The sequence below is a fragment of the Salmo trutta genome, chromosome 8 (assembly GCF_901001165.1).
Source record: "Salmo trutta chromosome 8, fSalTru1.1, whole genome shotgun sequence".
Classification (NCBI taxonomy): Eukaryota; Metazoa; Chordata; class Actinopteri; order Salmoniformes; family Salmonidae; genus Salmo; species Salmo trutta.
In genome coordinates, this window is record NC_042964.1 from 23839461 (window position 1) to 23968512 (window position 129052).

The following is a 129052-nucleotide window of genomic DNA, read 5'->3' on the forward strand; positions in this document are numbered from 1 at the left end:
CTTCTCGATTAACTTCTCATTATGACGGGCTGCTGTACTGTACATAGACTTTATGATGATTAAATGTTTGTTTGTGTGCATATATATTTTTTCCCCTCTTTGACAAAAACTGAGCTTGACATCACAAGCTTCCATTCAAAAATGCCCAGGCCCCTATGTATGTCACAAAGCACGTGACTAGTATGTTCACAATTGTTCCATTGTGTTCTGTCTCCTGTTATTGTCCTACTGGCACAGTAGTGTCGGCCCCTCGGGTTGATCGGTAATCATAATGAACTAAACCAACTGGGAGGGAGACACAGGTTGTGTCCCAAATGGCACCCTATTTCCCCATATAGGGGTCTACTTTTGACCTGGGCCCTGCATGGTCAAAAGTAGTGCACTATAAATGGAATAGGGTGCCATTTGGGATGCAGCAACAGAGGGGCCCCACCACGGGAACGCAACACTAGGAACTGGGTCAGTCAATCACTATCCTCCTAAGGCCAGTGACATACAAATCACATGACCCACAACAAGGATTCTGAGGATTGCGATTCCTGAACTGGTTTTGTTTGTGTGGCCCAATGGGGCCTCTCTCAGAACGGAACATCACAAATCAACTAACCGCTTGCTAGTGCAGTGAAATGGGGGAGACCAAGGGAGAAATGCACAGAGTAACTTGAATGAAGTGACTTATTTTTTTAATATACAATTATGGCCACTTGGTGCCTTCTACTGCTTTGTGAGTAAGCGTGCTTGTTTTTAAAGCCAATCCAATTTCATAGGATGACATGGTATAGTCTGGACAATCTTATGAGTTCATTGGATCCAATGGAAACAAGTATGTGAGATGAACGGGTGTGTTTAGTAGTACTGTATACCCAAACCCCATACCAATACATTTTGGTTTGTCTTCAACTTTCTTTTCTAAGTTGAAGGAAAATCCACTCCAATTCTTTTGCTATTTTTTTTTTCATAAGTCCAATGTTGATACAGTCCCCAAATGTTTTGCATGTCAGCAGTCAAGTTTTCAAGTTATATGATTTTCAAGAAGAAGAGTGTCACTTGCCACATTATGTGTTTTGTATCATGTAGCAAGTGACAATTTGCTTCTAGAAAATCATAAACTTGACTGCTGACATGCAAAACATTTGGGGACTGTATCAACATTGGACTAATAAACAACATGCCAATAGTTTGGGATGTCCTGTAACATAAACCCTTTGCTGCTGCAATGAGTTTTACATTTGACAATGTAATTGTTTGCATTAGTCATCCATTTTTTTTTTTTTTTTTTACTTGTTTTGTAAATGTTAGGAGTTGTCCCAAGTTCTTAATGTTTATTGTTCAGATACCCCTGTTGTATTCTGCAGGTTTTAACTGTTCATAGAATACTCTTAACTGAATGACATTTTATACAAATGCTGCATTCTATTGAATTTAATTTTTTACAAAATGCATTTGAATGATTTTTCTCTAGCTCGGCAAATGTTTGTATGGATTTCTACTTATCCAACCAAGCACCGTTACTACATTCTGCCTGGGCAACTAATGGTAGAGAATAAAATCTATTAATTTTACAATAAATGTCTCGAGCTTCTCAGTTTCATATTTGAGTTGCCTGCTGCTTAATAAGGTCTTCAGATAACACATTCCACTTTCCTTTTATACTTCTACAAAATGACTGACAAAAGGAGTTGGCATAAAGTTTTGTCTCAAGTTTCCTGTTGTAACAAGACTTGAGGGTTAAATTTCATTTGTCTCAGTTCCATCTGACAACACCCTTTAACTAATTTATGAATAGTAAACCAGTGCTGCTAAAAGTTAGAATCAATTTTTGAATTATTTGCAGTCTGAAACTGCAAGTGGGTACATTTGTAGGCTGTGGAAGTGGTAGAACCACATAAAATTACAACCATTCTGGAACTGTCATGTTCCAACAGTCTCTTTTTAGTATTGTACAATCCACTAAACAACTTGCATAAAGGGAATGCATCAAATTATTTTTGGTTGGGTTTAAATACTATAATTTATATGAAAGGAATAATGAAACATGAATGTTTATTGCAATCCAAGTGTGACACTTAACTTTTTTTTAGAATGTATTTAGTTGTCTAATCCTTGTTTGAGAGTCTTGCAACTTTTGATGTGCATTGTGTATAAATAAGCAATTTTTAAGGCCCCTGTACTAAGGGTATTTTTGTTAACTCATTTTCATATGTGGCATGGATGACAAGTATTAAAACGTTTTTAAATCCTCTGGTCTCCAAATATATTCCTTGCATGTTTTCAGCCGTTTTTTGCGACATTTTAAGCAATTTAATTTTGTTCTTTAAACGTTTACATTTTAGAAATGCACTCTTTTGTAAAAAAATTTTGAATCAGTATAGCATTTTCAGAAAGATGACGCACCATTTATAGGCTATTCTTTGTGACAGTATGCATAATGCGTAGATTACATGTCAGATTGGAGGTCGATTCATCGAAGGTTTTTGATATGGGACTTATTTGGAGCATATTTTGTCGGGCAAAGTTGTTGAGAAATAAGAGCATAATACAGGCTCTAAAAAATGCAATTATTTAATCCAATATTTTAAAACCAGCCAAAGTGACTGCTAATGTTTTACAACGCGTTATCAATTGTTCCTATTCTTCAATTTTGGCCGCTCAGCTGTTTGAGTGACCTCATCTGTCCGCGATCATTACAGAAAATAACCATAGGCCTGACATCAGGCGCTCAATCAAAACGAGCCGGGTTTACGTTTAAACAGTGGCACCACAGGTGGACACTATTATACTTGGGGATGCTTAAAATAAAACTTCGGAAGGAGGCGGACAAAACGTTTGGGGAGATGGGACAGAGGCGTCCGGGGTGTAGGAGAGGCGCGGGGGGGTAGAATGATTTAGGGTCGATCATTTACTTTTCTCCCCGTCTTTTAAATTTCACTTCTCCCCCCTCTTGCCCACCTCCTCCTCTTCCTTCTTCGGAGAGAAAGCGGGTGGCTGGCCCACTCATAATTGCCCGTTTCGGAGGCACATTGTCCCTAGCTTTTGAGCTCGCAGGTGCACATAGTAAAGCCGCGGAGTCTTCGGCGACTCCCCCGGAGAGCTTTGTTCCCTTTCTCTCGCTCCCCCGCGGAGCAGAAAATTAGCGTTGCATTCGGGGGCTTTATCGCCCCTTCTCTCCAGATCAGGCTTAACCCTTTCACCGCCCGTCGCCATTCTCATGGAAATCGGAGAGCCTGCGCAGGCTAATCGCAGGGTAGAGGGGAGGGAAGGATGGGAGAGCTATGGCGAAGATATGAGTGGAGTGGGGCAAGGGAGGGGGGGTAAACCCACCATCTCTCCCTCTCTCTGACAATATGACATTCAAGACCCAACTAACTCTACCAACACGGCCTGTCGTTTCCCTGGCAACTCTGAACTCAAGGCTGCGAAACTAGCCAAGAAAGTGCGTAAATTGGCCCACACTACACTAGCCCCGGCCCATGACCACATGCACCCCTCGGAATATTAATTTGGACCAAGCAGTTGGAGATTTGAACAGTTTGGTCTATTCCTAAATAAGGGTGCAATAATTGAAACACACTAATTAGGAAGTTGTGTATGGAGGGGGAGATAAGATGACATTTTGTTTGCGCCGAATGGTTAGCCAGATGGCATGAGTGGTGGAACTGTGTAGCAAGGACCCTTTTAAACTTAAAAGTTCATACTTTTGACAGCATTCATGTATATTGATCTGTATAAATTGACAAAGGTCCACTCGGGCTCCCTGCATCTCAGCGCAAGAGGAGTCACTACAGTCCCTAGTTCGAATCCAGGCTGTATCACATCCGGCCGTGATTGGGAGTCCCATAGTGCATCGCCCATTGGCCCAGCGTCGTCCGGGTTTGGCCGGGATAGACCATCATTGCAAATAAGAATTTGTTCTTAACTGACTTGCCTATTTAAATAAAGGTTAAAAAAAGTTTGTTGTCCCACTGCATGACGGAAGTCAGATGGCCAGCCTGTGCGCCCTATGCGTTCGGAGAATTTAGTTTGGTGAGGGGACATGGGGGTAGGAGGATTTTCTGGTAGAATACATTCAATATCTTAGCAACGGGCAGTGAGGCTTCAACAAGTGGTTACCATGGATTTGGTGAGCCAGGGCTAAACAAGTGCGTGCGAGATGCTGGCGGTGTTGACTTTTAAAGAATTATGAGAAGCTGTGGTCATCAGAAAGTCTTCTCTATGACTCAGGTGGCTGGTTTCAATACGCTCAGTTCTTTTATTTTATGTCGAAGTTGACATTTGCTTTTTCTGATGCTGAGACATTTCTTACTCATAACCCTAAACTCATTTGCTGTGATATATCCTGCTTTAAAATAATGCACGCGCAACGACTGTTAGGCCTAATTGTGTCTCTCTTATTTGATCAATGAGCAAGTTGACATTTGCCTTGTCTCATACTGTCTGAAACGTCTCTTACTCATAAACACATTTTGCTGCATAGGCCTATCCCACTGGACGTGGATAATTGGGTAATATTTGGTTGAGATGTTGATCAATGAGATTAAAACCTATATTCATCCACTCAAAATACAGCCAAATGTTAATTGCATTTCCAATGTGTTATCACCATGCTGTCAACCACCTAAAAGCACAATCAAATTCCAATGGAAAAACAATGTCTGAATTTTGGTTTAGTTGTCAACCAAATGTCTATTTACTGTATTATAAAATAAATATTGAATTGAGTTTGGTTGACAAGCCAACCAAATATCAACTTTTAAAATGAATGTATCTACTGCTTGGATAGATTCCATCTGAGCCACTGGCTTAATCCCAGTCTTTAACTTTAATTTTTGGTTGAGTTGAAGATGTGAATCCAACATATAATTTGTTAACTTGTTAATAGGCTTTTTATTGTATTTTAAAATTGAAATTGAATTGTATGGTTGCCAACGCAACCAAATATTAAAATATTAAGGAGATGTATCTTCTGCTTGGATAGTTCCATCTGTGCCACTGATTTAGCCTGGCTTTAATTCCAGTTTGTCTTCAAATTAATAATTAATATGTTAGATTCACATCTCCATCTCAACCAAAAATCGAAATAAAAGGACTAAATATAATAAAATCACACTTTAAATACCACTGGGCACACACTGGTTGAATCAACTTCGTTTTTACATAATTCCAACAGATTTCCATTGAGCCAAAGTGAAATAGAAGTTGAATTGACATCTCTGCCTAGTGGGATCCACTTGAAAAAAAGTTAGATTTTATTTAGTCCTATTATTTAACTTGGATTTTTGGTTGAGATGGAGATCATGAATCCAATATATCAATTAAGACAAACTGGAATTAAAGTGACGCTCCAGAACTTTTTTATATTTTCAGCCAGTAATTTGAAAGTGGTGCTCGAGGTAAAATGTCATCCAATTGTGTATTACATCATCCAATTATGTGCTACATTTTATGTCCTGCAAAAAAATGTAATAATATATACAGTACCAGTCAAAAGTTCGGACACACCTAATCATTCATACCTACTCACATTTCTTTATCTTAACTATTTTCTACATTGTAGAATAATAGTGAACATCAACACTTTGAAATAACACATATGGAATCATGTAGTAACCAAAAAAGGGTTACACAAATCAAAACAACTTGATGACAGCTTTGCACACACTTGGCATTCTCTCAACCAGCTTCATGAGGTCTTCACCTGGAATGCATTTCAATTAACTGGTGTGCCTTGTTAAAAGTAAATTTGTGGAATTTCTTTCCTTCGTAATGCGTTTCAGCCAATCAATTGTGTTGTGACAAGGTAGTGGTGGTATACAGAAGATAGCCCTATTTGGTAAAAGACCAAGTCCTTATTATGGCAAGAATAGCTCAAATAAGCAAAGAGAAGCGACAGTCCATCATTACTTTAAGACATGAAGGTCAGTCCATCCGGAAAATGTCAATTACTTTTAAAGTTTCTTTAAGTGCAGTTGCAAAAACCATCAAGCGCTATGATGAAACTGGCTTTCATGATGGACCGCCACAGGAAAGGAAGACCCAGAGTTACCTCTGCTGCAGAGGATATGTTCATTAGAGTTAACTGCACCTCAGATTGCAGCCCAAATAAATGCTTCACAGAGTTCAAGTAACAGACACATCTCAACATCAACTGTTCAGAGGAGACTGCGTGAATCAGGCCTTCATGGTCGAATTGCTGCAAAGAAACCACTACTAAATAACACAAATAAGAATAAGAGACTTGCTTGGGCCAAGAAACATGGGCAATGGACATTAGACCATTGGAAATCTGTCCTTTGGTCTGATGAGTCCAAATTTGAGATTTATGGTTCCAACCGCCGTGTCTTTGCGAGACACAGAGTAGGTGAAAGGATGATCTCAACATGTGTGGTTCCCACCGTGAAGCATGGAAGAGGAGGTGTGATGGTGCTTTGCTGGTGACACTGTGTCTGTGATTTATTTACAATTCAAGGCACAAATAACCAGCATGGCTACCACAGCATTCTGCAGCGATACGCCATCCCATCTGGTTTGCGCTTAGTGGGACTATCATTTGTTTTTCAACAGGCTATGTAAGAGCTATTTGACCAAGAAGGAGAGTGATGAGTGCTGCATCTGATGACCTGGCATCCACAATCACCCGACCTCAACCCAGTTGAGATGGTTTGGGATGAGTTGGACCGCAGATTGGAGGAAAAGCAGCCAACAAGTGCTCAGCATATTTAGGAACTCTGTTGGGAAAGCATTCCAGGTGAAGGTGGTTGAGAGAATACCAAGAGTGTTCAAAGCTGTCATCAAGCCAAAGGGTGGCTACTTTGAAGAACTTCAAATATAAAATATATTTTGATTTGTATAACACTTTTTTGGTTATTACATGATTCCATGTGTTATTTCACAGTTTTGATGTCTTCACTATTATTATACAATGTAGAAAATAGTAAAAATAAAGAAAACCCTTGAATGAGTAGGTGTGTCCAAATGTTGGACTTGTACTGTATATCTATATTGCAATTCATATGATAGCGTACGAATCCAATTCGTACAATATGCTACAAATTTGTTGTGCTTAAGATCCCAGACTGCATCTTTAAAGCCAAACTAAGTTAGTGGCACAGATGTAACTATCCAAGCAGAAGATACAGCTCCTTAAAATGTTGATATTTTGTTGCATTGACACAATTCGCTATCACTAAATATCCTACCATTTTAAATCAACCGAAGCTTGAAACCTTAGGCCTATTTTATTGTCTATTTTTAGAAGAATCTTTGGTTCAATTGAAACAATAGCTGTTGATGACTTTCAAATGCTATGTAGGCCTAAATAGCATTATTGATGATGTGTGATAAAGTATGGTCACATTGCGTTTGCTCTGTTAAACCTACACTCTTAGAAAAAAGGTGCTATCTAGATCCTAAAAAGGTTATTCGGCTGTCCCCATAGGAGAACCCTTTGAAGAACCCTTTTTGGTTCCATTCTACATTGAACCCGAAAGGGTTCTACCTGGAACTAAAAGGGTTCTTACCTGGAACCAAAAAGCGTTCTCCTATGGGGACAGCCAAAGAACCCTTTTGGAAGCATTTTTTCTAAGAGTGTACAATTTGGAATGACTACTATAGCAACAGTGAATATATTTAGTTTCTCAAGATAGCACATTGGTAATAGTCAGTGACAAATATCATAGCTAAGCAGGGCTGGGCCTAGTTAAAACCCTGGTCAGTGTTATCCGGTGTCCTTGGGACGACCCTATCCTAAACCCTAACCCTAGACTTAACCCCTACCCTAACCTTAACCATTTTACATTTCAACTTCAATGGAGAAGGGACATCCCAAAGATTCAGGAGAGCACCGACCTTAAAACCCTGGATAGGAGACCAGAGGGTAGCTGTAAATAGATACAGTGCATTTGGACCACTTTACTTTTTCCACATTTTGTTACGCTACTTACTGCCTTATTCTAAAATTGATTTGACATTTTTTTAAATCATCAGTCTACACACAATACCCCATAATGACAAAGCGAAAACACATTTTTAGACATTTTTGCTAATTTATTACAAAATAAAAACAGAAATACTTTATTTACATAATTATTCAGACCCTTTGCTATGATACTCCATTGATCATCCTTGAGATGTTTCTACAACTTGATTGGACTCCACCTGTGGTAAATTCAATTGATTGGACATGATTTGGAAAGGCACACACCTGTCTATATAAGGTCCCACAGTTGACAGTGCATGTCCAAGCAACAACCAAACCAGGTCGAAGGAATTGTCCATAGAGCTCCCAGATAGGATTGTGTCGAGGCACCAAAAATGTCAGCAGCCTTGAAGGTCCCCAAGAACACAGTGTCCTCCATCATTCTTAAATGGAAGATGTTTGGAACCACCAAGACTCTTCCTAGACCTGGCCGCCCGGCCAAACTGAGCAATTGGGGGAGAAGGGCCTTGGTGACCAAGAACCCGATGGTCACTAACATTTCTGAAGAGACCTGAAAATAGCTGTGCAATGATACTCCTCATCCAACCTGACAGAGCTTGAGAGGATCTGCAGAGAAGAATGGGAGAAACTCCCCAAATACAGGTGTGCCAAGCTTGTAGCGTCATACCCAAGAAGACTTGAGGCTGTAATCACTGCCAAAGATGCTTCAACAAAGTACTGAGTAAAGGGTCTGAACATTTAAGTAAATGTGCTATTTAAGTTTTTTTATATACAGTTGAAGTCGGAAGTTTACATACACTTAGGTTGGAGTCATTAAAACTCGTTTTTCAACCACTCCACAAATTTCTTGTTAACAAACTATAGTTTTGGCAAGTCGGTTAGGACATCTACTTCGTACATGACACAAGTAATTTTTCCAGCAATTGTTTACAGACAGATTATTTCACTTAAAATTCACTGTATCACAATTCCAGTGTGTCAGAAGTTTACATACACTAAGTTGACTGTGCCTTTAAACAGCTTAGAAAATTCCAGAAAATGATGTCATGGCTTTAGAAGCTTCTGATAGGCTAATTGACATCATTTGAGTCAACTGGAGGTGTACCTGTGGATGTATTTCAAGGCCTACCTTCAAACTCAGTGCCTCTTTGCTTGACATCATGGGAAAATCAAAAGAAATTAGCCAAGACCTCAGAAAATAAATTGTAGACCTCCACAAGTCTGGTTCATCCTTGGGAGCAATTCCCAAACACCTGAAGGTACCACGCTCATCTGTACAAACAATAGTACGCAAGTATAAACACCATGGGACCACGTAGCAGTCATACCGCTCAGAAAGGAGATGTGTTCTGTCTCCTAGAGATGAACGTACTTTGGTGCGAAAAGTGCAAATCTATCCCAGAACAACAGCAAAGGACCTTGTGAAGATGCTGGAGGAAACAGGTACAAAAGTATCTATATCCACAGTAAAACGAGTCCTATATCGACATAACCTGAAAGGCCGCTCAGCAAGGAAGAAGCCACTGCTCCAAAACTGCCATTAAAAACCCAGACTATGGTTTGCAACTGCACATGGGGACAAAGATCGTACTTTTGGAGAAATGTCCTCTGGTCTGTTGAAACAAAAATGGAACTGTTTGGCCATAATGACCATCGTTATGTTTGGAGGAAAAAGGGAGAGGCTTGCAAGCCGAATAACACCATCCCAACCTTGAAGCATGGGGGTGGCAGCATCATGATGTGGGGGTGCTTTGCTGCAGGAGGGACTGGTGCACTTCATAAAATAGATGGCATCATGAAGGAGGAAAATTACGTGGATATATTGAAGCAACATCTCAAGACATCAGTCAGGAAGTTAAAGCTTGGTCGCAAATGGGTCTTCCAAATGGACAATAACCCCAAGCATACTTCCAAAGTTGTGGCAAAATGGCTTAAGGACAACAAAGTCAAGGTATTTGGGTGGCCATCACAAAGCCCTGACCTCAATCCTATAGATAATTTGTGGGCAGAACTGAAAAAGCGTGTGCGAGCAAGGAGGCCTACAAACCTGACTCAGTTACACCAGCTCTCTCAGGAGGAATGGGCAAAATTCACCCAACTTATTGTGGGAAGCTTGTGGAAGGCTACCCGAAACGTTTCACCCAAGTTAAACAATTTAAAGCAATGCTACCAAATACACTGCTCAAAAAAATAAAGGGAACACTAAAATTACACATCCTAGATCTGAATGAATGAAATAATCTTATTAAATACTTTTTTCTTTACATAGTTGAATGTGCTGACAACAAAATCACACAAAAATAATCAATGGAAATCTAATTTATCAACCCATGGAGGTCTGGATTTGGAGTCACACTCAAAATTAAAGTGGAAAACCACACTACAGGCTGATCCAACTTTGATGTAATGTCCTTAAAACAAGTCAAAATGAGGCTCAGTAGTGTGTGTGGCCTCCACGTGCCTGTATGACCTCCCTACAACGCCTGGGCATGCTCCTGATGAGGTGGCAGATGGTCTCCTGAGGGATATCCTCCCAGACCTGGACTAAAGCATCCGCCAACTCCTGGACAGTCTGTGGTGCAACGTGGCGTTGGTGGATGGAGCGAGACATGATGTCCCAGATGTGCTCAATTGGATTCAGGTCTGGGGAACGGGCGGGCAGTCCATAGCATCAATGCCTTCCTCTTGCAGGAACTGCTGACACACTCCAGCCACATGAGGTCTAGCATTGTCTTGCATTAGGAGGAACCCAGGGCCAACCGCACCAGCATATGGTCTCACAAGGGGTCTGAGGATCTCATCTCGGTACCTAATGGCAGTCAGGCTACCTCTGGCGAGCACATGGAGGGCTATGCAGCCCCCCAAAGAAATGCCACCCCACACCATGACTGACCCACCGCCAAACCGGTCATGCTGGAGGATGTTGCAGGCAGCAGAACGTTCTCCACGGCGTCTCCAGACTCTGTCACGTCTGTCACATGTGCTCAGTGTGAACCTGCTTTCATCTGTGAAGAGCACAGGGCGCCAGTGGCGAATTTGCCAATCTTGGCATTCTCTGGCAAATGCCAAACGTCATGCACGGTGTTGGGCTGTAAGCACAACCCCCACCTGTGGACGTCGGGCCCTCATACCACCCTCATGGAGTCTGTTTCTGACTGTTTGAGCAGACACATGCACATTGGTGGCCTGCTGGAGATCATTTTGCAGGGCTCTGGCAGTGCTCCTCCTGCTCCTCCTTGCACGAAGGCGGAGGTAGCGGTCCTGCTGCTGGGTTGTTGCCCTCCTACGGCCTCCTCCACGTCTCCTGATGTACTGGCCTGTCTCCTGGTAGCGCCTCCATGCTCTGGACACTACGCTGACAGACACAGCAAACCTTCTTGCCACAGCTCGCATTGATGTGCCATCCTGGATGAGCTGCACTACCTGAGCCACTTGTGTGGGTTGTAGACTCCGTCTCATGCTACCACTAGAGTGAAAGCACCGCCAGCATTCAAAAGTGACCAAAACATCAGCCAGGAAGCATAGGAACTGAGAAGTGGTCTGTGGTCCCCACCTGCAGAACCACTCCTTTATTGGGGGTGTCTTGCTAATTGCCTATAATTTCCACCTGTTGTCTATTCCATTTGCACAACAGCATGTGAAATGTATTGTCAATCAGTGTTGCTTCCTAAGTGGACAGTTTGATTTCACAGAAGTGTGATTGACTTGGAGTTACATTGTGTTGTTTAAGTGTTCCCTTTATTTTTTTGAGCAGTGTACTAATTGAGTGCATGTAAACTTCTGACCCACTGGAAATGTGATGAAAGAAATTAAAGCTGAAATAAATCATTCTCTCTACTATTATTCTGACATTTCACATTCGTAAAATAAAGTGGTGATCCTAACTGACCAAAGACAGGGAATTTTTACTAGGATTAAATGTCAGGAATTGTGAAAAACTGAGTTTCAATGTATTTGGCTAAGGTGTATGTAAACTTCCGACTTCAACTGTATATAACTTCATACTTTCTTGTGTTCTTCTTATTTCTATTTCTCTTGTGTTTTTGTTCTACCTTATGTTATTTTTAATGCTACATTAATATTGATTACTGCATTGTTGGGTTTGGAGCTTGCAAGAAAGGCATTTCACTGTACTGTGCATGTGACATTAAAAACATGACATTTTAAACTTGAACAATAACGAGTAAAAGTAACATGGCTATATACAGGGAGTACCAGTACCGAGTCGATGTGCAGGGGTACGAGGTAATTTAGGTAGCTATGTACATATAGGCTAAGGTGTATGTAAACTTCCAACTTCAACTGTATATATTTGCAAATATGTAAAAAAAAAACTGGTGTATTGGTGTCGATTGATGAGGGGAAAAATGCAATTTAACACATTTTGGAATGGCTGTAACGTCATTTTTTTTTAGGAAAACGTCAAGGAGTCTGGATACTTTCCAAACGCACTGTACATTCTCCAGTAGGAGGTGCTGCCCAGCCTATTCTTTTCTTTCTGAAAGTGGATATAAGTTGAGATCTGACATTGTTTTAAGGTACAAATCCAACATATTTTATACACGGTTTGTCTATGTTGAAATTTGGTTACCATGATGACATAATCCTGTGGTTGAATTGTCACCCTCAAAACAACAGCCTCTGCCTGATTGCTTTTTCAAATCCAATGTATTTTCCATGTCACACTATGTTGACAAATGACTTTGAAACAAAGTTGATTCAACCAATTTCTGCCCAGTGGGATGTAACCGTTCCTGCTTTTAATTAATTCATGTGCACCAACTGGCCTAATTGAGTCTGTTATTTTTCAAAGAGAGAGCACTCAAAGGTGGAGATTGAGAATCATCTAAACACAAAAAGAGAAACCCTTTTTCTATTTAGTCAACATTGCTGCAGGAAACCTCACCACATCAGAAGTCGTCATGGAAACTCCTCGTGCATATTATTTACCTGCATTCCTTGAAGCCTACGAACCACTCCTCTCTTGCACGCAAAGCAGGGCAGAGCAAACACCTTCCTCACGCTCCCTTTCTGCAACCCCGCCCGCACAGTGCGCACACATAGCTTACGTAGAGCTATAGGCAAGGATTTGAGCGTCACAGAAAACCCATGCTGTAATACAATTGAACACAGTCAAATGCAATTGCACAGCTTCTCATGTCTTATGTGCATATTCTTTTACATGTCCAATAATTTATCCAAACCGCTATTTGAGGTTTACACACAAGCTTACTTGGACAATACATAAATATAAATTGGGCAACAGTATCCCAACAAAACACAACCCGACACACATATTAAAGCTGCAATCAACAGCAAATAACATCGTGTTTTCTCCTTGTTTCAGTAAAAAGCTAAGGATGGGGCAGGAGAAATGTTACCACTCTCAAATTAATAGACAGAGCTATGGATGCAAGGACTGACCATCCATTATATACAAGTGATAGTTTTAATCATGTTTTGAGGTTCTGTTTACATGGGGTATGGCAGTTGGACCAAGCTCATGAGTCTTTTATAAGTTATATTCTTCAAGAATCAATGGGTCCATATCACAAAAATGGATGTAGCAACTGCTGATTGCCCCTTTAAGAACATAAAATGTGCACATTTTAAATAAGCTTTTAATAGATAGGGGGACTAACAACTGCAGTAGGTAAGGGGCCTAGGGGCTTATTACTGGTCATGGGGAGGTTAACTTCAGAAACGCAGGCCTCAAAACCTATAAGCTCATACCCCATCACTGACTCTCTGTGACTGGCTACAAACCAACCACTCCTTTCTGCACAGGTCATTGAAAGACCTGCTCGTTGCGTTGTTTGCTCACAGGTGAGCGAGTGGGTGTCCGTTTCTGGCGCAGAACCAACACACACACTATGCCATAACACACACACACGCACTCACACACGGTTGGCTGCAATGTCACTGAATGCCGGATCTGCCGCATTTTCGCATGTTCGCACCTGAGTACCCCAAGTCACGCAATAAATCAAATGTTCTTTGTCACATGCTTCATAGACACCAGGTGTAGACTAACAGTGAAATGCTTACTTACGGGTCCTTTTCCAACAATGCAGCATTAAAGATTTCATAAAAAATCACATCAAATAAAACTGGGTAATAACAGGGTAGCTCAGGGGGAGGGGAGGCTACCGTGGAAGCCTGATCATGGATGGCTATAAGATTCAGTTTTATGACTGACAACAGCATACGTTCTATGGGTAGGGGGGAGTGGGGTACGTTGAGCCATGTTTTAAATTCAGCTACATCAAGGGAAATACAGTATTCTTTCTACCAAAGGTATCTACATCTACTGTATTTCAGGATGTTGTCTATCCCTGGAAATAATCCGAATTCATGTAAACATAACAGTTTTGAAAACTTAGCTTGTCAAAAAAAGTGGTCTCTTGGCACAATTTACCCCGGGTATGGGGTAAATTGAGCATGGGGACAGAGTAAAATTGTGCCTCATGGGGTAAGTGGGAGATGGTGTCCTGTGATGGTGCTGGTAGGTCAAAGTTTAATGTTGTGGTATATCTTAAATGTATGCCTACATTCAGATATAGATATCGGTTCAATATCACTAACCCTTCAATTTCTTGACCAGTTGTCTGAGACAGGGATGTTGTTTTTATGTGCCAATTCAAAAGCAAGTTCTCAACATTTGAGGCTACTAAGCCCATGAAACTGGTCCTCGAGATTCTTCATATGTTTAGCATGCTCAGACTCCATGTCAACAGATAAGTCCTTCCCACTGGGCACACACTGGTTGAATCAAAGTTGTTTCCACGTCATTTCATGAAATTACATTGACCCAACGTGGAACAGACATTGAATTGACGTCTGTGCCCAGTGGGTTGTTTCTCTCTGCTATCATAGCCTTTTTAAAAAACTTCTTCGGGATTGGTGTCCCTTCCACGGGACGGTTGAGCTAATGTAGGCTAATGCGATTAGCATGAGGTTGTAAGTAACAAGAACATTTCCCAGGACATTGACATATCTGATATTGGCAGAAAGCTTATATTCTTGTTAATCTAACTGCACTGTCCAATTTACAGTAGCTATAGAATAGAATAAGAATACCATGCTATTGTTTGAGGAGAGTGCACAATTTTGAACATGAAAAGTTATTAATAAACAAATTAGGCACATCTGGGCAGTCTTGATACATCATTTTGAACAGAAATGCAATGGTTCATTGGATCAGTCTAAAACTTTAGACATACACGGATGCCATCTAGTGGCCGAAATCTAAATTGCACCTGGGCTGGAATAATACATTATGGCCTTTCTCTTGCATTTCAAAGATGGTACAAAAAAATATACAAAAGAACGGTTGTTTTTTTCTTTGTAATTATCTTTTAGCAGATCTATTGTGTTATATTATACTACATTACTTTCACATTTCCATAAACTTCAAAGTGTTTCCTTTCAAATGGTACCAAGAATATGCATATCCCTGCTTCAGGGCCTGAGCTACAGAAAGTTCGATTTGGGTATGTCATTTTAGGCGAAAATTGAAAAAAAGGGGCTAATCCATAAGAGATTTTAAGCACAGGTACATGTTATTTTCTAATCAATGTACCTCTTTCAGTGTCATTGTCTATTTTTTCATCCCTTGCTGCTGCTCAAATAGACCAGGGATGTTCTCTTGATAAGTGTGTGAATTAGGCCATTTTCCTGTCCTGCTAAAGTACTTTTTACATTTTCTTTAGGAATGTAGTGAAGTAAAAGTAAAAGTAGTCAAATATATAAATCGGAAAGTACAGATAACCCAAAAAACAACTTAAGTAGTACTTTCAACTCTTTTTACTACTCACATTGTAGCGTATAGAGACCTCAACTCATGTACAAGACAATCATAGAACTATTTACTTTGGTTTAGATACAAGCATCATGAAACCAATAACACAATAAATTAATTTGACTTTGTGAAAATCTGTTTTTTGGTTCTAACTTGCTTAACCACTTTTTCCATGTGGTTTCTTAATTCACAGACTCTATGAAATCATGACCTCTTCCTAAATATTTGTTCACAAGATTCATTTTGTTTATGGTTTTCTAGAAACAAAGGGTGGCTTAACTAACCCTTTGGCTCAATTTACCCCACTCTCGTCTACTTGTCTGCCCTGTTAGGTCTATAATTAGCAGTGGAGCTTTTGGAGTTATGAGGGCTGACTGAGTGATGTGCTATCCAATACCTTGGCCATAGACATGAGCAACATATTCCTCCAACAGTTTTTTTTTTCAGGGCAAGGCGTTCGTATGGCCTGCCGTTTGGGTAGGTCTATTGGGAGTCATCAAGAAGGTTAAATAAACACCTAACATTACATAATATAATAGGTCCAAAGGCCATGTAAGTCATCAGTCATACTCCATACATTTTCACTGACATCCCAAAGTGTTCGTAAGGTTTTGAATGCTTAGCAGGCGGGGAAATTGTCAAATTCACACACTTATCAAGAGAACATTCCTGGTCATCCCTACTGCCTCTGATCTGGCGGACTCACGAAACATGAATGCTTCATTTGTAAATTATATCTTGAATTTTGGAGAGTGCACCTGGCTATCCGTAAATTTCAAATACAAGAAAATTGTGCCGCCTGGTTTGCTTAATATAAGGAATTTGAAATTATTTATACTTTTACTTTTAAACTTAAGCATATTTTAGCAATTACATTTACTTTTGTACTTAAGTATATTTAAAAAGTATATTTACTCAAGTAGTATTTTACTGTAGTATTTTACTCGGTGACTTTCACTTTTACTTGAGTCATTTTCTTTTAAGGTATCTTTTACTCAAGCATTACAATTGGTTACTTTTTCCACCACTGCAGGTCTGAGTGAACCAGGTAGGCCTAACAGGTTATGGAAAAACAGTGATGGTTTTCTTCCTCTTTCTGCGGTAGGGAGGTGTGTGTGTGTGTGTGTTTGCTCCCTCCCACATCTCTCAACAGTTGCAGTCAAAGAAGCCAGATCTCTGCTGATAGTGTGTGTGTATGTGCATGAGGCTTACCTGGCTGCCTAGCATAGTACTATTTAGTGCCGCTTTGTTTGCAGCACCCTAGCTAATTCAAGGAACTCACAAACGATAAGGAAAGACTGTCTGGCAGTCTGGCTCCCGTCTGCAGTGAAACATCACAGAATCATCTCCGAATCTCCGAAGCTTCAAAAGACTTCACAGTTCACACTCACAGCCCAACAGGAATGACGATGGTGATTTCACCCACAATTTTTGTTTGTTTCACAGAACAGTATCATTAAGATGTAGATACTGTATGAAAATGTCAAAATATATAATCGTGGATATAAATGGGACGAAATCTATTAGCCGCCATGTAAAAATAAAAAATAAAATCACCTGTTGAATGCGTGGTTTGAAATATGAGAAAAGCATTTGAAATAACAAATTACCGATATTTGAGAAGTGTCACGGATGTTATTTTTCAGATAATAGCCAAAACAACCAAAAACAAGCTCAACGTTTTACAAAGTCTGTCAAGACCGTGGGTGGTATGTACACTCACCGACTGATCATAGAAAGTGTTGCTGTCTTTGTCAGGACTGGAGGTGTCCCAGGTTGGGTAGATCTGTCTCACATAGCTGTGGCGTGTAGCTATGGCAGATAGGAGACATTCGACAGGGGTATAATGCTGCTAATAGAGGAAATGTTTGCCAACCTCTGAGTGAGAGAGTGACAGGTAACCCTAATGAGCTAGTAGAGACACACCCTGAGGTAGACAGGTCTGAGAGGGAGGGAGAGCGAGGGGGAGAGAGAGGGGGTTCAACAGGTCTGAAAGAGAGAGGGAGAGTGAGAGGGGTGGGAGAGTTCAACAGGTCTGAGAGCAAGAGAGAGAGTGGTGGGATGGTTGTTGGGAGACAAGCCTTTTTAGTTCTAGCGTATTTTTTAAAACTTTTATTTAACTAGACAAGGCAGTTAAGAACAATTTCTTATTTACAATGACTGCCTACTTGTAAAGCCCCCCCCCCCGGCCAAAACCTCCCCTAACCCGAACGACGCTAGGCCAATTGTGCGCCGCTCCTATGGTACCCCCGATCACAGCCGGTTGAGATACAGCCTGGGATCGAACCCGGGTCTGCAGTGCCTTAGACCGCTGCACCACTCGGGAACCCCGCATGTATGCGTATGCGTATGTGTTTTTGTTTGCGTGTGTGTGTGTGTGTGTGTTCTTACTGAAACACATCTGGTGCAAACATCCATTTTTGTGATTAGAGGATGAACAAGGGAGAGGAAAAGTTTGCTACACTTGATCTTAATCCTGTGACTAAACAGACTAAACCATTGGGGAGATGAAAGGGCTTTACCCTTATCAGCCAGCTGAGGCATTCACCAAAACACCACCGCTGAGGTGGGGCAATGGCGTGTTCCGCCAGGTTCTGCCAGAGGTGGGGTGTTTCACAGATGGCCAGATAGGGGGAGATGGGAAATGCAGGCCTAACAATCAGCAGGTAGATAAAGATTGGCCTACACATTAAAGAGATTAAAGGAGGCGATGAGTGTGTGCATGTGAGTGAACTGAGCGCAGTGGAACAAAACTGGCCTCTTCTAAAGCTCAGTCAGACCTCCCAAGATGCATCAATCTCACAGGTGATACGGCCTAACAAAGTTGGAGCTTGCCATCTCCGCTGCACAATCACCATCAGAAATGCCTGCCGGGGCCCTCTCTCTCTCTCTGCCCCCCCTCGCTCTTTCTCACCCTCTCTCTCAATGAAAAAAATTATTTTTATTTTCTCCAAACTCTTTTTCTTAACTGCCTGCCTCTGTCGATCTCCCTCCTGCTTCTCCTACTCCTTGGCCTGCTACAACCGGCGTTTCTCTCTCTTTCTTTCCAAGACAATAATTTCTCTACTTACCCCTTTTACTCGCTCTCTTCCCTCTCATGTGGTTTGGCTCCTCTCTTTCGTTCCCGTCATAGAAACAAAGGACAAAAGTTGGTGAGTGAGTGATAAACAAAGCATGAGGGAAACTGATGAGAGAAAAGGGATGAAAAGAGAAAGACGTACTTTGCAGAGAGAGAGAGAGAGAGAGAGAGAGAGAGAGAGAGAGAGAGAGAGAGAGAGATGGAGAGAGAGATGGAGAGCGAGATGGTCACTGTTGTGGCTTAAGGTGGAAATAAACAAGTGTATCTTACAGATATCTTCAGCTCAACCCTTCTATCAAGTTTAATTAACTTTTGGAGTCTGTTGTTCACAAAAAAAAATGGCGTTTTGAGTAGTTTCTTGAGAAACTTCCGTTGTCCAATTGTGGGACTTTTCGGTTGCGGGGGTGTTGATGATGTCAGTGTGATTGAGGACAGAGAGGCAGGGGGCCGATGGAACGACACACACGGGACTTGAGAAAGGAAAGGAGAGAAGGGTCTATTCAATGGGGGGGGGGGGGGGGGGGGGCAAACATAGTGACAAATAATGGTATGGTAAAGAGGGCATGCAGAAAAATAGAAAACATTTTATTACATCACAAAAGAGGTGGAAAATAATTATCAAGTTTGTGGGAAAAATAAGAGTATAAGCAGAGACAAATTATCCCATACCGAACAAAAATATAAAAGCAACATGTAAAGTTGTTGGTCCCATGTTTCATGAGCTGAAATAAAAGATCCCAGAAATGTTCCATACACTCAATAAGCTTATTTCTCTAAAATGTTGTGTACAAATTTGTTTACATCCCTGTTAGTGAGCTTTTCTCCTTTGTCAAGATAATCCATTCACCTAACAGGTGTGGCATATAATGAAGCTGATTGAACAGCATGATCATTGCACAAGTGCACCTTGTGTTGGGGACAATAAAAGGCCACAGTTTGGTCACACAACACAATTCCACAGATGTCTCAAGTTTTTCGGGATGTGGTAATTGGCATGCTGACTGCAGAAATGTCCACCAGAGCTGTTGCCAGAGAATTTAATGTTTATTTCTCTACCATAAGCCGTCTCTGTCATTTTAGAGAATTTGGCAGTACGTCCAACCGGCCTCACAACTGCAGACCAATTGTAACCACGACAGCTCAGGACCTCCACATCCAGCTTCTTCACCTGTGGGATTGTCTGAGACGAGCCACCCACACAGCTGTTGAAATTGTGGGTTTGCACAACCAAAGAATTTCAGCACAAACTGTCAATTTGAATGTAGAGATACCGTGACGAGATCCTGAGGCCCATAGTCATGACATTCATCCGCCGCCATCACGTCATGTTTCAGCATGATAATAGATGGCCCCATGTCGCAAGGACTTGTACACAATTCCTGGAAGCTGAAAATATCCCAGTTCATCCACTGCCTGCATACTCACCAGAAATGTCACCCATTGAGCATGTTTGGGATGCTCTGGATCAACGTGTACAACAGCATGTTCCCGCCAATATCCAGCAACTTTGCACAGCCATTGAAGAGTGGGACACCATTCCACATGCCACAATCAACAGCCGGATCAACTCTATGCGAAGAATGTGTGTCGCGCTGAAGGAGGCAAATGGTCACATCAGATACTGACTGGTTATCTGATCCACGCCCCTACCTTTTTTTTAAGGTATGTCACCAATAGATGCATATCGGTATTCCCAGTCATATAAAATCCATAAATTAGGGCATAATTAATCTATTTCAATTTACTGATTTCCTTATATGAACTGTAACTCAGTAAAATCTCTGAAATTGTTGCAAGATGCATTTATATTTTGGTTTAGTGTAAATGCCTGTACTTTGGAGAACTAGTAGAGTGAACAAAATAGAGGGTGAACAATTGTCTCTATCTAGTGGCATGAAAATGAATGACACCCAATCATTTTGGAACAATGGGTATGCAGACTTTTGTTCCAGCCCTTCCTTAAACAACAAACCTAATGAAAATAACTGAGTTGAGTTTTATTTCATTATATCATATAACTTGCTAAATCAGGGATGTTACTGCAGGGTTGGAATGAAAGCCTGCACAACCCACAGGCTCTCTTGGCCTGGAGTTCTGAAAACATAAGAGAAAACTACAGACACCTGAGAAGTCCCAACAAAAACAAAACATATTTTATTACATTTTCCCATTAAAATAAACTCTTACCATCTTCAGAACTGTAGCACTCGCAGAAGACGCATACAAGTGCGAGCAGCACCTTAACATGAGAAGTTGAATCTCAACAAGTAAACTAAAACTAAACAGAGAAATTGGACTTCAACATAACACTATAATGACCCCAAATTTCTGCTCCCAGGTTAATCTGAATCAAATTGGAATGAATTATTTAGTATTGTGGACTCATTCATTGAATTCAATAAAATGTGTGATTTATCATTAAACAAATACAGCATCGATATGCACAAAGAAACACAGAAAAACATCATTTGGACTGATAACCATTTGATTCAGTACAGTTATTTTGATCTAGCCTGTGTGCCAGTCTGTTTGTGCAATAATGCCAAATCCTTGTAACTCGGTAAACCATGTTTGGCGTGACAAAGTACAGCAATGAAGTTGGCACAAGCATTAAAGGATCTGAGACCAGGCTGCTTTAGATCACACTCAGGAAACAAAGCTTCAACAACTTCAAGGTCAAACATTTAACTCAAACATACTGACAGAGAATTTCACAGTAAACCTCTATTGCTTCACCCTTTGATTATAGCTAGAATAGTTAACTTCCTGGTTGTGTTCTGGAATGCGTTTTCATTCTAGATTATGATCCGAGGACAACCCGTGTAATATAACTGGAACAATGGAGTGCATTGTTAGGGAGGCATAAAGATTTAGGAGTACGATGAAAACTGACCATAGTGGGTGTTTTGACAGCTCCGGGGTAAAGTTTCCCCTAGGTACAGATATAGGATCAGCTTCCCCTCCCAGAATCCTAACCTTAACCATAAGTTGGAAAAATGCAAAACGACTCAGGATCAGCGTCAACTTCACCCTACTCCGTATCGGCACTTCTGTGGCGTTTAGTAAAATCAGCGTTCAGGATGGAGAAATAAGAGTGTCAAGCCTTCCCTTCCCTGAGCTAAAACACTGAGGCAAAACTAAAGATTTCTCTGTGAGCTAGTCTAACTGGGCTGTAGTCACAGTATCATTGAAGTCAGGTAAAGTAGAGAGTTCCTTGGTTTGGGTGGTGGGAATAGAATATTTGGTCCAGAGCTAAGCTTACAGTAGGGGAGTGCAGAGTGTATGAATTGCTAGATGTGAATTTGTGCAAATCTCAAATGACACCCAATTCCCCATTTGAGTCCATGGCCCTGGTCAGTAGTGCACTACATATGGAATAGGGTGCCATTTGAGCTGCACCCTGTCTATATATTCTCTCAACCATTGTCTGCTTCCAAAAATGGCACGCTATTCCCAATATAGTGCACTACTTTTGACCAGAGCCCTATGGGTCCTGGTCAAAAGTAACGCACTATATTGGGAAATAGGGTGCCAATTTAGAGGCAACTAATTTCATGTGCACCAGTCTATCTACACCTTCTTCTTCTTCTTCAGTGCCGGGCTGCTGTTCCAGTAGTACAGGAGCTGGGCAGCGATAAGACCGTTACAGGAAGAGGATATGACATAGGTCAGGGCCATCAGGGAGTCACCTGTTTCCTGTTGGTAGAGAGAAACCAGGAAGTGAAAAGTAGAAATTATTGGCATGTTGGATTAGGACAGGATCACACACACAGACTGCCTCAAATGGCACCCTTTTCCCTTTAGGTGTCATTTAGCAGACGCTCTTATTACCTACTATATAGGGAATAGTGTGCCGTTTAAGACGCATCCACACTCACACATACAGTACACACACTTTATACACAGTAGCACATTTTACCCACACACAGCTGCACATACCGACTAAGTCACTCAGGATAAGAGCGTCTGCTAAATGACAAAAAATGTACATGTAACAAAACATTAAGTATACAAAACATTAAGAACACCTGCTTTTTCCATGACAGACTGACGAGGTGAAAGCTATGATCCCTTATTGATGTCACTTGTTAAATCAACTTCAAAATCAGTGTAGATGAAGGGAAGGAGACAGGTTAAAGAAGGATTTTTAAGACTAGAGACAATTCAGACATGGATTGTGTATGCTTGCAATTCAGAGAGTGAATAGGAAAGACAAAATATTTTAAGTGCCTTTGAATGGGGTACGGTAGTAGGTGCCAGGCACACCGGTTTGTGTCAAGAAATGCTGCTGGGTTTTTCACGGTCAACAGTTTCCCGTGTGTATTAAGAATGTTCCACCACCCAAAGGACATCCAGCCAACTCGACACAACTGTGGGAAGCATTGGAGTCAACATGGGCCAGCATACACTTTCGACACCTTATAGAGTCCATACCCTGACCAATTGAGGGGTGCAACTCAATATTAGGAAGATTTTCCTAATCTTTGGTATACTCAGTGTACATTCACTGAACACATGTATATACCTGTATTGAGGTGAATATGCGAGCCAAGGAGCCAGCGAACAGCATAAACACAGTGATGGCAGACAGCTGACCTGTGTGTCCATTACGATAGTTAGTCACTACCTGAATAAGCTGCAATCACAGGGAGAAATAAACATGATCGCAGATTAATACAACGATAACATTATTTGTTAACTAATGATAACTCCTATAAACACATTTATAACACAAATTGACTTTATTATTGATTTATTTTGGGGTACATTTTTACAGTTGAACTATTTAAAAGTACAAATAAATCCTAGAGGATTACATGAAAATATGAAACACATTTATTGTCCAATGTGGTGCTCGAACAACGCTATAACGCTGTTATTACAATACAACACGTTGACTATGTTATACATGTTAGAAAATCTATGAATGCTTCACGTACCCTGCCAATGATGATAGCAGGCATGTTGGATGCCTGCATGGCCATGACCACAGGCATTGGCGTTACAGGGGAGAGCAGCAGAGCTACCAGACCAAAGTACACCACCAGGAACAGCACACCTAGAGGGAGCAGACACGCAGAAATAGAACATCAACCACTGCTTGTGAGGGCAGCTAGTTGTATGCTAACTTAAAGTCGTACATTGTAAGCTCAAAAGGAAGTGTTAGTAGTGAGTGTCAAGTCTTATCGTCAGGTAGGTGTGTGTCTTACCTTTGACTGTGTTGCCTCCATAATGCATTATGAGGAACCCGATGACTACTGTCTGTAACATGAGGAAGAGGGCCTCACCCCAGGCACTGAAAGAGAAAACGCAAAATATGTTAACTTGTGCGTGTCTGTGTGTGTGACTGTCTGTGCATGTCTCCGTGTGTGTGTGTACAACTCAGTACCTGAAGGGGAAGCTGTTAGCAATGCTATAGGCCATGGTGCCGGTGATAGCCAGCAGCTCCAGCAAAACAGAGTTGAAGCTTAGACCATCTGCGCTCTTAGCCCCCATCAGCTTCAGGATCTGGGGCAGCTTTACTGTGGGGGGAGAGAGAGTGGGAGAGAGCGAGATATGGGTTATGTTATGTATTATCTAAATGTGTGCTTGATGGATCGAACTCTATTGTAAATATCTTTCCATCTACAGGTAACTGCCAAAAAAAAAAGCAAACACCAACAGTGTCTTAATAGCGTGTTGGGCCCCCACTAGCACCGAGAACAGCTTCAATGCACCTTGGCATAGATTCTACAAGTGTCTGGAACTCTATTTGAGGGATGCGCCACCATTCTTCCACAAGAAATTCCAGAATTTTAGGTTTTGTTGATGGTGGTAGAAAACGCTGTCTTTGGCACTGCTCCAGAATCAATTCGGTTGACATCTGGTGACTGAGACACACACACACCCCCACACTTTAAACCCCCTATGCTCCTTTGAGACCCCTCTTTAAAAGTCATTGACATATCTTCTTCTTGCCATGGTAGCCAAAATAATGGGCAACTGGGCATTTTTATTCATGACCCTAAGCATGATGGGATGTAAATTGCTTAATCAAATCAAATGTTATTGGTCACATACACATGTTTAGCAGATGTTATTGTGGGTGTAGCGAAATGCTTGTTTCTAGCTCCACCAGTGCAGTAATATCTAACAATTTCACAACAATACACACACATCTAAGTACAGGAATGGAATTAAGAATATATAAGCTGCATACACTAAAATACAGTTGAATATAATATAATACAGTATATACAAATGAGATGAGTAATGCAAAATATGTAAACATTATTAAAGTGACTAGTGTTCCATTTATTAAAGTGGCTATTGATTTCAAGTCTATGTATATAGGCAGTAGCCTCTAATGTGCTAGTGATGGATATCTAACAGTCGGATGGCCTTTAACTCAGGAACCACACCTGTACAGTACTTTGTATCATTTACTCAAGTGTTTCCTTTATTTTGGCAGTTACCTGTATATAAGAGAGGGGCAGGGAGTTATGCTTTGCACACATAGGGAGAGAGAGACAGAGATAAAGATTGAGAGTGAGTGTAATGTTTACTGTTCATTTCACTTTTGTTAATTATCTATTTCATTTGCTTTGGCAATGTAAACATGTTTCCCATGCCAATAAAGCCCTTTGAATTGAAATAGAGAGAACGAGATAGAGAGGAGAAAGAGAATCTTAGTCTTACCCATCACAGACCCCAGGATGATTCCAATGCCCAGACCTTTGCTCAGCACAATCTTTAGACATGGCACTGCAGACAGAAACAATCAATGATTTAACGGGTATTATCAGAGAGAACAGATAGATATGTCATTCTTCTCCTATCTAGAATTATTGAGGAACTACAAGAGATTGAGGAACACTGGCATGAGATAGCCCCGCCTCTGAACGCTGTCAAAACAAAACTTTCAACTAGCTACTGACGTTAGCTCCTCTTCTGTCTTTTTAGCCTGTTTAGAGGGTACGATCCCTACGTACATCCCGTCCAATATATTTCTTTATATCCAGTAACTGTAAACGCAAAAGATAACATAGAAGTTACATTGTGAAATATCGATTAAAAACTCAAATCTTGCAAGCTAACGTTACCTAGCTAGCTCATCCATTAAACGTTGAAGCCCTGGCTAGCTAACGTTAACTAGCTAAGTTAGCTCTTGCAATCAAACGTCAGTCAATTATGTAACAACTTGATTTACCATCCAGAAAGTTAAAATTGAGAAAAAACTCGTCGTAACATGATTCTGGCATGAAATAAGTGAGCAGGAGCCCCTTCAGTGGGTCCAACACAGAAGTCTTTGGAAGTTCTTCCATAACATGGCTCGCCATTGTGGAACTGTGACGTGACGTCGCAGTGTGCAAATAATAACTGTTCCCTCATGCTACACGGACACATATGCACTGCCAATGGTTCCAGAGCTCACTGTGATTTTTGTTGTTGTTGTTGATTTCATTAGCTTCCCCATTAGCCGACGCCAATGGCGAGAGCTAGTCTTACTGGTGTCCGACACATAACGAACAAGCCATTACAGATAAAATACTTTACAATTTGCATACATTTAAAAACACGAACATGTAGTAAGTATTCTTTTGCATTTATCAGTTACACATACAGTGAACAAAAATATAAACACAACATGCAACAATTTCAAAGATTTTAGGGAGTTACAGTTCATATATGGAAATCAGTCAATTGAAATACATTAATTAGGCCCTAATCTATAGATTTCACATCACTGGGAATAACAATATGCATCTGTTGGTCACAGATACCTTAAAAAAAAAAGTAGGGGTGTGGAAAAGAAAACCAGTTAGTATCTGGTGTGACCACCATTTGGTGGGACCACTTTTTACCTCATGCAGCACGACACATCTCCTTCACATAGTTGATCAGGCTGTTGATTGTGACCTGTGCAATGTTGTCCCACTCTTCAATGGCTGTGTGAAGTTGCTGGATATTGGCGGAAACTGGAACACTCTGTCGTACGCGTACGCGATCCAGAGCATCCCAAACATGCTCAATTGGTGACATGTCTGAGTATGCAGGCCATGGAAGAACTGGGACATTTTCAGCTTTATTTCAGAACATTAAATTCTCTGGCAACAGCTCTGGTGGACATTCCTGCAGTCAGCATGCCAATTGCACACTCCCTCAACTTGTGACATCTGTGGCATTGTGTTGTGTGACAACTGCACATTTTAAAGTGGCCTTTTATTGTCCCCAGCACAAGATGCACCTGTGTAATGATAATGCTGTTAAATCAGCTTCTTGATATGCTTGACCTGTCAGGTGGATGGATTATCTTGGCAAAGGAGAAATGTTCACTAACAGAGATGTACACACATTTGTGCACAACATTTGAAAGAAATATGCTTTTTGTCCCTATGGAAAATGTATGGGATCTTTTATTTTAGCTTGTGAAACATGGGACCACCACTTTACAAGTTTTGACCAAGTTTTACACGTTTGTCGACTTTTGAGACTATAGTATCTTTAACACATAACATCTATATCTGTAAATACCCAGAATTCAGCTCTTGAAACACAAAATACTGTACTACCGCAGTATGAGTCATAATATCCATAAAACCTAGCAGTCAAACAGGGAACTGGTTCCAATCGTTTTTCCACCATACATTTTTCCCATAGGGGATTTTAGAAACACTTTTAAAAAAGGGCTGTGTTTTGTGTAGGCTTACCCTGAATTGACATTTTGATAACCGTGTAAATCTCTCTAGGACAAGGTGACTTTTATCAATGTATTTACACCCCCAAAAATTAAATGCTAATTAGCGGCCAATGTGGCTATCATAAAGTACTACAAATACCACGATGATCTGGACGAGACTGCCGAATCGAGGCATGATCCAGAGGAATCTCTGGATCAACAATCTAATGTTAGGTAAATGTAGTAATTAATAAATAGGCTTTATTTCTTTAAATGGACAATTCTGTAAACTGTCTTTTGCAAGTTTTAAATTGATACAATACCTGTACGTGCAGGAGCTTGCAGGGATTTGTAGTTTTGCATGATGTCTAATTTTATTCTAATTAGCATTTTTGAATATGACTGTAAATAGAGCAGAATATATTGATAAAAGTCACCTTGTCCAAGAGAGATTTACATGGTTATCAAAACTTCACACCAGGGTAAGCCTACATGAAACACAGCCCTTATTTTAAGCTTTTCTAAAATACCCTATGGGGGAAAATGAATGGTGGAAAAACGATTGGAACCGCTTCCCTGTTTGACCGCTAGGTTTTTATGGGTATTATGATACCTCCACTGTGGGGCTCTATAACTACAACTAGTTAGCAAGATGGAAATTTCAGAGTTTCCGAGTTCTAACTAGCACTTGAACGCGGCATTAGCTAGCCAACATTGCCATGACATCGCCTACAAGTGTGATGTGGGATTTCTATTGGAGAAATGTGAGCTATAGATCTGTTATTCTCATTGAACGCAAGTCTAAACAGCAGTAGATCTGTTCCATGTGCGCTAAATCTATGCTACCCGTTTTTAAGTCTAGTTTTTGCATTTTTTACTTTCGGTATTGTACACCAGCTTCAAACAGCTGAAAATAAATTATTTTGGGGTATGGAAAATATATTTCACAGCGGTTTAGATGGTACAATGATTATCTACCCTATACTTGCTTGTTTTGTCACATAAACTTAAATTAGGCAAATTATTTTTGCAACCTGGAAATGGTGGTGAGATTTCTGCGTAGTGCATCTTTAAGGTGCTACCAGACACCACTGGTATCCATATACAGTAGTGAGTGTGCTTCAGTAATCATATTGAATAGTGGTTTGAGTTTGTGAGTGTGTGTGTGTGTGTAAAAACTATATTCAATGGTTTTCCATGCATATTCACCAGCACTTTGATCAATAACCTAGTTTACAGTGCATCATTTGCATTTCACTGATCTGGTTACATCTGTTGTATCCTGTGAATGCGACAAATACACTTTGATTGTATACATACCTACTGTACAGTACTCTACACCTCATTGAAATACCTTAATCTCTCCACTAGATGTCGATAGCACCCACGCCGAGCCACACAGGGCGAGATGTGAGCCTTCTGGTGAAGGGAACCACAATGGGCACGGGGCTTGTTGCCGGGAACCTATTTCAGCGTTACGCCAATGACGACAGCTGGTGGGAGCTGAGTGAGGACCCAGTTGTTCAGGAAGCCAGCTGACAGGGGGCGCTACGCACCTCTGATGTCATCATTGCGGGACATTGGTTACCATTGAGGGTCCACCAGGAGGAGCCACATGGATGCTCCTGGTATAAAGGCTGTGTCCCAAATGGTACCCTATTTCCTACATAGTGCACTACTTTTGATCAGAACAATAGGGTGCCATTTGGAACGAGACGTTTTCCTTCAGGCACAGATCAAGGATCAGCAGTCAGCACCAGCTTACCTTCCTTTAACCTTGTGGGGGAAGGAATGCAAAACTGACCTTAGATCAGGGGACTGAATCTGTGTCAGACTATCCACATACACCTGCCCAGCCAACCTTCAGCCTATCTTTCTAAACGTTGCAATGGGGGGGAAGAAGTACTTTAGGTAAACCTTATCCTACTCGCACGGAGATGAGTCTGTGTCAGACAATCCACTCACACTGTGGAACAGTCATTTTGGGGACACTGTCTGCATATCTGAGGTGGTACGGGGGCAATCGTCTATGATGTTGATTGCCTGTAGTTCTTTATCAAAGTCCCTTGAAATGAAACACGTTCATGGTAAAAGCTTGACTACCTTGGCTGATTGTTAATTTAATGTAATAACGTCTAGAATAACAACACACAGGTCAGCATGTGAACCCTTTGGAATTACCTGGATTTCTGCATAAACTGGTCCCGTGTGGCTCAGTTAGTAGAGCATGGTGTTTGCAACGCCAGGGTTGTGGGTTTGATTCCCACGGGGGACCAGTACAAAAAAAAAGGGAAAAAAAATCTATGAAATGTATGCATTCACTACTGTAAGTCGCTCTGGATAAGAGTGTCTGCTAAATGACTCAAATGTAATGTAATGCAAATTTGATCTGATCTTCCTCTAAGTCACAACAGACAAACAGTGTGCTTAAACTAATAACACACAAATTATTGTTTTTTTCCTGTCTATATTGAATACATCATTTAAAAATTCATAGTATAGGTTGGACAAAGTATGTGAACCCCTAGGCTAATGACTTCTGCAAAAGCTAATTGGAGTCAGGAGTCAGCTAACCTGGAGTCCAATCAATGAGATGAGATTGGAGATGTTGGTTAGAGCTGCCTTGCCCTATAAAAAAACACTCACAAAATGTGAGTTTGCTATTCACATTGTATGGTGTTTATTTTATTTATCTATTTATTTCACCTTTATTTAACCAGGTAGGCAAGTTGAGAACAAGTTCTCATTTACAATTGCGACCTGGCCAAGATAAAGCAAGCAGTTTGACACATACAACAACACAGAGTTACACATGGAGTAAAACAAACATACAGTCAATAATATAGTAGAAACATAAGTCTATATACAAAGTGAGCAAATGAGGGGAGATAAGGGAGGTAAAGGCAAAAAAGGCCATGGTGGCGAAAGTAAATACAATATAGCAAGTAAAACACTGGAATGGTAGATTTGTAGTGGAAGAAAGTGCAAAGTAGAAATAGAAATAACGGGGTGCAAAGGAGCAAAATAAGTAAATAAAATAAATATAGTAGGGGAAGAGGTAGTTGTTTAGGCTAAATTATAGATGGTCTATGTACGGTGCAGTGATCTGTGAGCTGCTCTGACAGCTGGTGCTTAAAGCTAGTGAGGGAGATAAGTGTTTACAGTTTTAGAGATTATTGTAGTTCGTTCCAGTCATTGGCAGCAGAGAACTGGAAGGAGAGGCGGCCGAAGGAGGAATTGGCTTTGGGGGTGACCAGAGAGATATACCTGCTGGAGTGCGTACTACAGGTGGGTGCTGCTATGGTGACCAGTGAGCTGAGATAAGGGGGAACCTTACCTAGCAGGGTCTTGTAGATGACCTGGAGGTGTGAACCATGCCTCTAACAAAAGAGATCTCAGAAGACATAAGATTAAGAATTGTTGACTTGCATAAAGCTGGAAAGGGTTACAAAAGTATATCTAAACGCCTTGATGTTCATCAGCCCACGGTAAGACAAATAGTTTTAAATGGAGAAAGTTCAGCACTGTTGCTACTCCCTAGGAGTGGCCGTCCTGCAACGATAACTGCAAGAGCACAGAGCAGAATGCTCAATGAGGTTAAGAAGAATCCTACAGTGTCAGCTGAAGACTTACAGAAATCTCTGGAACATGCTAACATCTCTGTTGACGAGTCTACGATACGTAAAACACTAAACAAGAATGGTGTTCATGGGAGGACACCACGGAAGATGCCACTGCTGTCCAAAAAAACAGTGCTGCACTTCTGAAGTTTGCAAAAGTGCACCTGGATGTTCCACAGCTACTGGCAAAATATTCTGTGGACAGATGAAACTACAGTTGCGTTGTTTAGAAGGAACACACAACACTATGTGTGGAGAAAAAAAGGCACAGCACACCAACATCAAAACCTCATCCCAACTGTAAAGTATGGGGAAGGGAGCGTCATGGTTTGGGGCTGCTTTGCTGCCTCAGGGCCTGCACAGCTTGCTATCAGAAAAATGAATTCCCAAGTTTATAAAGACATTTTGCAGGAGAATGTAAGGCTATCTGTCCGCCAATTGAAGCTTTACAGAAGTTGGGTGATGCAACAGGACAACGACCCAAAACACAGAAATAAATCAACAACAGAATGGCTTCAATAGAAGAAAATACCCCTTCTGGAGTGGCCCAGTCAAGAGTCCTGACCTCAACCTGATTGAGATGCTGTGGCATGACCTCAAGAGAGCAGTTCACACCAGAGATCCCAAGAATATTGCTGAACTGAAATAGTTTTGTAAAGAGGAATGGTCCAAAATTCCTCCTGACCGTTGTGCAGGTCTGACCAGCAACTACAGAAAATGTTTGATTGAGGTTATTGCTGCCAAAGGAGGGTCAACCAGTTATTAAATCCTGGGGTTCCCATACTTTTCCCACCCTGCACTGTGAATGTTTACACTGTGTGTTCAATAAAGACATGAAAATGTATAATTGTTTGTGTGTTATTAGTTTAAGCAGACTGTGTTTGTCTATTGTTGTGACCTAGATGAAGTTCAGATGCAATTTTATGACCAATTTATGCAGAAATCCAGGTATTTCCAAAGGGTTCACATACGTTTTCTTGCCACTGTGCTTGTATTTATTAAGGATCCCCATTAGCTGCCATGAGAGATTTATATACATATCATTAATGTTAGCTCTCGTGTACATTTAAGGGCCAGCCGTGCTGCCTTCTTCTGAGCCAATTGTCATTTTCCCCTTTTTGTGGCACCTGACCACACGATTGAACAGTAGCCTAGGTGCGACAAAACTAGAGCCTGTAGGACCTGCCTTGTTGATAGAGATGTTAAAAAGGCAGAGTAACGCTTTATTATGGACAGACTTGTCCCCCATCTTAGCTGCTCTTGTATCAACATGTTTTGACCATGACAGTTAACAATCCAGGGCTACTCCAAGCAGTTTAGTCACTGTTAACTTGCTCAGTTTTCACAGGATTTATTACAAGATTTAGTTGAGGTGTAGGGTTTAGTGAATGATTTGTCCCAAATACAATGCTTTTAGTTTTTGAAATATTTAGGACTAACTTATTCCTTTCCATCCATTCTGAAACTAACTGCAGCTCTTTGTTAAGTGTTGCAGTGATTTCACTCGCTGTAGTAGCTGACTTGTATAGTGTTGAGTCATCCGCACGCATAGGACACGCTGGCTTTACTCAAGGGCAGCTGCATGTCATTAGTAAAGACTGATGAAATATTGGACCACCTATAACCTAATCATCCCATCAGAGGAACACCTCTGTTTCCATCCACGTCAATGGCTCAGATTATTGTGTGTGTGAGTATGAGAATCCTATGGCAGAGGTAGTATCAAGAAGATCAGAGGAACACCTTTTTCCAACCACGTCATGGTTATATTATTATATTACCAGGTTGTTATTATTATTACCTGAGTATCACACCTATGACAAACGTATTACTTAGTGTGTGTGTGTGTGGGTGTGTGTGTGTATGTGTGTGCATGTGTATGTGTATGTGTGTGTGTGTGTGTGTGTGTGTGTGTGTGTGTGTGTGTGTGTGTGTGTGTGTGTGTGTGTGTGTGTGTGTGTGTGTGTGTGTGTGTGTGTGTGTGTGTGTGTGTGTGTGTGTGTGTGTGTGAGAGAGAGCGAGAGAGAAGTAGCAGAATGGTGTGTGTTTGGTAGGACGTACCAGTTACGGGCTGGTAGATAGGGTGAGATGTTTATGCCACATGGGCCATAAAGCTCATTGTTATCCGGGTTGGACTGTTACCTATGTCATAACTCTCCTGTGACGATCTGAAGGATGAGGATACAAGGGGGGTCCGCTCTACAGCATGCTCTCTCTCATAGAGTGGGAGAGCGGGAAGTTGACTGTTTTATGGTCGGTCATAAAATACGCTGCCCCTATGCTCTGTAGTGTTTGAGATTGGAATGTAAACTGTGGGACACAGAGAGACCATTGGACATCAAAAGTTTGAATAATTAAACAATGTTTCTACTTTGATAATTTGGGAAGGGTCCGTGGACGCTTAACGGACAGTTATGACGAGTGTGTTTCATTTGGTGATCTCACGAAGGACAGAAAATACGCATAACTGTATCACTTAAAGTGTACATTTCTCAGCTGTCAGGTTTACATCTAAATATTGTGAAACATATGTGATTAAACATGAAACTATTTGTGAAAAGATGTAATGTGATGTTAACCGTCTAAATGAGAGTGTGGATTTTCATATAAAGATTAACTAGTCAGTGGCCACACCCCCGTGAGCCCAGACATCACATAAGCGTCATAGAACCTCCCCTTCTTCCACATAGTATAAAACCCACTTCCTACAAAATATACATTAAGTCAGAGAACACCGGGACAGAGTCCCCATGTTGGAATGGCTACAAGTCAGAGAACACCGGGACAGAGTCCCCATGTTGGAATGGCTACAAGTCAGAGAATGCCGGGACAGAGTCCCCATGTTGGAATGTCTACAAGTCAGAGAACGCCGGGACAGAGTCCCCATGTTGGAATGGCTACAAGTCAGAGAATGCCGGGACAGAGTCCCCATGTTGGAATGGCTACAAGTCAGAGAACGCCGGGACATTGTCCCCACGTCGGAATGGCTACAATTCTATAGGCCACAGAGATACACATCAGCCTCCTGAGACGGCCCACAGTCCGGAGCCTCCTGAGACGGCCCACAGTCCGGAGCCTCCTGAGACGGCCCACAGTCCGGAGCCTCCTGAGACGGCCCACAGTCCGGAGCCTCCTGAGACGGCCCACAGTCCGGAGCCTCCTGAGATGGCCCACAGTCCGGAGCCTCCTGAGACGTCCCCCAGTCTGGAGCCTCCAGCGACGTCCCCCAGTCCGGGGTCTCCAGCAACGGTCTGCAGTCCAGAGTCTCCAGCGACGGTCTGCAGTCCAGAGTCTTCAGCGACGGTCTGCAGTCCAGAGTATCCAGCGGCGGTCTGCAGTCCAGAACCTCCATCGGCGGTCTGCAGTCCAGAACCTCCAGCGGCGGTATGCAGTCCAGAACCTCCAGCGGCGGTATGCAGTCCAGAATCTCTGGTGATGATCCACGGTCCGGGTCCTTCGGCGACGATCCAGGGTCCGGTGACACAAAAGCGGAGGGATCAGCGGGCGGAGCGGGCGGAGCGGGCGGAGCGGGAGTTACGCCCCGAACCGGAGCCGCCTCCTCTGCTGGAGGATCCGCGGGATGAGAAGGTTCTTCGTCCTGCACCAGAGCAGCCACCGACATTAGTCACCCACCATAACCCTCCCTTTTTTTTGTTTTTTTTGTTGTTGTTTTAGGTGGCGTTCGGAGTCCACACTTTTGGGGGGGGGGGGGGGGGGGTACTGTCACGTCCTGACCATAGAAAGCTGTTATTTTCTATGGTAGAGTAGGTCAGGGCGAGACAGGTTTTTTTTCTAGTTTAGATTTTCTATGTTGTTATGTTCTAGTTTTGTATTTCTATGTTGGGCTTTTTTTGGGATGATCTCCAATTAGAGACAGCTGGTCATCATTGTCTCTAATTGGAGATCATACTTAAGTAGTTGTTTTTCCCACCTGGGTTTGTGGGAGATTGTTTTTTGTGTAAGTGTATGTTGTAACTCTTCGTCACGGTTTGTTGTTTTGTTCATTCAGGTTATTTGTATGTCTTGCATAGTTTCACAGTTAAAATAAAATGTGGAACGATACACACGCTGCGCTTTGGTCCGCTCCTTCATACGACAACCGTGACAGATCCTGTCTTTTTCCATGTCTAAACCAACTAGCCTCGTAATACATTTTTTTAAATTCATATTTATGAATGGAATACAAGTCTGATATTAAGGCACATGAAAGTTTACATGTTCCAGAAAGCATTTCTGCCAAAAACGCATTGATAAAAATGTAATGTTTACGTTCAAATGCTGCTCCTATGAAGTAGTGACGTGCGACATATGCCTAGTTCCCTGAAACTAGTCACAAATGTTCCTGTTTTGACTAATTTAATAGAGTGGGTTAGGTCTGCTCTATACCAAATTAGCAAACTCCCTGAGTCTCTTCCCTGTTTCACACCTGGTAGTTTGGTGGATGGGACTACCAACTCTCTGTAACCTAAAGGGCAACCAGTGGGTCTGTCTCCTCTATACCATCTTTCTTGTAGGCTGACAATGTCTGTATTTCCAATTTCTTTAAAGTCTGGTTTCCTACTCTGTAGGCCAAAGGCAGATGACCTCAGACCTTCTATATTCCAGCATGAGATAGTAAAAGCTTTGCGTTCCTTAGTGTCTAGTGTTGTTTCTGTGTGGTCTAGGCTCAGACCATTATAGTAGGTGTGAGCAGAGCATGTACAAACCTCTTAGGTCGCAGGATGAGACTTGGGTGGGTGTATTTGTGGGGGTTGGGCCTGTTGCTCTGCTCACGTCCTGGGCATATGTGCGGCTGTCATGTTGAGGTCCTTGCTGCAAACACACACACACACGCACACACACACGCACACACACACGCACACACACACGCACACACACACGCACACACGCACAGACACAGAGCAAGAGACTGAAGAGAGCATGTTTGTGAACTATACTGAACAAAAATATAAATGCAACACGGAACAATTTCTACGATTTTACTGAGTTACAGTTCATATGAGGAAATCAGTCAATTTAAATAAATAAATTTGACCCTAATCTATGGATTTCACATGACTGGGAATACAGATATGTGTCTGTTGGTCACAGATATCCGCTAAAAAATGGGCCTCACAATCAGGATTTCGTCACAGTATTTCTGTGCATTCAAATTGCCATCAATAGAATGCAATTGTGTTTGTTGTCCGTAGCTTATGCCTGCACATACCATAACCCCACCGCCACCATTGGGCACACTGTTCACAACGTGGACATCAGCAAACCGCTCGCCCACACAATGCCATACTCGTGGTCTGCGGTAGTAAAGCCAGTTGGACATGCTGCCAAATTCTCTAAAGCAACAGCTCTGGTGGACATTCCTGCAGTCAGCATGCCAATTGCATGCTCCCTCAAAACTTGAGACATCTGTGGCAGTGTGTTGTGTGACAAAACTGCACATTTTACAGTGGTCTTTTATTGTCCCCAGCACAAGGTGCACCTGTGTAATGATCATGCTGTTTAATCAGCTTCTTGATATGCCGCACCTGTCAGGTGGATGGATTATCTTGGCAAAAGAGAAATGCTCACTATCAGGGATGTAAATCAATTTGTGCACAACATTTGAGAGAAATAAGCTTTTTGTGTGTATGGAACATTGATGGGATCTTTTCTTTCAGCTCACGAAAGATGGGACCAACACTTTACATGTTGCGTTAAGATTTTTGTTCAGTGTACTAATGTAGAGTCATTTTAAGTTCCACCTTGTATAAGTTACATGAAGACTTGGTTAAATCCAAATATAGGCGTATACAGTGGCGACCTATCATTCATTGAGCCCCACCTGTTTAACAAAACATTTTTATAATAATAATAATAGTGTAAAAAAAGTTCCCTGTTTTGCATGTTATTTTGGCATTAACACGTGTCACATAACAGTTTGCAAACAATGTAAAATAAATAAATAATTGAGTTAATATAGCCGCATACAAACATTGTCTCTTTTTTTCTTTCTTGAGTAAGGCAGCTCCAAAATGCAGGTGTTTCAGCCTAGCTCAGTGCTTTCTGTGGTGCTGGGCCAGCCAGCGGAAAATACAGAGTGTAGGGGTTGGTAATCTTCTCTAGTTGCGCCGTGATTGTCACTCGTGAGGACACTACGTACTGCAAAATCTACGGGGAGAACTCATAAATTCAAGCCCTTTGGGTGCTGCCATAGTGTTACATTAGAAGTGCCCATCCAAGAAGGCTCAAGGTCATTGGCCACAGATAAAATGATGTCAAATCATGTTATATCTACCGTAGCTTTGATAGGACTGATCATGTCAACGTCATACTTTCAAAATCTGAGCTAGCAAGCTAGACAAACAATCATAATCATGAATCAAGTCGACAATCTACTGGCAAATCCTTTTCAGTCTTGTCATATGAAGAGAAATTATAGATAAAACGGTATCGGTGCTCATCGGTCATTGGACATAAACATTACACAACAAGTTGGAAATGGAAAATTCAACAATGAGTGGTTTGGAAGGCATTAGTGGCTAACTGCAAGCCTTGCTAAGATATCACTAGCCTGCTATTCAGTGGAGTGGGTGTGTGGTCCAATTCTGGGTTTAAGGGTCTCTTTTCCAAGCTTAAAAGGATAAACATTCAACACCATGGGCCAGAAAAGGTTGAAAACATTTGCCATGCTGTCAATCCAGCATGACTTCTGCCGCATTCAAAACAACTGGAAACTTGGAACTGGGAAATCTCAGATTTCAGTGAGTTCAAGACAACTGGGAACTCTGAAACTCTGAAAAAAAGATCTCTGACCGTTTTGAACGGTCGTCCATCTTGGAATTCCAAGTTGGGAACTCTGGCCTCTTTCTAGAGCTTCTAGACCTGAAGATCACTGACGTCATGATTCAACCTTGTTTTTTTCAGAGTTCCCGGTTGTATTGAAAGCACCATAAATCCAGAGAATGCCAGACTTTGATGACAAAGTTTCATGACTAAATTTGCCCACAAAAAGGACTGCTGCGCCACCTTCCTGTTCAAGTGAGCACAGCACAACAACAGTGTGTCCAAAAATGTCCAGTATGATGTTGCATAAATGATGTAATATGCCAGGGAGATATGTATATTGTAGCTAAGAAAGTAATACTAAGTGTATGTTGTGTAGTAAGCTGTTAGTAGCCCATGTGCCTCACCCTCATAATTTGTGCCCCTCATAACTTAGCCTAATGTTCTGACTTGGTGGTGCAAATGTAGCCTATAGCCTGTTTTAGAGAAATGTAATCGTCAAATATTGTAAGAGCTTTCATTGTCTGCTTATATGCCCCCTTTATTAATCCTACAGTTCTGACTTGGTGTACAGGGAGAATACTGTAAGAATGGCCCATGTTCTGAATTCTGTCGCTGTACATTTCAAAAGTGCTAAACAAATAGTTATATTGAATACGTCCGTGCTAGCTCGCTCATTAATGTCTTAATCGAAATTACGGATTGCCTCTTGTCCGCTCGTCGTTCCCTTATGCCATAGGTTGAACATCTCAATTGTCAGTAGAAACCACATTTGTTTAAAACCTCTAGGGGCTAGGGGGCAGTATTTTCACGGCCGGATGAAAAACGTACCCAATTTAAACAGGTTACTACTCTGGCTCAGAAAGTAGAATATGCATATTATTAGTAGATTTGGATAGAAAACACTCTGAAGTTTCTAATGGTGTCTCTAAGTATAACAGAACTCATATGGCAGGCAAAAATCAGAGAAAAAATACCAGCACGAAATTAAAATCTTGTGGCTGTACTATTTTCGAGCCATTGCCAATGGAACACACAGTGACAAAGGATTCATTTTGTACTTCCTATGGCTTCCACTAGATGTCAACAGTCTTTATAAAGTTGTTTGAAGCGTCTATGATGAACAGAGACCGGATGAGAAGGAAGGGAAGTTGATGTCCCTGGGATGTCGTCACTTCATTATTGCGCGTTCATGCGCGTTCATGTGAGATGAGACCTTTTTCAAAACGTTTTTCAAGACACAGGAAAGGTCCGGTTGAAATATTACTGATGTTTCACGTTAAAAATGGCCCTAAAGATTGATGCTAAACAACGTTTGACATGTTTGAACGAACGTAAATAGATTTTTTTTTTTTACTTTTCGTCGTGACTTTTCCCTCCCGCGCCCTACATTTTGAGTAGCCTACTGAACGTGCTAACAACACGGAACAACATGGAGTTATTTGGACATCAATTATGAACTTCATCGAAAAAAACAAGATTTGTTGTGGACCTGGGATTCCTCGAAGTGCCTTCTGATGAAGATTATTAAAGGTAAGGGAATATTTCTAATGTTATTTATGATTTTAGATGATTCCAACATGATGGCTATCTGTATTGCGTAGTGTATTTTTCTGAGCAGATTATTGCAAAGTGTGCTTTCTCAGTAAAGTTATTTTGAAATCTGTCAATGCGGTTGCATTCAGGAGATGTTAATCTATAATTCTTTGAATAACAGTTTAATACTTTAACCACGTTTTATAATGAGTATTTTTTGTAAATTCACTGGCAGTTTTGGGGGAGACATTTTCTCAACGACACGCGCCGATGTAAAATGCTGTTTTTGGATATAAATATGAACTTGATAGAACAAAAAATGCATGTATTGTCTAACATAATGTCCTAAGAGTGTCTTCTGATGAAGATTGTCAAAGGTTAGTGCATAATTTTAGCTGGTTTTCTGCTTTTGGTGACGCCTGTCCTTGAATTGAAAATGGCTGTGTGTACTTTTTTGGCTATGTACTCTCCTAACATAATCTAACTTTATGCTTTCGCCGTAAAGCCTCTTTGAAATCGGACAATGTGGTTCGATTAAGGAGATGTTTATCTTTCAAATGGTGTAAAATAGTTGATTGTTTGAGAAATTGAAATTATTAGATTTTTGCTGTTCTGAATCTCGCGCCATGTTAGCAATCCCGTCAGTGGGATTCTATCCCCAAGAGGTTTTAAGCAAGTCAGTCATATCAGCTATTTTTTTTAAAAGGCAGTAAATGAGGCTGAATGAACTGTTTCGGTGCCAGACAAGGCTCCGCTGATAGCCAGGTGTAGCGGTGGTAAGGATTCACTCCATGGTGCTGAAAATAAAGCTCTGCTGTTGGGACAGCTTTATGTAATCAAATCAAATCAAATTTTATTGGTCACATACACATGGTTAGCAGATGTTAATGCGAGTGTAGCAAAATGCTTGTGCTTCTAGTTCCGACAGTGTAGTAATATCTGACAAGTAATCTAACAATTTCACAACAACTATGTTATAAACACAAGTATAAAGGGATGAACAAGAATATGTACATATAAATATATGGACGAGTGATGGCCGTGCGGCATAGGCAAGATGCAGTAGATGGTATAGAGTACAGTATATACATATGAGCTGAGTAATGTAGGGTATGTAACCATTATATAAAGTGGCATTGTTTAAAGTGACTAGTGATACATTTAATAGATCCAATTATTAATTATTAAAGTGGCTAGAGATTTGAGTCAGTATGTTGGTAGCAGCCACTTAATGTTAGTGATGGCTGTTTAACAGTCTGATGGCCTTGAGATAGAAGCTGTTTTCCAGTCTCTCGGTCCCAGCTTTGATGCACCTGTACTGACCTCGCCTTCTGGATGATAGCGGGGTGAACAGGCAGTGGCTCGGGTGGTTGTTGTCCTTGATGATCTTTTTGGCCTTCCTGTGACATAAGGTGATGTATATGTGTCCTGGAGGGCAGGTAGTTTGCCCCTGGTGATGCGTTGTGCAGACCGCACTACCCTCTGGAGAGCCTTACGGTTGTGGGTGGAGCAGTTGCCGTACCAGGCGGTGATACAGCCCAACAGGATGCTCTCGATTGTGCATCTGTAAAGGTTTGTGGGTGATTTTGGAGACAAGCCAAATTTCTTCAGCCTCCTGAGGTTGTAGAGGCACTATTGCACCTTCTTCACCACGCTGTCTGTGTGGGTGGACCATTTAAATGTGTCAGTGATGTGTACACCGAGGAACTTAAAACTTTCCACCTTCTCCACTACTGTCCCGTCGATGTGGATGGGGGGTGCTCCCTCTGCTGTTTCCTGCAGTCCACGATCATCTCCTTTGTTTTGTTGACGTTGAGTGTGAGGTTATTTCCTGACACCACACTCCAAGGGCCCTCACCTCTTCCCTGTAGGCCGTCTCGTCGTTGTTGGTAATCCAGCCTACCACTGTAGCGTCGTCTGCAAACTTGATGATTGAGTTGGAGGCATGCATGGCCACACAGTCATCGGTGAACAGGGAGTACAGGAGAGGGCTGAGAACACACCCTTGTGTGGCCCCAGTGTTGAGGATCAGCGGGGTGGAAATGTTGTTTCCTACCTTCACCACCTGGGGGCGGCCCGTCAGAAAGTCCAGGACCCAGTTGCACAGGGCGGGGTCGAGACCCAGGGTCTCGAGCTTAATGACGAGTTTGTAGGTTACTATGGTGTTAAATGCTGAGCTGTAGTCAGTGAACAGCATTCTTACATAGGTATTCTTCTTGTCCAGATGGGTTAGGGCATTGTGCAGTGTGATTGCGATTGCGTCGTCTGTGGACCTATTGGGGCGGTAGGCAAATTGGAGTGGGTCTAGGGTATAAGGTAGGGTGGAGGTGATGTGATCCTTGACTAGTCTCTCAATGCACTTCATGATGACAGAAGTGAGTGCTACGGGGCGATAGTCGTTTAGCTCAGTTATCTTATCTTTCTTGGGGACAGGTGACTCTCTTGAAGAAGGTGGGCACATCAGACTGAGATAGGGATTGATTGAATATGTCCGTAAACACACCACACCAGCCACACCAGCGCATGCTCTGAGGACACGGCTAGGGATGCCGTCTGGGTCAGCAGCCTTGCGATGGTTAACACGTTTAAATGTTTTACTCACGTTGGCCACGGTGAAGGAGAGCGACAGGGCTGGTTTTCTTTCTGTAATCCGTGAGTGACTGTAGACCCCGCCACATACGTCTCGTTTTTGAGCCGTTGAATTGTGACTCTTCTTTGTCTCTATACTGACGCTTAGCTTGTTTAATTGCCTTGGTTGATGTAGGTTTTTGGGCACCGTTTGTCACTGTTATTTTGCAATTAATGTATTGTTTAGTGTTGTGTTGTCTTGTGTAGTGGCTTTGCTGAAATGCATCCCCCCAAAATGTGGGGTTTGCCACACCAAGGTTAACATGCAAAAATCGCCAATGGGTCACGACTTCCGCCGAAGTTGGTTCCTCTCCTTGTTCGGGCGGCGTTCGGCGTCGCCGGTCTTCTAGCCATCATCGATCCACTTTGCATTTTTCCATTTGTTTTGTCTTGTCTTCCCACACACCTGGTTTCAAACCCATCATTACATGTTGTATATTTAACCCTCTATTCCCCCCATGTCCTTGTCCGGAATTGTTTATTGTAAGTGCATGTGCACGTTTATTCTGGTGTGCAACGGTTTTTTACCCATTTATTGTTTGTTCTGATTCCGGTGGGTTTTATTATTAAACTGCTCTGTTGTAAACCCAGAGTTTGCTCTCCTGCGCCTGACTTCTCTGCCGCCATTACGCACCCCTTACACACTGGGCCTATATTTCTTGTGGTGCCAGAAGAATAAGTGAAACTAACTGTATTGAATGATATTTTACCTTGTCATGGTTTAAAAAATATATACACTACATGACCAAAATATGTGGACACTGCTCGTCGAACATCTCATTCCAAAATCATGGGCATTCACATGGAGTTGGTCCCCTGCTGCTATAACAGCCTCCACTCTTCTGGGAACGCTTTCCACATGTTGCGGGGACTTGCTTCCATTCAGCCACAAGAGCATTAGTGAGGTCGGACACTGATGTTGGGCGATTAGGCCTGGCTCACAGACTGTGTTCCAATGTGAATTGGGCCAAGTTGGAGGAAATAATGCATTTAGGTTATAGTTTTTCACATGTCCAATTGCCCATCCTGACATACCAAGTTAGAACGTACCAATTTATCCCAAAGCTGTTCGATAGGGTTGAGATGAGGGCTCTGTGCGTTCCTGGCGCTGTCCGTTGCACCTTTCTGCTTAAAACGTCCTTTCAGTCCTTTCGCTTGAAATTACATCTCATCAAGATCTGTTGCCTACGCCTATAATAGTAGTCATACTCATCACTTATTATTATTATTGTTACAATTATTACAAATAGAAGATTATCACTTCTCACAATGGTGCTTGTTTAGTAAAGTTAGATCAAAGAATCAAGGTCTAGCAAGATCACACAACGATTCATTTGCATGTTACGTAACAGAACTGAACATAATAGCATAGCATAGTAGGGGTATAACACTACCGTTACACCAAAAACACCTCCTCATTTCTAGAGATTTTAGGATGCTTAGCTGAAGCTGAATAGTTTTAACTCATTCGCCAAAAATCAGGAGAGCGGGAAATAGGCAGGATATAAACTCAGCAAAAAAAGAAACGTCCCTTTTTCAGGAACCTGTCTTTCAAAGACAATTAATAAAAATCCAAATAACTTCACAGATCTTCATTGATAAGGGTTTAAACACTGTTTCCCATGCGTGTTGAACCATAAACAATTAATGAACATGCACCTGTGGAACGGTCATTAAGACTCTATCAGCTTACAGATGGTAGGCAATTAAGGTCACAGTTATGAAAACGTAGGACACTAAAGAGGCCTTTCTACTGACTGAAAAACACCGAAAGAAACATGCCCAGGGTCCCTGCTCATCTGCGTGAACGTGCCTTAGGCATGCTGCAAGGAGGCATGAGGACTGCAGATGTGGCGAGGGCAATAAATTGCAATGTCTGTACTGTGAGACGCCTAAGATAGCGCTACAGGGAGACAGGACGGACAGCTGATCGCCCTCACAGTGGCAGACCACGTGTAACAACACCTGCACAGGATTGGTACATCCGAACATCACACCTGTGGGACAGGTACAGGATGGAAACAACAACTGCCAGAGTTAGACCAGGAACACACAATCCCGCCATCAGTGCTCAGACTGTCCGCAATAGGTGGACAGAGGCTGGACTGAGGGCTTGTAGGCCTGTTGTAAGGCAAGTCCTCATCAGACATCACCGGTAACAACGTTGCCTATGGGCACAAACCCACCGTCGCTGGACCAGACAGGACTGGCAAAAAGGGCTCTTCACTGACCAGTTGCGGTTTTGTCTCACCAGGGATGATGGTTGGATTCGCGTTTATCGTCAAAGGAATGAGCGTTACACCGAGGCCTGTACTCTGGAGTGGGATTGATTTGGAGGTGGAGGGTCCGTCATGGTCTGGGGCGGTGTGTCACAGCATCATCGGACTGAGCTTGTTGTCATTGCAGGCAATCTCAACGCTGTGTGTTACAAGGAAGACATCCTCCTCCCTCATGTGGTACCCTTCCTGCAGGCTGATCCTGAAATGACCCTCCAGCATGACAATGCCACCAGCCATACTGCTCGTTCTGTGCGTGGCTTCCTGCAAGACAGGAATGTCAGTGTTCTGCCATGGCCAATGAAGAGCCTGGATCTTAATTCCATTGAGCACGTCTGGGACCTGTTGGATCGGAGGGTGAGGGCTAGGGCCATTCCCCCCAGAAATGTCCGGGAACTTGCATTGGTGGAAGAGTGGGGTAACATCTCACAGCAAGAACTGGCAAATCTGGTGCAGTCCATGAGGAGGAGATGCACTGCAGTACTTAATGTAGCTGGTGGCCACACCAGATACTGACTGTTACTTTTGATTTTGACCCCCCCCCCCTTTGTTCAGGGACACATTATTCAATTTCTGTTAGTCACATGTGTGTGGAACATGTTCAGTTTATGTCTCAGCTGTTGAATCTTGTTATGTTTATACAAATATGTACAGCTGTTAAGTTTGCTGAAAATAAACACAGTTGACAGTGAGCGGGCGTTTATTTTTTTGCTGAGTTTATTTTTTTTTAAATATGTTTTTTTTGGTAGGGGGTAGATCAGCTTTAATATTGCAGATAGATTGTAGCTTCCATGAATGTAATTGTCTGCATCATTTCCAATCCCCCATATATATTTTTTATAAAAATATACAGTACCAGTGTCACGGTTGTCGTCGGTAATGGAGGACCAAAACGCAGCAGGTATGTGTATGCTCATCTTGATGTTTATTTACTTTCAAAATGAATATAAAAATAACAAAACCACGAGAACGAACGAACGAACGAACGAACGAACGAAATGAACGAATAACAATAACAAACAGTCTGGCAAAGCATAAGGCTCAACACAGAACAATCTCCCACAAAATACAAGACAAACACACCCAACTAATATAGGACTTCCAATCAAAGGCAACATCAAACAGCTGCCTTCAATTGGAAGTCCAACCCCAATTAACTCAACATAGAAACACACACACTAGACTAACCATAGAATACATGAAAACCAAACAGTGCCCAAAAACCCCGGAATACTTAAATCAAATGCCCCTTCAACAAACACACCACCCCGAACCACATAAAACGAATACCCTCTGCCACGTCCTGACCAAACTACAATACCAATTAACCTTATACTGGCCAGGACGTGACAGTACCCCCCCCCCCCTTAAAGGTGCTAACCCCAGAAGCACCTTACAAAAACAAAAAACAAACCACAACCCCAAACAACAAAACAAAATTTCCCCTCTACTAAAAGGGAGGGAAGGGAGGGTGGCTGCCGTCAACGACGGCACTGTGCTACACCCCCCCTCCCCAACCCACCTATATCAGGAGGTGGCTCCGGTTCTGGCCGTTCCAGGCAGTCGGGCCACTCTGGCAGCTCGGGGCAGTCTGGCCAGTCTGGCCGCTCGGGGCAGTCTGGGCAGTCTGGCCGCTCGGGGCAGTCTGGCCAGTCTGGCGGCTCGGGACAGTCTGGGCAGTCTGGCGGCTCGGGACAGTCTGGGCAGTCTGGCGGCTCGGGACAGTCTGGGCAGTCTGGCGGCTCGGGACAGTCTAGGCAGTCTGGCGGCTCGGGACAGTCTGGGCAGTCCGGCAGTTCGGGGCAGTCTGGCCACTCCGGCAGTTCAGGGCAGTCTGGCCACTCCGGCAGTCTGGCCACTCCGGCAGTTCAGCGCAGTCTGGCCACTCCGGCAGTTCAGCGCAGTCTGGCCACTCCGGCAGTTCAGCGCAGTCTGGCCACTCCGGCAGTTCAGCGCAGTCTGGCCACTCCGGCGACTGTTGACTGGCGGGCAGCTCTGGTGACTGTTGACTGGCGGGTAGCTCCGACGACTGTTGACTGGCGGGCAGCTCCGACGACTGTTGACTGGCGGGCAGCTCTGACGACTGTTGACGGGCGGGCAGCTCTGACGACTGTTGACTGGCGGGCAGCTCTGACGACTGTTGACTGGCGGGCAGCTCTGACGACTGTTGACTGGCGGGCAGCTCTGACGACTGTTGACTGGCGGGCAGCTCCTGCCCCGTCACACAGCCCTTGTGCCCCCCCCTAAAAAAATCTTGGGGGTGCCTCTCGGTCTCCCAGTCCTCGCCAGCCTTCTTCCGCTGCTTGGTCCTGTGTAGGTGGGTGGTTCTGTCACAGTTGTTGTCGGTGAAGGAGGACCAAGGCGCAGCGGAAGTGTGGATACTCATATTTTAATTAACAAAAAAAAGAGTAAAGCATCCACAGGAAACAAAAACCACGACAGCAGCAGCAACAGTTTGCAGGCTTGAAAACACAGTGCAAAACAACCACCCACAACCCCAAAGAAAAACACACACACCTATATAGGACTTCCAATCAAAGGCAACTATACACACCTGCCTTCAATTGGAAGTCCCAATCATCCACACAAACATTCCCAACACAAACGTGCCACGTCCTGACCCCAAAACTAAAACACTAGCTCCATCTGCTGGTCAGGACGTGACAACCAGTCAAAAGTTTGGACACACCTACTCATTCAAGGGTTTTTCTTTATTTTGACTATTATCTACATTGTAAAATAATAGTTAAGACATCACAACTTTGAAATAACACATATGGAATCATGTAGTAACCAAACAATTGTTAAACAAATCAAAATATATTTTATATTCTTCAAAGTAGCCATCCTTTACCTTGATGACAGTTTTGCACATTCTTGGCATTCTCTCAACCAGCTTCACCTGGAATGCTTTTCCAACAGTCTTGAAGGAGTTCCCACATATGCTGAGTACTTGTTGGCTGCTTTTCCTTCGCTATGCAGTCAAATCATATCAAATCAATCAAATCAAATGTATTTATACAGCCCTTCTTACATCAGCTGATATCTCAAAGTGCTGTACAGAAACCCAGCCTAAAACCCCAAACAGCAAGCAATGCAGGTGTAGAAGCACGGTGGCTGGGAAAAACTCCCTAGAAGGCCAAAACCTATGAAGAAACCTAGAGAGGAACCAGGCTATGAGGGGTGGCCAGTCCTCTTCTGGCTGTGCCGGGTGGAGATTATAACAGAACATGGCCAAGATGTTCAAATGTTCATAGATGACCAGCATGGTCAAATAATAATAATCACAGTAGTTGTCGAGGGTGCAACAGGTCAGCACCTCAGGAGTAAATGTCAGTTGGCTTTTCATAGCCGATCATTGAGAGTATCTCTACCGCTCCTGCTGTCTCTAGAGAGTTGAAAACAACAGGTCTGGGACAGGTAGCACGTCCGGTGAACAGGTCAGGGTTCCATAGCCGCAGGCAGAACAGTTGAAACTGGAGCAGCAGCACGGCCAGGTGGACTGGGGACAGCAAGGAGTCATCATGCCAGGTAGTCCTGAGGCATGGTCCTAGGGAAAGAAAGAGAGAAAGAGAGAATTAGAGAAAGCATACTTAAATTCACACAGGACACTGGAGAAATACTCCATATATAACAGACTGACCCTAGCCCCCCGACACATAAACTACTGCAGCATAAATACTGGAGGCTGAGAAAAGGAGGGGTCAGGAGACACTGTGGCCCCAGTCCAACTCACCCCAGTCCAACTCACCCTAGTCCAACTCATCCCAGTCCAACTCATCCCAGTCCAACTCACCCCAGTCCAACTCATCCCAAACCATCTCAATTGGGTTGAGGTCGGGGGATTGTGGAGGCCAGGTCATCTGATGCACCACTCCATCACTTTCCTTCTTGGTCAAATAGCCTTTACACAGCCTGAAGGTGTGTTTTGGATCATTGTCCTGTTGAAAAGCCAATGATAGTCCCACTAAGTGCAAACCAGATGGGATGTCGAATTGATGCAGAATGCAGTGGTAGACATGCTGGTTAAGTGTGCCTTGAATTCTAATTAAATCACAGACAGTGTGACCAGCAAAGCACCTTCACACCATCACACCTCCTCCTCAATGCTTCACGGTGGGAACCACACATGCGGACATCATCCATTCACATACTCAAATTTGGACTCATCAGACCCAATTACAGATTTCCACTGGTCTAATGTCCATTGCTCATGTTTCTTGGCCTAAGCAAGTCTCTTTTTCTTATTGGTGTCCTTGTAATGCTCGGGCGTAGTGGGAGAGGGATCAAACGCAGGAAGCAGCGATACAGGGTAGTGGCTTTTAATGAGCCAAATGGCGAAAACACAAGCCACCCCAAACAGCGATGAGAGTGCACACAAAACAAAGTGCCCCAAACACAGGGGAAAACACAGTCGGCGCAAAAACCACGCACTAGCGCAAAAACACAATCAGCGTGTACACAAGCAAACAACAGAGAAACAATCCCGCACAAAGAGCAGGCGGGTCAGCTAGCTCATATAGCCCCACTAATCAACCCAACTAAGTACAGGTGCAAACAATAACAGAAAGAGGGAAAACAAAAAAAGGAATCAGTGGCAGCTAGTAGGCCGGTGACGATGACCGCCGAGCGCCACCCGAGCAGGAGGGGGCGCCACCTTCGGTGGGAGTCGTGACAGTACCCCCCCCGACGCGCGGCTCCTGCAGCGCGCCGACACCGGCCTCTAGGACGACCCGGAGGGCGATGCGCCAGGCGATCCGGACGGAGGCGATGGAAATCCTTCAACATGGATGGGTCCAAGACGTCCTCCGCCGGCACCCAGCACCTCTCCTCCGGACCGTACCCCTCCCAGTCCACGAGGTACTGCAGGCCCCTCACCCAGCGTCTCAAGTCCAGAATGGCCCGTATGCTGTACGCCGGGGACCCCGATGTCCAGAAGTGGCGGAGGGACCTCCGGCACATCATCTTCCTGTAGGGGACCAGCTACCTCCGGCCTGAGGAGAGACACATGAAACGAGGGGTGAATACGGTAATAGGAAGGGAGTTGTAACCGATAACACACCTCGTTTATCCTCCTCAGGACTTTGAAGGGCCCCACACACTGCGGCCCCAGCTTCCGGCAGGGCACGCGGAGGGGCAGGTTCCGGGTCGAGAGCCAGACCCTGTCCCCCGGTACGAACACGGGTGCCTCACTGCGGTGGCGGTCAGCACTCCTCTTCTGCCGTCCACTGGCCTCCTTCAGGGATTCCTGGACGGCTCTCCAGGTCTCCTTGGAGCGCTGTACCCATTCCTCCACCGCAGGAGCCTCGGTCTGGCTCTGGTGCCATGGTGCCAGGACCGGCTGGTAACCCAAAACACACTGAAAGGGTGACAGGTTAGTAGAGGAGTGACGAAGTGAGTTCTGGGCTAACTCCGACCAAGGAATGTACCTCGCCCACTCCCCTGGCCGGTCCTGGCAATACGACCTCAGAAACCTGCCCACCTCCTGGTTTACCCTCTCCGCCTGCCCATTACTTGCCCGGATATACTCCAGATTCCGATGGTCGGTCCAGATGAGAAAGGGGTGCTTAGCCCCTTCAAGCCAGTGTCGCCACACCCTCAAGGCTTTTACCACCGCTAGCAACTCCTTGTCCCCCACATCGTAGTTACGCTCCGCCGAACTGAGCTTCTTCGAAAAGAAAGCGGAGGGGCGGAGTTTCAGTGGCGTACCCGAGCGCTGTGATAGCACGGCACCCACCCCAGCCTCGGATGCGTCCACCTCCACTATGAATGCTGGAGACGGGTCCGGGTGCGCCAACACGGGTGCTTCGGTGAACAGCACCTTCAACCTCTTGAAGGTTCCGTCCGCCTCAGTCGACCACCGCAAACACACCGGACCCCCCTTCAGCAGTGAGGTAATGGGAGCCGCTACCTGGCCAAAACCCCGGATAAACCTCCGGTAGTAATTGGCAAACCCTAAGAACCGCTGCACCTCCTTCACCGTGGTTGGAGTCGGCCAATTACGCACGGCCTTAACGAGGTCACACTCCATCACCACCCCCGTGGTGGAAATGCGATAACCCAGGAAGGAAACGTCTCATTTGGAAAACACACATTTCTCAGCCTTAACATATATGTCATGCTCCAGCAGTCTCCCAAGCACCTTGCGTACCAGGGACACATGCGTGGCGCAGGTGGTGGAATATATCAGAATATCATCGATATAGACAATCACGCCCTGCCCGTGCAGGTCCATGAGAATCTTGTCTACAAAGGATTGAAAGATGGCTGGAGCATTCTTCAACCCATACGGCATGACGAGGTACTCATAATGGCCCGATGTGGTACTAAATGCGATTTTCCACTCGTCTCCATCCTTAATACGCACCAGGTTATATGCGCTCCTGAGATCCAGTTTTGTGAAGAATTTTGCTCCGTGAAATGATTCCACCGCCGTAGCGATGAGAGGTAGCGGGTAACTAAACCCCACCGTGATAGCATTTAGACCTCTGTAATCAATGCACGGACGCAGACCTCCCTCCTTTTTCTTCACAAAAAAGAAACTCGAGGAGGCGGGTGAGATGGAGGGCCGAATGTACCCCTGTCCCAGAGATTCCGTGACATATATCTCCATAGCCACCGTCTCCTCCTGTGACAAGGGGTACACGTGACTCTTGGGAAGTGCAGAGTTAACCTGGAGATCTATCGCACAATCCCCCTGTCGATGAGGTGGTAATTTGGTCACCCTCTTTTTACAAAAAGCGATCGCCAAATCGGCGTATTCAGGGGGAATGCGCACGGTGGACACCTGGTCTGGACTCTCCACCGACGTGGCGCCTATGGAAACTCCTAGACACCTCCTTGAACACTCCTCGGACCACCCCTGGAGAACCCCCTGTTTCCACGAAATCCGGGGATTGTGATCAGCCAGCCAGGGGACCCCCAGCACCACCGGAAACGCAGGCGAATCGATAAGAAAGAAACTAATCCATTCCTTATGATTCCCCTGCGTTACCATGTCCAGTGGAACCGTAGACTCCCTGACTAGCCCTGACCCTAATGGCCAGCTAGGGAGTGCACGGGGAAGGGGGAATCTATTGGCACTCGCGGAATGCCCAGCTTAATGGCGAGTCCGCGATCCATAAAGTTCCCAGCTGTGCCTGAATCGACTAGCGCCCTATGCTGGGAAGTGGGAAGAAAAATCAGAAAACAAAATTAATAAGAACACGTGACCAACAGGGGGTTCCGGGTGAGTTTGGTGCTGACTCACCTGGGGTGACCGAGAAGTGTTCTGCCTGCCCTCTCGACTCCCAGACCGACTCCTCCAGCACCGGTCGGCCGTGTGTCCTCTCCGACCACAGCTGGTGCAGGAGGAGCCACCTCCTTCGGTGCCCCTTGGCACAGCCCCCCCTAACTCCATAGGAGTAGGGGCGGGGGTGCATGGAGGTGGAACGGACAGGACCATTTTCCGAACGCCCGCGGGCAGCCAGCAGATTGTCCAGTCGGATAGACATATCGATGAGCTCATCGAGAGAAAGAGCGGTGTCCCGACAGGCTAGCTCCCTGCGGACGTCCGCCCGGAGACTACACCGGTAATGGTCTATGAGGGCCCTGTCGTTCCACCCCGCCCCAGCAGCCAAGGTCCTGAACTCCAGCGCGAAGTCCTGCGCGCTCCTCGTCTCCTGCCTGAGGTGGAACAGCCGCTCACCCGCCGCTCTTCCTTCCGGAGGGTGGTCGAACACGGCCCGAAAGCGGCGGGTGAACTCGGATAGTGGTCCCTCGCCGAGTCCGGACCATTCCAGACAGCATTGGCCCACTCCAGAGCTCGGCCCGTCAGGCAGGAAACGAGGGCACTCACGCTCTCCTCTCCCGAGGGAGCAGGTCTGACGGTGGCCAGGTACAGCTCGAGCTGGAGCAGAAATCCCTGGCACCCAGCCGTCGCTCCATCATACTCCCTCGGGAGCACCAGACGAAGCGCGCCAGAGCCAGACGCAGTGGGAGGCGGAGGTGGCTGCGTCGGAGGAGCCGGAGGTGGAGAGAGGAGACCACTCCTCTCCCATCGGTCCATCCTCTCCATCAGTTGATCCATCGCGGATCCGATTCGGTGGAGGACGGATGTATGATGGAGCACGCATTCCTCCATCGAGGGAAGGGGGTTGGCTGCTGCTCCTGCTGACTCCATAGGTGGTGCGGGATTCTGTAATGCTCGGGCGTAGTGGGAGAGGAATCAAACGCAGGAAGCAGCAATACAGGGTAGTGGCTTTTAATGAGCCAAATGGCGAAAACACAAGCCACCCCAAACAGCGATGAGAGCGCACACAAAACAAAGTGCCCCAAACACAGGGGAAAACACAGTCGGCGCAAAAACCACGCACTAGCGCAAAAACACAATCAGCGTGTATACAAGCAAACAACAGAGAAACAATCCCGCACAAAGAGCAGACGGGCCAGCTAGCTCATATAGCCCCGCTAATCAACCCAACTAAGGACAGGACCAAACAAGAACAGAAAGGGGGAAAACAAAAAAAGGAATCAGTGGCAGCTAGTAGGCCGGTGACGACGACCGCCGAGCGCCACCCGAGCAGGAGGGGGAGCCACCTTCGGTGGGAGTCGTGACAGTCCTTTAGTAGTGGTTTCTTTGCAGCAATTTGATCATGAAAGCCTGATTCACGCATTCTCCTATGTTGATGAACAGTTGATGTTGAGATGTGTCTTTTACTTGAACTCTGTGAAGCATTTATTTGGGCTGCAATTTCTGAGGCTGGTAACTCTGATGAACTTATCCTCTGCAGCAGAGGTAACTCTGCGTCTTCCTTTCCTGTAGCGGTCCTCATGAGAGCCAGTTTCATCATAGCGCTTGATAGTTTTTGCGACTGCACTTGAACAAACTTTCAAAGTTCTTGAAATGTTCTGCATTGACTAACCTTCATTTCTTAAAGTGATTATGGACTGTCGTTTCTCTTTACTTATTTGAGCTGTTCTTGCCATAATATGGACTTGGTCTTTTACCAAATAGGGCTATGTTCTGTATACCACCCCTACCTTGTCACAAGAGAACTGATTGGCTCAAACGCATTAAGGAAAGAAATTCCACAAATGAACTTTTAACAAGGTACAACCGTTAATTGAAATGCATTCCAGGTGACTACCTCATGAAGCTGGTTGAGAGAATGCCAAGTGTGTGCAAAGCTGTCATCAAGGCAAATGGTGGCTACTTTGAAGAATCTCCAATATAAAATATATTTTGATTTGTTTAACACTTTTTAGGTTACTACATCATTTCATTTGTCCGGCTGTTAATAGTTTTGATGTCTTCACTATTATTCTACAATCTAGAAAATAGTAAATATATAGAAAAACCCTTGAATGAGTAGGTGTGTCCAAACTTTTGACTGGCACTGTACACACACACACACACACACACACACACACACACACACACACACACACACACACACACACAGACACACACATATATATATATATATATATATATATATGTTTGTAAGTATTTATATAAATATACATACATTTACACATACATACATACATACATACATACATACATACATACATACATACATACATACATACATACATACATACATACATACATACATACATACATACATACATACATACATACATACATACATACATACATACATACATACATACATACATACATACAGTGAATTCGGAAAGTATTCAGACCCCTTGACTTTTTCCACATTTTGGTATGTTACAGCCTTTTTCTAAAATGGATTACATCGTTTTTTCCCTTCATCAGTCTACACACAATAACCCATAATGACAAAGCAAAAACAGGTTTTTAGATTGATTTGCGAATATAGAAAAAATTCAAACTGAAATATTACATTTACCTAAGTATTCAGACCCTTTAATTTGTACTTTATTATAGCACTTTTGGCAGCGATTACAGCCTCGAGTCTTCTTGGGTATGACGCTACAAGCTTGGCAAACCTGTATATGGGGAGTTTCTCCCATTCTTCTCTGCAGATCCTCTCAAGCTCTGTCAGGTTGGATGGAGCTATTTTCAGGTCTCTCCAGAGATGTTCGATCGGGTTCAAGTCCGGGCTCTGGCTAGGCCACTCAAGGACATTCAGAGACTTGTCCCGAAGCCACTCCTGCGTTGTCTTGACTGTGTGCTTAGGGTTGTTGTCCTGTTGGAAGGTGAACCTTTGCACCTGGTCTGAGGTCCTGAGCGCTCTGGAGCAGGTTTTCATCAAGGATCTCACTGTACTCTGCTCCTGCTCCGTTCATCTTTCCCTCGATTCTGACTAGTCTCCCAGTCCCTGCCGCTGAAAAACATCCCCATAGCATGATTCTGCCACCACCATGCTTCACCGTAGGGATGGTGCCTGGTTTCCTCCAGACGTGACACTTGGCATTCAGGCCAAAGAGTTCAATCTTGGTTTCATCAGACCAGAGAATCTTGTTTCTCATGGTCTGAGAGTCCTTTAGGTGCCTTTTGGGAAACTCCAAATACTTTCTGAATGCAGTATACATTTTATGGATACAATATATTTTACAATAGTTACAGTACATTTTACAGGCACAGTATATTTTGCATTTGTTATCTTGTTATTATTAGTCCCACCCTTCTGCTCCATTCAACCTCTCCCATCTATCTCTTAACACCATTCATATTGGATTTCTGTTTGCCATATATTTTTCAAATGTGCTGCGATGCTTCACAAAAGTTCTGAACCTTTCTATTCTCATAGTTTCTACAGATTTTTTATTAAAGATGAACATTTTTGCCAAAAGTATTATTATACCATTGATCGATTGACTATGACTTTTCAAATCACCCAGTATTGCTATCTGTAGAGTTAGCTCCAGTTAAATGTTGCAATTCTTCAGCCATTCCTGGACCTGTGACCAAAAACAAGTTACATATGGACAGTAACCAAAACAAATGACCTAATGACTCTGTCTCTTCGCAGCAAAATCTGCAGAGCTGGGGAGGATATATGTTTGAATTGAAACAAAATACAAGAAAGGCTAATACTATAGTTTGTTGACACCATCTTCTCTAATTTGCTCCGGAAGCAGTAATTCGAGATGATCTAAACGTGTATTCCCGTGAAACTGATGGAGATGCAATTTGGACGTTTCGCCTGTGAAATATGATGACTTCTAATTCACGATTGACAGTGACGGCCTATTTTTTTAAATTAGGTAGCCTATGCCTAACTTGGTGTTTGAGGGTATTAAAAGTATACCTTTTTCTTTAGACAATAGACTATGTGTGGGTATAGACTGACGTTGCAATTGGCGGATGCATTTTTTATGCATGTTCTATAACGATGGGCTATTAACTTAGCTACATCTGTCTGTACAAACTTTGATTGAGGAAATTATCACTTCATAAAAAATACAAAAATGCGCTCCCTCACCTAAAGAAATAGCACTACACCACTGAATACAACTATCCTACATAGACTAGCCTACAACACCATAACGAAATGAATAGTTGCATTGTTGTTTTCAAGTGAGTATATCATTCTACCCTAGGCTGCAGTGAAAATGTCATTTGAATAACTGCGCAAAAGCCCTGTGATTTCAATATTTAATTCCATTTGGATCAGTTGTAGGTCTACGCAACAGTTTATAAGGTCTAGAAAGGCACAGTAGCATGCCAGTCTGTTATTTTTAAACTTATGATACTGAGAATCGCTGTCTGTTGCAGATCATCGTTCTCCCAACTCATCCAAATGGCCACATATGCTCCCGGCAGGCCCAGTTACGCGTGCTTTGCCTCCTTTCCAATGAATTCTGTTGTGTGCATATTTTGTCAATCATCTGTATAATTACTATTTTTTTTTATTCACAGACTTCCCCCTCCCTACACCTCTGATGAATATAACAGGAAACCTGTTCGATCACCATGCACTGCAAAAACATTCCGGCTATGGATACGGGAACATAAATACATTAACGTCAACACACCAGAGGATAAAACCATTGGACTTAGGGCTCTGCTGGGAGTTTACCTCATATCTAGATTTTTTTATTCTGCTTTTCCACTAAAATCATAATATATACTGAGAACTAAAATATTGGGTTATTATTATGCGTATTATTATTTAATAATAATAATAATAGGGGAAAGGGTAGTTAAAAATGAACTCCAAAATGTTTTTCAAAAGGTTCTTCGAGGATCCATTAAAAGGAGTGCTTTGAATAAATTATAGGGGATCCACCACAGTTTCAATTTGAAGAACCCCTAAAGCATACTCCAGGAACCTTTTCTTTTAGAGTTTAGGCTACTTCAAAAGTCTTCTCTAGGCATGTGCACAATCATCCAAAACATAATTCCAGCATCCTCAAAATGACTTGACATTAATTAGGTTTCCATCCAACCTTTTTATGCGAGTAATTTCCATGTCTCGAATGAAACATTTCAAGACATCATGGGAAAGCATGCAGTTTATTAGGCTACAGATTAAATAATTTACAGTATTAACTTCACAGGGTTGTGAAAGTACATGCTGATGACTGATGAGCTTGATGCTCCTTTCAATAAATACCGAGGGTCTTATTCTGGTGACATGATGATCGATGCTTGGCTGTCATTTGCCAAATACAAATAATCCCGCACTTTTGTCCATAATAATTTTGCAACACAATCTCAGTCAATTCGTGCAAATATGTACAAAAATGATTTCAGCAGATTTAGGTTTTTTTTGTGTGTGACTCAATTCGTAAGAAAATACACATTTTTGTGAGACTATTCTTTGGAACAATCTTTTGAAAGTTATTAGAGCAATGCTTGATAGGCAATGGTGTAATACACTGACTTGTGTAGCACATTTATTTAAATAAATAGAAAAAAACATCTTAACAACCCATTATTGTTAATCAACCAGGTTGTCACCGAAACAATGATAATTTAATCGTAGCCTTAAAGTTGTTCTATTTTTTTTATTCATTCATATACTGTTTTCTATGCTTGTTTTGGTATACTTCTGCACTTGTAGTTAGAAATGCCTTTTTTTGTGTAGGCAACAGTAGACATATACAATTTTATTCATAAAGCATTTCATATTTCGTGGAGCCTACATTACACAATTTTCTTCATAATACAAGGCTCCATTTTTCATGTTCATTACACCATTTCTTTCATAACGCATTTTATACAAGTGTATGTCGAATTTTATGAGGGTTGCCAGACTTAAGAAAAACAGATTGATTTTTGTGGTATCAATGAAGGTATTTGATTGGGGAATAGGTGATACATTTTTATCAATCAAGTGTATTTATAAAGCCCTTTTTACATCAGCAGATGTCACAAAGTGCTATACAGAAAACCAGCCTAAAACCCCAAACAGCAAGCAATGCAGATGTAGAAGCACAGTGGCTAGGAAAAACTCCCTAGAAAGGCAGGGAACCTAGGAAGAAACCTAAAGAGGAACCAGGCTCTGAGGGGTGGCCAGTCCTCTTCTGGCGGTGCCGGGTGGATATTATAAGAGTACATGGCAATTTAAGGCCAGATTGTTCAAATGTTCATAGAGGACCAGCAGGGTCAAATAATAATCACAGTGGTTGTAGAGGGTACAACAGGTCAGTACCTCAGGCGTAAATGTCAGTTAGCTTGTCATAGCCGAGCATTCAGAGGTCGAGACAGCAGGTGCGGTAGAAAGAGAGATTAAAAAACAGCAGGTCTGGGACAAGGTAGCATGTCTGGTGAACAGGTCAGGGTTCCCTAGCCACAGGCAAAACAGTTGAAACTGGAGCAGCAGCACGACCAGGTGGACTGGGGACAGCCAGGAGTCATCAGGCCAGATAATCCTAAGGCATGATCCTAGGGCTCAGGTCTTCCGGGAGGGGAGGGAGAATTAGAGGGAGCATATTTAAATTCACACAGGACACCAAATAAGACAGGAGAATTACACCAGATATAACAGACTGACCTTAGACCCCCCGGCACATAGACTATTGCAGCATAGATACTGGAGACTGAGACAGGCGTGGGTCGGGGGACACTGTGGCCCCGTCCGACGACAGGGTATCGTACAATACATGGGAGGACTAATCCAGAAATAATCAACACTCCGACTAGAATGTGTATCAAACCAAACAATACCTCACAATGATGGGGTGCAAAGAACTGAACTAAATAGTGTGTGTAAATGACATACAGGTGTGTGAACAGGTGGTCAAAATTTAGGTGATTGGTATCTGGAGAGTGAGCTGCGTTCAGGGGATCTAGTTGTTTGAGAGTGTGAGCTGGAAAGGGGGCTGGAAAGTGAGCTGCGTTTAGGGGATCTATGTGTTTGAGAGTTGGAAGCATACATTACAAGGGTCAGAGGGAAATGGGGTCAGAGGGAAATGATGGGAAATTATAATATACACCATAATACACACATATGCACACAAACACTTCAAATTAAATTAAATCAAACCTTATTTGTCACATGCGCCGAATACAAGTGTAGATCTTACCGTGAAATGCTTACTTACAAGCCCTTAACCAATAGTGCAGTTCAAGAAAGAGTTAAGAAAATATTTACCAAATAAACTAAAGTAAAAAATTATAAAAAAGTAACACAATAAAATAACAATAACGAGGCTATTTACAGGGGGTATGCATAGACAATATACAGCGAGTAGTAGCAGTGTACAAAACAAATTGGGGGGGTGTCAATGTAAATAGTCTGGTGGCCATTTGATTAATTGTTCAGCAGTCTTATGGCTTGGGGGTAGAAGCTGTTAAGGAGCTTATTGGTTCTAGACTTGGTGCTCCGGTACCACTTGCCGTGTGGTAGCAGAGAAAACGGTCTATGACTTGGGTGACTGGAGTCTGACAATTTTTTGGGCTTTCCTCTGACACCACATAGTATATAGGTCCTGGATGGCAGGAAGCTTGGCCCCAGTGATGTACTGGGCCGTACGCACTACCCTCTGTAGCGCCTTGCGGTCAGATGCCGAGTAGTTGTCATACCAGGCGGTGATGCATCCGGTCAGGATGCTCTCGATGGTGCAGCTGTAGAACGTTTTGAGGATCTGAGGACCCATGCCAAATCTTTTTAGTCTCCTGAGGGGGAAAAGGTGTTGTCGTGCCCTCTCGACCACTCCACCCATCGATGTTAATGAGGGCCTGTTCAGGTCGCCTTTTCCTGTAGTCCACGATCAGCTCCTTTGTCTTGCTCACATTGAGATAGAGGTTGTTGTCCTGGCACCATACTGCCAGGTCTCTGACCTCCTCCCCATAGGCTGTCTCATCATTGTCAGTGATCAGGCCTACCACTGTTGTGTCTTCAGCAAACTTAATGATGGTGTTGGAGTCATGTTTGGCCACGCAGTCGTGGGTGAACAGGGAGTACAGGAGGGGACTCAGTATGCACCCCTGAGGGGCCCCTGTGTTGAGGATCAGCATGGCAGACGTGTTGTTGCCTACCTTTACCACCTGGGGAGCGGCCTGTCAGGAAGTCCAGGATCCAGTTGCAGAGAGAAGTGTTTAGTCCCAGGGTCCTTAGCTTAGTGGCACTATGGTATTGAACGCTGAGCTGTAGTCAATGAACAGCATTCTCACATAGGTGTTCCTTTTGTCCAGGTGGGAAAGGGCAGTGTGGAGTACGATTGAGATTGCGTCATCTGTGGATCTGTTGGGGCGGTATGCAAATTGGAGTGGGTCTAGGGTATCCAGGAGGATGCTGTTGATGTGAGCCACGACCAGCCTTTCAAAGCACTTCATGGCTACCGATGTGAGTGCTACGGGGCGGTAATTATTTAGGCAGGTTACATTCGCTTCCTCGGGAACAGGGACTATGGTGGTCTGCTTGAAACCAGGGGCGGAAATCCCGGGGGGGACGGGGGGGACACGACCCCCCCATCCTGGGAAAAATATGATTTGTCCCCCCCAATATATCACTGAAACATAACTATGTAATTTAAATAATATTAATAATACGCAATGAAAGCAATTGTGCTGATTATAGACACTTAATAGCGCATTTTTAAGTTTCAAAAGATTGCGACCCCCCCACCGTTTGCCTCACAATGGTTTGATCCACTGCCAGTTCCTTAGCTTGCTCCGTAACAGAGAGGCCGTATCTACTGTCTGAAAGGCACTCAATGCACGTAACTGACGTGAGGTTAATCCAGTCAATCGCGCACACACACTAGCTGAATATGCAGAGCTAGCGCGCAAATATTAACTATTAAGCTAGCTAGTACCTATTCCATTTATGTGGCCTCGTCAAAGATGGAATCTTTGCTATCGTCAATTTATTCCGAGATCAGCATGCAGATGATGTAAGTTAGTGCTTCAAAGTCCCTGTGATAAGGTTAGCGATAAACTGAAATCCAAACTGAACAGAACTACACTCTCTTCTACCATTGTCTTAAATATATTTAATGGTCTCGTTGCAAAAGCTAAATTGTCGCAAGGGAACTTTTATTTATTTATTTTATTTCAACTTTATTTAACCCGGGTAGCAAAGATTATAGCAAACACCACTGAAACTGAATTGGTGCTCGCTAGCTTTGCAAATTCAGCTATTGTTGGAAGCCAGCCAATATGAAACAAACGATTAAAATTACAAAAGGTTGCAGCATATGTTGTGTAAATGGTGAACTCATACAGCTGTCAACTCTTGTCATTTTAATCCGTTTCACATTTGCTAGCTCCCTTTTAGATCGAAGTCCATATAGAATGATAGAAGATAAGATGATAGAAGCCCATCTCCTACTGTAAATAACCTACACACTGTGTGTGTGTGTAGCCAGCCAGCCAGGTAGAAAAATGGCAGAAAAAAGAAAAAAGACGGACATCAGAGTATTTTTCAGTACACCAAAACGCAAAGTAAGAACCCTAGTAGCCTAACATCTCAAAGACTAGTTGATAAAATGTTCATAAGAAAGAAGTGAAATGCTAATGTTTCACATTGATGTCATTAGGCAGAGCAGGCAACAGATGGCACACAGACAGCAGAGTTGGGGACAGATATGCAGGGACAGACTGGCAGAGACAGGGAGTCTCAGGTAAGTTTGAGTCTTTGTTTGGCAACATTATGAAAGGTTCAAATTTTTTTTAACTTGTAAAATAGGGACATAATTGGAAAATGCCATAGATACCCCCACTCTCAACTTAAACTGGTGACTGAACTAAGATTTGTTTAAGGCAATGGTATTACTGTTTTGATTAATTGTGTAGTTTTGGGTACCGGTAGTTAGGAGTACAGAATGAAATTCTGAACATCATGGCCAATACAGTCATTCAAGGCATTGCAGCTGAGATTAGGTCTCTTCCGATTGTACAATTTTCAGTAATTGTTGATGGTACTCAAGATGTCTCTGGTGCTGAACAGGAGAGTGTCTGCCTGCGTTATGTTGACCATGACCTTGTCCCTCACAAGGAGTTTATTGGGCTATACAGGGTGTCGGAGACAACAGGCGAGGGCATTGCGAAAGTGGCAACTGATGTGTTGTTGAGGCTCAATTTGCCCATGTCTGGCTTACGTGGGCAGAGCTACGATGGTGACTCTAAACATGGCAGGAAAATACACAGGTGCACAGGCAATTGTGAGGAGGCAGCAGCCATTAGCCCTCTATGTGCATTGTGGAGCACACTGTGTAATCTGATTACACAGGCTGGCTGCACAGCCTCCCCACTGATCCGGGATTCCCTTTCTTGGGTCCATCAGTTAGGTGTCCTCTATGGCCAGTCAGGAAAGTTTAAGAGCATGTTTGAATCAATTGCCACGTCCAAAGATACAAATCTGACCACCCTGAAACCCCTATGTCCAACGAGGTGGACTGTGCGGAATACTGCTATTAGAGCTGTACTAGGGCAGAATGAGCGGGTACTAAGCAGCCTAGAGGAGATGGCAAAAACTGCATCCAAGACAGCTTCAACTGCCAGTGGCTTATTCGAGCACTTCAGCAAAGGCAAGACTGTGTTGGGCCTCACACTTGCCTCTGCTGTTCTTGGAGAGCTTGAATGTCTAAACATTTCACTGCAGAAGAAAACTCAGACTGTCTCTGGTATGCAGTCTGCAGTCGAGTGTGTGCGGTCATCTCTTAGGGGCAAGAGAAATGACGAAAGCTACCTTGCACTGTATGAGAAAGCAACAACATTGATTGACTATTGAATCCATTGAATCCATTGAGACACACTCAAGACGATTTGCTGGCAACGCAGTGGATCACTATAGGGCAGAATTTTTTAAAGTGTTGGATGGTGTGGACGTTCAGTTTGGCGACCGTTTTGACCAGGACAGTCTAAACGTCCTGCAAAAGTTGGAAAGAGCGCTTCTCACGGGGGAGTTGGATGAGTCTCTAGATCAGTACCCAGAGCTGAACATAGATTCTCTTTCAGTGCAGATCCCTCTCTTTCACAACAAATACCCCTGTAGCAGCAGTGGAGAGGCAGCAGAGGTCCTCAGGAGGCTTCCAGTGGAGTTGCGGGGGTTGTTTGACCAAGTTGAGGTGCTGATCAGAATTTTGTTTGTGGTGCCAGTGTCTTCATGTGAGGCTGAGAGGAGTTTCAGTGCACTCCGCAGGTTAAAGACTTGGCTACGGGCTAGCATGGGCCAAGAGAGACTGAACGGCGTAGTTGTCTGTAATGTACATAGATTCTCTTTCAGTGCAGATCCCTCTCTTTCACAACAAATACCCCTGTAGCAGCAGTGGAGAGGCAGCAGAGGTCATCAGGAGGCTTTAGTACATGACAGTACACTTACTAATGATTTATTTCATGTTATTTTATTTAAAATGGCATACTTTGTGTGACATACTTGTCCATAGCTGCTGTTTGAAGAGTTGAGACACAGACTGAAGGATATTTTGGTTGATTTATTTGGGTTATTCATTGAAGTAGTTATTTTGCTTTTAGAACTGTACTTATTTTTTAGCTTTTTGTTCTTGTAAAGCTATTGTAGTAGACTCAGGCCAGTGGCACATATTTAATGACTTTATAAATGTATCAGAAAAAGTAAAATTAAAAGGTCAATTCAATACGGAGAACAACTTTGTGATGTTACTCAATGGAGATTATTTTAGACGAGATCACACCATGTTCATTGTATTTACAAAAACTGCACCCATACAGTGTTTTATTTACTTATTTATTTTACCAGGTAAGTTGACTGAGAACACATTCTCATTTACAGCAACGACCTGGGGAATAGTTTCAGGGGAGAGGAGGGGTGATGAATGAGCCAATTGTAAGCTGGGGATGATTAGACAGCCGTGATGGTATGAGTGCCAGATTGGGAATATATCCAGGACACCAGGGTTAACACCCCTGCTCTTACGATAAGTGCAATGGGATCTTTAATGACCTCAGAGAGTCAGGACACCCGTTTAACATCCCATCCGAAAGACAGCACCCTACACAGGGCAGTGTCCCCAATCACTGCCCTGGCGCATTGGGATATTTTTTAGACCAGAGGAAAGAGTGCCTCCTACTGGCCCTCCAATACCACTTCCAGCAGCATCTGGTCCCCCATCCAGGGACTGACCAGGACCAACCCTGCTTAGCATCAGAAGCAAGCCAGCAGTTGGATGCAGGGTGGTATGCTGCTGGCTACAGTACCATTGCCAGTGTACAGTACCATTGCCACCTACTGGCCTTTCTTGGTATTGCTGGTTGTAAATACAAATACCTGCAGACATACTGGACTGATAAGGAACACTGCTATAACTATTATTAGTAGTAGTATTATGATGATTTAAACATTTGAACAAGTTGGGACAACCCTTCTGTTAACTACTGTACCTATCAATTATCCAGTAGTAGTAATTATGGTTCCTCAATATACATTTAACATATTACAACGTAGGCTATGTGTTACAGCACTACTTTTGGTGTCCCCCTCAGGAATTGCTCTTGAGAAAATTTAATGTAATTGTCCCCTTCAAAGTTGATGTCAGATTTTCACCCCTGCTTGAAACATGTAGGTATTAAACACTCGGTCAGGGAGAGGTTGAAAATGTCAGTAAAGACACTTGCCAGTTGGTCCGCGCATGCTTTGAGTACACATCCTGGTAATCCATCTGGCCCAGCTGCTTTGTGAATGTTGACCTGTTTAAAGGTCTTGCTCATATCGGCTACCGAGAGCGTTATCACACAGTTGTCCAAAACAGCTGGTGCTCTCGTGCATGCTTCAGTGTTGCTTGCCTCGAAGTGAGCATAAAAGGCATTTAGCTCGTCTGGTAGGCTCGTGTCACTGGGCAGCATATACTTACACACATATACACACTTTGTTTGTACTGATAATATAGCCAAATCTTGACTTTTGTATGAATTCTTTTTTATTAAATATTTGTATCATGTTTTCATTATCTTTAACTGGTTAAATGTTTGTAGTTTGCATGTTTCAGTAATGATTAACATGGTTAAATAGCTGTACATCTCTGTAAAATGGCGCCGGAGTGGAAGGCTGCAATCTTATTGGCTCTAAACCAACCATGCTATTTTCTTTGTTTTTTCGCATTGTTTGTAACTTGTTTTGTACATAATGTTGCGGCTACCATCTCTTATGAACGAAAATAACTTCTGGACATCAGAGCTGCGATTGCTCTCCTCAAACTGGACGAAGAGTTCTTCTTCAATGAGTCAGACGGACGGGATATAATACAGACACCCAACCAGGCCCAGATCCCCATTATTCGCTGGAGAAGGAAACACAGATTTCACGGAAAGTGATCAATAAAAGTGACTCCAAAATGACACACATTGTTTGAGCAGTGAGAATGCTGTTCATTGTTTACAACTCAGCGTTCAACACCATAGTGCCCACAAAGCTCATCACTAAGCTAAGGACTCTGGGACTAAACACCTCCCTCTGCAACTGCATCCTGGACTTCCTGACGGCCGCCCCCAGGTGGTAAGGGTAGGCAACATCACATCTTCCACTCTGATCCTCAACACTGGGGCCACTCAGGGGTGCATGTTTAGTCCCCTCCTGTACTCCCTGTTCACCCACGACTGCGTGGCCAAGCACGACTCCAACACCATCGGGACCCTGAGTGGCGCAGCGGTTTAAGGCACTGCATTGCAGTGCTAGAGGCATCACTACAGACCGGGTTCGATCACGGGCTGTATCACAATCTTCCTGACATCCAGGACCTATATACTAGGCAGTGTCAGAGGAAGGCCCAAAAAATTGTCCAAGACTTCAGTCACCCAAGTCATAGACTGTTCTCTCTGTTCACCCGATATGGATGAAAATACCCTCAAATTATAGTTGACAGTCTGCACTTTAGCATAGTCGGTCATTGTATCATTTCAAATACAAAGTGCTGGAGTACGGATCCAAAAAAACAATACATGTGTCACTGTCCAAATACTTTTGGACCTCACTGTATCTCTCATTCAAGATCTATAGCCAAAAAAGTAGTGTGTAGTTCCAGTAGTTACCTACATGGCAGAAAAGTAATTAACTACTAAAAACACTACCAAGATTAGAATTTTGTTAAAGTACCATCAAACTACTGAAAAATGTATTTAAATTACTAGTTGAACTACATGTAGGTCACGACTCCAACACAGCCTGTACTTCTACTTTTACTCCACTATATTCCTAAAGAAAATATGTACTTTTTACTCCGTACATTTTCCCTGCCACCCAAAAGTACTTGTTACACTCGAATGCTCAGGCAGGACAGCAATATGGTCTCACTAAACACAAATACTGTGTTTGTAAAGGATGTCTGAGTGTTGGAGTGTGCCCCTGGCCTGGCTGTCTGTAATTTTTTTTCAAAAAGGAAATCGTGCCATCTGGTTTGATTAATATAAGCAATTTGATGAACAGCAATTACTTTTACTTTTACTCAACTATGACATTTGCATACTTTTCCACCACTGTACTTAAGTACATTTAAAACCAGATCCTTTTAGACTTTGTTGGAGCAAAACTCATGACTATGATTACATTTCCATTATTAGCAGCATCTAAGCTGTCCACGTTGGAGAGCTAAGACAGAATGGCCATATAAGGAATGGAACATATAGGACCAGTGTAGGACCAGGGCCCTGCTACCATTACAACCTATACAGCTGTCAGATATTTTATTTATTTATTTTATTTCACCTTTATTTAACCAGGTAGGCAAGTTGAGAACAAGTTCTCATTTACAACTGCGACCTGGCCAAGAGAAAGCAAAGCAGTTCGACACATACAACAACACAGAGTTACACATGGAGTAAAACAAACATAGTCAATAATACAGTAGAAAAATAAGTCTATATACAATGTGAGCAAATAAGATGAGATAAGGGAGGTAAAGGCAATAAATAGGCCATGGTGGCGAAGTAAATACAATATAGCAAGTAAAACACTGGAATAGTAGATTTGCAGTGGACGAATGTGCAAAGTAGAAATACTGGGGTGCAAAGGAGCAAAATAAATAAATAAATACAGTAGGGGAAGGGGTAGTTGTTTGGGCTAAATTATAGATGGGCTATGTACAGGTGCAGTAATCTGTGAGCTGATCTGACAGATGGTGCTTAAAGCTAGAGAGGGAGATAAGTGTTTCCAGTTTCAGAGATTTTTGTAGTTCGTTCCAGACATTGGCAGCAGAGAACTGGAAGGAGAGGCGGCCAAAGGGGGAATTGGCTTTGGGGGTGACCAGTGAGATATACGTGCTGGAGCACGTGCTATGGGTGGGTGCTGCTATGGTGACCAGCGAGCTGAGACAAGGGGGGACTTTACCTAGCAGGGTCTTGTAGATGACCTGGAGCCAGTGGTTTTTTAAATGTATTTTTTATTTCACCTTTATTTAACCAGGAAGGCTAGTTGAGAACAAGTTCTCATTTGCAACTGTGACCTGGCCAAGATAAAGCGTAGCAATTCGACACATACAACAACACAGAGTTACACATGGAATAAACAAAACATACAGTCAATAATACAGTAGAACAAAAGAAAACAAAACGTCTATATACAGTGAGTGCAAATGAGGTAAGTTAAGGCAATAAATAGGCCATGGTGGCGAAGTAATTACAATATAGCAATTAAACACTGGAATGGTAGATGTGCAGAAGATGAATGTGCAAGTAGAGATACTGGGGTGCAAAGGAGCAAGATAAATAAATACAGTATGGGGATGAGGTAGGTAGATAGATAGGCTGTTTACAGATGGGCTATGTACAGGTGCAGTGATCTGTGAGCTGCTCTGACAGCTGGTGCTTAAAGCTAGTGAGGGAGATATGAGTCTCCAGCTTCAGAGATTTTTGCAGTTCGTTCCAGTCATTGGCAGCAGAGAACTGAAAGGAAAGGCGGCCAAAGGAGGAATTGGCTTTGGGGGTGACCAGTGAGATATACCTGCTGGAGTGCATGCTACGAGTGGGTGCTGCTATGGTGACCAGTGAGCTGAGATAAGGCGGAGCTTTACCTAACAGAGAGATAACCTGTAGCCAGTGGGTTTGGCAATCATTTGAGAAACCAAGGCTGTCGAGTCTGCCAATAAGAATGTGGTGATTGACAGAGTCGAAAGCCTTGGCCAGGTCAATGAATACGGCTGCACAGTATTGTTTCTTATTGATGGCGGTTAAGATATCGTTTAGGACCTTGAGCGTGGCTGAGGTGCACCCATGACCAGCTTTGAAACCAGATTGCATAGCGGAGAAGGTACGGTGGGATTCGAAATGATCGGTAATCTGTTTGTTAACTTGGCTTTCGAAGACCTTAGAAAGGCAGGGTAGGATAGATATAGGTCTGTAGTAGTTTGGGTCAAGAGTGTCCCCCCCTTTAAAGAGGGGGATGACCGCAGCTGCTTTCCAATCTTTGGGAATCTCAGACGACACGAAAGAGAGGTTGAACAGGCTAGTAATAGGGGTTGCAAAAATTTTGGCAGATAATTTTAGAAAGAAAGGGTCCAGATTGTCTAGCCCGGCTGATTTGTAGGGGTCCAGATTTTGCAGCTCTTTCAGAACATCAGCTGTGGGCGTTAACAAGCAAGAACTGAGATGATAAAGAAATGATAAAGAAAGGTCAAGGGAAGCTATTTTCATATAGAGGGAGGGAACTCTATACGTTAGAATACTATAAAGGCAGGACTCTGTAATATGAGCATTTTGTCTTTTCCATGGAGGGGCTCGGCTCTGTTACGTTTGTAAAAGAGTCTTTACATGGAAGGGCTCGGCTTTGCTACCTTGTATTAAAGTCTAATTTGAATTCACAAGTTCTAGTAAATGTGTTATATTTCTGAGTCAATATTCCACCACAACTTTTACTCAAGTAGTATTTTACTGTGACTTTCACTTTTAAGTCATTTTCTATTAAGGTATGTTTACTTTTACTCAAGCATGACAATTGAGTACTTTTTCCACTACTGCCTGACTCCATGTGGATGGACAAACCCAACCCAGTTTTATGACTCAATAATAAGGCCAACTAAAGGTGATGTAGTGATGCAGTCACTGGCAGGCACGTTCACAGATAGGGCTCTAGCAGTTCCTGAGCACCTAACCTTTCGCCCTCCTATGAGAAAAGTGCCCTAAAAAAAGTGCCCTTTCAGAATAGTAGTATTTTTTGAATAATACCTTTGTATTATACTAGTAGTATATTTTATTTCCTTTTCTATAAATAATTGCCCATCAAACTAGGTAATCTCTCATTTTCTAATCTTGGAAAATTCCCCTCCCCGCTCCACCCCTTTTTTCTTTCCCACGCTAGAGTGCACTGCACTTGTCCTCCAGCTGATGCAGAAGCTACCGGCACCTAGTGGTATTATGAGTAGTGGCACACAGGCTACTTTTTAAGTTGTATGTCGTCTCTCATGGTCAGTGACAGGGACGGGTTCAACTGAACTGTTTTTAAGTAGGCCTACAACGCAAATGTTAGCACTTGCCACTCCAAAGGTCGGTGCACGGCCCTGGTCACTGGAGTCAATGAGGGGGTGGTCTATAGTTTAGCTTTATCACCTAACTAGCCCCTCCTCTACCAAGCTAACCTCCACCCTAGATACCACCACCAGGATTTAAGCAGATTCGCATATACCTCTAGAGCCATTCTGTAGCTAGCTGAGATGAGAGCACAGGAGGAGTTGTCTCTGACATTTTGTTGAAATCTTCTGAATTGTTCTCAGTGGGGGAGTACTGTGGAGAGACAACAGAAGTCTACCATATCTCCTTTTTCGTGGAAACCAACAAGGCATTTTTTTCTCCCTCAACGTTGAAGAAACTGTACAACTAGCAACATGTGTACAGGGAAGTGCTCTAAGGTCATTGCGATCTCGCTCTACGTCCTGTCGGGGGTCTCAATCATCTGTAACATCATTGCGTTCTTCCCCGACTGGTCGACGATGTACGCCAAGTTGGACAGAGAAGAAAATGGAGCCCGGATCACCGACGAGGTCAAATACATGGGAGGTGTCATCGGCGGAGGAATCATGGTGAGTTTAAAGTTTAGTTAGACTATTATGTGACTTAATTGGTTTAAAAGACTAGGCTTTTGTTCAGTTCCATTTCAATCCAGTCAGTTTGAAAATGTTCAATTGAAATTGATCAAATTTGAATAGAAATGTCAGTTTATTGACTGAACTGAAATGGAATTGACCCCAACCCTGGTTTAGACATGCTGATTCTATAGAGTATCGGTCACACCATCACAGGTTTGTGTGGTCATTTCCAAGATAAAAACAATTGAAATGGAATAATGTAACATTACTTTGACCAACAGTTCCCAAATGTTAATTCCCCTAATGTTGCTGACTATACGTACATTTTAAATATGCTGTCTCTAAATATGCCTCTCCACACCAACACAGTTGTGATGAAAGTATTCTCAAATGTTTTATTTTCCTATTCTCTCTCTCTCTCTCTCTCTCTCTCTCTCTTCCCAATCTCTCTCACTCTCTCTTCAGTGCCTTATTCCAGCAATCCATATCCACCTGACTAGTAGCATTGGTTGCTGTGCCAACCGCTGTGGGGTAAGTCTAACTACACTCTAACTACTGCCCCCCCCCCAATCCCAACCTTAACCATTCATATCTGATCCTATATCAGTTGTTAAAGACAACTTCTACCTACTTTAAGCCCATAACACCTTAGACAATAAGAGGGTGAGGGGCCTGGGACTATGGGTGGGGCAATGACAGTTACAGCCATAACGGTTAAAGAAAAAATTGCTTGACTTTACCACCCCCTGCTGGTGAAACAGGTGTAATACCAGGAAATAATTCACGGCTTCTATGGCCAATGACTGTCCTCAAAGTAACACTCACTCACATTATGGTTAGTGTAATTCCAAAATAAAGCAATTTGTGACAAGCAACATACCTCTTTTGGCAAAAGCATAACATTACACGATGAATCAAATATATAACTACTGGCTGAAAAACGCACTGTATTTATTCAACCTTTAGTTAAGCCAAGTTTATAGAAGCCCAAATAAATCTTATTTTCTAAGTAGTAAATACACAACAAAGATGAAATGTACAACATACTCAACCTTCTCTTACCCTGACCACTGATCTCTGGATTATCTTTGCTACACTTTAGATGTTCCTGTCCATTGGGTTTGCTGCTGCTGGGGTTGTTGGAGCACTGTACAGTCTGGCTACATCTGCCCTGGGCCTGTCCAATGGACCTGTCTGCCTCTTTATGGAAACACCAACATCTGTTCCAGGGTGGGGGAGACCTTTCTTGAACAAGTACGTTTATTTATGTATTTTATTACTTGTTTAGAATTGTATTTTTATGGTTTATTTTATGTAGGCCGTCATTGTAAATAAGAATTTCTTCTTAACTGACTTGACTAGTTAAATAAAGGTTACATTTATTTTTATTTTTTATTATTCGACGATAAAGGCCTGATTCACACAGTCTGCTCTGAACAGTTGATGTTGAGATGTGTCTGTTACTTAAACTCTGTGAAGCATTTAGTTGGGCTGCAATTTCTGAGGCTGGTAACTAATGAACTTATCCTCTGCAGCAGAGGTAACTCTGGGTCTTCTGTTCCTGTGGCGGTCCTTTCAAAGTTCTTGAAATTATCTTGATTGACTGACCTTCAATTCTTAAAGTAGTGATGGACCGTAATTTCTCTTTGCTGATTTGAGCTGTTCTTGCCATAATATGGACTTGGTCTTTAACCAAATAGAGCTATATTCTGTAAACCACCCCTACCTTGTCACAACACAACTGATTGGCTCAAACACATTAAGAAATATTTTTTTTTCACAAATTAAGTTTTAACAAGGCACACCTGTTAATTGAAATGCATTCCAGGTGAAGGTGGTTGAGAGAATGCCAAGTGTGTGCCAAACTGTCATCAAGGCAAATTGTGGCTACTTTGAAGAATCTCAAATCTCAAATATATTTTGATTTGTTTAACACTTTTTTTGTTATTACATGATTCCATATGTGTTATTTCATAGTTTTGATGTCTTCACTATTATTCTACAATGTAGAAAATAGTACAAATATAGAAAAACCCTGTAATGAGTAGGTGTGTCCAAACTTTTAACTGGTACTGTATATTATCTTTGGAAAATCAGTCTTTGACCTCAATGGGACTACCCGGTAATTTTTTACAATTTATTTTATTTTATTTAACCTTTATTTAACTAGGCAAGTCAGTTAAGAACACATTTTTATTTACAAAGCCGACCTACATCGGCCAAACCCGGACAATGCTGGACCAATTGTGCGCCGCCCTATGGGACTCCCAAACATGGCCGGTTGTGATACAGCCTGAATTGCTACAGAAAAACCACTACTAAAGGACACCAATAAGAAGAAGGGACTTGCTTGGCCCAAGAAACCGCTGGAAATCTGTGCTTTGGTCTGATGAGTCCAAATTTGAGATTTTTGGTTCCAACTGCCGTGTCTTTGTGAGATGCAGAGTAGGTGAACAGATGATCTCCGCATTTGTGGTTCCACCGTGAAGCAAGGAGGAGGAGGTGTGATGGTGCTTTGCTGGTGACACTGTCTGTGATTTATTTAGAATTCAAGGCACACTTAACCAGCATGGTTTCCACAGCCTTCTGCAGCGATACGCCACCCCATCTGGCTTGCACTTAGTGGGACTATCATTTGTTTTTCAACAGGACAATAACGCATTCCAGGTGAAGCTGGTTGAGAGAATGCCAAGAGTGTGCAAAGCTGTCATCAAGGCAAAGGGTGGCTACTTTGAAGAATCTCAAATATAAAATAGATTTTGATTTGTTTAACCTGTTGAGGACAGACGTTCCGCTAGCGGAACCCCGTTCCACCTGCGGAACCCCTAGCCAACAGCCAATGGCATCGCACGGCGCGAAATACAAAACCAACTAAAATACCACAATTCAATTTTCTCAAACAATCAACTATTTTACATCATTTTAAAGATAAGACTCTCGTTAATCTAACCACATTGTCCGATTTCAAAAAGGCTTTACAGCGAAAGCAAAACATTAGATTATGTCAGGAGAGTACCCAGACAAAAAATAATCACACAGCCATTTTCAAAGCAAGCATATGTCACATAAACCCAAACCACAGCTAAATGCAGCACTAACCTTTGATGATCTTCATCAGATGACACTCCTAGGACATTATGTTATACAATACATGCATGTTTTGTTCAATCAAGTTCATATTTATATCAAAAACCAGCTTTTTACATTAGCATGTGACGTTCAGAACTAGCATACCCACCAAAAACTTCCGGTGAATTTACTAAATTACTCATGATAAACGTTGACAAAATACATAACAATTATTTTAAGAATTATAGATACAGAACTCCTTTATGCAATCGCGGTGTCAGATTTTAAAATAGCTTTTCGGCAAAAGCACATTTTGCAATATTCTGAGTACATAGCTCGGCCATCATGGCTAGCTATTTTGACACCCACCAAGTTTGGGACAACCTAAACTCAGAAGTACTATTAGAAAAATTGGATTACCTTTGCTGTTCTTAGTCAGAATGCACTCCCAGGAATTCTACTTCAACAACAAATGTTGTTTTGGTTCCAAATAATCCATAGTTATATTCAAATAGCTCCATTTTGTTTGTGCGTTCAGGTCACTATCCGAAGGGTGACGCGCGAGCGCATTTCGTGACAAACTTTTTCAAAATATTCCATAACCGTACTTCGAAGCATGTCAAACGCTGTTTAAAATCAATTTTTATGCTATTTTTCTTGTACAATAGCGATAATATTCCAACCGGGCAACGTTGTATTCATTCAAAGGCTGAAAGAAAAAAATGGAGAATTCTCGTGACCGTGCATCTCCAGTGTCACTGTCCCTAGGCTGACCACTCACAAATTCTGCTGTTGTTCTTCGCCCAGAGACAGCAGACACCCCATTCCACTTTCTGGCGGCTTTAGAGAGCCAATGGAAGCCTTAGAAAATGTCACGTTACAGCAAAGATGCTGTATTTTTGATAGAGATGCAACAGAAGGACAACAAATTGTCAGACAGGGCACTTCCTGTATGGAATCTTCTCAGGTTTTGGCCTGCCATATGAGTTCTGTTATACTCACAGACACCATTCAAACAGTTTTAGAAACTTTAGAGTGTTTTCTATCCAAATCTACTAATTATATGCATATTCTAGTTTCTGGGCAGGAGTAGTAACCAGATTAAATCGGGTACGTTTTTTATCCGGCCGTGAAAATACTGCCCCCATCCCAAAGAAGTTAACACTTTTTTGGTTACTACATGATTCCATATGTGTTATTTCATTGTTTTGATGTCCTCACTATTATTCTACAATGTAGAAAATAGTAAAAATAAAGAAAAACCACTGAATGAGTAGGTGTGTCCAAACTTTTAACTGGTACTGTATGTATATTTATTTTTGCTATGTCTTTGGGGACTAGTCCTGGCTACTGTAAAGAACTTTCTGACAAAATATAAATATAATTGATTGTTCCTCATTGCAGCAACGGGAGTTACCTGGGCGACAGTGACCTGTGGACAAAGTGTATAGAGCCCAAAGGTGTTGTGGAGTTTAACCTTGGGTTGTTCGCCACGCTGTTGGTGGTGGCAAGTCTGGAGCTGGTGCTGTGTGGAATACAGATGGTCAACGGACTGTTCGGATGCATCTGTGGAACCTGCAGCGGCAGGGAGGTGAGATAGTGTGTGTGTGTGTGTGTGTGTGTGTGTGTGTGTGTGTGTGTGGTGGGGGGGGGGGGGGGGTGTTAAGAGAGGGGATGAAAGAAATGAACAAATAAAGGAAGGAGGAAAGAAAGAGGATTGGTGTTGACCTCTATTTCCTGCCAGTAGGAAGCGTGATGATCAATGATGACCATCGACTGTGACCATTTTTCAACCACGACCACTTGAGGAACACAAAGAAGAACCGACCACAACCCATCTGTACCTATTTGTCAAGAGGAATGAATGGTTATTGAAGAAAGGTTGACGTATTCACTGTCTCTTCTCTCTATGGCCTACAAAGAGTATTTATAATAGACTTATAATGGCTTAGTGTATTAGGCTGTTCAAAACATATCAGTGACTGTAATAGTCAGTAGTTATGTTCATTGATATGACATTCTGTAAATGTTATGTTTCTCATGTTTCAATATAATTCTATGCATATTTTATGTTATATTTTGCAATACATGCTGGGTGAAATAAAAACAAATTCTGTTTATTCTTTATCTCGTTTTTGACGTTTGTTTATTTTTTTTGTTACTTTCCTGGGTTAAAATGTTTCTCATTCAAATATTTTATTAAATTGTAAGTAAATATGCTCACAGTTGAAGGGTATTATTCAACAGAACATATCATATCATTGTCATTCATTACATGATCAAATGTAGCCTAGATGAAACAGTATGGAGGAAGTATGGAGGATGGAGGAAGAAATAAGTAAGACATTTAAAACTGCAATATGTCACTTTTTGGCCAGGCTCCTCAACAGTGGGAAAATCCTCCTCTATTTCTCTGCTCTTCCTCAGCTGTCGCCTGTTCCTCCTGAAGACTTGTCTCTGTTCTGTCTTCACCTCGTAGGACCTTTGCTCCACAGGTCTGACTACTGTGGCTCTCTACAACCACTGTTTCTGTCCTGTGAGTGGCTGAACTCTCACCCTGTCATCTCGTTGCAGCTCTGTGAGATCTTTAGCAGATGTGTCGTAGTATTTTGCCTGTTTCTGTTGTCTTTCTTTGAACTTCTCCAGCTGACAGTTTGCCATCTCCGGTCTCAGAAGATTTTCACTCATTATAAGTAGTGTCTTTGTACGTCTTCCAATGAGCACCTGTAAACGCGGCACTTTTTCAAACTGCCGCCTGGGATGTATTCTTCATTTACATCGATGAGATCCAGGTTCTGCCGCCTGGGATGTATTCGGCGAAATTCACATAGAATTTTAAGTTATAAAATTATTATCTGCACTTGCTTGTTTTGTCACATAAACAAACTGTAATTAGGCGAACTATTAGAATTTTTGCAAAGAGGAAATGTCGGATCGATTTCTGCAAATTGCACCCTTAAGCAAAATTACATGACCCCGACGTGATTTGAACACGCAACCTTCTGATCTGGAGTCAGACGCGCTACCGTTGCGCCACGAGGTCCATACAGCAGTATGGCTTTGTTTGGTTTATACCACTTCTGGTGACCGTTAGTTGTAGTAACGTTGTGAGTTATTTGTTACATTGATAACTACAACTGTACAAAATGGTTCTTCCGATTTGCGAAATGTAGGCTAAATCAAATAAAAATTTACAATATAAGGTTTCAATTAAAAACGTTTTGATACCGATACTGTTCAAATGGGATGTACATTCTTCATTACATAAAAATATAATCATTTCTGGATTCAAAACGTTTTTTTCCCCCGAATCCAAATTAACAGTTATATCTAGCTATGTCGTCATTAACAGCATGCATTGCCAAGTGAATTTAAATGTCCGTTCCTTCTCTTCCAGTCACGTAAAAGTCAGTGGCAGGCTAATCTCACTTGGAAAGATAAAAGAAAATGTCGTCGAGGAATGCCATTAAAGTGCAAGCTGTTTCAATATGCTTTGTGTTGTAGTCACGACAGCCAAAGATATATAGTTAAGCAAACTTTACTAGGCATGTTGTCAACCAGCACATGAATCAAGTAAGTAACAACTGGTTTCCGTTTCCTGTGTGACATCAATATGAGTAACATCAATATTGCTACATGTTCTCTTTTTATTTCTTCTTTTTTTACAACAAACGCAGACTCCACCTAACTTTGGCTTGTAGTCCATGTCTGCAATAAACTGGAATGTGAACTGAACGTTTGTTTACTGTCTCTGACTGTCCATTAATTATTATTATTTTTTACCTTCACACAAATTCTTTCAGGTGTATAGGTCTTCAGATGGCCCTACCAGACCTTGTGTGGGGAGTGTTGATTACATCAGGTGCTTGACCTGAGATGTTTTGGATTTTCTTGTTGTGGTGCAGCATTCACCTCTAGGTTGTGTTCAGCACCCTGCTGGGCGTCAGCTGGTGCTCTGTTTACTGGCTCTGTGCCAGGCTCCTCAACAGTGGGAAAATCCTCCTCTATTTCTCTGCTCTTCCTCAGCTGTCGCCTGTTCCTCCTGAAGACTTGTCTCTGTTCTGTCTTCACCTCGTAGGACCTTTGCTCCACAGGTCTGACTACTGTGGCTCTCTACAACCACTGTTTCTGTCCTGTGAGTGGCTGAACTCTCACCCTGTCATCTCGTTGCAGCTCTGTGAGATCTTTAGCAGATGTGTCGTAGTATTTTGCCTGTTTCTGTTGTCTTTCTTTGAACTTCTCCAGCTGACAGTTTGCCATCTCCGGTCTCAGAAGATTTTCACTCATTATAAGTAGTGTCTTTGTACGTCTTCCAATGAGCACCTGTAAATGCGGCACTTTTTCAAACTGCCGCCTGGGATGTATTCTTCATTTACATCGATGAGATCCAGGTTCTTTTGAGTACCGCTACCACCATGTTTAAATATGATTTGTGTTGTAGTCACAATAGACAAAGATATATAGTTAAGCAAACTTTACTAGGCATGTTGTTAACCAGCACATTAATCAAGTAAGTAACAACTGGTTTCCGTTTCCTGTGTAACATCAATATGAGTAACATCAATATTGCTACACACGCTACATACAAACAGAAAGCAGCTATAATAACAGTTAGCTAGTGTCACGAGAATTTTCAATCCCAATGATGATAACTAACAATCATTTAAGCTTTGATTAATTCCCCCGAGGTTTGTAAGATCCTGGGTTTAATAATAATTAGGCAAAGTCTCAGATTCTGCAAAAGGTTTGTAGTTTATTCAGAGAACGTTCTAAAGTCAACCAAAATGTGTCTTTATAACCCCCTCTATGCACATGCACGCACGCAGGCAGACAGACAGACAGACAGACATCACTTTTCTACCAGCCATGGCAGTTTCTTGCCATTCCATTCCTCCCCAGATAAGAGAGGCCTTGGAAGGGCCCTCCTGTTGTCAGGTCATGTGTAGTCTACCAGCCTCTGTTTTCTCAACAATACATTTCTCCCTCTTAACTTGTCCCACATTACCACATAGTAATACAATGGTCTAGTCACACATATTATGGAATTATGACTCTTAACACATTTCATACATCTATATGATTTCAGGGTGGAATCCTTTAGTCATTACTTTAAACATATACATTCCTTTATCAGCTAGCTAGATAAACAGAAAGCAGAGCTAGCAAACTTAAATAAAACTGGCTGAGGAAAATACAGTAAGTAGCTAGCAATGTCAATATATAATTAATCTAAAAACAGATAAAATTATTTATTCCTGTTTAACAATATTTTCTTATATGAAGACAATATATATAGTAAAGAAATAGTGTTCTCTTTCCAATCTTTTTGGTCCTCTGGAGCAGCAGGTAGCCGGTTATCACTGTCAAAATCACCGTCTTTTGCGCAACAGAAGTTAGAACTCATCGAATCCCATTGTGACGTAGAGAGGGACACTATTTGGCCGGGGGACATTATTTGACATGACAGGCCCTTGATAGGAACCGTAAAAAAGACGCTGTGTGTGTGTGAATGCATTGAGAGCTTCCCCTTATAAACGCAGAAAAGAAACAGTCAATAATGTCACAGACAGAGACATACATTTACAACACACATATAGTGTGAGAGAAGGTATGGAAAAAGAGAGCAGACAGAGGCAGAAAAAAAAGAGAGGTGTGAGAAAAAAAGAAGAGAGAGCGACGGAGAGAGAAAACAAGAAGAGAGATTGAGAGAGGGACTACTCCTTCTTTGCAGATTGATGATTCAGACCTTGTCTGCAGTTCAGAGAGATAAGAGAGAGGAACCAAGGTATCGCTATTTACTGTAGATCTCAAGAATTTCAGAAAGAGAATCTCCCACTCACAGAATCATCAAACAGGTGAGTTCCATTACATGCAATCACTATTAGCTGTGTATGACTAAAGTATTTGTATGTACCAACATCATATTCGCTCAACACTGGTACTGTATGCTTCCAAACATCAATGATACTTTGTAACTGCATCAATAACTGCAGCATCAATAACTGCAGATGAGGTAGAATGATAAATTCATCTGTGTGTGTTTTTGTGTTGATACTACTGAATGTGTGTGTGTGTGTGTGTGTGTGTGTGTATTTACATTACAGTATAGGTGATGAGAGAAAGAGAGAGAAAGAGAAAAAGTCAGAGTTAAAAGATGAAATGACTTGACAGATAAACATCTCAACTCTTGCTTCACACAGAGAATCATCTTTTCTTTATCCGCTACAGTTACAGATACCATTGCAATGGAGAGTGAAGTGACTGAATATGCAAAAGTAGACTCGAGTAAAATGTGCTAAACAGACAGTAAAATATACAATCTAGACCAGGGATCAGCAACTAGATTCAGCCGCGGACCGATCTTTTCTTGAGCGGACGGTCAGTGGGCTGGAACATAATTACACATTATTTGTGACTGCAAATTGACCACAAGATGCCCAAACAGATATAATGTTTGACTAAAGCATAATCATTTCAAACCTCGCTTACATTTGTATACAATCATGTCGTGTCCCTCTATTATGCGTGGGAATACTTTGGAACAGATTTCTTAAATTAAATCACTTGGAGCTGATTTCCTGGTGTTTTTACAGTCTTTTATGTCCAAAAATGAAAACACCCAAAACGTTATTTTAATAAAACCATACGAATTCGGGGGCCAAATTCCCCCTGCGGGCTGCCAGTTGGGCAACCCTGATCTAGACCATAGAAAACAATTACATCTTGGCTACAATGAAATTAAATAGATTTTCAAAAAAATATACATACTAGGAGACATAGCATATCAACAAGTTACATTTCTCAACTGTTTTGCAAAGCTATAGCAGTCATGTAGTGTCTGCTCATGCTTTACAGTCTCCATGACTTTATGAGACATTAATAAAGGCATTAGCTTTCACTGTAGTAAGAATGCCTTTTTGTTCCTCTTTGGTAAATGCAATAACCTATTTAAATATTACACGTGTACAAAACATTAAGATCACCTTTCTAATGAGTTTCCCTCAGAACAGCCTCAATTTGTCAGGGCATGGACTCTACAAGGTGTCGAAAGCGTTCCACAGGGATGCTGGCCCATGTTGACTCCAATGCTTCCCGCAGTTGTGTCAAGTTGGCTGCAGTTCTTGACACAAACCAGTGCACCTGGCACCTACTACCACACCCCGTTCAAAAGCACTTAAATCTTTTGTTGCTTTTATGTATTTTGTTTTGTTGCTTTTTGTGCTATTGCGCTGTCTGCGTGCTACGTGTTGCTTGTTTTATGTTGCTCTGCATGTGATCACTGCTCATTGTTTGTCTGTATTGTTATTGTAATTGTTTTTAATAACCTGCCCAGGGACTGTGGTTGAGAATTAGCACTTTTACTGAAATGTTAATTAACGTGCACTGTACCTGTAAAAATACAAATAAACTCTTGCCCATTCACCCTCTGAAAGGCACACATACACAATCCATGATTCAATTATCTCAAGGCTTAAAAATCCTTCTTTAATCCTCCCTTTCATCTACACTGGTTTAAGTGGATTTAACACGTGACATCAATAAGGAATCATAGCTTTCATCTGGATTCACCTGGTCAGTCTGTGGCATGGAAAGAGCAGGTGTTCTTAATGTTTTGTACACTCACTGGATATGGCACTGTATCTGTCAGGGGGAAATCTTTGCAGCGTTAAATAATGACTTCGGGCATCCCGAGTGGAGCAGCGGTCTAAGGCACTGCAGTGCTTGAGGCGTCACTACAGATCCGGGTTCGAGCGAGCTGCGACCAGGAGACCCATGAGGCGACGCAGGTTATTCCTCCGACACATTAGTTTGACTGGCTTCCGGGTTCAACGAGCAGTGTGTCAAGAAGCAGTGCAGTTTGGCAGGGTCTTGTTTCGGAGGATGCATGTCTCTCAACCTTCGCCTCTCCCGAGTCCGTACGGGAGTTGCAGCAATGGGACAAGACTGTAACTACCAATTGGATATATGAAAGTTGGGGAGAAAAAGCCAGACTAACCGGTGCCCCCGCACATTGACTCTGTACCGGTACCACCTGTATATAGCCTTGCTACTGTTATTTTCCCTGTCATTTTACTTTTTCTTTACTTATCTATTGTTTACCAAATACCTATTGCACTGTTGGTTAGTGCTTGTAAGTAAGCATTTCACTATTCGACGCACGTAACAAATACATTTTGATTTGAAGAAGAATAAATCTAATTAAAATGAATTCCTCCCTGACTGACTGGCTGTTCAGCATCCTGATTTCATCATCTTGGCAGTTAGACTCTTTGTATACAAAACTAACAACAGTGAAAATAGATGTGCGTCCCAAATGGCATGATATTCCCAACATAGTGCACTAATTTAGACCAGATCCCTGGTAGCGCACTATAAATGGCATAGGATGCCATTTGGGTAGCAGACTTTGTCTAGTGTCGATCAGACGGGTATCCTATGAAACAGGTTTGAGGAGTTAGCGAGGTAACTTTGGTCACCTTTGAGTTCAACTCGGGATAACAAGTCATACAAAAGTGTCTCACCTTTTAGCCAGGTCAATTTCTATGGCAACGAATCCTTCAGAACCAACCTGCTCTGAGGCAGGCTTACTCACGGCTAACTCCACTTACCCTGAATGAAATGACTGAGCCGCAAGTTGAGGACCAATGAAATCAGATTCCAACCCTTCAGCAAAGATTGCGTCATCATCCCCTTCCTTTGAAGGAGACGACTGAATGAATATGTTATTAATCAAACGTTTTTTTGTGTGTTTAAAAATAGTCATGTTAAAATAATCCCATTAAACATGTAATATTAACAGAATGCATTTCGAACTTCATGCAATGTAACACTTGTATGACTTAATACAAAATAAATATAAATAGGAGTGGGAAAACGGTTCTTGTTCATTGATAAGCACACCAAACCACACTAAAGACGACATTAACGATAAGTAATCAAATAAAGATGGCACTTCCCACAACAACTTGGGTGAATTTTAGCCTATTCCTCCGGACAGAGCTGGTGTAACTGAGTCAGGTTTGTAGGCCTCCTTGCTCGCACACCCTTTTTCAGTTCTGCCCACAAATTTACTACAGGATTGAGGTATGGGCTTTGTGATGGCCTCTCCAATACCTTGACTTTGGTGTCCTTAAGCCATTTTGCCACAACTTTGGAAGTATGCTTGGGGTCATTGTACATTTGGAAGACCCATTTGTGACCAAGCTTTAACTTCCTGACTGATGTCTTGAGATGTTGCTTCAATATATCCACATAATTTTCCTACCTCATGTTAACATCTATTTTGTGAAGTGCACCAGTCCCTCCTGCAGCAAAGCACCCCCACAACATGATGCTGCCACCCCCGTGCTTCATGGTTGGGATGGTGTTCTTCGGCTTGCAAGCGTCCCCCTTTTTCCTCCAAACATAACGATGGTCATTATGGCCAAACAGTTATATTTTTGTTTCATCAGACCAGAGGACATTTCTCCAAAAAGAACGATCTTTGTCCACATGTGCAGTTGCAAACTGTAGTCTGCCTTTTTAATGGTGGTTTTGGAGCAGTGGCTTCTTCCTTGGTGAGCGGCCTTTCAAGTAATGTCGATATAGGACTCGTTTAACTGTGGATATAGATACATTTGTACCTGTTTACCCCAGCATCTTCACAAGGTCCTTTGCTGTTGTACTGGGATTGATTTGCACTTTTCGCACCAAAGTACGTTCATCTCTAGGAGACAGAACACGCTCCTTCCTGAGCGGTATGATGGCTGCGTGGTGCCATGGTGTTTATACTTGCGTACTATTGTTTGTAAAGATGAACGTGATACCTTGTGGAGGTCTAAAATAGAGGCACTGAGTTTGAAGGTAGGCCTTGAAATACATCCACAGGCACACCTCCAACTGACTCAAATGATGTCAATTAGCCTATCAGAAGCTTCTAAAGCCATGATATAATTTTCTGGAATTTTCCAAGCTGTTTAAAGTCACAATCAACTTAGTGTATGTAAACTTCTGACAGACTGGAATTGTGATACAGTGAATTATAAGTTAAATAATCTGTATGTAAACAATTGTTGGAAAAATGACTTGTGTCATGCACAAAGTAAATGTCCTAACCGATTTGCAAAACTATAGTTTCCTGTTGAGGACAGACGTTCCGCTAGCCAACATCCAATGGAACAGCATGGCGCGAAATACAAAACCTCAAAAATCGAATAATTTCAATTTCTCAAACATACGACTATTTTACACAATTTTAAAGATACAATTCTGCTTAATCCAACCACATTGTCCGATTTCAAAAAGGCTTTACAGTGAAAGCAAAACATAAGATTATGTTAGGAGAGTACATAGACAAAGATAACCACACAACCATTTTCCAAGCAAGTATATATGTCACAAAAACCCAAAACACAGCTAAATGAAGCACTAACCTTTGACGATCTTCATCAGATGACACTCCTAGGACATCATGTTACACAATACATGTATGTTTTGTTCGATAAAGTTCATGTTTATATCCAAAAACAGCATTTTACATTGGCGCGTGATGTTCAGAAAATGTATTCCCGCTAAAAACTTCCTGTGAATTTACAAAAATACTCATCATAAACGTTGACGAAATACATAACAATTATTTTAAGAATTATAGATACAGTACTCCTTTATGCAACTGCTGTGTCAGATTTTAAAATAGCTTTACGGAGAAAGCTAATTTTTCAATATTCTGAGTACATAGCTCGCCATCACAGCAAGCTATACAGACACCCGCCAAGTTCGGGGTCACCTAAACTCAGAATTAGTATTATAAATATTCTCTTACCTTTGCTGATCTTCGTCAGAATGCACTCCCAGGACTGCTACTTCCACAAGAAATGTTGTTTTTGTTCAAAATAATCCATATTTATGTCCAAATACCTCCGTTTTGCTCGTGCGTTCAGGTCACTATCCAAAGGCATACCGCGCGAGCGCAATTCGAGACACAAAAAGTCAAAATGTTCCATTACCGTACTTAGAAGCATGTCAAACGTTGTTTAAAATCAATCTTTATGGTGTTTTTAACGTAAAAATGCGATAATATTCCAACCGGACAATAGTGTATTCATTCAAGGAGAAAAAGAAGGAACAGCGCGCATATCGCGGGACCGCGCATATCCAATCTTTGTCCCCAGGCAGTCCACTCAGTGACTGAGCTCCTATTATCTGCCCAGTGACAGGAGAATGCTCAAACAACTTTCTGAAGGCTTTTGACAGCCAATGGAAGCCTTAGGAAGTGCAACGTGACCCCACAGATACTGTAGTTTTGAAAGGGACTAGAAAGAAGAACTACAATTCTCAGATCCTCCACTTCCTGGTTGAATTTTTCTCAGGTTTTTGCCTGCCGTATGAGTTCTGTTATACTCACAGACACCATTCAAATAGTTTTAGAAGCTTCAGAGTGTTTTTTATCCAAATCTACTAATAATATGCATATTCTAGTTTCTGGGAAAGAGTAGTAACCAGTTTAATTTGGGTATGTTTTTTCATCCGGCCGTGAAAATACTGCCCCCTATCCTCAACAGGTTTTAAGAAGAAATTTGTGGAGTGGTTGAAAAACGAGTTTTAATGACTCCAACCTAAGTGTATGTAAACTTCCGACATCAACTGTATATACACATATGACATTTGAAATCTATTATTTTGGAACTTCTGTGAGTGTAATGTTACCTGTTAATTTTTATTGTTTATTTCCTTTTTGTTTATTATCTACTTCACCTGCTTTGGCAATGTTAACATACGTTTCCCATGCCAATAAAGAGAGACAGAGAAGACTTTCACACCTCTCTGCTGTGGAGTGATGCTTACGAAACAACTAACTGTATTGGTTTTGACACCCCCCACCTCTCTTGCACACACACAAACATCCACAAACACAACTGGTTAATAGGGGACTACAGATTCTTCAGAGGAAATGGTGGTGGTTGTGGTAGAGCTAGATCAAAGGAAACAGTTTGATCTTGCTCTCTTTCTATCTCTCTCTCTCTCTCTTTTTATCTTTCTTGCCTCTCTTTCCTGTCCTCCTGACACAACATAATTCACATATAAGTAGCAGGAAACCAGCCATGTCCACATGTAACTGAAATTCTCGCTCTCTCTCACTATCTCCCGCGCGCTCTCCCCCTCTGCAGAAAAGCACCACCAAAGACGAGGTAACCATGACCATCAACACCACCCATAACTGCACCGAGCCCCAGATTAACCTTATTTTCGTGGGGGTCTACGCCATTGTCTTCACCGTTGGCCTCTTCCTCAATCTCACAGGTACAAGGAGAGAACATACTCAACTCTTACCCTCTTGCATAAAGAAATAAAAGGGTGCTTGGAGCCAACAATCTATCACATCAAAAATGAAGCCTCCTCGGGTCATATGTATCAGGCGTCTCAGAATGGATCTACTGTAGGATCAGGCCCTCCCCATCCATGTATTCTTATTCATTGTGATCTGAAAAGCAAAACTGATCCTAAATCAGCCCTCCTTCTCTGAGACACTCGATACAGTGCATTCTGAAAATATTCAGACCCCTTGACTTTTGATATTTTGTTACTTTACAGCCTTATTAAAAAAAAGAATCCCTCATAAATCTACACACAATACTCCATAATGACAAAGCAAAATAGTTTTTTTTAATAATGTTTGCAAATGTATTGTTTGCAAACTGAAATGTCACATTTCCATAAGTATTCAGACCCTTGACTCAGTACTTTGGTGAAGCACCTTTGGCAGCGATTACAACCTTGATTCTTCTTGGGTATGACGCTACAAGCTTGGCACACCTGTATTTGGGGAGTTTCTCACATTCTTCTCCGCAGATCCTCTCAAGCTCTGTCAGGTTGAATGGGAAGTGTTGCTGCACAGCTATTTTCAGGTCTCTCCAGAGATGTTTGATTGGGTTCAACTCCGGGCTCTGGCTGGGCCACTCAAGGACATTCAGAGACTTGTCTCGAAGCCACTCCTGTTTTGTCTTGGCTGTGTGCTTAGGGTCATGGTCCTGTTGGAAGGTGAATCTTTGCCCCAGTCTGAGGTCCTGAGCGCTCTGGAGCAGGTTTTCATCAAGGATCTTTCTGTACTTTGCTCAGTTCATCTATGCCTTGATCCTAACTAGTCACCCAGTCCCTGCTGCTGAAAAACATCCCCACAGCATGATGCTGCCACCACCATGCTTCACCATAGGGATGGTGCCAGGTTTCCTCCAGACGTGACGCTTGGCATTCAGGCCAAAGAGATCATCAGACCATAGAATCTTGTTTCTCATGGTCTGGGAGTCTTTAGGTGCCTTTTGGCAAACTCCAAGCGGGTTGTCATGTGCCTTTTACTGAGGAGTGGCTTCCGTCTGGTCACTCTACCATAAAGGCATGATTGGTGAAGTGCTACAGAGATGGTTGTCCTTCTGGAAGGTTCTCCCATCTCCACAGAGGAACTCTAGAGCTCTGTCAGAGTGACCATCGGGTTCTTGGTCACCTCCCTTCCCAAACCCAGTTTGGCTGGACGGCCAGCTCTAGGAAGAGTCTTGGTGTTTCCAAACTTCCAAACTTCCATTTTAGAGTGATGGAGGCCACTGTGGTCTTGGGGACCTTCAATGCTGCAAAAATGTTTTGGTAACCTTCCCCAGATCTGTGCCTCAACACAATCATGTCTCAGAGCTCTACGGACAATTCCTTCAACCTCATGGCTTGGTTTTTGCTCTGACGTGCACTGTCAACTGTGGGACCTTATATAGACAGGTGTGTGCCTTTCCAAATCATGTAAAAGCAAATGAGTTTACCACTGATGGACTCTAATCAAGTTGCAGTAACATCTCAAGGATGACAAACTCAGTTTCAGTTTTTTATTTTTAATACATTTGCAAAAATTTCCAAAAACATGTTTTCACTTTGTCATTATGGGGTATTGTGTGTAGATTTCTGAGGATTTTTATTTTATTTGATCTATTTTAGAATAAGGCTCTAATGTAACAACATGTGGAAAAAGTCAAAGGGTCCGAATACTGTAACTAATGTATTTCACAATAGTTACAGTATCTTTTTTTCAGCTTCAGCTACCCTCAACCCCTCCCATCTATATCTGAAGACCATCTTGTTTTGATTTGCCATATATTTTACAACTGTGCTGTTTCACAAAAGTTCAGAACCTTTTAATTCTCATAGTTTCTACAGATTGTAAATTAAAGATAAACATTTTGCTCAACGTATTATATTATAATTGATCGATTGACTATGACTTTTAAAATCTTCCCGCAGTGCTATTTGCAGAGTTAGCTCCAGGTAAATGTTGCAATTCTTCAGCCATTCCTGAACCTTCGACCAAAAACAAGCTACATATGGACAGTACCAAAACAAATGATCTAATGATTCTGTTTCTTCGCAGCAAAATCTACAGAGCTGGCATGGTTGTATCCCCCATATATATAACATTCTATTGGTTGCAAAAATGTTGTATAATCATTTAAATTGGAAAATTCTAAGTTTTGAATCCGGCATCTTTTTGCGTATCAGCACATAAACCATGTGCCATCGAATCAGTACATAAAAAATCTCTTCCCATCTGTTTGCAATCTGTATGGCACAGCTGTCATTTTTTTGTCCTAAAATGACACTGGTATACTTTTTTATTTAACACAATTTTATTTAACCAATTTTGGTTTTTAATGCAGGGCCAACAGACAAGTTCCTTACTTTTCCCCCTACCACTTGCCTCTTCCATTTTTGCGGTTATGCTGCAATTAGTTGGTTGTAATTTTGGGTAGAGGAGACATTTCCATATATTTTTGTTAGCTGCATGTGTGACATGACTTCACCAGTCCTCTTTATGATATAACTTACAAAGATTATAACCTTTTTAATATTTTTTCCCAAAAAGTATGTTTTTTTTAACAATTAGTATATTCAACCATAATATTTGTTGTATTATTTGTTCTGTCTTTTCTGGTGGATTAAACTGAAATTACAATCAACTTTCTATGGCTTGTTATAAAAATACAAATATTTTGGAGATGATTTAATTTTCAAATAGTGAAATATTATAAAGGGAAAAAGGCAATTATTGAACAAAGGTTGAGTCTTTCTTACTAATCTACTAGAGAACTAGTTCGGATTTATGTATAACTTTTGTATGACTGCAGCCTTTACTGAGAGGTCTAATGCTTTAATATTTAATCATTTCTGCCCTCCCGAATTCATATTCATTATATAAATAGCCTATTTAATTTTGTCTGGGTTGCCATTCTAAATCAAATGAAATATTTTTTTGCACATATCATTTAAAAAACAAGTTGCTAGGCGTAGGCAAGGCCATAAGTAAATAGGTACACTGGAATATGACTAAAGAGTTAATCAGGGTGATATTTCCACAAATACAGGTATTTTCATTTCCATGGTAACAAGATCTTATCTATTTTTGCTAACTTTCTATTAAAAGGTACTGTAGTAAGATCATTTATTTATTTTGGGATTTGAATAATGAGTATGTCCACATCACTGTCAGACCATTTTATTGGTAAACTACACAGTAAAGTAAAAGTTAGATTTTTTTGTGATCCAATATGCAATATATAATTACACTTATCATAAATTTGGTTGTAATCCAGAAAGGTTAGAAAAAGTATTTAGATCCTCTATGAGGCTGTGGAGGAATCCAAATTGTGGATTTAAATGAAAACGTACAATGACACTTTTGTTTTTAAGTCCTGGATTTCTAGCCCCTTGATATTATTGTTAGATCTGATTTTAATAGCTAACATTTTGTTGGCCATAATAAATAAATATGCTGATAGTGAACAACCTTGTTTTTCTCCTCTTGACAGTTTAATACTTTCTGAGAAGTAGCCATTATTTAATATTTCACACCTAGGGTTACTATACAGGTTGTATCACATCCGGCCGTGATTGGGAGTCCCATAGGGCGGTGCACAATTGGCCCAGCATCATCTGGGTTTGGTCGGTGTAGGCCATCATTGTAAATAAGAATTTGTTCTTAACTGACTTGCCTACTTAAATAAAGGTTCAATAAAAAAAATGAAAAAAAATGTAACCCATTGTTTAAGAGATTCTCCAAAATTGAAATATTCCAGGCATTTATAAATACATTTGAGTCAACATTATCAAAAGCCTTTTCAAAGTCAGCTATGTGAATACCAGGACTGGTTTCCCAGATTTTTCATAGTGCTCTATTGTTTCCAGTACTTGTCTTATATTATCTCCAATGTATCGTCTATGTAAAAAACCTGTCTGATTAGGATGAACAATATCCGAAAAAAAACGTTTTCATTCTATCCGCCATGCATTTTGCCACAATTGTATCACAGTGTTGTAAGGGGCCTCCATTTTTTTTTAAATGGACTGGATATTTATATTTACCACTTGGTCCTTTTTCACTAGTAATGAAATCAGACCTTGTTGAGTATCTGATAATCTACCATTTTTATAGGAGTGGTTAAAACGTGCTAATAACGGTCCTCTGCGTACATCGTAAAAGTTTTCCCGGACTTAAAGGCTTTAAATGCATCAAGAAGTTTCTCCTCTGTAATTTGGCCTTCACATGAGTCTTCCTGTACAACTGATATTGAATTGCATGGCCTCTAAAGGCACATTTAAAAGTGTCCCATACAATAAGGGGATCTGCGTTACCTATGTTATGTCGGAAAACGTCAGTTTTAAATTCTTCTGTCCTGGTTCAAAACAAGTTAGCATCCAATAGGCTTTGATAAAATGTCCAATATCCTCTCCCATGTGGAAATTCTGTAAGAGTAATGTATATGCCAATTATTTGATGGTCCGACCCTATTCTGTCCCATCAACAGTTTTCTTCAAAGGATTGTTTCTATAGAATAATAATAGGGAGAGCCAACTAAAGGCGTTAACTCTTTGCATCTATCCAGACCAAATGGATCACTGGGCCAGCCACTCTTAAACAGCACCTGGGCCAGCACAGGTGAAACACTTTCTGACTAACAAGATGGACAAGCCAGCACAGATGTAACACATAGTGACTAGCAAGGTGACACCAATCGGTGCACCCCATATGCTAAATGGAAAAATCAAACCCTGTAAAAATACAACCGCAGCACTCACTTGAGTTGCAATTTAAGCTTTTTTCCCATTTTCAATGTTCTACCTTACAGCACTGGTAGTCTTCTTCTGTTATACCAAGTTGTGGTCCCACACCGTGGTCTACATGACAAACCTGGCCATCGCAGACCTCCTCCTGGTCCTCACTCTGCCCCTGAGGATCTACTACCATCTGGGCTTGTCCGGGTTACCTCAGGTCTTGTGTGAAGGTAATGGCTGGCTCGGTGTTGTTAACAGGGTTGGGGTCTATAACATGTCAATTTAGTCAAGTCAATTCTTATTTTCTTCTTCTTCTTCATTCATTAATTCATTTCAGGGATGGGCCTGGTTCTTCTGGTCAACATGTATGGCAGCATATTCCTCCTCACCTGCATGTGTTTCGACCGCTGCATGGCCGTGTGCCTACCCATGTTGTCCTGGGTCCAGGAGGGGCGTAAGAAAGCCCCGCTGGTCTGCCTTGGGGTGTGGCTGCTCACCGCAGGCGCCAGCCTCCCCATCTACATCTCCAAACGCAGGTATAGGATACAACTAGGGCCAAGAGTTTTTCCTGGTCAGGTTAACATGAGTGCTGATGTAAGATCTGTTTAGCATTTTAGATCACAATTAACAAGACTACATGGACGGGGGGGACCTGATCCTAGTTCAGCACTCCTGCTCTGAAACGCTTTATGAATACAGGCCCTGGTCAGAGACAACTCATGGCCCTATAACATCATGTCAGTCCTAAACGTGTTTTAATTTCAATAGCCCCTGACATTCTCTCTTCTCTTTCTTTCTCTCTCTCTTTCTTTCTTTTTCTCTTTTTCTCTCTCTCTCTTTCCCTCTCTCTCCCTCTCTCTCTCTCTGTACCCTCTCTCTCCCTCTCTCTTTAGAGAGGTGTCCAAGGACATCCAGGTCAATTGTTTCGGGAACTTCCCAGTCTACGCTATGCAGCCCATGGCGGTCGCCTCGACTTTAACCGTCGGCTTCGGCATCCCCTTATTGGTGATGTTAGTCTGTTCCTGGGCATTGATCCAGGCCATCACAAGGAGCTCCATAGCCCAAACAGACTTCATCGACTCTGGGAAGATTCAGAGGATGATCACCATCAGCCTGGTGATATTCCTCACCTGTTTCCTGCCCTACCATGGGACTCTGGCCCTCCTCTATGTCCATAGGGAGGCGATAACATGCCCCCTTCTGGCAGCATACCACTATAGGTAGGTAGCTTTAGGTTTACTGTATCTATTTATTTTGTACATTTCTTGTCTGTTATATCTGAATTAATATTCCTTGTTATTTTGTTATTAAAAATATAATTATTATTACAGCCTAATGGTGGCCTGTCTGAATGCCATGTTGGACCCACTAGCCTACTACTTCACAACAGAGACGTTCAGGAAGAAGATGGATAAGGATTCTGTCAGAACAGCTCTTAGGGGAGCAACAGGGGATCCAGAGGACCAGTCGATACTTTAAAGACGCTCCATCAAGGGCGTAACAGTTTGTTAAACATTAGGGGGATGGAGTCTAACATTTGGGCATTATGGATGTTCCCTGTAAACAGTCACAGCTCTGAGGGGATCAACACGAGGGGATCCAGAGGACCTGTCAATACCTAAAAGACTTTAAATAGTTGAAATGTGGAGTCTTTATAACAATTATGAATTTATAAAAAGGATCCACAGGCATATGATTCTCATTGTACTTTTGTCCAATGAAGCCTTGTCTACAGAACTGCATCGGCTATCGACGTTTGCAGATGTTACACATGAGGCTAGATGATGCAGTCCCAGGTGTCCGTGGCTCAAATGGTGTAGGGATCTACTGATTCCTGCTGGGTCTTTGCTTTTGGGAAACCATGTTTTGTTGACTTTTTAGCCTTTTACTGACATTGATTGGTTGATGAAGAGTAGCTAACTAAACTCCACTCCTTGGTAAAGGAAGTTTCTGATGAAATACATCAATGGAGTGGGGTAGACTGAGGCCAGGCTTTGTGTAATTCAGCTCCAATTACATCGATTCGCTCAAGGTCAATGCTTAAAAAAAAAATCATTTATGAAATGCTTATCTTGTGTCTATGTTTGTACTCTGTAGTTGCGTGCCTTTCTTTGTTTTCTGAAATCCATGCTACTTCAAGAAACATTAATCAAATACAACCACCGACTGTTTGCTCATTGCTGTTGCTCAAAGATGGCAACTCAGCCCAAATGCACGTGCCAATTGAACAACAAGGAACCGGTCGGTGGTTGGAAGCTTCCTTCACCATGAAGTGGAGTTTAGTCAGTTAGATAAAGAGTAGACCCAAGGTAATATGGAGAACCAGTTTGTGGCTTCCATGGACAGGATAGCTGGAGTCCAAAAAAAAAAATATTTGTATGTTGTGAATGTGCAACAAGAACAGTGACAAATTAACTGGTAGAGATGGCGTGAGATGTAGCCACTGAACAAACAGTGCCAATATATCCTCCAAACACCGGCTTCGAGGGCATTATCACTTTTATACAACGGGTTACCAACATATTCAAAGAATGATTTACATATTTTCATTAAAAAAGTTATTTGGATTCATTTATTCATACTATTTCGTCCTTCCACAAGATATAGTCCCGACACAAATCTAGGGTTGCTACCCAAGCCGGCTGATCTGTCACGGTTGTCGTAGGAAGAAGCGGACCAAAGTGCAGCGTGTGTGTTGTTCCACATTTTATTTATACTGTGAAACTATGCAATACATAAATAAACTGAATGACAAAAACAACAAACCGTGACGCAGAGGTGAAACATACACTACTCAAAATGAATCTCCCACAAACCCAGGTGGAAAAAAAACCCTACTTAAGTATGATCTCCAATTAGAGACAACGAGGACCAGCTGCCTCTAATTGGAGATCATCCCAAACAAAACCAACATAGAAATACAAAACTAGAACATGAACATAGAAATACAAAACATAGGAAAACACCCCCTGTCACGCCCTGACCTACTCTACCATAGAAAATAACATCTTACTATGGTCAGGGCGTGACATGATCGTTCGTTCTATCGGTTCGGTTGCCAGAGACGCGACCCAGTCGTTTAGTCTTTTTGTTCTGTATCTATGAACACGACCCAGTTGTTCGTTCTAAATGTTCCATTGCCATACTGGCTGGCAACACTCGTATCCCTTGCTTGCTAACTAGCCAAATACGGCTAAATTACAGTCACGTCAAAAAGTGCAGCCAGAATAACAGCAAAGTAGCTGCATTTTCATTTGTTCAAGCTGTTTTCTAGTGACATTTATTTGGATACATCCATAACAATGAGCTAATGAGGTACGATTTCGCCTGGCATAGAAAATGTGCTCACTCGTCAGGACACTGTTGTTCAGAGGAGCCAGCCAACAACACAGCTAACACAATCACCTCAAACTGAGGCTGGAAAAACTGGAAACTAGCTGCACTTCATTGCGTTTTACCTTTTTTCAATTGACATTTCTTTGTATATATCCATACAAATGATGCCAGCTGATTCATGATTTCGACTGGCTGAGAAACGCTGCCTGCCTGTCTGCCTGTCTAGTCCCGACTCCCGACACGTTCATTGCTATGGGACAGCTGGAGATCGAAATTAAATATTAAAAAAATGTTGCAAATGTCTGAGAGAAAGACAGCAAGGTTTATACAAATCTCCACTGTTGAAAATGAAACGTTAGTCTAAAAGAAATATGAGATAATGTCTAGATGCTTTTTATAGTGGAGATCAAGTTTATAAATTGTCTGGCTGGGCTGATGAGACAGTGGATTACACAGTCAGATGGAACAGAGTAAATAGGCATTTTAACGATGTAGATTTAGCCAGTGGTAACATGTGGAATAGACACTGGCTGGAATGCGGTTTTAACCAATCAGCAATCAGGGTTAGACCCACCCGTTGTATAATATATGTTAATGATCTTGAACGATGATACAATGAGTAAGCTCTTTTATAAACGGTTATTTTGAATTGGCAAAATATTGTAATGTCATGAAATGTATTTAGAATGTTTGTTTTGTAAATCTAGATCAAGTTTTGAAGTGGGTTTTTTTCACATTCCCTGCCTGAAGAAATCTTACCACTGACCATATGCAAAGGCAATGCAGCAATATATCTACAGTAGCTGAAGTTTGAATGAGTTTGAGTAGCCTGAATTATTTTACTGCTACATAAGGAAGCATTGCATGTCCCCAACTCACATCTTCTTCTCAGGTGCCATTGTTGCCTCCCAGCACCATTGCATTTATGAGAATAAAACATCAGTACCAGTGTTGTGGAGTAGTGAATTACATGTAGTTCAACTAGTAATTTAACTACATTTTGCTGTAGCTTGGTGGTAATTGAGCTCAACTTAAATCTTGGTAGTGTTTTCAGTAGTTAATTATGTTTTTGCCACGTAGCGGTGTAGCTAAATACTGGAACTACACACTTTGCAAAAAAATAAGAAAATATTGGTGAAATAGACAATCATTTATTAATCAACATCTAATATTGATTTACATATGGTTAAGTTGTCAACTAATGTGAATTCAATGTGAATTCAATGAAAAATGTCACCCTGTCATTGGATTTAGGTAAAAAAAAATGAAATACTAAATTCCCTTACATTGATGACTTATTTCAAATCCGATCAATTTTCCACATTGATTCAACGTCATCACATAGATTAAAAAGAATAATAATGACATGGAAACAACATTGATTCATCCAGTTTTTGCCAACAAAAGGAAAATATACATGTGCATTTTTAATCTACACTTCACCTTGTCAAACCTATGTATTTCGGGTAGTCAAATTGTATCTGATTGCGCTGCATTCAGAGATGTTCCTCATAATGTGTGCGCCCGGCAAATTTTTTCATTCGTCTGTCTACATTACTCGCCAGGGAAGGGAAACGTTCTGAGAATATTGAAGCATTGTATCCAGGGGCGTCATGCACCCCAAAAATCTTGCTGTTTCAATGGTTATATTTTGAAAGAAACAAAATACACTCCATGGCCAAAAGTATGTGGACACTCCTTCAAATTAGTGGATTTGGCTAATTCAGCCACACCCGTTGCTGACAGGTGATTAAATTAAGCACACCGCCATGCAGTATCCATAGACAAACATTGGCAGTAGAATGGCCCATACTGAAGAGCTCAGTGACTTTCAACCTGGCACTGTCATAGGATGTCACCTTTTCAACAAGTCAGTTTGAACAATTCTGCCCTGCTAGAGCTGCCCCAGTCAACTGTAAGTGTTGTTATTGTGAAGTGGAAACGTCTAGGGGCAACAACGGCTCAGCCGCGAAGTGGTAGGCCACACAAGCTCACAGAATGTGGCCGCTGAGTGCTGAAGCGTTTACCTTGTAGAAATAGTCTGTCCTCGGGTGCAACACTCACTACCGAGTTCCAAACTGCCTATGGGAAGCAACGTCAGCGCAAGAACTGGTTTCCATGGCCAAGCCGAAGATCACCATGCACAATGCCAAGCGTCGGTTGGAGTTGGGTAAAACTCGCAGCCATTGAACTCTGGAGCAGTTGAAACACGTTCTCTGGAGTGATGAATCATGCTTCATCATCTGGCAGTCCAACAGACTAATCTAGGTTTGGTGGATGCCAAGAGAAAGCTACTTGCCCATAGTGCCAACTGTAAAGTTGGAGGAAGAATAAGGGTCTGGGGCTGTTTTTCATGGTTCGGTCTAGGCCCCTTTATTCCAGTGAAGGGAAATATTTTACGCTACAGCATAAAATTACATTTTAGATGACTCTGTGCTTCTAACTTTGTGGCAACAGTTTGGAGAAGGCCCTTTCCTGTTTCAGCATGACAATGCCCCTGTGCACAAAGCGAAGTCTATACAGAAATGGTTTGTCGAGATCGGTGTGGAAGAACTTGACTGGCCTGCACAGAGCCCTGACCTCAACCCCATCGAACACCTTTGGGATGAATTGGAACAACTGCGAGCCAGGCCTAATCGCCCAACATCAGTGCCCGTGACCTCACTAATGCTCTTGCGGCTGAATGGAAGCCAGTCCCCGCAGCAATGTTCCAACATCTAGTGGAATGCCTTCCCAGAAGAGTGGATGCTGTTATAGCAGCAATGGGGGGGACCAACTCCATATTAACGCCCATGATTTTGGAATGAGATGTTCGACGAGCAGGTGTCCACATACTTACGGTCATGGAGTGTATATACAGTGCCTTCAGAAAGTATTCACACCCATTGACTTTTTCTAAATTTTGTTGTGTTATAAAGTGGGATTAAAATTGATGAATTGCTTTCTAAAAGTGAGAGAAAAGGCTGCAGGCTGGCAGCTGCTCTCCAAACAGTGCTCCACATTGCATTTTAATCGAGATTGGAATCACTTTAGTCAACTTTTTTTTTTGCATACTTAACGTTTTTGGTCCTGCCATACCCAACAACCCTGAGATACACCTTGTTTGATTATTTTGGCTATGTTTGAGTGTGTTGAGTGGGTTGTGTGTGTGTGTCTGTGTGTGCGTGCATGTGTGTGTGTGTTTATTTACATTACATTACATTATAGGCTATTTCTCTTTTATAACTAAGGTTATCGGTATGTGTTCTGGTCTGCCTGCAGACCTCTCCAGTATGTTGATGACAAACTGGTCCTTGGTCTGTGTGACAGTGTGTGGGTGTGAGAATACAGGAGAGTGGTTAAAGGGATAAACCCCTCAGAGTCAGATGAACTTGTCGATACCGTTTGTCTCTGCGTGCACTTTGAAAGAAGTTGCTAACTAGCGTTAGCACAATTGCTAACTAGAGTTAGCACAAATAAACTGTACTCTTACCCCAACCCTACCCTTAACCCTGATCCTAACCAAAAAAAACTAACCTTAAGCCTAACCCTAAAACTAACCCTAGACCCTAACCCTCATTTTAACCCTTACACTAATTCTAACCTTCACTCTAAACCCCCTAGAAAGAGAATTTGACCTTGTGGGGTCCAACAAAATGTCCCCAGTTTGTCCAATTTTTGTTTTGTTTACTATTCTTATAATAGTTAAATACGTCCACACACACACACACACACACACACACACACACTTCCATTTCCAGGGCAGTCTGACAGAGTAGCCAATGACATCGAGGTCAACACATTGGGCTAGTGTGTGTGTGAAAACATGTCAAACTATCTTGTGTGAAGAGGACAGGGCAATTCTGCCGTGTGTGTTCACTGTATGTGCCGTGTAAATAGTGCATGTGTCTGGTTTGTGTGTGCGTGTGTGTGCAATCACGCTTGTGTGTGCGCTTGCATGTGTGTTCGTATTAGCATCTCAACCGATAAGGTATCTGCGTGAAGTATCTGACCTCTATTTTAACTGTGTTGCTCCAGTCCCATCTCTCTACAGATGAGAAAAGGTCACGAAGCACTACCACACTCTGCAAAGTGCAAACAGCAACCCCAAGGGGACACCCCGAACACAGTGGGGATTGACTCCCACGACTGTTTATTTAGGCCATATCTATTACAGCGACCTCTAAACCTACTAGCCTATCAAACAAACTACCTTAGGCCTACTTATACTTAGAAGTAGGCCTATAGGTAAGCCTTGTAAATATACTTATAGTCGTTCATGCTTTATTCAATTTGTATAGATGACCAATTTCAGAACCAAGTCCGTGACTGTCGCAGACTAGGCTATAGTCTATAGGCCTAAATAACTTAACACCATTCCCTCCCGCACAGCCTAAAACATTGATCTGGTGCAGGAGTGAGCTGGAGGGGGAAAAAACGAATTCGGATTGAAGGACTTAAGATAGCCATTAAAGGCTTTAGCACACAGACCATTCTTCTGTTAACTGGGGGTCATTACGGCCGGACTATAGGGTAGAAAAGAAAGAGACCTTAACCACTGGAGTGTGTCCGGGGGGGGGAAAGGGGGGGGGGGAAAATTGGTCGTTGGTAAAGAAGCGCAGGAAAAGAGGGATAGTAAGCTACTAGGGAGGGTTGGGGAGAGGCTAATAAGAGGGGGGGTTGGTAAATAACCTCAGGAAAGGGGGCAGGGAAAAGAAAGGTGGCAGGGAGAAGGGACAGGGATAATAGGTTGAGGATTCTCCTATAGCGATATTGAAAAGAAGTGTTGTGGGGAGATCTCTTTAGCTGCTATTGTTGCGCGACTTTTTTCATCCCGTCCGACTTTCTTTTGTGTTTGGGTGCTGAAAAGTCTGAAGGCTATATAGAGTTATTTGTGCAGTTTCTTCGATTACATGTTGTTTATGTCTAAATCAGTAAATTTTCTTAACAGAGGACTGCCGTTTTCTTATTAATACACGTATTACAGGCATAGATTAACTAAGTAGCAAATTATAATGACACTTTATGAACCTTCAGTTCGGTAATTTTAGCACTGGACCAGGTTACTTACCCGCAAAATCGCTTCCTAATTCCGAGACGATATCATCGATCCTAACATTCTACCCAGCAATGAAATTATTTGCGCATCACCTTTCAGAACTCCCTTTTCCCAACCGCGCTCTACGTGTCGATCCCGTACGCGTCCCCACCCCCTTCTCGCGCACGCGCGCCCCTCCCCCACCCGCCCTATTCTCCCGCTTGACGACAGCGGGGAGAATCGGACCCTGTGCCACAAAACGTGCCCACGGCAGGGCTGTGGGAACGTTCGGGAGAGAGAGCACCCACACATTGTCATGGTAATGTTGGTGGGTGGAGGTGTTGGGGGCGCGAGGCTATGGTGCGTAAAATGCATATATATATATATGTACATGTACCCCTTCTCCAGTGCTCCTTTCTCCCTCTCTGTTGATCTATTCGTTCATAAAATACTAAAACAGTGCAAACTGAGTTTTGTGGGGGACTATTGCTGCAGAAGAGAGGGGCCCACAAGGACACAGATATTGTGGACTGTGGAGCTCTCAGTTCGTCAGGTGGTTTGGTGCGTGCGCCTTGCAGCTCGAGGATGACGGCCTTCAACATGGGACACCGGGGAAATGGGCGCGAGAGGAATTTTAGCGCTAAAGAAGAACGAAAGGTAAGCTTGCTGCAATTAAATTGGCCTAAATGAAAAAGTTTCGATATGATACATTTGGGCGTCATTTAAGGAACTGGGTAATACATCAAGTAAAGGGTTGTGCAGGAATTGTGCTTAGTAAAACCATTTTGCAATTAAAACCCTTAATTGCGTTGATGCGTCATGTAAATAAATGCATGCATTTTGTACTACCACAGATAATAAGATGCATGTATTGATGCAATGTGCAGAGTTGGTTGAGTTTGCCGACTTTGCATTCACAGGTGGGGGGTGGGTGGCCAAAGAAGGGTTGGCTAGGGTGTTCTTATTCCAAAGTGTCTATTGCAGACTTGATCTGAGTATTTCCCCTAATATTAAATTGAAACCACTGAAATGTAACAACAATTTCTGACGACATCCATTCAAATCCTTTCAAACCATAGCGAAACTGATTGATTAGTTTAGATCAACATTGACAAACATTGGTGGTTTTCTATTTCTTTACGCCTTTACTTTGAAATATCATAAATGGTCACCGTAAAGGTTTAAACAATCGCCAAGGCCTCAATTTGTTAATATGTAGACAGATACATGAATTGGCCTGTTGATTTGATTGATAGTTGCGGAAGCCTCTAATTGAGAAAAAGAGGCGGGAGCGCATCAACTGCAGTCTGGAACAACTGAAAGGAATCATGGTGGATGCATACAACCTGGATGTGAGTACACACACACAGATGAGAATATTTTGAGAATGCAATTGCAAATGACATTCTTCCTCCCATCGCCTTCTGATTCACTCCTCTTACACAGCAATCAAAACTGGAGAAGGCTGATGTACTGGAGGTTACTGTGCAACATATGGAGGGTCTGCAGAAGGGTCACGGTTCAGGTAAGCGCCTAACACACACACACACACACACACACACACTGTCACCTCGGAAGACAGTAGTCCACTTGGCTGTTTTTGTTCTTAAAACATTGTTCTAAATTCTAACAGAACATACATAACCTGTTTAAAATTCTTACAGTGATGGAAGCCTTGGAACCTCCCATGATGTCCAGGATTATCATGCGTTGTCAATCATTGAATAATGTCGCCCAATAGGGGTCCTTCACTCTACATATCAATGAGCTCCTATTGGGTCAAATCAGTCGAATGATTGACAACAAGAGACAAACTGGGATTCAAAACAAGCTAGGGAATGGGATAGAAACTCCTTCACTACCCTGATCACACATTTAACGAGTTGATATCAGCTGATTTGTTTTATTTAAAGTTATATAAAGTAATATATTCTATTGACCGATATAAACTTGTTCACAAAGCTCACTGCATATTCATTAGTCCATAATACCATCAATATACTGCATACCCTACTATAAGGTAACTACGCATTGTAGGCCTACTAAACCTGTGAGCTGGTGTTCAACCCTGACTCACCACTTCCCCCTTGTGTTCGTATCTCTCTCTAGGTTCCCCTTCTGGTCCCAGTATGGGATTTGAGTCCCAGCAGCGCTACAGCAGTGGATACATTCAATGTATGCATGAGGTCCACAACCTGCTCAAGAGCTGCCCAGGCATGGACAAGACACTGGGGGCCCGGCTCCTCATCCACCTGCTCAAGTCTTTGCCCCACATCAGCTCTGAGACTGGGGCTGGGAACACTGGTGGCAATGGGACCAATGGTATCAATGGGACTCCGACTAGGGCTATTGGTATGAGTAATAGTAACAGTGGTTGTATTGGTGGTGGTAGTCCCATGTCTGGATCTGGGCCCGTCTCCCCTCCCCAGTCTCCGCTTTCTCTGTCATCTGGAGGTGGAGCGCAGTCATTCCAGCCTTGCTGTTTACAGATACCTTATGCCAAGCTACCCTTGCAGCCATCACCCCCACCCATAGGAAGCTCACCGCTCCACACCCTTTGCAGCCAGGTACATTCTGGTAGAGATGGGAGGGATCAGCAGAAGTCCATCTCCTCCTCCCCTCCTTGCTACCCCAATCTCCCCCAGCCTGGGGTGTTTCACCCTGCCCCCCTGTCCCCTTTCTTCCCCCCTGGGGGAGACCCCTCCATGTGGAGGCCTTGGTGAAGACCTCAAGGAAGAGACAAACACACACACACCTTCCATCAAGTTAGGGACCCTGATTTTTTCCTGACCCCGTGACCTGACAAGGAAAATGCCCAGGCAGTAAGCCGACTAGGGCCTGGAGTTGTCCCAGTCAGGTCATAACGCCGTGGCAAGGAAAAACTCAAGGCCCTTTTATGTTTTATGTATCCCATCTCATGGGATCGCTCAATTCTGTTTTTCCTGGATCTAGTGGAGGATTCAGAAAATGCAGATCCAGGTGTATCTGCAGTTTCACTTATGTAAAGTTAAAACCCATGTGTTGTGGTGCAACTGGGCCAGCCCCCTAGGAACATGGCTCTGGTGCTCTGCTATAATATACAATGCCAGCAGTTCTATAGCCACATGGCAAAATGATAGCGTCTAATTTTCACTTTTAAATGTTTGGTCATTTATACCTTTTAGACATAGAAATATTTGTATGAGATTGGGGAAGAGTAAGCATTATAGCTACTTCAAGTTTGTACAGTTTTCTTGTTTTTTTTCTTCCTATGTTGTAAACGTCTTTTCAAATAGTTCATATTTTGTGTTTTAGAAGTGTATCAAAATTTTTTTGCTGAATATTTTGTCACTCTTTAATTGATTGATTAATTAACTGATACAACTGATTTGGCATTGATTAATTGATTCAGGTCTAGCTAAATTTGGTAATTAAAACTCAACGACTCATCCTTGTATATTACAAGAAGTTGCTAGGCTGTTTCATATTGAAGCAGCTAAATAAAGCATTAAATTGGCTGACTGTTCAAGTGTTGTATGGTATCGAAATTAAATAAAAAATGTAAGACAACTGTAGCCTAAATGTGAATCTTTTTATACCTGTCTCATATTCAAGCAGGCAAAACAAAGTGTGAAGTTGCTTGACAGTTGGAGTTTATGGTTTCAGAATTTAATTAATTAATGCAACTGAATTGACAATATCATTTATTTTGTATGAATATCAAATCATAAAAATATAATTATATTTCTAGTGCATGGTAAACTAAATATAATAATATTGCTATGTAGGATACCATACGTTCCCGTGCACTTGTCGACGTACGATAGCGTGGCCGAGCGGTCTAAGGCGCTGGATTAAGGCTCCAGTCTCTTCGGGGGCGTGGGTTCGAATCCCACCGCTGTCAGGTAAACTTTTAACGGAACTTTAGTTCAGTGATTATTGCCACGTAAATCACTCCAAACAGGGAGATACATTTCCAAGTAGATATGCTGTAATGCATAGATCTATCCTTAGTAGAAAAAGTTGCATGGAGTGACGGTCAAATTAAACATGATTTCCGAATATCCGCTGTAGGGTACACTCGGAAGACAAAATGTATTACCACTAGGTCGCACTGTTGCGTCACTAATTGCCTTTTCGGATACTTCTGGCTTGTCTGCGTTTACTTCAATGACATTTCCACACTTCCAAATTCACAAAATGTTCTCCTAAACTATTGGTTTACATTTCCCCCAATTAAGAGCAGGCCATTATGCCTAGCCTGTTTTCACCCCAGAGAGAGTAATATTTACTGTTCACCTTTTATTGTTTATTTCACTTTTCTTTATCGATTTCACTTTGCTTTGGCAATGTAAACATTTCTTTCCCATGCCAATAGAGTGAGAGCCTGAGTCTGAAAAACTGTCTGAGTGGTTGAACATATGGAATTCAAGGTATAAAATGATCTCTATAAGAACGTAGTGTACAGCAGACTCTATGCTTTTTTCCATAAGCTCCATCATTCTTGAAATAACAGAAAGAGAGAGACCAGAGACCAGGGATAGAGAGAGACCAGAGTGAGAGAAAAAGACTATGTGTAAGAATAGAGGGTATAGAGAGAGGGGGGTCTGTGGCCTTTGGCACATCTGTGTGAGACAAAGAGAGATCAGAGAGAGAGAGATAGCGAGAGATAGACTGTATATAAGTGTGTAAGAAGAGAGGGTATAGAGAGAGGGGTCTGTGGCCTTTGGCACATCTGTGTGAGACAAAGAGAGATCAGAGAGAGAGAGATAGCGAGAGATAGACTGTGTAAGAAGAGAAAGTGTGTAAGAAGAGAGGGTATAGAGAGAGCAGGGGAAGTTTGTACGTGTTTGAGAGAGAGAATATATTAAGGAGAGGGTGAGAGAGAGAGAGAGAGAGAGAGAGAGAGAGAGAGAGAGAGAGAGAGAGAGAGAGAGAGAGAGAGAGCAAGAGAGAGAGAGAGAGAGAGAGAGAGAGAGAGAGAGAGAGAGAGCATCTGTACTAGAGAAAGAGCAGTGGAATCAGATGCAGGTGTAGAGGGAGGAGGGAGACCACTGGGCACACACTGGTTGAATCAACGTTGTTTTGACTTAATTTCAATTAAATTACGTTGAACCAACGTGGAATAGACGTTGAATTGACGTCTGTGCCCAGTGGGAGGTGCGTGGGGTGAAGATAGGTATGTGACATTTGAATGAGTAACACATGGGAAATGTTGCTGTCTAGCTAGGCTAGGGAGGCACATGCCTCACTCAGTAATGTGATACATATTTTGTGGTCCACTTTCAACTTTCAGACATGTAGCCTACACACAAACAGGTACACATGTAGGCTACAGGCATGCTTGCAGGCACACACACACTCGTGAAGGCATTATTATGATGATAATAATCACCACATAACCATGCAACTGGGGGTCACATAATTTTTTAACAGTAGGCTCTAACAGTGTAAGACATTTTTTGTAACAATTAAAACATAATTAGTGCCAAAATGTGTTTAATCTTAAAACCAAGAAAATCCATCCATGAAACATGGAATTTCCATAAAGTAGCCTAAACCACGAGTTCTTTAAAAAAAAGTAAACCTCAAACCACTTTGACCAACTGACTGGTCCAGCTACTCTGTGTAGGTCACAGGAGGTGGGTGGCACGTTAATGGGGAGGAAGGGGAGAATTCTGTGGTCTGATGAAACCAAGATTGAACTCTTTGGCCTGGATGCCAAGCGTCACATCTGGAGGAAACCTGGCACCATCCATACGGTGAAGCATGGTGGTGGCAGCATCATGCTGTGAGGATGTTTTTCAGCGACAGGAACTGGGAGACTAGTCAGGATCGAGGCAAAGATGAACGGAGCAAAGTACAGAGAGATCCATGATGAAAATCTGCTCCAGAGCGCTCAGGACCTCAGACTGGGGCGAAGGTTCACCTTCCAACAGGACAATGACTCTAAGCACACAGCCAACGCAGGAGTGGCTTCGGCACAAGTCTCTGAATGTCCTTTAGTGGCCCAGCCAGAGCCTGGACTTCAACCCGATCGAACATCTTTGGAGAGACCTGAAAATAGCTGTGCAGCGTCACTCCCCATCCAACCTGACAGAGCTTGAGAGGTGTGCCAAGCAGGTGTGCCAAGCTTATAGCGTCATACCCAAGAAGACTCGAGGCTGTAAACGGTGCCAAAGGTGATTCAACAAAGTACTGAGTAAATGGTCTGAATACTTATGTAAATGTGATATTAAAGTATTTTTTATATACATTTGAAAAAACTTCTAAAACCTGTTTTAGCTTTGACGTTATGGAGTATTGTGTGTAAATTGATTATTTTAGGAGAAGGCTGTAGCGTAACAAAATGTGGAAAAAGTCAAGGGGTCTGAAAACTTTCCGAATGCACAGTTCTTGCACTGGCTCTATGCACACTCACTGGACTCTACCCAAAAATTCTACACATACTACACTGACACTCTAACACCAGTGGAGGCTATAGCTCCTCCCACTATCCAACACACACATTCACACACACACACACACACATACTCACACACTGCATACGCTCACACACATAACAAACACAAACATATTGATGACACACACACACTCACACATAGACACACTGTAACGCCCTGGCCATAGAGAGGGGTTTTTTGTTCTTTATTTTGGTTAGGCCAGGGTGTTACATTGGGTGGGCGTTCTATGTTCTTTTTCTATGTTTTTGTATTTCATTGTTTTGGGCCGTGTGTGGCTCCCAATCAGGCACAGCTGAAGTTCGTTGTGGTTGATTGGGGAGTCACACATAAGTGCATGTTTTTCCGTTGGGGTTTTGTGGGTAATTGTTTCTGTTCAGTGTTTCACCTGACAGGACTGTTGGCTGTCAGTTTCTTATTTTGTATTTGTATAGTGTTCCATTTTATAATTAAATATGATGAACACTAACTCCGCTGCGTTTTGGTCCACTCTCTCTTCAGACAGCCCTTACAGAATTACCCACCAAACAAGGACCAAGCAGCGGAGGAGGGTGCAGCGCCAGGTGGAGCAAGGATCCTGGACCAGGGAGAGAAAGGACTGGACATGGGAGGACATCCTGGACGGCAAGGGATCCTACACTTGGGAAGAGATCCTGGTCGGAAGGGATCGCCTCCCATGGGAACAGGTAGAGGCACTCAGAAGAGTGGAGGCAGCAGGAAAGAAGGACCAACGGCAACGGTATGAGGGAACACGGATGGGAAGGAAGCCCAAGAGGCAGCCCCCCAAAATATTTTTGGGGGGGCACACGGGGAGTGTGACAGAGTCAGGTTGGAGACCTGAGCCAGCTCCCCGTGCTTACAGGAGGCAACGTAGTACTGGTCAGGCACCGTGTTACGCATTAAAGCGCACGGTGTCCCCAGTACGTGTGGAGAGCATGGTGCGTTACATCCCAGCTCCTAACATCTGCCGGGGGAGATTGGGCATCGAGCCAGGACGGGTTTTGCAGGCCGTGCACTCTAGACCTCCAGTGCGTCTTCAGGACCCGGTCTATCCTGTGCCTGCGCCCAGAACCAGGCCTCCTGCATGTCTCCCCATCCTGGTCAATCCTGTGCCTGCGCCCAGAACCAGGCCACCTGCATGTCTCCCCATCCTGGTCAGTCCTGTGCCTGCTCCACGGACCAGGCCTCCAGTGGGTCTCCCCATCCTGGTCAGTCCTGTGCCACCTCCCAGGACTAGGCCTCCAGTGGGTCTTGCCAGTCTGGTGCCGCCAGAGCCGCCCGCCAGTCAGGAGTCGCCAGAGCCGCCCGCCAGTCAGGAGCCGCCAGAGCCGCCCGCCAGTCAGGAGCCGTCAGAGCCGCCTGCTAGTCAGGAGCTGCCAGAGTGGCCCGTCTGCCCGGAGCTGCCAGAGTGGCCCGTCTGCCCGGAGCTGCCAGAGTGGCCCGTCTGCCCGGAGCTGCCAGAGTGGCCCGCCGTTCCGGATCTGCCAGAGTGGCCCGCCGTGCCGGATCTGCCAGAGTGGCCCGCCAGCCGGGCGCAGCCATCGCCGCCCGCCAGCCGGGCGCAGCCAGGGTCGTCAGCCAGCCGGGCGCAATCATCGCCACCCGCCAGCCGGGCGCAGCAAGGGACACCCGCCAGCCGGGCGCAGCCATCGCCGCCCGCCAGCCGGGCGCAACAAGGGTCGCCCGCCAGCCGGGCGAAGTCAGGGTCGCCCACCAGACCCTCGGCGCGGCCAGGTGCGCCACCTAAGAGGGCGACGCCAAGGGTGGGGCAGAGGCCACGTCCCACACCTGAGCCGCCGCCGTAAGAAGGCCCACCCAGACCCTCCCCTTCAGTGTCAGGTTTTGCGGCCGGAGTCAGCACCTTGGGGGGGGGGGGGGGGTCCTGTAACGCTCTGGCCATAGAGAGGGGTTTTTTGTTCTTAATTTTGGTTAGGCCAGGGTGTTACATTGGGTGGGCGTTCTGTTCTTTTTCTATGTTTTGTATTTCTTTGTTTTGGGCCGTGTGTGGCTCCCAATCAGGCACAGCTGAAGTTCGTTGTGGTTGATTGGGAGTCACACATAAGTGCATGTCTTTCCGTTGGGGTTTTGTGGGTAATTGTTTCTGTTCAGTGTTTCACCTGACAGGACTGTTGGCTGTCAGTTTCTTATTTTGTATTTGTATAGTGTTCCATTTTATAATTAAATATGATGAACACTAACTCCGCTGCGTTTTGGTCCACTCTCTCTTCAGACAGCCCTTACACACACTAACACTCTTCAGACATGCTGCTGCTACTCTTATCTATCCTGATTGTCTAGTCACTTTTACCCCTATTCATTTTAAATATTTTTTACTGTTTAACTCAGTATTTTTGGAAAAGGGCTTGTAAGCAAGTAAGCATTTCACGGTAAAGTCTAGACCTGTTGTATTCGGCACATGTAACAAATTAAACTTGATTTGATTTGACTGAGAGGTACAGTTGAAATCGGAAGTTTACATACACCTTAGCCAACTACATTTAAACTCAGTTTTTCACAATTCCTGACATTTAATCCTAGTAAAAATTCCCTGTCTTAGGTCAGTTAGGATCACCACTTTATTTTAAGAATATGAAATGGCAGAATAATAGTAGAGAGAATGATTTTTTTCAGCTTTTACTTCTTTCATCACATTCCCAGTGGGTCAGAAGTTTACATACACTCAATTAGTATTTGGTAGCATTGCCTTTAAATTGTTTAACTTGGGTCAAACGTTTTGGGTAGCCTTCCACAAGCTTCCCACAATAAGTTGGGTGAATTATGGTCCATTCCTTCCGACAGAGCTGGTGTAACTAAGTCAGGTTTGTAGGCCTCCTTGCTCACACACGCCTTTTAAGTTCTGCCCACAAACTTTCTACAGGATTGAGGTCAGGGCTTTGTGATGGCCACTCCAATACCTTGACTTTGGTGTCCTTAAGCCATTTTGCCACAACTTTGGAAGTATGCTTGGGGTCATTGTCCATTTGGAAGACCTCATTTGCGACCAAGCTTTAACTTCCTGACTGATGTCTTGAGATGTTGCTTCAATATATATCCACATAATTTTCCTACCTCATGATGCCATCTATTTTGTGAAGTGCACCAGTCCCTCCTGCAGCAAAGCACCCCCACAACTTGATGCTGCCACCCCAGTGCTTCACGGTTGGGATGGTGTTCTTTGGCTTGCAAGCCTCCCCCTTTTCCCTCCAAACATAACGATGGTCATTATGGCCAAACAGTTATATTTTTGTTTCATCAGACCAGAGGACATTTCTCCAAAATGTACGATCTTTGTCCCCATGTGCAGTTGCAAACCGTAGTCTGGCTTTTTAATGGTGGTTTTGGAGCAGTGGCTTCTTCCTTGCTGAGCGGCCTTTCAGGTTATGTCGATATAGGACTCATTTTACTCTGGATATAGATACTTTGTACCGGTTTCCTCCAGCATCTTCACAAGGTCCTTTGCTAGTGTTCTGGGATTGATTTGCACTTTTCGCACCAAAGAACGTTCATCTCTTGGAGACAGATTGCGTCTCCTTCCTGAACGGTATAACGGCTGCGTGGTCCCATGGTGTTTATACTTGCGTACTATTGTTTGTACAGATGAACGTGGTACCTTCAGGCATATGGAAATTGCTCCCAAGGATGAACCAGACTTGTGGAGGTCTACAGTTTTTTTCCTGAGGTCTTGGCTGATTTCTTTTGATTTTCCCATGATGTCAAGCAAAGAGGCACTGAGTTTGAAGGTAGGCCTTGAAATACATCCACAGGTACACCTCCAATTGATGCAAATGATGTCAATTAGCCTATCAGAAGCTTTTAAAGCCATGACATCATTTTCTGGAATTTGCCAAGCTGTTTAAAGGCACAGTCAACATTGTATATGTAAACTTCTGACCCACTGGAATTGTGATACAGTGAATTATAAGTGAAATAATCTGTCTGTAAAAAATTGTTGGAAAAATGACTTGTGTCATGCACAAAGTAGATGTCCTAACTGACTTGCCAAAACTATAGTTTGTTATCAAGACATTTGTGGAGTGGTTGAAAAACAAGGTTTAATGACTCCAACCTAAGTGTATGTAAACTTCCAACTTCAACTGTACATAAGACAGAAGGTTACTTAAGGAAAAAACAAATGGAGGGTGGTTGGTCAAGAAGGATGGGTGGATGGTTGTGTGTTCGAATCTCATCACGGGCAACTTTTCAAATATTTACATGTTTTGAAGTACTTTGCAACTACTTAGCATGTTAGCTAACCCTTCCCCTAACCCGATTTAGCTAAGCCTTCCCCTAACCCTAACCTTAACCTTTTAACCTCGCTCCAACCTTAACCCTAACCCCCAACCTTAACCCCTAGCCTAGCTAATGTTAGCATTAGCCAACTAGCCACCTAGCTAACATTAACACCAACAAATTGGAATTTGTAACGTATGATACAATGTGTTAGAAATTTGCTAAATGTATGTTTTCAAACTTCCTAACATATTGTACAAATTGCAATTCCTAACATAATGTACACATTGCAATTCATAACATAATAAATGGATGATGGACCAGGGTTTCCATTAGCCGGTAATAGCCGGCTTTTGTCCCCCAAAAAGTAATAGAAAAGCCGATAAATAATATTGGCATCAGCCAGTTCTCCGGAAGAAGAAGAAAAAATCCCATCGTGAAATAATGCTTTTTAGCCTATTCATTAATGGAAATACCAGTCGATGTAAATACATTTGACTAGTCATGCTTATTGGTCTATAGGGTAATTTGCATAATTTAGTGGAATTAAATTGCTGCATGTGTACAGTATATTCGTTATGTATATTATTATTTATCACACGTGTACAGCATACAGATACAGAGCCTTTGAGTGAAAAATCTGTCAGACATTGCAAGAGCTGCTCCTGCAGCATCTTGTGATGCTTCCAAGACAACTGGGAACTCTGAAAAATACGAGGTCAAATCATGATGTCAGGGATCTTCAGCTCAGAAAGTCGTAAAGTCGGAGCTTCCCGAGTTGGAATTCCGAGTTAGATGACCGTTCAAAAGATTTTTCCCAGTCGGCGCTCGTTATTTTCCCAGTTGTCTTGAATGCACTGAGGTCGGAGGTATGAGATATCCGTGGCATCAAACGGCAACAGAAGGCAGGCTTCATCACCGGGTCACACACCACTTTGCAATGAGCAGTACGCATTTTGAAAACATATACTTAATTGTTTGAAACCTGAAAGTTTTAATATACTGAACAAAAATATTAATGCAACATGCAACAATTTCTACAATTTTACTGAGTTACAGTTCATAATGAAATTTGTCAATTTAAATAAATTCATTAGGCCTTAATCTATGGATTTCACATGACTGGATGCCGGGCCCAGCCAATCAAAATTAGTTTTTTCCCACAAAATGGCTTTATTACAGACAGAAATACTTCTCAGTTTCATCAGCTGTCCAGGTGGCTGGTCTCAGATGATCCTGCAGGTGAAGAAGCCAGATGTGGAGGCCCTGGGCTTGCGTGGTTACACATGGTCTGCAGTTGTGAGGCCGGTTGGAGTTACTGACAAGTTCTCTAAAACGATGTTGGAGGCGGCTTATGGTAGAGCAATGGACATTAAATTATCTGGAAACAGCTCTGGTCGACATTCCTGCAGTCAGCATGCCAATTTCTTGCTCACTCAAAACTTGAGATATCTGTGGCATTTTGTTGTGTGACAAAACTGCACATTTTAGAGTTGCCTTTTATTATCCCCAGCACAAGGTGCACGTGTTTAATGATCATGCTGTTTAATCATGTTATTGATATGCCACACCTGTCAGGTGGATGGATTATCTTGCCAATGGAGAAACTCGCACTGACAGGGATGTAAACAAATTTGTGCACAAAATGTCAGAGAAATCCGCTTTTTGTCCATATGGAACATTTCTGGGATCTTTTATTTCAGCTCATGAATCATCATGGGACCAACACTTTACATGTTGCATTTATATTTTGGTTCAGGGTACCTATTATGTGGCATGTCTTACCTTGCTTTCAAGAGTAGCCTATTAGATCTCCTCTCTTTCAAAATTTCTAACGGATATAAAACCGGTCCCACACGCAGTGCCCTTTTGACAACTGCGTTGTCCGGCTAATTGCATTATGGAACGAACATTCATGCATAGCCTACTACCGTGTGCGTATTTCTGCGTTTATAATGAGAAGAAATAATAGATTATCAACATTTTAATGAAAACGTTCGGATCTGTTGCATGTTGTATGTAGCCTATTGGTTGTATGAATTTGGGCTCTATCTGTCCCACGTGTGTTTGGAATAGGCTATATCTTGCTTGACAAGCTGACCAATAGAATAGCTAACCTAAACGTTTCTACTATAGTAGATTGACATAGGATAGTGATTTTAGCTGTTTAAGGTTACCTTAGTGTTCTTGGGGACAGGGACTACGGTGGTCTGATTGGAACATGTTGGTAATACAGACTCAGTCAGAGACAGGTTGAAAATGTCAGTGAAGACACTTGCCAGTTGGGCAGTGCATGCTCGGAGTACACATCCTGGTAATCTGTCTGGCCCTGTGGCCTTGTGAATGTTGCCCTGTTTAAAGGTCTTACTCACATTGGCTACGGAGAGTGTGATCACACAGTCCAGAACAGCTGATGACCTCATGCATGCTTCAGTGTTACTTGCCTCGAAGTGAGCTTAGAAGTAATTTAGCTCGTCTGGTAGGCTTGTGTCACTGGGAAGCTCGCGGCTGTGCTTCCCTTTGTTGTTTGTAATAGTTTGCAAGCCCCGCCACATCCGACGAGCATCGGAGCCGGTGTAGTACGATTCAATCTTGGTTCTGTATTGATGCTTTGCCTGTTTGATGGTTTGTCGGAGGGTATGGTGGGATTTCTTATTAGCTTCCGGGTTAGAAAGCAGCAGCTCCACCCTTTCCTTGAAAGCAGCAGCTCCACCCTTTAGCTCAGTGCGGATGTTGCCTGTAATCCATGGCTTCTGTTTGGGGTATGTACGTACAGTCACTGTGGGGACAATGCCTTCCCTGTGGCTCAGTTGGTAGAGCATGGTGTTTGCAACGCCAGCATGGTGTGTGCAACACCAGCGTTGTGGGTTTGATTCCCATGGGGGGGCCAGTACAAAAAACAAAAATTAAAAAATGCATGAAATGTATGTATTCACTACTGTAAGTTGCTCTGGATAAGAGTGTCTGCTAAATGATGTAAATGTAACATCATCTATGTGCTTATTGATGAAGCCAGTGACTGATGTGGTGTACTCCTTGGAAGAATCCCGGAACATATTCCAGTCTGTGCTAGCAAAACAGTCCTATAGCTTATCATCTGACCACTTCTTTATTGACCGAGTCACTGGTGTTTCCTGCTTTAGTTTTAGCTTGGAAGCAGGAATTAGGAGGATAGAATTATGGTCAGATTTGCCAAATGGAGGGCGAGGGAGAGCTTTGTACGCGTCTCTGAGTGTGGAGTAAAGGTAGTCTAGAGTTTTTTCCCTCTGGTTGCAGATTGAACATGCTGGTAGAAATGAGGTAAAATGGATTTAAGGTTCCCTGCATTAAAGACCCCAGCTACTAGGAGCGCCGCCTCTGGATGAGCGTTTTCCTGTTTGCTTATGGCTGTGTACAGCTCATTGAGTGCGTATACAGCTCACTTAGTGCCAGCATCGGTTTGTGGTGGTAAATAGACAGCTATGAAGAATATAGATACATTCTCCTGGTGAATAGTGTGTTCTACAGCTTATCATGAGATACTCTACCTCAGGCGAGCGAAACCTTGGACTTCCTTACTATTAGATTTTGTGCACCAGCTATTGTTTACAAATATACACAGACCACCACCCCTTGTCTTACTGGAGGTGGCTGTTCTATTTGTCGATGCAGTGTAAAACCCGCCAGCTGTATGTTCCTCATGTCGTCGTTCAGCTACGACTCGGTGAAACATAAGATATTACAATTTAATGTCCCGTTGGTAGGGTATTCGTGATCATAGTTCTTCTATTTTGTTATCCAATGATTGTACATTGGCTAATATGACAGATGGTAGAGGCACCCTGACCTACATCCCCGATATCTCCATTTCTTTCTCATGCGAATCACAGGGATTTGGGCCTTGTCGGCTGTCTGAAGTAAATCCTTCTCGTCCGACTCGTTACAGAAAAAATCTTCTTCCCTTGCGAGGTGAGTAATTGCTATCCTGATATCTAGAAGCTCTTTTCGGTCATAAGAGACAGTGGCAGAAACATTACGGGGCGGCAGTGTAGCCTAGTGGTTAGAGCGTTGGACTAGTAACCGAAAGGTTGCAACTTCAAATCCTTGAGCTGACAAGGTACAAATCTGTTGTTCTGCCCCTGAACAAGGCAGTTAACCCACTGTTCCTAGGCTGTCATTGAAAATAAGAAATTGTTCTTAACTGACTTGCCTAGTTAAATAAAGGTAAAAAAAAATGTGCACAATTGGTTAGGAGACTGTAAAACGGCAGCCATCTCCTCTGGTGCCATTATGTATTTTCAGGTCTCTGAGATGTTTGATTGGCTGAGCCACTCAAGGACATTCAAAAACTTGTCCCGAAGCCACTGTGCTTAGGGTCATTGTCCTGTTGGAAGGTGAACTTTTTGCCCCAGTCTGAGGTCCTGAGCGCTCTGGAGCAGGTTTTCATCAAGGATCTCTCTGTACTTTGTTCCATTCATCTTTCCCTCGATCCTGACTAGTCTCCCAGTCTCTGCATGAGGGTGTGGGATGGTGCCATGTTTTCTCTAGACGTGACACTTGGCATTCAGGGCAAAGAGTTCAATCTTGGTTTCATCAGACCAGAGAATCTTGTTTCTCATGGTCTGAGAGTACTTTAGGTGACTTTTGGCAAACTCCAAGCGGGCTGTCATGTGCCTTTTACTGAGGAGTGGCTTCCATCTGGCCACTCTACCATAAAGGCCTGATCGGTGGAGTGCTGTAGCGATGGCTGTCCTTCTGGAAGGTTCTCCCATCGCCACAGAGGAACTCTGGAGCTCTGTTAGAGTGACCATCAGGTTCTTGGTCACCTCCCTGACCAAGACCCTTCTCCCCCGATTACTCAGTTTGGCCGGGCGGACAGCTCTAGAGTCTTGGCGGTTCCAAACTTCTTCCATTTAATAATGATGGAGTCCACCAGTGGTGGAAAAAGTACCCAAACGTCATACTTGAGTAAAAGTATACAGTTGAAGTCGGAAGTTTACATACACTTAGGTTGGAGTCATTAAAACTCGTTTTTCAACCACTCCACAAATTTCTAGTTAACAAATTATAGTTTTGGCAAGTTGGTTAGGACATCTACTTTGTGCATGACACAAGTCATTTTTCCAACAATTGTTTACAGACAGATTATTTCACTTATAATTCATTTTATCACAATTCCAGTGTCAGAATTTTAAATATACTATGTTGACTGTGCCTTTAAACAGCTTGGAAAACTCCAGAAAATGATGTCATGGCTTTAGAAGCTTCTGATAGGCTAATTTACATCATTTGAGTCAATTGGAGGTGTACCTGTGGATGTATTTCAAGGCCTACTGTACCTTTAAACTCAGTGCCTCTTTGCTTGACATCATGGGGAAATCTAAAGAAATCAGCCAAGACCTCAGAAAAACAATTGTAGACCTCCACAAGTCTGGTTCATCCTTGGGAGCAATTTCCAAACACCTGAAGGTACCACATTCATCTGTACAAACAATAGTACGCAAGTATAAACACCATCGGACAACGCAGCTGTCATACCGCTCAGGAAGGAGATGCATTCTGACTCCAAGAGATGAACGTACTTTGGTGTGAAAAGTGCAAATCAATCCCAGAAGAGCAGCAAAGAACCTTGTGAAGATGCTGGAGGAAACGGGTACAAAAGTATCTATATGTCCTATGTCGACATAACTTGAAAGGCCGCTCAGCAAGGAAGAAGCCACTGCTCCAAAACCGCCAATAAAAAGCCAGACTACGGTTTGCAACTGCACATGGAGAGAAAGATCATACGTTTTGGAGAAATGTCCTCTGGTCTGATGAAACAAAAATATAACTGTTTGGCCATAATGACCATCGTTATGTTTGGAGGGAAAAGGGGGAGGCTTGCAAGCCGAAGAACACCATCCCAACCGTGAAGCACGGGGGTGGCAGCATCATGTTCTGGGGGGTGCTTTGCTGCAGGAGGGACTGGTGCACTTCACAAAATAGATGGCATCATGAGGTAGGAAAATTATGTGGATATATTGAAGCAACATCTCAAGACATCAGTTAGGAAGTTAAAGCTTGGTCACAAATGGGTCTTCCAAATGGACAATGACCCCAAGAATACTTCCAAAGTTGTGGCAAAATGGCTTAAGGACACCAAAGTCAAGGTATTGGAGTGGCCATCACAAAGCCCTGACCCCCATCCCATAGAAAGTTTGTGGGCAGAACTCAGAAAGTGTGTGCGCGCAAGGAGGCCTACAAACCTGACTCAGTTACACCAGCTCTATCAGGAGGAATGGGCCATAATTCACCCAACTTAGTGGGAAGCTTGTGGAAGGCTACCCGAAACATTTGACCCAAGTAAAACAATTTAAAGGCAATGCTACCTAATACTAATTGAGTGTATGTAAACTTCTGACGCACTGGGAATGTGATGAAAGAAATAGAAGCTGAAATAAATCATTTTCTCTACTATTATTCTGCCATTTCACATTCATAAAATAATGTGGTGATCCTAACTGACCTAACGGAGTTTAAATGTATTTTGCTAAGGTGTAAGTAAACTTCTGACTTCAACTGTAGATACCTTAATAGAAAGTTAGTCATGTAAAAGTGAAAGTTACCCAGTAAAATATTACTTGAGTAAAAGTCTTAAAGTATTTGGTTCTAAATATACCTAAGTATGAAAAGTAAATGTCATTGATAAAATATACTTCGGTATCAAAAGTTAAAGTAGAAGTTAAAATTATTTCAAATTCCTTATATTAAGCAAAGCAGACAGCACCATTTTCTTGTTTTTAAAATGAAAGGATATCCAGGGACACACTCCAACACTCAGACATAATTTTCAAATGATGCATTTGTGTTTTGTGAGTCCGCCAGATCAGAGGCAGTAGGAATGACCACATATTCTCTTGATAAGTGTGTGAATTTGAATATATTCCTGTCCTGCTAAGCATTCAAAATGTAACAAGTACTTTTGGGTGTCAAGGAAAATGTAGGGAGTAAAAAGTACATTATTTTCTTTAGGAACGTAGTTATGTTAAAGTAAAAGTTGTCAAAAATATAAATAGTAAAGTACAGATACCCCAAAAACGACTTAATAAAGTATTTCTACTTATTTCTACTTGACTTTACGCTACTGGAGGCCACAGTGTTCTTGGGAACCTTCAATGCTGCAGAAATGTCTTGGTACCCTTCCCCAGATCTATGCCTCGACACAATCATTTCTTGGAGCTCTACGGATAATTCCTTCGTCCTCACGTCTTGGTTTTTGCTCTAACATGCACTGTTAGCTAGAGGTTGACCGATTATGATTTTTCAACGCCTATACCGATTATTGGAGGACCCAAAAAAGCCGATACCGATTTTTTTATATATTTGTAATAATGACAATTACAACAATACTGAATTTACAATGAACCCTTTTATTTTAACTTGTAATATAATACATAAATACATTCTATTTAGTCTCAAATAAATAATGAAACATGTTCAATTAGGTTTAAATAATGCAACAACACAGTGTTGGAGAAGAAAGTAAAAGTGCAATATGTGCCATGTAAAAAAGCTAACGTTTAAGTTCCTTGCTCAGAACATTAGAACATATGAAAGCTGGTGATTCAATATTCCCAGTTCTTCAATATTCCCAGAAGTTTTAGGTTGTAGTTATTATAGGAATTATGACGCGTTGACTATTTCTCTCTATACCATTTGTATTTCATATATCTTTGACTATTGGATGTTCTTATAGGCACTTTAGTATTGCCAGCCTAATCTCGGGAGTTGCATTGCTAAGAGCTGCTCGCAAAACGCAGTAAAGTGCTGTTTGAATGAATGCTTACGAGCCTGCTGCTGCCTACCACTGCTCAGTCAGACTGCTCTATCAAATCATAGACTTTATTATTATAAACACACAGAAATACGAGCCTTTTGTCATTAATATGGTCAAATCCGGAAACTATCATTTCAAAAACAAAACGTTTATTCTGTCAGTGAAATACGGAACCATTCCGTATTTTGTCGAATAGGTGGCAACCCTAAGTCTAAGTCTAAATATTGCTGTTACATTGCACAACCTTCAATGTTGTGTCATAATTATGTACAATTCTGGTAAATTAATTATGGTCTTTGTTAGGAAGAAACAGTTTGCACCGAGCCAGGTGGCCCAAACTGTTGCATATACCCTGACTCTGCTTGCACTGAACACAAGAGAAGTGACACAATTTCCCTAGCTAATATTGCCTGCTAACATGCATTTTTGTAACTAAATATGCAGGTTTAAAAAAAATATACTTCTGTGTATTGATTTTAAGAAAGGCATTGATGATCATGGTTAGGTACATTTGTGCAACGAAAGTGCTTTTTTCACGATTGCGCTTTTGTTAAATCACCCGTTTGGCAAAGTTGAAGTAGGCTGTGAATCGATGATAAATTATCAGGCACCGCATTATATGCAACGCAGGACAAGCTAGTTAACCTAGTAATATCAACCATATGTAGTTAACTAGTGATTATGTGAAGATTGATTGCTTTTTATAAGATAAGTTTAATGCTAACTAGCAACTTACCTTGGCTCATTGCAGCCACAAGATCCTTTTGACGCTGCACTCGCTTAACAGGTGGTCAGCCTGCCACGCAGTTTCCTCATGGATTGCAATGTAATCGGCCATAATCGGCATCCAAAAAGGGCGATTGTTATGAAAACTTGAAATCGGCCCTAATTTAAATCGGCTATGCCGATTAATCAGTCGACCTCTACTGTCAACTGTGGGACCTCATATAGACAGATGTGTGCATTTCCAAATTATAAGGGCACAAGGCGAGACCCAGATGCAGACACAGGAGGCAGATGGTTAGAGTCCAAGATGTTTATTAACAATCCAAAAGGGGTAGTCAAGAGAATGGTCGTGGACAGGCAAAAGGTCAAAACCAGTTCAGAGTTCCAGAATGGCAGGCAGGCTCGAGGTCAGGGCAGGCAGAATGGTCAGGCAGGCGGGAATGGAGTCCAGAAAAACAGGCAAAAGTCAAAACCGGGAGGACTAGTAAAAGAGAATAGGCGCACAGGAAAAACACGCTGGTTGACTTGAACATACAAGACGAACTGGCACAGAGAGACAGGAAACACAGGGATAAATACACCAGGGAAAATAAGCGACACCTGGAGAGGGTGAAGACAATCACAAGGACAGGTGAAACAGATCAGGGCGTGACACCAAATCATGTCCAATCAATTGAATCTACCACCGGTGGCCTCCAATCAAGTTGTAGAAACATCCCAAGGATGATCAATGGAAACAGGATGCACCTGAGTTGAATTTTGAATCCCAGCTTTCCAACAGTGCAGATTTATTTAGACTCTACAGTGGAAAGGCAACAACGAAATTAATTACTGGTTAACTATAGTTAACTAGCGCGATAACTGCTACAAGTTATGTTTTGAATTGGTGATCTAGTTAGTTAGTCTGTCATTATTTTATACTTGCTGCTGAAATGTTGCGCTCTCTCTCCTTGGGCAATGGCCCACTCGCACTGGCACACAAGCAGCACCACAGACATGCACTGAAGGATCATTCCGATAATGGCTGATATGTTGTTTTTTTAAATTAATTGATCATATTTAAAAGGGTGCTTTCATGAATTACATTAACAAGAATTCTGAAACAAATTTACAAACCCTCATTTGGCAACTTGGAAAAGCGCATCATGCCATTCAGGCTGGCACATTTTCAATCTGTACTATCTGTCAGCCTACTGTCACTCACAGATTCACAGAACAGCGGCAAATAAACTTGAACAAAGCGGAATCAGGAAATAAATGCCCACTGCCATTCAATGAAGATCCTGCCTTCATTCCGCTTTGTTCAACCTTTTTTGCCTCGATGTGTGAATCTTGGCCAGCAATAGGCTATTTTGTATTTTATAGAGGAACTGGTATGCAATTCCCAAAAAATTAGAAGTGCTCATACGGCCGTAACATATCATACTAAATGGAGTGTCTCGGATTTACATACAGAATAATATGAAATGTTCTGAGACCAGGTTGCTTTAACCCCTACCCCCTAGCCTAGCTAACATTAGCCACCTAGCTAACATTACCCTTAGCCACCTAGCTAATGTTACCCACACCAAATTGTAACTTGTAACATACCATACATTTTGCAAATTCGTAATATATTATTTGAAATGGATGATGGACATCCACAAATGAATACATAACATACGAAACGTAACTTAACATTGATAATTAGAGTGTTTTCGATTTACGTTTACTATGTTACCTCTACCCATGAGTCCAGGTTGCTCATTCATTCGGGGCCCAGAAAGTTTGTTCTCATGTGGGGCTCATGTTTTCATTCTCCTCCGCCAGCGCGAGAGCAGCATGTATGAATGGAGCGTTTGTTTTCTGCGGGAATATAATGCTTGGCGAACAGATGGGGGTTGGAGAAAGAAGAACAGGGACAGATAGACCATGACACAAGAGCTTGGATGCTGACTTGTGCTCGCCTTCTCTTGACTGACTGCATGGAGTCTCTCTAGTCTACACCCATTTAAAAACGTTTTTACAAGGCTTTGAATTGTTTTGCCTAAATATTTTTGGCCAAGCACCAGAGTTGCCATTATTGTTTGAAAAAAAGAGATAGTCCCTAAAGTAAAGGCTATATCACTCCATTGACTTAGGCCCCTACTAAATAAATATTTTAAAAGTTTGATTTTATAGGAGAGAAAGGTAGCTTTTTGACCTCGGCCAGCTCTTTCATAATGTTTCATATCTCACGAATAAAGATAGCTTGCATGACTGATGACTAATGACTTCACACGCACACACACGCACTCTCACTCAAACACAGTCTATGGTTACAGCCTACTTTTGAAGTAGAGAGAGGGGGAGTAGGCAGCAGTGACAGACTGGTCTGGTATAGAGGGAAAGAGGGAGGGATAAGAGGAGGAGAGAGGGGGAAGGGTTGATTGTTCGAGCAAGTAGGCTGCTGAGGAGAGAGGACTTCAGAAGCAGTGCACTCTACAAGAAAATATGCCGTCTGGTTGAAATCTACTGGATTTTCAGATGATAACGTTAGGATACACGTTTAGCGAACTTTATGACCACATTCGCTGTTGTTCCTTGTAGATCTTGGAAGTGCGAGTGCTAGGTCCGAACTCGCTAGACGTGAGATGAGTTAGCGGTATACTGGCCGTTAGCTAGTTTAAGAAGTAAAGATTATTTCATAGAAAGGGTTGGCAATATCGAGGAAAATCTTCGTCCAGACATTGGCAAGAAAATTCCACTTAACGACCTATCGGGTGAGTAAAATGTCTGTATAACAATGGTGCATACTTTACAAGTTATGGTTGGAAAAATATTGATTTTAACTTTTGCACAGATCTTGCTAGCCATGTGAATCCACAATGGACAGACTGGTAATTCACGTCGCTAATGATAACTTTGGGGAGATTTTTTTTTTTAGAAAACACATCACGTTCACTCGAGAAATTATTCAACTAACTCTCCATAAGCGGGCTAGCTAGCTACTTTGCACTAAACCGTCGTATTTTGTTGGATTCATTTTCGTACTGGTCCCCCGTGGGAATCGAACCCCAAAACCCTTGCGTCAGGTAGTCGATAAACATAGGTGAATCGATCGGTCACTGACTAGGCTACAAGACAATGGGGGACTATATGGGGCTATCTATCCCCCGTTGTCGAACTCGTTCTGGGCAGTAGACAGTTTATGGCCAGGGTTTTGGCCAATCAGATGGGCTAATCTAGTTTAGGCTGATCCTATGGCTCAGTATATCTAGGTATACGTGTTGTTGTGGTCCCTGGTGAAGGTTCTCAGTAAACTGCTTAAGTTAGAGCATTTTGACATGTTTACATTTAGCCTTCTTATGATAGCATAGGATGGTTAGGATAATACATCTCAGGTCTTCACCTGTGTCATTTTCGTTAGACAAGAATGCACACAATATTGTTTTGTTCCTTTCTCCTTGAGTACTGATTTGATTTAGGCCATTTTAAACAAAGCAGCTGCTTTTCACTGTAAAGTAGGCCTATATGGAACTAAACTGGAATGTCTTTCTTTATGTTGAACATAACCCTAATTCAATTTGACTCCATCAACCACGTCAAATAGTCACCATTTTAGTACTAATGTTATTACTAGTTTATTCAACAGTTATAAACACACTGAAGTAGGCTATTTCAGCAATATATATATATATATATATATATTTAATACATTTTCAATTATCTTATGTAGGCAATGACATTGGTTGACATTTGCCAGCAGAAAAAACATCAATATTTTTGTGAAGTATCTGACAGCCATTTGATGTGTTCAATGAGGCATTGTATCATGTGGTTTGCATTATATAATGTTTATACTGGGTGGGGGCTTGGAGCCGAGGAGCCCAAAACAATCAAATCCATAGACTGGCCCTGGCTCCGCCTCCACCAGTGGCTCTCAACAGTGCTTTTTAATGATTTTTTATTTTTTAACCTTTATTTAACTAGTCAAGTCAGTTCAGAACAAATTCCCTACACCGGCCAAACCCGGACGACGCTGGGCCAATTGTGCGCCGCCCTATGGGACTCCCAATCACAGCCGGTTGTGATACAGCCTGGATTATAGAGATACTAGTTACGGTCATAGACATAGAAATATTTTTTATAGCTAATGGTGATAAATATCTCTAGCTATAGAAATATAACTCCTAGAGACTGTCTGACATGCTATATGGAGGGGTGAACGTTGAGTGATGATACATGAACATAGAGTCAAAAGTAGTGGTCCCCTTTGGGATACCACTTCAGTCGCTAGCTAGGCTGTTAATCTATCACATGATACTCTCTGGCCACTTTATAGACATTGGATAGGACGATACACATTAATTTCTCTGTCAAAGAGTCTCTACAACAACTCCCCTGCTTCCAATAGAGTGTAGCCTACATCTGGTCTGTAGTAGTAAGGATACTGACTGACCCTTCAGTGCTGAGACATAGTTTAGATTAGTGTAAATCACCCCTGCTGCCCCAGGACAAGACTAACACACCTCATTGAACTCATCAAAGGCTTTATGATTAGGTGATTAAGTGTGTTTACAGTTCGAGATGGAACTCTAGAACACTGGTTTGGAATATAATTAGATGAATTAGATCCCTCTCTCTCTCTAGCTCTCTCTCTAGCTCTCTATCACAGTTTTTCTCTTTCTCTCGGTCGATCTCTCTGCCCTACTGAAAATGTCACAATCTGTTAACCTTCCACCCTGTCCTGTACAGCCTCTTGCACTCTCCTCAGCCTGCGAGCCACACTACAGTGCGCGCGCACACACACACACACACACACACACACACACACACACACACACACACACACACACACACACACACATGGGCAGTCAGACAGACGGGCAGTCAGACAGACGGGCAGTCAGGCATAAATCTTTTTTAAAAGTTGAAACTTTATATGACAGTCATTTTTTAATTACATTTTTTTTAAATTCAATTATACATTTAGTCTATTTTAAAGCACTTTTTGGTTTATTTTCTCTAGTAGTAATTTGTATTTTTGCAAATTTGGAGAATGAAACCCCTACTTGTTTGCACACTATCTTAGTGTTTCTAGTTACCTTTTGGCCATCCCTAACAGATGGAGGGTAATTTGCTGGGAAAACACTTGTAACCTATAGCGAGCTTATGCACTCTATATTCATAATTGTGTAATGAAGGTTCAGTACATACCAACATATAGGTTGCCTATGGGCCTATCTGAAATCGTACAACCTGTCAAACAACAGCTCTCATGACTCTATCATAAAGACAATCAATCACAGATAGTTTACTAGTTCACTGGTGGGGACCAGGGTAAAGAAAGAAACACTTGAGGCATTCAGATCAGCCTTACAGATCTGAGTGATTATTATCTCCACCACATGGCACCTTTTCCTCCTCCACAGATGCTTATTGTGAGGGAGGGAAGGAGGAAAGGAGACGGGTGGAAGGTCTGGGATGCATCCCAAATGGCACCCTATTCCCTATATATTGCACTACTTTTGACCAGAGCTCAATGGGGCCTGGTCAAAAGTAGTGCACTAAATAGGGAATAGGGTGCCATTTGGGATACAGACCTGGGCAGCTGGTGTGTTGGGGCTTAGAGCCTAGGGGCCATTCTCTGCCAAGGACCAGCTACAGTTAAACGATTAGTGGCTTTAAAGCTAAATATATCTCCAGCCTCAGGACCTAAGGTCTTCCTTCCCTAAGCCAGATCTGGGTTCAAATAGTATTAGAAAGATAAAATAACTTTATCTGTGCTCGATTGAGCTTGATGGCACAAATGGAACCAATGGAATAGTCCACAAAAATTCTGAAGTGCAAACTCCAACCCTGGCAGAGTTGCCATTCAAGATTTCAAATACCGTTTGAACCCCTAAGCTTCCACTAGTGCACCCAATGGAGGATGGCTAAGACAGTAACTGTAGCGACCATAACTAGGAAGTCACTGTGAGTGACACCTCCGGCTGACACGATTGTGTGAACTAGTTCATAATTTTGAGTTGACGACACACGCATAGACACACACGCAAGAATGTCAACTCTGCCGAGTCATGTTTAAATCTATCACTCGCTCTGTCTCTACGAGAAGTTCAGGGTCAATGTTAAGGGACTGCAATCACATTGGTTGGTCATGTGCTTTGGGCTCTTGATGCGTTGTTATCCTACAATTTAATTTAGCTCCATTTAGCTACGTCTATTCTATTGTTATCTCCGTTATGAACAAGGGCTTTTCTGATCCACACTATAGGCCTAAGGAATCATAAGGACAAACGTCTCCAAATTAACCCTATAGTACTATAATGCCTCCAAATGAACCCTATAGTACTATACTGTCTCCAAGTTAATCCTACCTCCACTACCCTGTCTGACTGGCATGCCAATGGGTCACTTGAGGAAATAGGTTAATGCTATGTATGCTTTTGAATGGAGGTAATGTGTTCATGTTTACCATCCATTCTAGGGTTAAAAAATATGCTAGTTTTCACAAAATTCCCAACTTTTCTGGAAATTGGAGGATTGGAGGATTTCTGGAATGTCTTCTTATTCCCCCCTGATTCCGTGAACCTCCTGATTCCAAGAATTGTACTACCAGGATTTCTGTAAATTCTGGGAATATGCCTTACCCAAGAAAAACAATGAATTTGATTCTGATAGCTCGATTACTTAAATAGTCTCGCTCTTAGCGAAAACCTGCATACTAAGATGCTTTCCTTCTAGTAACTGAGACCGTAACATAAGCTTTGACAAGGAACCAGCCCTTTACCTTGGCACCAGAGCTCAAACGCTTGCCACTTTATACGCCTACAGCCCTGACTTTCACTAGCAACTTTGTTTTATTGTTTTGTAGAATCTAAAGTTGTTAAATGTAACGTGAACATGTAGTATTACTAAAAGAAGCTTTCATTTCACAACCCGACGTCCCGAGTCTTTACTTTAAAGATAGTTATTCTATACGGAGGTAACCCTCTAGCCATCAGATTGGCCCTCTCAGGGGCCAGGCCCATAGGAACCAAATCCCTTTGCATGCCAAACCTGCCCTTGCGCCTGGGACAACAGGTCCCTGCACAACTGGAGTTGCCACTGGTCTCCTCTTAAAAGGTGAATGATCTCTGTGAAACGAGGTTGCTTTGGCCAATGGGGAGCCACAAGAATTAACAACAAGCCCTCCAGGCGTACCCTCATGGGCTGAACCAGGTTCTCAGTGTGTCATTTCCCATTGAAGTACTCAAGTCCCTCATCGAGAGATACAGATGACAAAGCACGCTGCCTTGCGATACGTATTGATCTACTTCGGCCCTACCGAACATTTCCCATATCTGTGAGACCACCCAGGGTTCAGCCATAGTAGTACGGTGCCCCTGGATCAAATTAGAGTTAAGTGCCTTGCTCAAGGGCACATCGACGGATGTTCACATAGTCAGCTCGGGTATTCAAACAAGCAACATTTTGGTTACTGGCCCAATGCTCTAGGGCCCTATCTGGATAGAATATCCTTAGGAGGGGGAGAGACTGTGTCCCTTACCGTCTGTTGATGTTTGCCACCACCGCCATACGTATTGCTAGTTCTGTCCAGCACAAGCCGGCCCGACAAAGACGGGAGGAAGCGCCTCAGCGCCAGCTACACGGTTAGGAGCTCCAGGAAATTGATATGCAGTAGAGGTCGACCGATTATGATTTTTCGATACCGATTATTGGGGGGCCAAAAAAAAAACTGGTACCGATTAAATCGGCCATTTTTTAAATGTATTTATTTGTAATAATGACAATTACAACTATACTGAATTAACAATTATTTTATCTTAATATAATACATCAATAAAATCAATTTAGCCTCAAATAAATAATGAAACGTTCAATTTGGTTTAAATAATGCAAAAACAAAGTGTTGGAGGAGAAAGTAAAAGTGCAATATGTGCCATGTAAAAAAGCTAACGTTTAAGTTCCTTGCTCAGAACATGAGAACATATGAAAGCTGGTGGTTCCTTTTAACATGAGTCTTCAATATTCCCAGGTAAGAAGTTTTAGGTTGTAGTTATTATAGGAATTATATTACTATTTCTCTCTATACGATTTGTATTTCATATACCTTTGACTATTGGATGTTCTTATAGGCACTTTAGTATTGCAAGTGTAACAGTATAGCTTCCGTCCCTCTCCTCGCTCCTACCTGGGCTCGAACCGGGAACACATCGACAACAGCCACCCTCGAAGCAGCGTTACCCATGTAGAGGAAGGGAAACAACTACTCCAAGTCTCAGAGCGAGTGACGTTTGAAACGCTATTAGCGTGCACCCGGCTAACTAGCTAGCCATTTCACATCGGTTACACCAGCCTAATCTTGGGAGTTGGCAGGCTTGAAGTCATAAACAGCGCAATGCATTGCGAAGGGCTGCTGGCAAACGCACGAAAGTGGTTTGAATGAACGCTTACGAGCCTGCTGCTGCCTACCATCGCTCAGTCAGACTGCTCTATCAAATCATAGACTTAATTATAACATAATAACACATAGAAATACGAGCCTTAGGTCATTAATATGGTCGAATCCGGAAACTATCATCTCGAAAACAAAAGGTTTTCCTGTCAGTGAAATACGGAATCGTTCCGTATTTTATCTAACTGGTGGCATCCATAAGTCTAAATATTCCTGTTACATTGCACAACCTTCAATGTTATGTCATAATTACGTAAAATTCTGGCAAATTAGTTCGCAACGAGCCAGGCGGCCCAAACTGTTGCATATACCCTGACTCTGCGTGCAATGAACGCAAAAGGACACAATTTCACCTGGTTAATATTGCCTACTAACCTCTTTTAGCTAAATATGCAGGTTTAAAAATATATACTTCTGTGTATTGATTTTAAGAAAGGCATTGATGTTTATGGTTAGATACAGTCGTGGAACGATTGTGCTTTTTTCGCAAATGCGCTTTTGTTAAATCATCCCCCATTTGGCGAAGTCGGCTGTCTTTGTTAGGAAGAAATAGTCTTCACAGTTCGCAACGAGACAGGCGGCCCAAACTGCTGCATATAACCTGACTCTGTTTGCAAGAGAAGTGACACATTTTCCCTAGTTAAAAGAAATTCATGTTAGCAGGCAATATTAACTAAATATGCAGGTTTAAAAATATATACTTGTGTATTGATTTTAAGAAAGGCATTGATGTTTATGGTTGGAGCAACGTGTACCTAAGCGATTATATGCAACGCAGGACAGGCTAGATAAACTAGTAATATCATCAACCATGTGTAGTTAACTAGTGATTATGATTGATTGATTGTTTTTTATAAGATAAGTTTAATGCTAGCTAGCAACTTACCTTGGCTTCTTACTGCATTCGCGTAACAGGCAGGCTCCTCGTGGAGTGCAATGTAAAGCAGGTGGTTAGAGCGTTGGACTAGTTAACCGTAAGGTTGCAAGATTGAATCCCCGAGCTGACAAGGTAAAAATCTGTCGTTCTGCCCCTGAACAAGGCAGTTAACCCACCGTTCCTAGGCCGTCATTGAAAATAAGAATGTGTTCTTAACTGACTTGCCTAGTTAAATAAAGGTCTAAAATGGAGAAGAAAAAAAAATATTATTCGGCCTAATCGGCCTCCAAAAATACCGATTGTTATGAAAAATTTAAATCGGCCCTAATTAAAATCGGCCATTCCGATTAATCGGTCGACCTCTAATATGCAGCCACTGTCCATTCCCCCCCGAATTGAGCTGTCATCGTACATTACACCCACCCTCAGGGGTGCCTCAGCTGGCTCATCAGGCTTCCATGCCGTAGCTGGCTCAAGAGGTTTTCTTGCCTCGGTTGGCTCGGCAGGCTCCCATCCCACGTCATGCCTCAGCCGGCTTGTCGGCATCCCACACCTCAGCCGGCTCATCAGGCTCTCATCCCACGTCATGCCTCAACCGGCTCGTCGACGCTCTCGCGCCTCAACCGGCTCGTCGGGCTCCCGCGCCTCAGCCGGCTCGTCGGGCTCCCGCGCCTCGTTGGGCTCCCGCGCCTCAGCCGGCTCGTCGGGCTCCCGCGCCTCAGCCGGCTCGTCGGGCTCCCGCGCCTCAGCCGGCTCGTTGGGCTCCCGCTCCCTCATGCGGCTCGTCGGGCTCCCGCACCCTCATGCGGCTCGTCGGGCACCCATGCCTCAGCCGGCTCGTTGGGCTCCCACCCCTCCGCCGGTTCGTCGAGGATGGCTCGTTGTCAGGCTCAAAAAGCCTCAAATTTGCCCCGATGGCCACCAATTTTCAACCCAGGTGTCACGTCCTGACCAGTATAGGGGTTATTTGTTATTGTAGTTTGGTCAGGATGTGGCAGGGGGTGTTTGTTTTATGTGGTTCAGGGTGTGTTTTGTGTATGTGTTTAGGTAGAGGGGTATTTGATTTATTAGTCCGGGGTTTGTTAGTCATTGTTCTATGTTAGTATTTTTCTATCTAGTCTTTTGTATTTCTATGTTTAGTTAATTGGGTTTGGACCTTCAATTGGAGGCAGCTGGTTATTGTTGCCTCTGATTGAGGGTCCTATAATTAGGAGTTTGTTTTTCATGGGTTTTTGTGGGAGATTGTTCTTGTTTAGCTGTTTGCCTGACGAGACTGTCCAGTTCGTTTGTGTGTTTTTTGTATACATATTTTGTGTTTTCCTTCTTCACCGCTGCGTCTTGGTCTCTACCCTACGACACCCGTGACACCAGGTCAGCCTGTTGCGTGCTTTGGTGTGTGTGTATGTATTCGCAAACAAGGTCCAGTTACACTCTGAGGGAGCTGATGTTGGTGGGATTTGGAGGATGATGGAGGCAACAGGGGAAAGAGCCTCAGATCCACAAAGTCTCTTCCACCAGATGGCTGATGAGATATGTTGGCACGATTGCCATATTGCATCTCCATCCCAAAGCCCTTGCTTGGAAGTGTACTTTGCAAGACTGCCAAGAACCTTGCCCTCATCCAGGCCTAGGTGGCGAGACACGGTAGTGATGCCAGCATTCTTGGGGTCCAACATGTATGCTGGGCTTCAGGCCGAAGTCTTCACGCTTTTTGATGTATTTCAGAATTGCAGTTTCCTCTGCTTGGAGCAACAGTGAAGTGGGCAGGGCAGTATGGATTTCTTCTCTTACATCTGCAAGCAGAGTCTGAACATCAGACAGGATGGCATTGTCTCCCTCAATCCGTGCAATGGCTACTGCTATAGGTTTCAGGAGTTTCAGGCTGCATATCACTCTCTCCCAAAATACATCATCCAGGAGGATCCTCTTGATGGGGCGGTCCATATCGGCAGACTGTGATATGGCCATTTCTTGGAGAGACTCCTTCCCCTCCAGGAGACTGTCAAACATGATGACAACACCACCCCGACGGGTGTTGCTGGGCAGCTTCAATGTGGTGCTCTTATTCTTCTCACTTTGCTTGGTGAGGTAGATTGCTGCTATAACTTGATGACCCTTCTCATTCCTAACCATTTCCTTGGTTCTCTTGTAGAGTGTATCCATTGCTTTCAGTGCCATGATGTCCTTGAGGAGCAGATTCAATGCATGAGCAGCACAGCCAATGGGTGTGATGTGAGGGTAGGACTCCTCCACTTTACACCAAGCAGCCTTCATGTTTGCAGCTTTGTCTGTTACCAGTGCAAATACCTTCTGTGGTCCAAGGTCATTGATGACTGCCTTCAGCTCATCTGCAATGAAGAGACGGTGTGTCTGTTGTCCCTTGTGTCTGTGCTCTTGTAGAATACCGGTTGAGGGGTGGAGATGAT

General features: G+C 42.6%; 5 protein-coding genes and 2 non-coding genes across 10 annotated transcripts in view; 5 read left to right on the forward strand and 2 right to left on the reverse strand.

The window, feature by feature from the left end:
* LOC115198555 (transcription factor Sox-19b) overlaps nucleotides 1-1264 on the forward strand; it is a 5241-nt gene extending 3977 nt beyond the window's left edge. Inside the window, exon 2 of the mRNA XM_029760572.1 lies at nucleotides 1-1264. This exon is cut by the window's left edge and continues 522 nt beyond it. The gene's annotated coding sequence lies outside the window, so the exon portion shown is untranslated.
* Nucleotides 1265-20947: 19683 nt separating this feature from the next.
* On the reverse strand, nucleotides 20948-26168 carry LOC115198556 (mannose-P-dolichol utilization defect 1 protein). The gene is made up of 7 exons (XM_029760573.1): nucleotides 26006-26168; nucleotides 25495-25560; nucleotides 24206-24338; nucleotides 24027-24112; nucleotides 23757-23875; nucleotides 23342-23452; nucleotides 20948-22512 (listed from the first exon to the last, which is right to left on the reverse strand). Exons 1-7 carry the CDS (start codon nucleotides 26133-26135, stop codon nucleotides 22387-22389), a joined length of 771 nt encoding a protein of 256 aa, XP_029616433.1. The 5' UTR covers nucleotides 26136-26168; the 3' UTR covers nucleotides 20948-22386.
* A 43050-nt stretch (nucleotides 26169-69218) lies between these two features.
* On the forward strand, nucleotides 69219-74849 carry LOC115198557 (transmembrane 4 L6 family member 4). Of its 2 annotated transcripts, none has more exons than XM_029760576.1 (5): nucleotides 69219-69647; nucleotides 70119-70184; nucleotides 70756-70907; nucleotides 74127-74313; nucleotides 74467-74849. In XM_029760576.1, exons 1-5 carry the CDS (start codon nucleotides 69453-69455, stop codon nucleotides 74467-74469), a joined length of 603 nt encoding a protein of 200 aa, XP_029616436.1. In that variant the 5' UTR covers nucleotides 69219-69452; the 3' UTR covers nucleotides 74470-74849. The 2 variants fall into 2 exon arrangements, with proteins under 2 accessions (XP_029616436.1, XP_029616435.1); XM_029760575.1 differs by having other exon boundaries at nucleotides 74470-74849.
* Nucleotides 74850-75693: 844 nt separating this feature from the next.
* On the reverse strand, nucleotides 75694-75765 carry trnaw-cca (transfer RNA tryptophan (anticodon CCA)). Its single transcript has one exon. It is a non-coding gene; the product is annotated as a tRNA-Trp (tRNA).
* Nucleotides 75766-78042: 2277 nt separating this feature from the next.
* LOC115198558 (lysophosphatidic acid receptor 6) lies at nucleotides 78043-91942 on the forward strand. Of its 2 annotated transcripts, XM_029760578.1 has the most exons (7): nucleotides 78043-78577; nucleotides 84869-85001; nucleotides 89858-90013; nucleotides 90121-90319; nucleotides 90677-91003; nucleotides 91115-91212; nucleotides 91332-91942. In XM_029760578.1, exons 2-7 carry the CDS (start codon nucleotides 84896-84898, stop codon nucleotides 91403-91405), a joined length of 960 nt encoding a protein of 319 aa, XP_029616438.1. In that variant the 5' UTR covers nucleotides 78043-78577; nucleotides 84869-84895; the 3' UTR covers nucleotides 91406-91942. The 2 variants fall into 2 exon arrangements, with proteins under 2 accessions (XP_029616438.1, XP_029616437.1); XM_029760577.1 differs by lacking the exon at nucleotides 84869-85001 and having other exon boundaries at nucleotides 91115-91942.
* A 6418-nt stretch (nucleotides 91943-98360) lies between these two features.
* Nucleotides 98361-101685, forward strand: LOC115198559 (transcription cofactor HES-6). 2 transcript variants are annotated; one of them, XM_029760579.1, is made up of 4 exons: nucleotides 98361-98793; nucleotides 99393-99488; nucleotides 99583-99661; nucleotides 100246-101685. In XM_029760579.1, exons 1-4 carry the CDS (start codon nucleotides 98722-98724, stop codon nucleotides 100857-100859), a joined length of 861 nt encoding a protein of 286 aa, XP_029616439.1. In that variant the 5' UTR covers nucleotides 98361-98721; the 3' UTR covers nucleotides 100860-101685. The 2 variants fall into 2 exon arrangements, with proteins under 2 accessions (XP_029616439.1, XP_029616440.1); XM_029760580.1 differs by lacking the exon at nucleotides 99393-99488.
* A 252-nt stretch (nucleotides 101686-101937) lies between these two features.
* Nucleotides 101938-102019, forward strand: trnal-aag (transfer RNA leucine (anticodon AAG)). The gene has a single exon. It is a non-coding gene; the product is annotated as a tRNA-Leu (tRNA).
* Nucleotides 102020-129052: the final 27033 nt, after the last annotated feature.

Coding starts and splice junctions, on each gene's coding strand:
- LOC115198556 (XM_029760573.1), bottom strand. CDS start 26,135: ATGGCGAGCCATGTTATGGAAGAACTTCCAAAGACTTCTGTGTTGGAC. Junction 24,339..25,494: donor CATCCTGGGGTCTGTGATGG/GTAAGACTAAGA, acceptor CTCCCCCCACAG/TAAAGCTGCCCCAGATCCTG. Junction 24,113..24,205: donor GCTAACAGCTTCCCCTTCAG/GTACTGAGTTGT, acceptor TTTCTCTTTCAG/TGCCTGGGGTGAGGCCCTCT.
- LOC115198558 (XM_029760578.1), top strand. CDS start 84,896: ATGACCATCAACACCACCCATAACTGCACCGAGCCCCAGATTAACCTT. Junction 90,320..90,676: donor ATCTACATCTCCAAACGCAG/GTATAGGATACA, acceptor CTCTCTCTTTAG/AGAGGTGTCCAAGGACATCC. Junction 91,213..91,331: donor GGATAAGGATTCTGTCAGAA/CAGCTCTTAGGG, acceptor TTTGGGCATTAT/GGATGTTCCCTGTAAACAGT.
- LOC115198559 (XM_029760579.1), top strand. CDS start 98,722: ATGACGGCCTTCAACATGGGACACCGGGGAAATGGGCGCGAGAGGAAT. Junction 98,794..99,392: donor GCGCTAAAGAAGAACGAAAG/GTAAGCTTGCTG, acceptor TTTGATTGATAG/TTGCGGAAGCCTCTAATTGA. Junction 99,489..99,582: donor TGGATGCATACAACCTGGAT/GTGAGTACACAC, acceptor CCTCTTACACAG/CAATCAAAACTGGAGAAGGC.
- LOC115198557 (XM_029760575.1), top strand. CDS start 69,453: ATGTGTACAGGGAAGTGCTCTAAGGTCATTGCGATCTCGCTCTACGTC. Junction 69,648..70,118: donor TCATCGGCGGAGGAATCATG/GTGAGTTTAAAG, acceptor CTCTCTCTTCAG/TGCCTTATTCCAGCAATCCA. Junction 70,185..70,755: donor GCTGTGCCAACCGCTGTGGG/GTAAGTCTAACT, acceptor GCTACACTTTAG/ATGTTCCTGTCCATTGGGTT.